The 144179-nt window shown below is 40.7% G+C and overlaps 2 protein-coding genes and 1 non-coding gene across 3 annotated transcripts; 1 reads left to right on the top strand and 2 right to left on the bottom strand.

Annotated features, from left to right (window-relative positions):
• Positions 1 to 773: 773 nt before the first annotated feature.
• Positions 774 to 932, bottom strand: LOC116816674 (U1 spliceosomal RNA). Its single transcript, XR_004371783.1, has one exon. It is a non-coding gene; the product is annotated as a U1 spliceosomal RNA (small nuclear RNA).
• A 22768-nt stretch (positions 933 to 23700) lies between these two features.
• On the top strand, positions 23701 to 116529 carry DENND4A (DENN domain containing 4A). Its single transcript, XM_075069064.1, has 30 exons — positions 23701 to 23874; positions 41174 to 41503; positions 42383 to 42632; positions 46959 to 47028; positions 48926 to 49095; positions 49926 to 50167; positions 53300 to 53366; positions 60349 to 60407; positions 66360 to 66504; positions 67119 to 67294; positions 69336 to 69436; positions 72282 to 72500; positions 72884 to 73029; positions 81250 to 81383; positions 82265 to 82400; positions 86892 to 87098; positions 87182 to 87310; positions 92918 to 93191; positions 96565 to 96729; positions 99922 to 101015; positions 102476 to 102692; positions 105270 to 105364; positions 108087 to 108262; positions 108361 to 108504; positions 109096 to 109306; positions 109576 to 109830; positions 110445 to 110562; positions 111290 to 111452; positions 112467 to 112531; positions 113154 to 116529. Exons 2-30 carry the CDS (start codon positions 41196 to 41198, stop codon positions 113288 to 113290), a joined length of 5673 nt encoding a protein of 1890 aa, XP_074925165.1. The 5' UTR covers positions 23701 to 23874; positions 41174 to 41195; the 3' UTR covers positions 113291 to 116529.
• A 1283-nt stretch (positions 116530 to 117812) lies between these two features.
• SLC24A1 (solute carrier family 24 member 1) lies at positions 117813 to 139617 on the bottom strand. The gene is made up of 10 exons (XM_075069063.1): positions 139603 to 139617; positions 138085 to 139083; positions 135918 to 135980; positions 135043 to 135133; positions 131029 to 131115; positions 129099 to 129211; positions 128015 to 128215; positions 125999 to 126088; positions 124617 to 124783; positions 117813 to 119549 (listed from the first exon to the last, which is right to left on the bottom strand). Exons 1-10 carry the CDS (start codon positions 139615 to 139617, stop codon positions 119300 to 119302), a joined length of 2076 nt encoding a protein of 691 aa, XP_074925164.1. The 3' UTR covers positions 117813 to 119299.
• Between the last annotated feature and the right edge of the window lie 4562 nt (positions 139618 to 144179).

The following is a 144179-nucleotide window of genomic DNA, read 5'->3' as shown; positions in this document are numbered from 1 at the left end:
TGGAAGTCAATGAGAGCTTTGCCATTGACTTCTATGGTACAGGATTGAGACCAAGATGTGAGGAGTTAAAATGATATTCATGACCATATAATTGAACTGGAGCCTTTAAAATTTTTTTCTCTTCCACAGGATTGCTTTCAGCAGTGGAACTGATAAGTTACTCATCTACATAATTAAGGGGAATGTTCTCATCTCCATGTATAAAAATGTAGCCCAGTGGCATTAAGGAGAGTTCTGAATGTCAAGCACTGTTCATTGGGATAAGAAGAAACCCTTTAACGTAATAATTTTTGTTGTTTAAAAATACATCATGCTGTTAAAATAACACCAGTGTGCACCTTTCTGTAGCACTGAAAATAAAAGATTGAGTAGAGACATTGATTTGCAATAAAATAACAAATTACATAATAGCAGTTCAGCAATTAAAGAGGAAGGATGGTCTAGTGGTTAGGGGACTAGGTTGGCACTCAGGAAATCTGGGTTTCATTCCTTGGTCTACCACAGCCTGGCTCTGTGACCCTGGGTAAGTCACTTAGTTTCTCTTCATATGTCCACATTGCAATAAAAACCCATAGCTCTGAGATCAGGTCAGCTGATTCAGGCTGCTAGTCTGAAAACTGCATTGTAGATGCCTGAGCTCCAAGACCCTTCTGTCCTGGGGTCACAGAGCCCAGGCTCCAGCCTAAGCCCAAACATCTACACTGCAATGTTATAGCCCATGCATGAGTTAGCTGTTCTGAGTCAACCTCAGGTCTTTTACTTTTTATTTTTTTCAGGGGAGAGCACAAACACAGTCCCCCACTACCACAAATTATGCAGTCGAGTTTCCCGCATTTGGGGAAATCGCAGGGGTCAGCACACCCGCAGTGCAATGGATAAGCCTCACCCTGGGAAAACCACCTTCCTGATCATGGTATCTGCAGGGTAGATTACTTTCTGTGTCTCAGGGCAAAAACTCTGACTTGTATTTTTCCCGGTGAGTGCTCCATCCCTTCCCTGCCCTCACTTTGCCCTTCCCTCGCTCTACCTCTTTGCACTCCCACTCCATCCCCTCCCCTGAGACTCCGCTCTCACTCTGCCTCTTCCGACCCCTGCTCTTCCCTCTCCCTTGAGCCCCCCGACCTTCTGCTCCCTGCTCTCCGGCTCCCCTTCCCCAAGTGGCTCCTGCCTGCCTGATTGGCAGCCAGCCCTGGGGCCACCAAGCAATTGATTGGCAGGCAGCCCCAGGGCCAGAAACACTGTGGCTAGTGGGTGCTGAGCACCCCCTACTTTTTTACTGTGAGTGCTTGAGCCCCGGAGAACCCACCGAGTTGGCGCCTGTTTCTCAGGGTATGTTCACACTACAAAATTATATCAATCTAAATTATTTGGCTGTATAGCCACTGCAGTAATTAAATCACTTTTTCATGTCCACACTACGCTCCTTCTCTCAGCGGTGAGTGTCCTCACAAGGAGGGCTTGCACCAATTTAACAGTCAGTGTGGGGCATTGTGGGGTGGCTTCTGTAAGGCAGCAGTCAATGTTAAGCAACACAGTGTCTACACTGACACTATCGACCTAACTACAGCAACCTATGTGCTACACCTCTCGTGGAGGTGGAGTTATTAAGCCAGAGTATGTCTCCACTTACTGTGGATTGACACTGTGGTGATCAATCCACCAGGATTCAATTTAGCAGGTCTAATGAAGACCTACTATATTAACCACAGATCACTCTCCCATCGACTTCGGTACTCCACTGGAAGGAGAAGCATAAGGTAAGTTGACCCGAGAGTTTCTCCTGTCGACCCAGCACGGTGTAGACACCACAATGTCGACTTAAGGTACGTTGACTTCAGCTATGTTATTCACAAAGCTGGAGTTGCGTACTTAGGTCAACTTAACCCCATAGTGTAGACCGGCCCTCAGTGTAGTGGGCAAATTACATCAGTGGGAGCTACATTTTAGTGTAGATGCTTACAGAGTTAGCTCGACTAAGCTGCCTTATGTCAACCTAACTCTGTAGCATAGACCAGGGCTCAGTTCCTCTTCTGTACAATGGGAATAATAGTGCTGCTCTACCTAACAGGGGTGTAGTGAGGATAAATACACTACACAGTGTGAAGCTCTCAGATACTATAGACATCACAAAAGTACCTAAGGTGTGAACTTGAAATTTGTCAAGCTTAGTTTCACCTTTAAAAGACAAAAGATTGTTTTATCTTATTGGGGGGAAAAGTAGCACAAATCAAATGACTTTTTGTTACACAGCTGTAAAACAACCAAAACAAAACAAAAAAAAGCAACACAAAAAAACTAGTTGTTTTCCTGTGCTTTTATAGAGTATATTTATCAGTTGATATTTCAGAAAAAACATTTTAATGATACTTTTTTACAAGAGTAATTTCATCCCGCACCTAACTGCAGTTATTTCTGGAGTGGCACAAGGTAATACAACATAAGAGTTTAGAACAGAAAGTAAGAATCGATACTGTATCCAAATGAAATGAGCATAATGTTCTTTATATTTCTGTATGGTTCTGACCTAATGTAAATTATAATAGAGGGCTTTTGCCAATCACGTCTTTTAAGGTGAACGTGACAACAGATTGCCACATGCATGAATGTTAGTAGGAGTTATCTTTAGCTAAGCCAATTTAAACTAATTAAAATAATTTGTAATCATTCTCTTCTTGGAGTAAATAGGCAAGATTAAAATATCAGAGAGTGCTGCAGATCAGAACAGAGGTGCACTGACAGAACCGTCTGGAGTCAGGATTGAGATAGCAGGAAATGCTGCAGACCAAGAATGAGGACTGTTGGCATAGCTGTGAGGGCAGCCAGGTTTGGATTATATGGGATACTTCGTGTCAGTAATGAAGTGTATTAACACTACTAATGTATATGTGCTCAGCACTGGAATAGCAGAGGATTTAGCAATTCAGGGATGAAGTTCATTGGCAAATCTGGTCTCTATGTTGCCGTTAGTTTCTCATTTGCGTGAGCATGAAATTCAGTCAAAGGAAAACAACACAAATTATCACCACATCATAGTTTCTCCATTCTTCCTTTAGACGCACGTTTCCGTAGTGAGCAGAGCGACACAGCACATTCCCAAAAGCTAGAGCACAGACAAAACATGAGAGTCACATAGCTCCTGAATGTTTTATGTGCAGGAGAAAAGGAGACCAGGTCGCACTTATAACTGTGCATTTATGGCCATGTTTTGGAAATTCATAGACCAGCCACCAAAACAAGCCCGGAAATATGCTGCAACAGCACCATTAATGTATGCATGTAGGTATCAGTGTTACAGCTATGCGCTAGGCCGTGCACGTCCGTGGCTTGTAAATGAGACCTGCAAGGAGCACAGATTGACAAGGCACCATTGATGGGTTACGGATATATAGTCAAAAACACATAGGCATCTACCCCTAACTTCTAAGGTGAAATCCTGGTCCCACTAAATTAAATGATAGTTTTTCCACTTCAGTGGTGCTATGATTTCACCCTGCAGATTGGTCTCTACCTGGGATTTGAAGGAAACAAAATGAAAGTTGGCAACTGTCCAGCACTACCATTGCTGGGTTGCAGGTTTTCTGGCAGATGCCTGAACTTGGCCCTATATTTCCAGTATATGTGTTGCAAATTCCATCAAACAATGAGCAGTTCAGAGAATGATTTGGATCAGCACCTGACAATAATTCAAAATTGTCCTTGAATGGCTGATGACCCAAATTCCCACTTTCCCAATCAAAGGGACAACCAGCTTTCCCTGTTAACAGGCAAAAGTGACAAAAGCAAAGCAACACAACCTACACTATTCATTCAGAGGAGAAATATTTCCTAGGGGGGAAATCCAGTCAATACTTTCCAATTTCCTAACAAGCAATGAGTCATTACAATGATGCAGAGATAATTCACTCAGCTTTCCAATCAAACCTCTAAATTATAGAAGAGAACAGTCACTTTAGGCCTCACCAGTTTCAGTTTCACATAATGTCACTCAGAAAAAGAAGTCCTGAATATAAAATCTGTCCGCTTAAATAACAAACTTCCTTTTTAAACAGACCTGACCAGATTAAAGGGACTATGGTGTACAAGGAGTTCCACTCTCCCTGGCACTGGTGAATGTAATAGAAATGCAAAGCGGTCGATAGCTTAGCTAACTGAATTACAGCTCTAAACTCTATACTTTCTAGTTCTGCAGCTCATATGACAAGAGGTGGGCCCTGTCCAGGTCATTTCCTGTAAATCAACCTTCCTCTCCCCAAACTGCAGAGTTTGAATAATGTGGGACCCAGATCTGAAATTACTCTAGATATGTTTTCAAAACTAGCCCTAGTTTTGCTGCTCTCTGCGTATCTGTGTATCTCTGCTGGAGAACGAGAAGGGAGTAGGTCTAGAAAGAGTCAGCAGTGGGACCAGTGTTTAAGTAGATCAGTGTTGAAGTAAATGGGAAGGAAGAGAAACTTTCTCCATTCTGTGGGGAACAGGAATTTAATGCAAATGACCAGATGACTCAGTGCTTGATGAGGTGAGTCTGTCATGATGTGAAATCATCTATTCCCTGTCTCCATTCTGGATTCCACAAACAAACTTCCCTGGCCTGTTGCCTCCACAGACACATTTTGAAAGAGAGCACTGGCTTTTCCGTGATTACATATTGGTCAAGAAGTAATTTCTGAAGTTTGTGCTTCAGCTCCACACCTTTTCATATCACTTGTTATTGTCTACAAATAGCCAAATTCTGCTCTGTTACACCTGTTTCACTTCACTGACATCTAGGTAGGTTATCTGAGTATAAATACAATCCACAGGACAAGTACAGCAAGGGCAGCACCAGAACAAGCTTCTCTATCCTGCCCACCGAAACACCTTGATTTTAATCTGAAGGGACCGGCTCTAGGGAATTGAGAAAGCAGTTTAAACTCCATGGCCAATTCAATCCCTGCTCTTGCTGCTGAGACGGCCAGCAAGGTTGGCAATTTGTGCCCAGCATGGTGCTATTCCTTGCTACGTAAGCACCTGCCAAGAACTAGACTGAGACTATCAAACTTATCACATTTAGATCGTTGAACAATCATCAGCTGGGACCACTGTCCATTGCTGCCAGACAACATTGGTTTTGCTTGGGTGAAGAGCTCTCTAGCATCATTCCACTCCTCTAATACAGCCAGTTCCCCATAATGCTTTTTTTAAAGACAGTGAAATAAAACTAATAGTATTTGAATACAGTCTAGTAATAATAGTAGCTGCCTCTTAAGGTAAATTGGAAGCTGTATCTAGATTCATTTAATAAACTGAGATCCTGATTTTACTATGCTTCCTTACAAACATATTCATGGTTCATTATGCCAGGAAAATGACAAGGTGCTGATAATAATCCTTCTTGAAGATATTCCTTAGAAATCCACTAGGTGTCCTACGCTTTTCAAATAATTTAAGATGCAGGGAGGTTTCACTAGTATCTGAGTTTGAGCCTCATTTTTCTCTTTAGCAGAAATTAAACCTTGACTTTCAGTGGTGAAGAAAGCCACAGATCTGCTTTCTGCCCCTTGCTGAGGTATTCAAGCAAGAAACTTGGCTCATTCTGGTGAATATCCACAAGAGCTTTCCACAAAGACCTGTGCAAAGATGGAGGTTTCTTTAAAGAATCTTCCGCCTTCCCTAGAGAATGCAAAACTTAGATTCACCAGAGCCAAACATTTGCCTTACTCTGCCTTGGGAAGCTATTTATAGGAGATTTAAAGTGAGCCCTATGCTGACCTGGAGGCAGTGATGACACATTCTTAATTGCAGAAGCTCTTCAAATAGTGCAGTTTTGACATTCCTGGACAAGGTTCCAGCCCCTTGCACTTGAACACAATGCACAGACTGGGGCTCTGGCATACCAGCACTCACGCCTATCTGCTAAGGCTGTCACTGTACCCACTCAGAAGGTGTTCTGTCAGGTCCAGTACAGTCCAGTACAGTGTCAAATATCTGGTAAGAGACAGGCTGCAGAAGAGCAAACAGTGGCTTCTCTTGTCCATGAGACCTTCTTATTTGCCTTGAGTACTAGCTTGGGATTCCAGACTTTTAGTGGATTCATACTTGTAGATGTATGAGAGCGTTTTACTAGCATTCCAGTCTCTTTCATGGTTCAATTATCTACCCAAGGTGGGTATGTGCAACTCCTCAATAAGGGATGATTGCAAAGTTGCTTCTTTGGCATTTCTCTCACTGAAGCACAAATCACACTCTGCAGAAATGCTACAATGTTGCATCCCCCCACTAAGCAAACTTCGTTGGCACTAAGACTACATTATAGGCCAGATTGTCCTCTCATTTACACCAGTTTTATACAGTGTAACTCATTTGAATGTAACGGAGTGACTCCTGATTTACACCAGATAAGGGAGTAGGGAATCAGGCCCATATTCCAGAAAATGCCGGAGACGGGTTCATTGTCAGACAATGAGTTTAGCACCTTCTCATTACTATGTTTAGGAAGCTTTCTGGCCAGAAATATCCTTATAGCTATTAACTGTACAAATAGGCACCAGGCAGTGTGTCTACAACAGCTTATGGCATTAGCTATAAGGAGAATGGGGCTGGATTCTGACAATAGCCTTGTATCCTTCGGCCATCAGCATTCTCTGCTGCCAGATACTTTGCCACAGAGGCAATGCCTTGCATATTTCTCACACTGCATGTTTCATTAGTGGGTGTCTTTCTTGCCCTCCGTGTTAAGTGCCTGATGAGTGTTTCCCTAGCACACTGCGAGGGAAATGGGCCTAATCTTTCAACTGTACGTTTGTGATTCATAGATAGCTGTTCTGGTGCTGTCCATATGTGATGCACAGCTCACCCTGGAAAGGAATACATTCAGGAATCAAAAATGGTCCAGCACCTATATTAGCTGTCATACATAACAAATACCTCAGGCCCTGCCATGAGTCAGTACATTATGTGTGGGAGCCATCTGGTCCTGCATCTTTAGAAGCAAACTGGAATACCGGGGATGCCTCATTGGTAAAAGCTCAAACAGTTGAAGTGAGGAAGACGAAAAAGATCTGTTGACATTCTACTCAAGATTCTCCCTCTAGGGGACTGGTTTCATGACTCATTTCATCCTTCCTGCTACTCTAGAGAGTTACAGTCAGGCAGACTGTGCTGTCAGGTCTGTCAGTGTGAACACCTTTGGGATGCTAAAAATGGGTTTCATGTCTTTGGACAAACCCAGTGGGATAAGAGTTTTCTCATTAATCAACTGTGTCATAGCAAGCTGTGCAAGATGTTCACTTTAGAGTATATTCCAGGGGTAGGCAACCTATGGCATGGCATGCAGGCTGAAGGTGGCATGCAAGCTGATTTTCAGTGGCACTCACACTGCCCAGGTCCTGGCCACTGGTCCAGAGGGCTCTGCATTTTAATTTAATTTTAAAGGAAGCTGCTTAAACATTTTTAAAACCTTATTTACTTTACATACAACAATAGTTTAGTTCTATATTATAGACATGAAAAGAGACTTTCTAAAAACCTTAAAATGTATTACTGGCAGGTGAAAACTTAAATTAGAGTGAATAAATGAAGACTCGGCACACCACTTCTGAAAGATTGCCAACCCCTGTTATAGACTTATAGAAAGAGACCTTCTAAAAACGTTAAAATGTATTACTGCCACGAGTAGAGTGAATAAATGAAGACTCAGCACACCACTTCTGAAAGGTTGCTGACTCCTGGTGTATTCCATAAAACATTGTTTGACCTAGAATTCTGATTTGTCCTAAGTTGCATTATTAATCTACCTGCCTGACTAGTCATTAGTATCTGCTCACAACCTTGCAGAACCAGCCTCTGTGGTTTTGACAGACTGAAAAAAAGGTCACATCTAGTTTATTTAGATGGTCCCAGCTCTAGAGGATCCAGGAATGCAGAAAAATCCTAGGCTGCAATAGGAGATGAATTACCAGAAGATGCATCGGTGAACGCAGCCCAAACAGAGGGTGGTAGGGTCTGGTACTGCTAAGATTTGGTGAAGGTTTCTTGTGCATCTAGGACTAGATCCTGAGCTGCTGGAAATAGTTATAGTTTGATTGTGGAGTTACACCACTTTACAGTAGCTCAGTAGCTGGTTTCTAATGTCCACAAAGCATAAAAGAAGCAAGTATACAGAATGTGCCTATGTTTTGGAGTCTGCACAGTGAATCTACGCTCCTGAGGCAGGTGCAAGTTTGTTTCCCCAGACACCAAATTAATAGAACAGAGAAAAACAAGTTATGGGTTTGTTGTTCCATGATGGCAGTTCTAATGAAAGATCATTTCAGAGTTTGGCATATTTCCAAGATGGTTAGATACAATACTCAGATTAATCCAGAGCAGCCTTCCTGGTGCCACGCTCCCTGAGAATAAATCTGAAAAAGTCAATTTGCTGTGAAATCAAAGAAGTAATAGAATGTTATGCTTATGCAAATAATACAACACTTCCAACTTAATATAGTTTAGCTTCATTCACAGCACTCTCCAAACCAGACCAGTATGAGCAGATATGAGTCACTGATAAAAGAATAAAAGCTTTTATTTATTATTCACCAATCTCCAGGGTTTAAAACCACTTAAAGTTAGTGCATTTTCCCATATACATTATTTAAAATGTAATAGTTCAACAAAGGTAAGCTAGAGTAGGCAATATACACTGCCAAAGTGTCTACTGTGTTGTATTTCCTTAGAGTCTCTTCTGTTCCACATAAACTTCTGGTTCTAGACATAGGAGGGTGCTTTGTATTTAAGGATGATGTGGCAGGCATTAAGTTTCTTGCTTTGATCAGTGTGTCTCAGCCTTTGTGATCTCACTAGTAATGGCACTTGATAGAATTCAGTTTGACTGTTAGGGTACGTCCACACTACCCACTGGATCGGTGGGTAGCGATCAATCTATCGGGGATCCATTTATCACATCTTGTCTAGATGCAATAAATCCATCCCTGCATGTGCTCCCTGTCAACTCCGGAACTCCACCAGGGTGAGAGGCAGAAGCAGAGTTGATGGGAAGCCGCGGCAGTCGATCCCACGCCATGAGGAGAGGAGGTAAGTCGATCTAAGATACGTCAGCTTCAGCTACGCTATTCTCGTAGCAGAAGTTGTGTATCTTAGAATGGCTCCCCCCGCCCCGCAGTGTAGACCAGGCCTTAGTAGGTAGAATTACTATGTCTGTTTTCCAAACTAAGGTCCTGTTTTTCTGACAATATTTGAAGGCATCTTTCTCTTTAATTTATTTTCAAATAAAATGGCACCCACTGATAGGTTAAGAACACAACACACAAAGAACACAGTAAGACTTCAAAATATAACACTATGGACTTTCATGGCCAAATTCTGTTCTCACTTATACATGTGCAAATCTCCTTTGACCTCACTGGTATAACAGCAGAATCTAGCTCTCTGAGCTTTGACGTGCATTTCCAGTTCACTAGTGTCAGGTCCAAAGTGTCTACCATATATGGATAAATACAATTTCAACATAACTGTTGCAATTTCCTTGGGAAAGTTACAATCTCAAAGGAAGCATATGAAAACGTAAGTGTTTACTGTACACGAACCTCAGTCCTGTAACAAATATGTGACAATTGCTGTTGGTTAAATGCAAACAAAATTATAGGATCAAATTTTCCACTAGTTTAGCTGCTTCACTAACTGCCAGAGAGTTTTCCCCATTAACACCAGTAGAGAATTTGGCCTATATGTTTAAATTTATTTTTAAAATTTGTGTTGTTCCCTGATCTTTTAGAGAGAAACTGTTTGCACTGAATTGCTCAATCCTGCCGTAAGTGAAAAATAGATGTAGTATGCATCTTCGTCCTGCGTCTGACGAAGTGGGTATTCACCCACGAAAGCTCACACTCCAAAACGTCTGTTAGTCTATAAGGTGCCACAGGATTCTCTGCTGCTTATGCATTCCTGGTGCATCTGTGTTGTGCAGGGGATGGTGTAGCTCTGTCCTGTTCACTAAGAATTGATTGATATTTGTACATATTTAACTACTTTTTCCTTAGCTGTAAGTGCTGCATAGTTGTAACTGGAAGGGTTTACCTTAACAGTGATATTTGATTGCAGGTAGGTAGGTCTCCGTAGGCCCCGGTTCAGGAAAGCACATAAGGATGTGGTTTCCTAAGCAGAGTTGTAGTTGTTATTCTGTAAATGGGGAATATATTTTTGGTCTTCTTTAAAAAACAAACAAACAAAAAACAGGCATGTTAATTTCAGCACCAAGGGAAAACAATGAATTTAAAAAACATCAGTGTTTGCAAAATGAAAAATGACAAATCTGCAGAAAAATTCTCCCCCGCCTCCCTTTTTCCCCCTTCCCCAACCTTCTAACGGGTATTGATAATGGAGAAAAAAAATACTACATTGAAAACAGCTAACAACTTACATGGCAGTGACCTTTTAGAAAAGAGTTTACATATTATTTTTAAGTCACAATTTTGCACGTATGCTGTTCAACAGCTGCTAGTATTAAAGTCCAAGCAAGGGGTATCAGGAATGCAGGATCTGAAGGTTTTCAGCAGTTGCTGAAGGCAAAATCTCCTGAAATTGTAACAGATGTTGCTTACTTCCTGTATACTTATCAACCACTGTAAAAATATTTCTTCCTTTTTAGTTGTTATGTTGAGCATAACTATGGAGATTCGACACAGTCTATACAACACTGACGCATTCAGTGATTACTATACATTTGGTTTTGAATAGTCAACCAAAGTATTGTTCTTACTAGAATCTCCCTGGACACTTTGAGGAAGTTCGTTAGTCACTGGACTTGAAATCTAATGACAATCAAATGACAGTGCAGGAAATAAGTCAAATGTTACGTTACTACTATATTCAGTAAAGATGGGTTTAAATATCACAGATTTACTGTTGCTTACTGCACCTACAATGGAATCCTTTTAACTGAAGACCTGATAAGTAAGTAACATGCCCATTTCATTTGGACAATTGCCAGAGCAGAGTCAGTGTAATGCAACTTCATGATACTGAACAATTGGTAAATGGCATGGCTAGTCTGTTTAAATGGTGTTAATTGCAAGCCTGAGTTAAATGATATGAACTAGCATTTGCTTGCATAAATTTCCTGCTGTGCAACCCATTATTAACTTCAGCCTGCTTGCCTGCACTTTTATGGTCACCAAATGTGTTAGTTTGGTCTTAATGTGTTAATTCTTTGTATATCGCTTCTCACGTGCTGAAATAAACAGTAATATATCCCAGCCCAATGTACTAGAAAAGAGCATCCATTTAACTAAATCAATTGAAAAATCAATTTAGTTACACCAGCACTAGCCCCTAATGTAGATGCACTTAAACTGGTTTAATGCTTGCTTATGTTGATTTAGTTTCCATGCATAAATTACAAGTTTAATTTAAATTGATATAAGCAAGGATTAACCAAGTGCATCTATATTAGGGGCTTGTATCAGTTTACCTAGATTGATTTTTAAACTGACTTAGTAAAACCAAGGCATGTTCCTAGCATGCTGATAATCAGGACAACCGCTTCACAGACACTTTTCTTTTTCCCCTCTCAAAAGTATGTGCCATAACTTTCTGCTGCTGTGTTTTTTGCTTTGAGATTTTAAAAGTTAAGTTCAAAGATAGTTTTGAAGTGGTTCCTCTGGCTCTGTAGACAGAGGTTGATGTTGGAGATCAAAAATAACATCTTGTATTTGGCATGACTGTCTGGTAGACGTGATTATACACTGTCCATGGGAAATGAGAGGTTTCAGAGCAACAGCTGCTCAATAGGTGTTTATAGTGTTACACATGATGTTATCAGGAGAAAGGGCACAATTCGTTTCATTTTTGCAACCTTCCTAGCAGCTGGGGCATTGGACTGAAGCCTTGAAAGAAGAGTTTTTGCGTTGACTGGCACTGTAGGTATATAGACATCTATTTATGAAATTATTACTATTATATATTTCATTTCTATAGAACTATAAAACTACATGGTACTTTACAAACATGGGACCAAATCCTGCAAAATTATACCAGTAGTTCTTGAAGCCTGGGAACAGGTGCTTAAATGTCTGAGAATCTGGGCCTAAGAGCATGATGGCTCAGATCTATAAATAACCCACATTCATTGCCCTGAAGAGACAAGATAAGCATGTACAAGACAAGACACAAGACAAGCATTGAGAAGAGGGAGGTTGTGGAGATTAGTGATGAGAAGAAGAGATGGAGGACCATGCGAAGAGGAAGGATTTGCAGGGGAGTGAGGACACTTGCTGGATATGGACAAGGAGACTGTTTCAGACATAATGGAAAGCACCATAAAAGGTGGGAAAAGCGGGAGGCTTAGGAAGAGCTATATAGTAGGTGGGGCAAAATTCTGGTGAGGAATTGGAGCTTGAATGTGATGTGAATGTTCTCTGTCCATTGGGAGTAAAGGAGTGCCTGCACTGCCATCAACACATCCATCCCACTTGCAGCTCTGCATTAACACAGGCACTATAATCAAATGTCATGCTTCAGAGCTTCAACTGGTCACCTGTATGGGTCAGGAAGGATTTTGTCCCCTAATACACAATTGTCCAGTTGTATTCAGTGTTTTTTTTCTGCCTTTCTCTGAAGCATTAGGGATTGACCAGAGCTGGAGATGAGAAACCAGATGACGTAAAGCAATGCTCGGAGGTGATAGAATCATGTTTCTAGGTGCCCGGCTGTTGTGTCTTGCTCACATGCTCAGAATCAAACTGATGTCCAGATTTGCGGTCGGGAAGGAATTTTTCCCCTGGTCAGATTGGCAGGGATCTTGGAGGTTTGTCACCTTCCTCTGATCCATGGGGCACGGATCGCCTGCTGGGATCATCTGGGCATATCCCACCTAATCAATTTCTGGTCATTGCAGAGGTCTTAGGCATTGGTGGCACTTTGGTCTTTCCTGTTCTCTATCTGAGGCACACAATAGTCTAGTCTCCTGAGAACTAAAATGATTTAGTCTAACTAAAGTGTTTGGACTCAGTATAGAGGTATCTGGGAGAAAATGAATGGCCAGTGATATATAGGATGTCAGACTAGATTGGGGTCAGCAACCTTTCAAAAGTGGTGTGCTGAGTCTTCATTTATTCAGTCTAATTTAAGGTTTTGCATGCCAGTCATACATTTTAATGTTTTTAGAAGGTCTTTTTCTATAAGTTTATAATATATAACTGAACTATTGTTGTATGTAAAGTAAGTAAGGTTTTTAAAATGTTTAAGAAGCTTCCTTTAAAATTAAATTAAAATGCAGAGCCCTCTGGACCTGTGGCCAGGACCCAGGCAGTGTGAGTGTCACCGAAAATCAGCTCACGTGCTGTCATGGCACACGTGCCATAGGTTGCTTGCCCCTGGACTAGATGATCTAATGGTCCCATCTGGCCTTAAACGCCAAGAAATCTGAAATCTGTGAAAGGGAGCATACGGAAGAGTTTAAAGAGGCAAGTGACACCATCAGATTATTGAGAGAGGAAGACTTTACTAGATGCCTTATAGACAAACTGGATGGGATAAGAGGTGATGTGGCCAGTGAGAACGTTATGGTAATCAAGGAAGAAGGTGACTAGCACAATGTCCAGGGTTCAACGGAGGCACTGGGCACAAGGAGGAAAGAGTAGATTTGGGAGACATTAAAGAGGGTGACTGATAGTTATGTCACCCTTCGCCTGGAGAATGCTCAGTGCAGCAGCGATATTGAATGTTAGTAGCTGGGCCAGCTTTCACACAATGGGGCAAGAAGGGGAGATTCAACTTTGTACTCAGCACAAGGCCAGATGTGTCACAAATAACTGGAGTCCAAGTTGTGCTTAAATGAAACAGAGAGACTTTCAGGAGCTTACTTATAGTAGAGTTGCCGAGCTTCAAGATTTGGCTTAATAGGGACATTTATTAATAACTAGATAGTCATGTACATTTTAATTTTTATTGGTTATAAGGAGTGACATATGCTACACTATAATGCATGCAAGTAACCCTCGTCTTCTGCTGTGGTCAGAGTCCTTGCTTTAGTGAATGAATGATACAGCTAACTCATATGGGGCTCAATCCTGCAAGGTGCTAAGCACTCTAGTCCCAAAACCAGCAAAGCCCTTACGCACTTCCTTAACTTTAAGCATGTGAGTAGTCTCATTGACTCAAGTGTTTTGCTGGATCAAGACTAGCGTGCTCAGCGCCATGCACGGTAGAACCTTGGTTTGTACAAGAACAGTCCTGTAGGAGTCACTGAAATCTAGTTTATTTAGATTGGGAGTATGTCTAATGGTTAGAGCAGTGGACTCCTAACTCCTATTCTTTTCTTCTGGGGTTGTTCTTTCACTGACTTCATTCTTGACTTTTTCAAGACCTATGTTAACACCCTGTAACACTGTGTTACCCATTTGTGAAATGGAGATAACCTTATCCATTTTGCACACATGGGCATCCTAAGGATTCAAGGCATGCTATAAGTGCAAAGTAATGTTAGTATGAATGGTAATGATAATGAATATCTGTACGTAACTGATATTTTAAACTAGATATTAATACTTAGACTGGACAAACCATTAGTAAATGTACAATAGGGCAGGGTCTTGCACTGTCTGAGAGACAAACTAGATGGTCTAAGAGGGCTTCATTTTACCAAAAAGGATGTAGGTTTAACAATTAATTCTATTTTAAATGGGCTTTACTCTGCATGCTTCAGATTTTGGAAAAGCCACCATTCCCTGGCCCCTTGTTAGTGTTTTAGCAGCTGTTTTCCACTGTTTTCTCAGTAAGAAAAATACATATCACTAACAGGAACTATCAGCAGCATGAAACAAGCTGACTTGCCAAGAACATTTCCCCCACTATTGTTATTTATAGTAAAAAAAATTTTGTACTGCAAGTCAGACTGTGATTCAAGGAATTTGCCAGATTTCACGGCAATTTTGTGCCACAAACGGGTGGATGCATTTCACACACAAGCCACAGTTTTCCATTAATCTTCACCCAGATAAAAGAATAGTTTATATAGCTCCTTCAATGTACAAGGTATCCCAAAATGCTACGTGGTCCTGATTCACAAAAGCATCTCTATTCAGAGGACTTGCATGCATGCCCAAGTGCTTTCCTGAATCAGGAGGCATAATAATACTCAGCAGTTATTTCAGCCAATTTTACATGTTTGAGGAAGTGTACAAGCATTCGCTAATCAATCCATAACACCCCTGTCTGTCTGTCTGTGCTGTTACATGGTGCTCAGAACTGTGGTATCTGAGTGCCTCCCAAAATTAAGAAGTGTACACATCTTCTCTCAGTGCTTCATTTGTAATGGAAGAGGTGCCAGGGATCAAGCAATTAGGTGCCAGGGATCAAGCATTGTTTTTTTTACGTTCATAACTGATACAGCAAGCCCAGCAGTGCTGGAGCTATGAACTGCCAGAGATACCAGAGCTCAGCCCTGGCAAGCCCTGGGACAAATTAAGCACTGCCCTTCTACAGTTAGCAGAAACTGGATTTTGAGGATACGTTGGTTGGGTTTTTGTAAGGACGAGATGGCGGGGAAGTTATGGTGTTATTTTGGTTGGATAAGTGGGTTGCATTTTATTCTGAAGAGGCATTTTCTTGGAAATCATCCATGACAATTAGTCAGAAGAGGCACCCAGTGTTTTCTCCCCATACAAAATAATTGTTATGCTCAGTGATGTCATTTGGATGGAGTGCTCTTTGTGTTTCCAATGAAGTGTCCTGTTCAAGCTTGTTTGGACGAAAATAAAAGGCTTTTTATCTGTGTGAACAGTTATAAATGGGTCTCACATCAAAACCCAGCAACAAATCTCCTGGTTGTATCTTAACAGCTCTCAGTCTGATTTTCAGGTGACCTGAGTTTATAATTGTCAGGTTATACACCCCAGATATGTACAGCAATGAGGTGCTTTATGCTAGTTTTACATCTCACTTTTTCCCATGACTGCCAAGATGTTAGCCTATTATTCACAAACAGGCGATTGTAAATTAATAATGAAACATCTATAGTGGCTTTCTTCTGCAGATTTCAACATGTTCTACAAACACTAATTAATTAAGCCTCATAAAATCTCTAAGAAGTATGTAAGTGACACACATAGTTCCGTTAACCCACTGTGATATATAGTAGTCTCTGGAATGCAGCAGCTATTTAAAAATGTTATTAAAGATAATGTTAAAAACTATATAATACATAGGTTGGGAAAAGAATGTCTGTACATTTGGGTATAGTGCTTAGATTATCCACAAATATAAAGTTAGTTTTTAAAAGTCATATGATACACAGAGTGCATAAACAGCAATAACTCACATTTAGGTGAATAGATTTAACAATACAATTTAGATATTAGAATCCGAATACTCAGGTACATCACTCATTAAAAGTTGTACAGAGATTTGGTTGTGGAAAGCAAAATATAACGAGTGGAGATTGTCCCTCAATAATTGAGAATTAGGTAGGTTGTCCATTTAGAAAATACTATCCATGAGGAAAGTATTTCAGACTAACACTGCACAAAAGTTTAGGATGGAAAATGACCAATGGAAATTCCATGGAAAGTTTAGATATAGACTGTAATTACATGGACTGGGATCTGGCCATGATTCTGGAGTGAAGACTCATTCTTCCATGAAGTAAAAGCATGAGATCTTTAGTGAGCAAAGGTGTTCATAACCCTTGTTTTGTATCTCCTCTGAAGGATTGTATCTCCAGCATGATGGCATCTCCTAGCAATGTTCTGAGCAGGAGATTCTCTGCTGACTCAGAGGAAAGAATGCCACCTGTTGAATCACCTACACACCTTCCCAGAGCACACAGTTCTGAACGGTTTTCCACCTCAATACTGACTTGGCCTTTCTTGTATGAGTTGACAGGAGCACAGCAAAGATGGTGTGGATGCAGGCTGCTATTACATATGCTTCATTCTCATGGAAGGTCTTCCCCATCACTTGACATGGAAGGGGCCATTCCATTAATATGGTCCAGCTGTAGGTATTTATAGGCCAGTTTGCTCAGTTTCACATTAGCCCAATGTCCTAGTCATAGCCACAAAACCAAGCACAATGGCAAAACTGGCCCCTTTTTTCCCTCCCGTTGGTGCAGACATCCTGCCAGTGTATTTGGACCTCCTGATATTTGCATGGAGAATGTTGCAAAGCTGGAGCAGCTTGCAAATAGTTCTAACATTAGTGGAGAATAATTTCCTGGCGCTCACTCTAAAGGTCTGAGGAAATAAACCCGCACTGTACAATGAAACAAGAGTGAGTTTCTATCAGACTCTTGTTTATAGAAAAGACAGAGAGAAATTTAGGTCACTTCTTTAGAGATGTTTTTCCTGTTGTTTGTGTTTCCCAGTTATTCTGCATGTCTGTGTCTGTGGCCTCCTTTACTGGCTGAAGTCCTGCATCAGCACTCCACAGAAAGCCTTGCCAAGGCAGTCTGCTCATGAGGGGACACGTCTGCTCATTTTACTCAAGTAAGCACAACCACTGAGTTCAATGACTGGAGGGCCAAACCCTGAAAAGATAAATGGTGGAGCAGGCCTTCTGTTCTCCAGTGAGGGCATGGTCCTCCTCTCCTGGCTTCGTGCAGAAATGGCTCCGACACCTCCACTTTATTACCACCGCTGTGTACCTTATTTGTGTTATAGCAACCACCACCCTTTTACAGTCCAATGCAACAAGGCTGTTTACAGTGACATATAATTATTATCCCCTTTTACCAGAGAGGAGAAATCCCTTCATGTAAAGATCTCTCCTGACTAGCTACTTGCTCCCTACTCTCCTGTGTTCATCCTTCCTGTGTTCCTTTTCTACTCATCTAGTTAATAGGTTAATTATCTCCTTAGGTCCCCCTAACTCAGGCTGATCTAGGCCCTCTTGGGATGCAAGGGGTCGGGGGGTGGGACTACACCTCTATCTCGACATAATGCTGTCCTTGGGAGCCAAAAAAATCTTACCGTGTTATAGGTGAAACTGTGTTATATTGAACTTGCTTTGATCCACCGGAGTGCAGAGCCCCGCCCCCCTGGAGCACTGCTTTACCGCGTTATATCCAAATTTGTGTTATATTGGGTGGCGTTATATCAAGGTAGGGGTGTAATTGAATGTACAGTGACCAGAGTGCTGGTTCAGCTGCTGGTTCTCATTATTCTAGCACACATCCCTATGCAGTAGGGCAGATGTCATCCTTGCTCATTTGGGGCAATATTCTGCACTGTTACCTTTATGCAAATTGCACTGCAATCAGGGGCAAGAGAGGTTTAAATGAAGGCAGAAATTTGTGCTTTTGTGAATCAACTGGTTCATGTCATAAATGGTCTTAACCATATGGACATGATCCAAAGCCCATTGAAATCAATGGGAGACTTTCCACTGACTTCAGTGGCTTTTGGACTGATCCTATGTTTGATTAATTTCTTCACATTTTTAGCTGCCGCAGCACTTTCCATATCTGGAAGAGTGTTTGAAATATTTTTTTATGCACAATAGTCTATATCCTCTTTTACAATTTATAGGCAGTGAGTGTCCTTGCAGTTTAAAAGCCTTTCAGAAACATTGCATTGAGAGTAACCAAGGGAAGGGTGATTGCACCAGTCTACTGCCACGTCATAACATTTAAATACTCTATTTTGTACCCCCTGCTAAAGTATAATCATTCCAACCAGGGAAAGTCAAAAGGGATCAATGCCAAATTTTCAAACAGGCTTATTTTTTAAAAATTCCTCATGAAATTGCTGCCCAATTTTCAGTATGAATATAGTTTGCCAAAACCTCCATTTCAGTGCATAACCCTCAAGATGTAGATACATTATTGTATTGCAAGTGGATTACTGGTGAGAATAAGGTAATTTATCATCTGAAATGCAGAGTCTTGTTTTGTCAGTTACAAGTTTTATAATTATCCATTAGCATTATCTTTACAGTTATTTTTTCCAAGGTTATGGATATGTCACATCTTTTAAAAAGATGTTCTGTCAGGGATTTTTTTGTTTGTTTGTTTCAACATATTGAAGTCTGATTCTGCTTTCACATCAATGTATATCAGGAATATATACACCAGAACAAATTAAGGTCCACAGGACTAAAACCAATGTGAGTGTCACCAGAATAAGGTCCCACAGTTCCAGGTTAAAAAAAATGAAGTAATCATGCCAGTGAAAAAACAATTTCTATAGGGAAGTAATAGAAGTAATAATAATGTGCCTTCTTAGCACCTTTTAAACCCATCACAAAGATTAAGGAGTTAAGCCTCACAACATTGGGATAAAGATTTTTAAAGCAGGGTACTGCAACTCATGAATTCTCAGTTTTATTCTTGGCTCTTCCACTGACCATCTGCCACTTAGCCTCTGTCTAGCTTCAGTTTACCCATGTGTAAAATAAAATCCATGCTCTGAAAAGGACTTTAAAACCACAAGTTAGAAATTTTGGTTTGCAGCATGGACAAGAAACGGTTCTGTGGCTGCTGGCTCATAGAAATTCCCTGGCTGTCCCGTTGAGAAGGCTAAATATGACTGATGAGGCTCCACCCAGTATTTCAGACTCTGAAATGCTGAGGCTGCGGAATCATAGAATCGTAGGACTGGAAGGGACCTCGAGAGGTCATCTAGTCTACTCCCCTGCACTCATGGCAGGACTAAGTATTACAGTCCCACTTTAGGCACTCACGTTCCCAGCCTACTTATAGTATGTGGCAATTGTTCCCAATTTACTTACTATGCACAGTAAGAACGTAATCCAAAACTCACTGGAATAAGTGGGAAAGTACCTAATGACTCAATTAACTTTGAATCAGATTTCATGTGGGGGCACGATCTGTCTAGAGGAAATTCCAGGAGTTTCCCCTAGAGTTCTCTAAAGTTCTGTTGAAGGGAAGGGCTTTGCACAACTGACTAACAAATCACTTCTGCGTAATGAGCCTGCAAGAGCAGTATACACAATAAATATGTCTCTGCCAGTATAGTAACTCTACTCACTGGTTCGGATTATCATTGTTATAAATAGAGTATTATACTCATTGTCTTCACACATGGCATTACACAAGGCTTTGTAGAGAAAGTAAATGACAAGCCAAACAGAAAAGTTTTTAAGGGTAGTTTTAAAGTAGGAGAAATGGCTTGATGGCTCAGAGGAAGGGAGAATATTCTGAGTACCTGGGACTGTATGAGTAAAAGACTAAATCGTTGTAGCAAAGAGTTTGGGGCAGACTTGTGGGTACCCTGACTGACCAAGAAGTGAGAGTGGCAGGTGGGTCAAAGTCAGAGAGCAGGTTGGAGTTGAGTGGGGTGATCAGTGTACACTGTATTTGTATGCTACCTAGCACAATAGAGTCCTGCTCTATGCAGTAAGGGCTCCGCGTGTATAAGAACATAAGAATGGCTATATTAGGTGAGACTAAAGGTCCATCTAGCCTGGTATCCTGTCTTGCACAGTGGCCAATGCCAGGTGCCCCAGAGGGAATGAAGAGGGCAGATAATCATCAAGTGATCCATCCCCTGTTGCCCATTTCCAGCTTCTAGAAAACAGAGGCTAGGGACACCATTGTATTCCATGACAACAAAATTAGCCATAGACTCTTCCCCTTGCTAAATAATTGTCTTCAGAATCTCAGCTTTCATTACAAATATAAATTTCTGCTCCTAGTGATGGAGTGGTGTGGAGATACCCTCAAAAAGGTGATCCAGATGTGAATCAATGCAGAGATGGGCTGCATGAATGCAGAAAGCCTGAAACAATAGCTCTGAGAGGTGTGAAATGCTCCATTAATCCCAATCAGGTGCTAACTGAAACCTGAAAATGACACTAAATTGAAAACTCAGCATGTACAGATAGCATAAAATATTCTGAATGTATTATCAAAATAAGTAACATAGGTAAGTGCATAGATTGCGTTATTCATGTTCATAATTAATTAAATAAAAACTTCTATTATTAAAATATATCTTAATCCACTACAGAATTTTGAAGAATTTTCACCAGAGCACTGCACAGTCTGAGGACGTTGCTGCAGAACGTTCATCCGGTTTTTCAGCAAACTACAAGAGGCTTTGGATATAGATGTCTTGTTTATCCCCTTGGCCCAGATCCTCAGAGGTATGTAGGCTCCTAAATTCCATTGACTCCATGCCTGGATTATTGTGTCTAGAAGAGGCCCTAAAAGGTCTTTGTGGTGAGGCTGTGCAGGTAGCTGATGTTTTGTATTCCTTGCTCAAAACAAGGATTTATTATAATTTTTAGAATTGAACAATCTCAGTGCCTATTCTTTTATACTTTTCATGTAAGCACCTGATGTGGGCTGTTAAGACTGCAAAAGGTTCTCTGGCTGCATGTTGACATGTATTGAAGATAGCTGACACCTGATTAGGTGCTGATTGGTTTCATATAGTAGGTGAGTTCAGAAGCCACAATAAACACTTCTGGGGCTAGAGATAAGCTTATTAGATCTCTTACAAGAAAGAAGCAGCTGTCTACAGGTGGGCTTAGAAATAGGAATCAAGGAAATGATCAATAAGTCATATTTTAAATTTTATCATGTATTTTTCTTAAAGTATAGTTGTAAGTTTGCTGACTTGGAAGGGGCTTGGTGAAGGAAACTGCTTGGACAATGAGGAATCCTATACAATATTTGTGTTGTTCAGAGGCTTAGAATAAGAATTAGGATTGGTTTTGAGTTGGAAAGAACATATGTAAAACTTGCCAGTTGTGTTGCTATCTATCTGAATCACTTGATCCTGAAAACCTGTTTCCCCCAGGGTAGAGACTTTTTGTTTTCCCTCCTTCCCCAGGCCTTGCTGCAATTGTGCTGTGAAAGCATTTGCAATTCCATTGGGGACTAAGGAGAACTACTACTAATTCTGTTGGGGTCCCTGATACCATGGTCAGGAATTGGGAAAGTTGTGTTGAAGTTGAGTGAGGTATGCTTCTATCAAGAAACTTTTTCTACCTTTGATCTTCAAGAACTATAAATAGAGGGAGGGCAATGGGAAAAGGATCTTGTCTTACTATAGCACTCATGACTACTATGTTAAACTTTCCTCAAACCCATTTGATTGTACAGCACTGTACAATTCTAGTTGTAACTGTACACAAAGTATCTTGCTGGGGTGAAATTTCAGGGTATAATTGTCCTGACTTCTCTCTTGTAAGTCAGCTGGGTCAAAGGGGAGGTTACTTGTCCCTGAACCATTAATATCTGGTCTGTGGGTACCAGAAGCCTCTGCTTTTATTGTTGATGTGTTCAACTGTAGGAAGGTCCTACTAATCTAAAGATGCAGATAGGGTAATGGCTAGGAAAGGGTGGATGCTTTTAAAGGTGAAGTAAGTCAAGGATGAATTTAAGATTGATTCTTATCACCTTCTCTTGTTCCCTGCCCTGTGTACTCTTAAACCCAGAAATGTGTAAAAACTAGCCAGTATTTCTACAGATCATAGACTAAGTGGGCACAGTCTCTTCAAGGAGCAGGGCAGTATACAGAGAAGTAGTAGGTAGCTGTAGACTAGACTCTACAACTAATGAGACTAGGGAACAGCACAGACCAGCCTTGTGTAACTACAAGGAGAGGGAAAACATGGACTGTTCTTGTACAAAGCATTTTGTCCCCACAGGGGGATGGGGATTGTGTCTCTAGAAGCTGGGTGTGAGCTGGTTTCAAACAGTTTGTAACAGGCAGGTCTGATTGGGAGGGGGAATTAAGGGGCGAGACAAGTGCGCATAGGCCTGAGCTCAGGGGACATCCATCCTAAAATCTGTAACCCTGTCAATAACATAAAAGAGGGTGGGGGGAGAGTGGACCCCAAACTTCTCTGGAGAGGCCTGGTAACAAGGACAGGACCTCTTACTGAATCAGGTAGGCCAATGATACTCAGACTGAGGCTGAGCTGCAAGTGGCTCTGTAAGGCAGTGATTCTCAAACTTTTGTACTGGTGACCACTTTCACATAGCAAACCTCTGAGTGCAAACCCCCTCCCCCCCTAAATTAAAAATGCTTTTTAATATATTTAATACCATTATAAATGCTGGAAGCAAAGCAGATTTGTGGTGGAGACTGACAGCTCGCAACCTCCCACATAACCTCATGACCCCCAGGGGTCCTGACTGCAGTTTGAGAACTCCTGCTTTAAGGTCTCCTGTAGTTCTTTGCAGCATATCATATTAAAACACCATGTGATTTAATTATTAGCCACTCAGGATGTTTTATTATATTACTAACAATTGTAGTTGATACAGTTGACTGGCCAAATATTATTGTAAGACTAATATACATGTATATAAAAACTAAATCGTTCCCCTGTCATGGTGTTTAAATCTGAATATAACTTAGACAACGTCCTCACCCCTCTAGCCATGACATTTAGTATGAGGTCACAGCACAGTGCCTCTTTTGGGTACTGTTGATCTTTAATTTGGTTCCTGAACCGCTGAGGTCTGAGTATCCCTGAGCTAGATGTGTCTGCATGTGGATGCGGGTGCCCCGGGGCTGCGGGAAGCGACAGGGGGCACAGCTTGCCCTGGCGTTAGGGGGGAGAGGGAAGCGGTTGGGGGGCGCTGCTTGCCCCCACTTGACCCCGGCTCTCGCCCCGTGCGGGGGAGGGGAGCCGAGAGCAGCCCCTACAGCGACATCCGGCGGGCCAAGCAGCCTGCCCCCCCGTCCAGCCAGGCAAGATGGCGGCGGCAGGAGGCGGTGCTGAGGGGAGGGGAGATCCCGCCTGAGACACCCACGCGGGCGGGCCGGCGGGGGAGGTGGCGGCGGCGGCTCGGGCTCCAGTTAGGATGAGATAAGGGCGCCGGGACTGGCTCGCGAAGCGCTCGCTCTCTCCATCGCGCAGGGCGGGAGGAGAAGGATCCGGACCCACCAGCCGCCCCCATGGGGAGCGCGGCCCCGGCCTGAGGTGAGCAGCGCCGGCGGGGGTAACGTGCGGAACTGTCACCACCGGGGGGGGTCGAGGGGTCTCCGCCACCGTGGAGCGCTAGCCTAGGGCCGGGGCAGCGGGGGCCGTGTCGGTGAGGCGGGCAGGAACCCCTCAGGGAGCCGGCATGGCGATGACGACGGGGGGCCACCCTGGAGCATGGGGGTGGGGGCGACATGACTCGGCTGCAGCCCTAGAGCCGGCGGCGCTAAGCGAATGTATCCTGCCCTCGATGGGGGGGGGCGATACCCTAGATCCCGCCGCCCCTGCGATCCGGGGGTTCCCGAGCGTGCGTGGGGCGGTGGTTGTCCGTTAGCTGCCGGGGATGTGGTGCACCCAGCAAGGCGTTCCTTCGCGAGTCCTGTCCGTCGGGCCGCGCCGGGCAAGATCGTGCGAACGCGGGGTGGGCGGCTCGGGCTGCTCCGCTCCGGGGAGCAGGGGGGTGTCTGGCTGCACGGCAGCGCTGTCTGATGGGGACAGACGTGTGACTTCCCTAAGGGACGTTAAAATGGCCCTGCTGTAATGCAGCTGTATAGACGGGAGGGCCTCGCCGTGTGCAGGGGCAGTGATCCCCTGCTGCCAGAGATCGCGTGTGCACGTTGCGTTTGGGAGCCTGCTGACCTGCCATGTTACACACGCAGGCAGGACCATGAGAGCTGGCTTGGGCAGCTGCGGAGGAGGAAACGGGTTGAGACTTCTGTTCACTGAATCTGTAAATTCCTATTCACTTTACTAGATAACTGATGGGGATTACAAACAGATCTATTATTCCCCCCCCTCCCCCTGTAATTTTTCCCTTGGCTACATACAGGTTACAGCAATTTTGCTGGATTATTGTAACGCCGCCAACATTATGGTAAAAAAAGTAGTCTCCAGAGCCCTGAGATTTTTGTGCTGTCATAATGTCAGAATTTACTACAGACTCAGTGGGCCACATGCTAATGTTTAGTGGATTGTTAATTATTTTGATGACTTTGAGCCACTGTTTATCTCAAATTCTATTTAAAGAATGCATTAGCACCCCAGTACAGGTCTGCTTACAATGGAAATTAAGAGATGTAGAGTGGGCAGTTAGATCTGATGGCTAATGTTTGAATTAAACTGACTAGAAGAGTAATGTTTTGGGCAGCTTTTTTACTCATTTCACAATTTCTTCTTGAACTGTTGCTCAGCCAATGTTTTCTGTCAAAAAAATAAAATGTACTGTACATAATCTTTCACTTTGAGAAAGATTAAATATTTCTGTGTTTAATCATTGCTATTAGGTACTCTGATTTAGGGAAATTATTTGTATCAGTCTAGCCAACAGAGGAGTCAAGGAGTACATGGATGAACTTTGGTTTGTGTTGGATGTACAAGCCTAGCCTTGCAAGAATCTTTTAACCTATATATGTTCAGAATCATGCTGCTTAAAATGTATCAACTAGTAAGGATCTTGAGTATAGTCTTACTGTAAAATAAATGTGAAAACTGAACTGTTTCCTTGACAGCTTAATACCGCTAAACACATTCAGGTTTCATTGGGTGGTTCATGATTCCTGGCATTGACTTCCTATTTATTTATAGGAAATAGAGCCATATAGCTTTTGTTTTCATTTCTTGCAATGAATCGCATAGTCTGCAAAGAGATACAAAGACCAAAAAAGGATAATCTGACCTACAACCTTTGCATGCTTTCTGATTATTAGATTTTTACTATGCACATCTTTTAATCAGAATTGATTTTTAAATAATGTAGTCTGAAATTTAAGGGCCCACTGATGTGAGGAGTGTCTCGCAAAGGTGCTGAGGAGCTTCACTCCCTTTGGAGCAAGTTTTATAGAAGAGTTTGGTCAGGTCAGGACAGTATGCACTTACTAGAAACTAGTGTGAACAAGGTTTTCGGCTTACTGTAGGACCAGAACTCTTTGTGGTTTTCTTGTTCAGTATTCATTCAAAGGTAACAGTTATCTATCGATATATACTTCTGTATTAAGAAGATTCATATGCTGGAGTTCTTGGGTTATTTTTGTAGTGTCAGCCACACTTTAACATTCTTGCAGACTACTTGCTCTTCAATTTGTGATTATATAAACGTCTCTGGGGCAATTTCTGTCTGTGTGGAGGTAATAAATATACATTCTATATCTGAACAGACTTAGCTTTTGACACTTTTATCTTTGTCACAGTTGACAGAGCCTTTTCTGCACTAGGGCTCCCACTGGTGTAGCTGATCTACTGATAGCATTGGGAGACAATTTTTCTGTTCTAAAATAATTGCTAGGCAGAAATCACACGAGTCTTGTGGTGGATATATTAAAAGTACACTAGGGAAAGTTCTACATGCTGCCACCCCACATCACTTTTCCACTGGGAATTGTGGCCACCACCATTTTGACACGAGCTGCCACAATTAAATACGTTAAACGATTTATTTACTGTAGAATGAATGTGTGCTACAGGGTGAGATGAATAGTTTTTGACTGATTCATCTGTATGCACATTTTCTAGTCTGAATGTTGTTGTTTAGTTAATTTGAGTAATTGTAATTGGATTAATAGGTTTCTAAAATTTGAAATCTGAAGTTATGACAAATATTATACTTAAAATGTAGAAAATCTCTCCTCTTCCATTCCCTTTACATATATTTGTTGAGATTTGGAACTTCTTTTGCAAGTCAGAACAGGTTGTAGTACTCATAAAACTGTAGCTACAGAAGCCAGTGTAATCATGGAGAAAGTTAAATTGCTATGTTTTAGAAAGCAGAAAGATTCTGAAAGGACTTCTGTTAACTAGTGAAACTAATACTTACTGAAAACCTTCTGTTTTGTTAGATGCCCATTTATTCACTCTGCTGTGAACATATTTATAAGCACAGTGGCAGCATGCTTTTGAAAAGTTGGGGGTTAAAACAAGTTGCACAACTTAGTCAGGTCTAATAAAGAAAAAAATGATGTAATATGTGTTCAGAAACAATGGCTTAGCTCCCAGTAGCAAAATAGCAGTTTCCTAATATCTTCCTGTTTGATATAGGAGGGAATTTAAGTAGACCAAAGTCTTAGAGGGAAGCATGCCATTGCTCATACAGATCTAATAAACATGCTCTCTTCTGGTCATATCTACACTTCCACTTTCAGCACTAAAACTTTAGTCATTCAGGGGTGTGAACCCCCTCCTTTCCAAAAAGTGCCAGTTTAAACGGGGTGTTCTTGTTTTTTTTTATTGCCAGTGATAGTGTGTCTACACTGCCTACCTCACAGCTCTGCTAAAATTAACCCAGCAGTAAAGGTAAGGCATGAAATTAGATTAATTTATATGCAAATAAAAAAAAACTCAGAGGGAAACCCCCTTTTTGCTGAAACAAGCTTATACAAGTAAGCAGAAGATGACTGTTGGGTCAGATTCTGATCTTGGTCATGCTTCTATAACTTCAGAATGAGCTCATTCCCTTCAGTGAGATTATTCTGAAAATACATTTGTGTGACTGGGCCAGATTCTGAGCTGTCAATTTACAAAAGTAGGTAGCTTTGGCTGTATAATTGCATAAACTTAGTGCAAAAACCCAACTCTCTTCAAATGCTGCAAGTGCAAAAGTAATTAGATCCCTACTACAGTCATGCTAACCAAACCTATATGTAGAAACAAAGTGTTCTGCTAAATTAATGTGCAATCTTGTAATCAGACTGCATGCTGAGCTCTTACTCAGGCGGGGAAGGAAGCCTCTACAGAGAGACTATTTCCTTGTGATGTTTTTCCACCAGTTTCCTACCATTATCACTATTAAAGAACACACTCAGAATATCACTATTCTTGGCCAAACATTGAGAATGGTGAAAGGTACTTAGTTAAATTTTAGGCAGTGTGTTCACATTAATTAAGTGTTTGGAGGGTGAGTTTCTGACTACAGCATTGGCCTTGGACATTGTATATCTTTTTCTTGCTGTACATGTTTACTTCTGACTAGAAGGTGTTGGGTGAATTTAAGTTCTGGGCAATGTACATTTAAAAATACAGAAGATAAAAAATGTGCAACTTTTTGTACGTAACTGAGCTACTAAACTGAAAGTAAGAGATGGGCCAGTACTATTCAACATATTCATAAATGATCTGGAAAAAGGGCTAAACAGTGAGGTGGCAAAATTTGTAGATGATACAAAACTGCTCAAGATAGTTCTAAGTCCAAAGCAGATTGCGACGAGTTCCAAAGGGATCTTGCAAAACTGGGTGACTGGGCAACAAAATGGCAGATGAAATTAAGTGTTGATAAATGCAAAGTGATGCGCATTGGAAAACATAATCCCAACTATACATATAAAATGATGGGGTCTAAATTATTCATTACTCCAAAAGAAAGAGATTGTGGCATCATTGTGGATAGTTCTCTGAAAACATCCAATCAGTGTGCTGTGGCCGTCAAAAAAGGTAACAGAATGTTGGGCATCGTTAAGAAAGGGATAGATAATAAAGAGAAAATATCATATTCCCTCTATATAAATCCATGATATGCCCACATCTTGAATACTGAGTGCAGATGTGGTTGCCTCATCTCAAAAAAGATATATTGGAATTGGAAAAGGTTAAGTAAAGGGCAACAAAAATGATTACGAGTATGGAACAGCTTTTGTGTGAGGAGAGATTGATTAAGACTGGGACTTTTCAGCTTGGAAAAGAGATGACTAAAGGGGGGTTTGATAGGTCTGTAAAATCATAGTGGGTGTGGAGAAGGTAAAAAATAAGGAAATGTTATTTACTCCTCATAACACAAGAACTGGGGGTCACCAAATGAAATTAATAGGCAGCAGGTTTTAAACAAACAAAAGTAAGTATTTCTTCAACACAACACAGTCAACCTGTGGAACTCCTTGCCAGAGGATGTCGTGAAGGCCAAGACTATAACAGGGTTCAAAAAAGAACTAGATAAATTCATGGAGGATAGGTTCATCAATGGCTGTTAGCCAGGATGGGGCAGGGCTGGTGTCCCTAGTCTCCGTTTTACCAGAAACTGGGAATGGGTGACGAGATGGATCACTTGATGATTACCTGTACTGTTACTCCCTCTGAAGCACCTGGCGTTGGCCACTGTGTGAAGACGGGATATTGGGCTAAATGGACTTTTTGTCTGACCCAGTGTGGCTGTTCTTATGTTATGTATAGGACACAGCAGCATGTCTTTCTGGTTTTGGTTGTTGTGATCATATTACCCTGGCTTCTCTACACTGCGGGCTCCTGCTGTTTTCACAGCTTTCAATGGGAAGGTCGAGGGGTTTGAACCGTCCAATATATCAAAGCTCCAGGAGGCTGTTTGCACTCTGGCACCACACATTTCCAAAGGCTGCTGCCATTGCATCTAAGGTCTGTAGATGATAACGCTTTCGGTTAATTATTCCCTAAAATGTGGTTTCTCTCATCTTACTGGACACTTACATCACCGCCCTTTCCATTTTTAATGGAGATGCGGGGCATAATGGGGTCTGAGAATCTGGCCATAGCATGTATGCTTATTATGATTGCACATGCAGTTGTGGAAGCAGCACAAATGAGCAGTTACACATATAGTTGGGTATTTGCATATGCAGTTACCAAAACTGCCTGTAGTTACATTTAGTGTGCATACATTCATTCTGAAAAATAGGACCTGTCACTTAAAATGCATCTTGATTACCATTGGCCCCTATGCAGTACTCCATCCTCCATTTTATAATTATGGCACGTTTGTTTATCTTTTAAATATCCAGCTGTTTAAATTGCATTTTAACTGTTCAGTACCCCACATGTCTCAGAATGAGGAACTTGATGCACATAATTGAGCTCTTATTGGCCCTCTGCTACTGGATGCAAAGGTGACCTGGATCAAGTGCATCTCAGTTCAGAATATTGTGACTGCTTTGCATGCTTCTCCTTCCCTCAATCCTGCAAAGGAGGCTTTTGTAGATTACCCTGGGGTCAGTGCCCTACCAACCAGGATGGAGTGGGCATGACCTTCCACTAGTTGCGTGTTGGTGTTAGTCATGAAAATTCCTTTGGGGTGTTGGGGGCAGTGCACTGAACCTTGTTTCCCACAGATGAAGTGGTGGTCTGGAAGCTTTGTGTAGTCACTGTTCTTTGCAAGTGTCCTGAAAACTTCATGTCTGGATGGCAGAACTCATTACTCATTCCTTAGGCAGGGCAGACCTTACTCCTTAATGGAAGGATTGAGTTGAAACGCACAAGAGTTTCTTCCTACAGTTTTCTGCTCTCACTGGCCTTGTCTGTGTTAGACTTTGGTTTCCTCAGTTCTTCCACCTGTGCAGCTCCACCAGTGGCAGCAATGATAGAACTGCTAGTATAGATAAGATGCTGGTCAGTGCCATCTTTTTAGCCACAGTGTTGTCTAGACCAATTCTGGTCAAGTACACAGTGGCTAAAATGCTGATGACCAGTTGACACTGGATCTTCTGCTGTTACCACTGAAGGAACTGTACCCTTGGTAGCAATAGTAAGATGAGCAGGCAAAATCTAGAGTAAATATAGCCAGTGGCCTTCATTCATAGGGAGAGGTTGGCCCTCTGTATTATTTATTGTAGTGACTGAGTAAAATTGTTGCTTATTTCATCCAGTGTAGAAATAGGAAAGTGAAATAGTTGCCTTCTCTAGTAGTAAGAAGTCGCAAAGTTGTTGAAGTAATTTCTGTAGTGAATATTTGGAGAATATATTTAAAATCATAATTTGTTTACCTAGCACTGACAGGCATTGCATTTAAACTACAGCTACTTATTTGGAAGAGGCTGTTCCTAACAAGGACATGGTTATGCACATCTTTGAGATGAAGTCAACTGGAAATGAATTGCTAATTGAGGGAATATAGTAAAAAATGTAATTATATGGTTTGAGGGGTCTGTTTATTATATTTTTTTTTGTAAAGCACTGAACTGTTTTCTTAGGAATGAACACTTAATTTGGAGAAATGGTAATGACAAAAACTGGCCTGAGGTCAGATGATAGACAACATGGAAAATTACTAGTAAGTAGAAGTCTAAATGGATTAGGGCAAGTAGTTTACATTTCAAATACTTATTCATGTGTATGCATTTTTTGTTTTTTAAGTACAGTGAAATCTGTCATTAACTCTGCAAGTGACCCCCCCCCCCCCCCCCCCCCCCCCAATAAAATCAGTTTCCTGGCTCAGACAGATCTATCACTAGAAATGTCCCAAAAGCTTAGGGATACTTTAGAGTGATATTCTCAATCTTGGATCCATGGAGCATTTCTGTTTGTCCACAGAAAGAAACGTTTTGAGAACTAAGCAGTGGAGGATGAAAGCCTCTGAATATGTCTCTTATGAAGTGGTCTTCAGAGTGGCAATGCTGTAGAATTACTGCCTTAAGGTATTTACATATAACAGAGGGTTGCCTGTAGGAGGTGGCCTTTCATGCATGTTTCATTGTAAAATAAAAGTTAACTCTTATTCAGTGAATGTGTCTAGTCAACTCAATCTCTAAATGTATCAGAGGAGATCATTGAGAGGATAGTGAAATAAATAGTCTAGAATAGAAATATGCAGACCAGAAGAAGAGCTCTGTGAGGCTTGGAACCTTGTCCCTCTCACCAACTGAAGTTGCTCCAATAAAAGAGATTACCTCACCCACCTTGTCTCTCTAGATTTGAAATAGTTAGACTGTTCCACATCTGAAGAACAACTAATCCCATCTGTTATAATAATAATGGCAAATGGGCAGGAAGCATCTAATTAGAGTAGGAAAAGTACTAAACTAGGTCTGGGGGATAGAGAATATGTAGTGCTAACAGGATGGAGGGATGAGATGAATCTGCTGGAGTATCAAGATCTTAAAAGAGAAATGACATTGTAAAGTAAACCTCAAAAGAATATTAACCCAAGCCCAAAACAATATATTAAAATAAACGCAAAGGAACACTTCAGAGAGGAAGAGAGAAAATTCCTGAATAGGATGAAAGAGTATTTGGGCTATCAGAAGATAGTGAAAGAAGTGAAATCAAATTACGGTTATGTCTACACAGCAGAAGTTGTGCATGGGCTAGCCTACTCAAATGAGCTTGAATCCACCAAGCATGGATAACAACAGCAGTGAAGACAGCACAGTGTGTGAGAGCATTGCTAGAAAACAGAATAGGTAGCCAGATGGGAGAAGCTGATGCTGCTTCTTTCACATTGCTATTCTGGTTCCTGGATAACATTGGTCCCTGGATAACACTGGCTAATAAGTCTGAAGCGCCACTTCTTCTGTGAGGAGAGTCTCTGATACTCTTTTTTCCCAAAAAGAACGAGGAGTACTTGTGGCTCCTTAAAGACTAACAAATTTATTTGAGCATAAGCTTTTGTGGGCTAAAACCCATTTCATCGGATGCCTGCAGTGGAAAATACAGTAGGAAGATATATATGCGCAGAGGACATGAAAAAATGGGTGTTGCCACACTAACTATAATGAGTAATCAATTATCAGCAGAAGAAAAAAACCTTTTGTAGTGATAATCAAGATGGCCCATTTCCAACAGTTGACAAGAAGGTGTGAGTGACAGTAGGGGAGAGAGGAAAAAAACATTAACATGGGGAAATAGGTTTTTCTTTGTGTAATGACTAATCCACTCTCACAATTTTATGGCTGCTGCTAAGGGATTACCAGTATGGGGCCTCTAGTACTCTACCTTTCACTCAGTAGGTATGGCTACATTAGAAATTTCAGCGCTTTGAAGTGTGAGGCCAGGTCTACACGACGCGCGAAAATCGATTTTTAGATACGCAATTTCAGCTACGAGAATAGTGTAGCTGAAATCGATTATCTAAAATCGATCTACTCACCCGTCTTCACCGCGCGGGATCGATGTGCGCGGCTCGCCATGTCGATTCCGGAACTCCGTTGGTTTTGGTGGAGTTCCGGAATCGATGTAAGCGTGCTCAGGGATCGATATATCGCGTCTAGATGAGACGCGATATATCGATCCCCGAGCAATCGATTGTAACGCACCGATATGGCGCGTCGTATAGACATGGCCTCAGTGTAGTCAGAACCGCAGCGCTGGGAGAGAGCTCTCCCAGCGCTGCTTGTAAACCACATCCCTTACGGGTGCAGCGCTTCCGCCCTGATTACACTGACACTTTACAGCGCTGCATCTTGCAGCGCTCACGGGGGTGTCTTTTCATACCGCTGAGCGCGAAAGTTGCAGCGCTGTAAAGTGCCAATGTAGCCAAGCCCAGTGTCTTTTTTTTGCGGCAGGAGAGTTGGGATCCTTTTCTTTGAATAACGAGTTCCTCATAGTCTGACCAAGCTGCAGTGCATAGTGGCATGATTCATGACAATGTTACTTCCCACAAATAGTTCTGAATGGCCACAGTGAAACTGACCAGTTCTTGTGAATTTTACTCTCCTGCTGCTTGGCAAAGCTAGGAGCAGCAGTAAAGGCCCTGAAGTATTCTGTTTACATGCCTAGGAAGAAAATATTGCATTTGGTTCCTGTTTGGAGGGCTCTAGAGCTACTAGAAGCTTGCAAACAAATTTCCAAAAGCAGCCACTGCTTTTTTTTTGTGTTTCTCAATTTTTGGGTATCCAAATTGAAGATTTTTTTCTTTTTTAAGACTGCAGTATTTAGTGAATATGCCTGAGAACTTTGGTCTTAAAATTGTTTGTGTGGCTTGTTTGGTTTTTTGCTAAATGAAACTGTAAATTATGCAGAAACTGATGTAGTCTTCCGTGTTTTCCAGAGAAAGTTTCTTACTTGCTAATGGAGATTTTTATTCCCTGTTCTTTGGTAGGGCATCACTCTATAGCTAGGGAAACAAAGAAAACCTCTTCTACTTCAGACATATTTAGCAGAGACAAATACCACTTGGACCCTAACAGGAAAATTAAGTTAATAACAAGCTGTTGAATATTCTCAAAGGAAAATGCAGGCAGGAAGGAGAATCAGGACAGGAAGATTAAAAGATGATCTTGCAAGATCAGTGGAATCATTTCAAGTATTAAATATGTCTGTTACTGAAGATAGATTACTCGGTGAACATTTGTCTTAATTTTTTATTTGATAATGTGTATAAACTGGTTTGAGGGCAGCATGCTGTCTAGATACCCACTGATGTCACTGTTTTGTTTGTGATTTTTCTTTTCAATTTATTTGAATGGAAGCTGCAAACAGTTCTAAAAAACAACAGAAACCCACATCTTGCCTTTACTGGAAGTGTAATGGTGAAACTAGTATGTGTGCAGTAATTGTAATCCCAGTGATATTTCACTGTATGATAGGTATTGCAGTAGTGTTTTGTCATTTGCCATTCTTTACTGGTAGCTTCTGAAAATACATGATTTTTTTAAAATACTTTTTCCAGGTTAGTTGTTAAGTTTCTGGTCATTAAGGCTGAAAAAGTTTGTGTATGATGCTGTCCTATACCTCTAAGCATCTGTTCATAACCTCAGAATGCTTCACACCATACACTTGGTAGATGGGTTTCTGTATTCAGCACTAAAATAAGATACATAAATTTAATGAGTCTTAAAATGTGTTAATCTTTTCAAGAATCTTCCTTTTGCATAATTGCCACCAGGTCTGTAATAATATTGCTGTTTTTTGTTTGAGAAATAGTGTTTGCTTTTTAACTATAAAATAAAATTAATGTCTTTATATATTAATCTAAATATAGATTAAAAAGTAAAGCAGGGTATTTAGCACTAGAGAATATCACCTTTTGTTGTTCTCACCTGTCACTGGTAGTGTTTCCTTACCTTAAAAAGAAGCTATATTCGTATACTCTTAGGCATATGTGTAGAACCTCTGATAGGGCTCTATTCTTTGTTTAAAAAGGAAAATATCCCAAATCTCTATAATTAAGGTCTGTTTTCAAGCTTTAGAGGCTACGTGAATGGAGTGGGAACCCACAGTTACCTCCAGAGAGCTCTGTTACAGGTTACATATGGCTTTCTTCATAAGAGCTTTGTCTCAACGTGCTCATATCCACAAGTATTGTGCAGTGTGGTGTGCTATACCTTTTTTTTTCTCCTCTCCGTGGGAGCTACTTGCAGAATGGTATCATATGTATATAGTTATGAAGTACTTTGGAGTCATTTGGCATGAAAGTTGCTACGGAAATGTTCATTACTCTGTTAGCTATATTGTTACAGTTGTTCAGATTAGTCTGTGTGTGTACCTTGATACTTGCACAATGACTATTTACTCTGCATTACCTGAGTATTACCCTTTTCTCTCCCCTTTTTGAGGACTGAAGTGTACAATTCATGTAATTTCATCACATCAAAAACTGCATTTGAATCTTTCTCAACAAATATGTAAATATAAGAATCTGTATGAATAATCAACCACTGAACTAAATTTTTACCTATTTTTTGTTGTATCATATATTTAGTAGCTGCAAGGCTTTGTATCAAGAAAAATAAAGATCTCAAGGGGAGCTGTAGTATCACTTAAACTTATTTTTTTTTAATTTTCCAAAAGTTGAAATTAAATGACAGAAGAAGCATATAATTATAGAATATCAGGGTTGGAAGGGACCTCAGGAGGTCATCTAGTCCAACCCCCTGGTCAAAGCAGGACAAATCCCCAAATCAATAAAAAATCATCAAGACTTGTGCTGACCTGGGGAAATAAATTCAGGCTATACTAGGCATACAGTGTATGTGGGGGGGAGGGTTAAGATAATCCTTGACATGGAAAAGATTTATATAGAAAATGTGTATTATAAACGGGTACTTGTTTGCCTCTGCCTTTTTGAATCTGCCTGGGATTAAATGTATGCTACTAGTTTGGTTAGGGGGTTCTTAGATTTTGAGCAGAGTATCAATAAAATAGAAAGATGTTTAGCTTCACAGATGTGTTAAGATGTAATTTATAATGAACCTAGTGCATATAAATTACGCAATTAATTTTAATCACTTATTTATATGTAACCTCTCACTGGCAGCACATCTCCTTGGAGCTGATAGTTTTTTGAATATAACATAGTGCTGAAATGGCTCTACAGAAGGATCTTAAGTGAAATAAATGTGATGCTTAGATGTTAAAGAGGATATCCACAACACATTACCATCTGTACATGCATATTCTGTGTATGTGTATGGTTTCTTATTTGTAGTTTTAACAATCGTAGTGTGTATGTTGTTTGATATAATAAAGCAACATTTCAATACTTTCACTATAAATGAGCAATACAAATTGCTATTGAAGGTGACAGAAGAAGGCCGTAAAATAATGTAAATGTAAAATTTGTGGAACTCAGAAATCTAGCTCTCTAGCAAGCATTACATTTCAGTTAAAAGTCTAGTTTTTGCTAGTTTTATTCAGTCTCCTGAAGTACATTTTCAGCATTCCTTTCTGCTCACCCCAAAAATGGTTATATAGTGTGGGGTCACTATCCTTCCCAACTTTGTAAAAACAAAATATGAATGAAAAATATCCCTAACACTTAAAAAGATCCACAGTTTTCAGTTTAGCTATTGGGTTCAGTGATAGCAGCTAAAGTCTCGAAGGTCTCATTTGTGCAGAGAAAGATCCCACCCAATTTCAGGGGTACCCCCACAGCCTTAATTTTCCAAAAGTTGCAGATAAATTACAGAAGTTTCGATGAGGTGTAGGTGGGGGAGGGGGGAGATGAGTCTTGGCATGGAAAACTGTTGAGAGGAACCAGGCAGACTCCAGCTGACATGGGCAGAAGAAGCCAAAGCAGATACTGTTGAGCTAGAGGCAGAGGGGATAAAATGGGGCTCTGCCAGGGCCACCCCTCTGGACCCAGAACTTTGCAGCAGAGACTTTCTGAGTTTGCAGGCACTAGGACCCAGGTGGTGGCCTCCCAGAAATGTGGCTTTGTGAGGAACAGCTGTGGTGAGGAGCCAGGCAGAGACTCCAGCCAGTAGGAACAGCAGCAGGCAGAGAACACCTTTTGGTCTTAGATGTGGAGAACTTCCTTCAGTTTTGACTGGGCTTTCTCTGCCCTATGCTGATTGGCTGTCTGCTCCAACAGTTCGACTCCTCTCCCCTCAGAGTCTCTTCACCTCACCTTCATTCCAACCTCCCCCTTCATCCTCTTCTCTCCTGCCTTGTCCTTCTCTCTCCCTTCCTTTCAATGTCCTCCTTCTCCCTTCACTTTTCTTTCCATTTAGCTGATCTCCTCTTATCTAACCTCACTTCCCCCCAAAAATTGTTGCACTAACATGCCATTTTGCATCACACATTCTTTACTCTACTTGTGTTATAGCCCTCCCCCTCCCGCGTGTCTCTTATCTAGTTAGATTGTAAGCTCTTCAGGGCATGGGTCTCTTACTTGGTACAGCGTCTAACAGAATGGGGACCCATTCTTGGTTGGCCTTTAGGCACTACCAATAAGAAAGATGATTAATAAAATATTCTCTTGGAACAACCTGCATCCCAAGTGACAATGACCATAGGTGTGATCTTCACAGCATCCTCTTATGAGGCCCAACTTCCCTGACTTGAATCCTTGGTTTGACTCCTGCAAGTACCAACAGCACTCTAGGTGGATGCTCTGGTTGAGAATTTCAGTGGCTGTAGAATGCTCAGAGAGCTGCTCTAGGCAAGAACCCCTGCATGCTAAATGGCAATATAAATACAGAGTCAAGCATAGATAGGAGAACATCGATAAATACATGTCTGCTTGTTAAATGTACATTTAAAAAAAAAAAAACAAAAAACCCTTTATATAGGACAGGCTCAGATCCTCAGATCAGTGCTCTGACCACGCTTACCACCACATTTTCATAAAATCCTTGGGAAATGCTACTTAACTTCTGTTTTGCATTGATAATAGCTTCAGTGACACTTCCATCCTATCCAAATGAAAGACTTTTCACAAACTTATATACTACTTTCAACTAAAAATTGATGATCATAGTAGAAAGTGTCCTCCATTTTTCTGCTTAACTGATTATTCAACACAATAGCTATGCTAACTTTATACTACATTTAAGAGTTGATTGATCTTAAAGAATAACGTTTATTTCAGTATTTTTTTATTGGATCTAAAAAAATGCTTTATAATGTACATTGCAGAAAAAACAGTCATTTGTATTGTGTAATGAGCATTTGTGAATGTGTGTGGCCTGGATAGCAGCAGCAGCTTCCCCTTCTCTCCTCATGTGCTTTTGCCAGTTTGACAGCTGCCTGTTCTCCCATCTTCACACAGCTATCCTGCAGGTTTCCTTTGTGGATAGCCACACTCCTGCACAGTGTAGCAGCCTTGCATCTAGGGAAGCAGCCTGCCAGAATTCTATGCATACTGGAATATAAATTCAGGGAAATGTTCTTTGCTATGTAACCTAAGTCTAATGTGTTGCCTATAAGGTGCGATGTAGCTTCATTCTAGTCTATCCAGCAACATCAATTTACTAGGATATGCTGATGAGATTTTATTAGCTTATTAATAGCCTTGTGTAGCATACATATCATTTAGTACCTTAAATCTCAAAATGCATTACAAATGATTATAATATTACACACACACACACAAACCCCCCCTATGTTAAAAGGCTGTTAAGTTTGCAAAGTCAAGCACTTGAAAGGTAGAAAATGCCAGAATTAAGTCCTATGCAACCTTAAATATGACCCCTTTGTGCGTATGCATTAATTATATGATCACATTACTTACATTAATTCATGTTCACATACTATTTTTTCCACCCACAGGACCCTTGCCTCGTTCAGTGTAACCCTTTTATTCTTTGTTCTTCAAGAAATCCTTTCTATTATTTACCTGGTGACTGTGTTTGACCACTATTACTTTGTGATCTCCATTATGAAGCATGCATTTTCCTCTTGATACATTGCTCAGTCCACTCTAAAAAATGATTTGATGTTTTTAGGCAACTGCATAAGCTCTTCTGTATGTTTTTAAGCTGATGAAAACATATTTGTGCACTGGATCTTAAAAATGTTGCAATCATTCATTCATTGGTTCAGAGTGGCTGCTACTTGGTAAAAGAAAGTTTTCATCTCCGGTTAACATTTAATATACAGTAGGTAAGTTTTATAGAGGATGATAGTATCACAATATATACAGTACTTTATTTGAATTTGCATACCTGCAAAATATTAGTGTTTGGAAATTAAATGAGGTTAGAGACACTGTGTTAAATCGCCTTATCTCTCTAAGTACTGTAGCTAGCCTGTACTGGTTTTATTGAGGGCATCAGATACAGCACATATTACACTATTGTTGAAATTGTAACTCCTCAGATGAATTCCTTCAGCATCAGGTTCTGACTGAGCTTATAGAGTCATTACTTTCATATATATCTTGTTAGCAATACCTTCTCTCTTATTCTCCTGATTCTATTATTTATACTGGAAACCTGATTTATTTTATTAAATTAGTCCTGAAGGTTGAACTAAAAAAAAAAAATTATTCTCTGATATAGGTCAATACTTGTCTAGGTACTTTAAGGATTAGTTAGATGTAACTATTGCATTTTACTACGAAGTGCCATATCTCAAGATTCTTTATTGAAGTTATGGGCATTAGTTTCTTAGTAACCATACGTGACTTTAAACTCTTTTACATCATTTACTCAGTATGCAGAAAAAATTGCAAGTTACAGCCAACTTTGTTTCACAAAGTTTAAAGTTTGTTTAAACTATGGAAATTACGACCAAAAGATTAGAGAGAGAAAGTGGGTGAAGTGGTATCTTTTGAGCTTCTGCAGAGCTCTTCCAATATGGTTACAACAACATTGCATACAACCAAAATATTCTCAGTTTACATGCAACTTTATAAATAGATCAAGTCATTTACTCCACCTGAACACGGAAAAGATGATGGGAGAGGGAAAAAAGAATTTGAATTTCTCTTCTGGTCAAGTGGATGGTGGGGGTGGTTTTCCTGTTATGATTCTTTTTCTCTAGTCATCTGAAGTAATCTGAGTAATTTCAGAACATGCCTCCCCTCACAGCCCCAGAACAAAGTGACAGAAGTCTAGTTCTTGAAACAAGCTTCGGCAAGGTTTCAGCATGCATTGGGTGACTTCTAGTGTGACTATGATAAATGTTTTTTAGACAGTTTCCCAAAGGTTTATGATGATAGTCCATAATGACCCATCAGCAGTATTAATATCTTTGTTTTGCAGATAGCGACAATGAGACACACAGAGGTTAGATGACTTGCCCAAGGTCATATAGGAGTCTATGGCTTAAAGCTGGGAATAGAACCTAAATCTCCAGACATCTAGTCCCCGGACTTAATTTCCAGGTTATCCTTTCACCTTGCAGGGATCACTTCATTCTGCACTAAAATTCACCCGCCCTAGGGTAGAAAATGACAGCTAATTAAACACTGCAAAATAATACTATGCAAAACAAATTAGGACTGGATATGAAGATTTCCTTATTCAATTGCTATAACGAGGAGTTTAGGTAGGTAGACTAATTTCCCAAACTGGGATCTGGCCAGAACAACAGGATTAGCATCCCCCACTGTTATGAAAAATTTCATGTTATCTTGATTTAATTCTTCTGTCCTGACCATTTGATTGTTGAAGGGGCTAGATGTTTAGGTTCTTGGTTTTGCACGTCATCCGAAAACTCACCTCTCCAGCTGCACAGTAAACTTAGTTGTATTCTGGATACTCAGTGTGAATACAGACCCAAGGGAGCTGCATCGTTTACTGAATTGGTACCAGTTATTAGCACACCAAAATATTCCTTCCAGGGTCTGGCCTTAATCCTGGTTATGTTGTAAGATCTGATGGGCAAGGTGATAGACTTCAAATATATAACCTACTGTGTTTAGACGATGAAGGACGTTTCCTGCCCGTGTATATATGTTTAAAACTTAAATTATTTGACATAGGTTATACACAAATAAATCCACTTTTGTGCTACATATTGAAATATGTGAGCACAGACATTTGGCTCCTCAGCAGGATTTAACTAACGAGCTATTCCCCAAACTGTGCACGTTCTTGCTTTCACTAATGATACTGATACACTAGTATATAAGTAACAAAAGGAGGCCATATGAGTTCTCCTTTTCTTAGAGAGAGAGAAATCTGTGTCAAATAGTATGAGCTAAAAATCAATACAGACGAAATGTTAGAATTCTTAAGTGTTGCAAACTGGTAATTAGAAATGAAAAATGTTACAGCAGTTAATTTTAGGTGTCTGTCTCTTTTTAGTATACTCCATATTATGGCTTGTAGTTCATATTATGATGCAAACTTTTTGATTTTTTTTAAATATATAGCTATAGTGATGGTATTTATTGCTTAATGTCCTTTTCTTACATATTTGAGAATTGTCTATTTCCAAAAACATGCCTATATTTATTACTTACTAGATACAACTTTCTGTGATGGAAGATGGAAGACAAAGGCGTTCGTGTTGCTGACTACTTTGTTGTAGCAGGATTGACAGATATTTCAAAACCACTAGAAGAAGAAATCCACTTCAATGATGCTTGCCATAAAATAGCTAAACCAAAAGAACCCATCACTGATGTGACAGTAATTATTAAATCTCTGGGGGAGGAAGTGCCTCAGGGATATAAATGCATAGATGTTACTCCATCAGGACTATCAGCAGATCTCAATAATGGGAGTCTTGTGGGTCCACAGATATTCCTTTGCTACAGGAGAGGAAGGGACAAGCCTCCACTTACTGATCTGGGGTGAGTAATTTTTTTTATTAGTGCTATAGATTCTAGTAATTTTAAGTGGTACTAATGATTAACAAACAAATAGTACAAGTTTTACAAAAATATATGCAGTACTAAGAACTTGCTGTATTTACACATGTAGGACCTGATCCAAAGCCATCAAAGGAAGGGGTCCTGTTGACTTCAGTTGGGTTTAGATCAGGCCTATATTGTAGAAAAACATCATACGTAGTAAATGTTGGCTCCTAGGCCTTGTCTGTGTGGCGAGTTAGTGTGCAGTAAGCTGAGGTGTGAAGCTACAGTGCACCAGCTTGCTCTGTACTAACACGCTGCGTGACCCTGCTACAGTTCATTAAAAGTCTGGTGCTGGGTGTCAAAAAGCCGTTAGTTAATGACAGCAATAATCCTCTTCACATGAATGAGGAACAAACTAAGTGATGTGCCCAGGATCATATAATAAAGCAGTAATAGAGTTGAGAATAGAACCAAAGAAGGCCTGACATCGTGTGCAAGACACTGGACGATGGTTCTCTCCCATATGTCATGAATAGTGTTCTATTGAATTATGAGCACAGATACAACAGTGAGAGGTCTAGCTACAGCTTAGGAGGCTTTTAGTGGTTGAAAACTGCACGTGAATACACATTAAAGGGTAATTATACACAAAGAAAATGGGAATCTAGCATCAGAATGGAAGTTTCCTGTTAGAACATGTTTTTATATATATTGTGAACTGAAGCAGCTTTTCTTTTCAGTGAAAATCTATTCTGATCAGAGGCATGGCAGGATTTGTTCTTAAACATATAGTCTTAAATTAGAGTTCTGGATCAGTCTTCACTGTGTTTAAACAATTACTTTTGCCCTTTTTTTTTTTTTTTTTTTTTAATACAGGGTTTTATATGATGGGAAAGAGAGATTAATACAGGGCTGTGAAATCATTCAGACCACTCCATCTGGTCGTCCTGCAAACATTAGTGGCAGTGCCTCATCACAAAGAGTATACATCACTTACCGAAGAGCCTCTGAAAATATGACCCAAAACACCTTGGCTGTCACAGATATATGTATAATTATACCGAGTAAGGGAGAGAGCCCTCCACATACATTCTGCAAGGTTGACAAGAATCTTAATAACAGTATGGTAAGATTACATGTCTGGATTTGTTCAGTTAACATTTAATGCTTTAATGTTTATAGAGGATTTATACCAAGAATCCTTGGGAGATGCTGGTGAATAATTGAACTGATTTACCTCTAGCAAGTAATTAAAAGGTATTTTTGAAAGGGGGTAACATTTCCTTTGTCCCTATGTGGGAATGTCTTAAAAATGCTGGATTATATATGTTGATTTCAGTAGGCTTTAGGTCAGGACTGTACAACTGTACAGCCATGTAATATATGGAGATATACCTATCTCATAGAGCTGGAAGGGATCCTGAAAGGTTATTGAGTCCAGCTTCCTGCCTTCACTAGCAGGACCAAGTACTGATTTTGCCCCAGGGCCATAGTTGGCCCCCTCAAGGATTGAATTCACAACCCTGGGTTTAGCAGGCCAATGCTCAAACCACTAAGCTATTGCCCCCTCCCCCCTGTACAGACATAGTGAGATTTTCAACATAGTTACCTTCAATATAGAATGGGATTTCTAACTCTGAGAACTGTCTTTTAACCATATTACAAAACTATGCCATAGACTACATAAGGGATGAGTAGATAGTGGAGGTAGCTTCTCTAGCAGTTTCATTAGCACAAAGCTCAGAAGAAAATCTTGTTCAATGTTAGACTACTGCTAGCAATAACCAAGTTGGAAAATTATTAGCTGTTTTGATCCCTATTTCGGTAGAGGCTCTGTTTAATTACCTAAATAAGACAGGCTTCATTAATCAATTCAAGAACTAAACTGAGTCTTTGTCTGCCAGTTTACAAATATTTAAGAAAAAAAATTAGTCACTAGCTGAATTTAAAAAAAAAAGGAGATTATATTATATTCATCGTTCTGGTCATGGATGCCAACCACATTTCTCTGTAGGTACTAACTGATGTCTAAGTCTGGCATAAAGTTGATGAGCACAAAATATTATAATTATATTTCTATTGTTACTGCAGCTTGGCAAAATTAAAAAGGCAAAAATAAATTTTTGCTTTAGTTGTTCAGTAAATCTTCTGTTCCTGAGATGAGTGGAAAATTTGATAGTGTCTGCATAAAAGAATGCCAAAGTTTGTGTCTGTGTGGATAATGCGAGTGGTGAATATGGAACACTTGTGAAGGGATGAAAGCATCCTGCTTCTATATCTATTAGTTCTGTTACGCAACTAAACAGCTGCATACTTTTTTTAAACTTACAGACTGAATACTATTTGGTATATGTTACTATTAAGTTCTTATTATTTTTTGTTAGTTTATTGTCCAGAAAGGTACTCAGATACCATAGTGATATGCATGGTGTAAAGATAGCTATTAGTATATTTATTTATAATTATTTTGATTTGGGCGGGATCTTGTATGTGGTGTATGTTCTGGATAGTAGTAAAGAGAAAAACAATTTAATGGACTTTACTAAAAAGAAAAATAGGTCATTCTGAGCCTACCAACTTTGACAGTGACTCTTTTGAATAAAGGATGAGCTCATTTATTGCTTAATGTTGCAGAGGTGTATATTCTCTCTGAGCAGTGTTTTGATCCTTTTTGGGGCAGCTGCTTCAAAGAATAACACTCTCTTTTAATCCAGAAACTGAGTAACACTGCCGTTATGATAGTTGATAACTTAACTATTTGAAGCTTAAATTAATAATTGTCAGCAGACTGTTAACCTTCTGAGTCTATGTTGTTATGCTGCTTATTCTACTTTTCATGTTGTGGCTTGTAGTCAGGCAATTTTCCTTCTTTTTTTTTTTCCAGATGTGAGAACTTTCTAATGGCTTGTCTACACAGCGCCTGGCATCTGATTTGTAGATTGTTGCTGTAGTGTGTTGCTCTCTAACTGCCCTGTGTAGACCTTGCGGTGCCTTCTAAAAGATACCTAGTTCGTGTTCATGTAGTCCCGTTTCAGACAGGATCTATGTTAACAGAAACTAAGTAGCTTTTAGAGCATGCAGCAGGGTGTTCACGAGGCAGTTAGAGTGCATTAGTGCATTTTACAAATCACAACCCTCTATCGCACTTTTGCTGTGCCTTGTAGACAAAGCCTCAGACTTTATGTAGTTTGATGTTCAGGGCTTGATCCTGCTCCCATCAGTGGACATTTTATCATTCACTTCAGGCCCTTAAATAGTAGCTAACAGTGCAGAAACAGCTCCAGCAGGTATATAAGAGCCAAACATTTGTTGTATGCTGTGTCCACTCTTTACTCTGAAGAAGGAGTGCTGTGATCAGATTTTCAAAAATGTAATGTAAAACTATGCCTCCAAATTTTGCATATATGAAAATCCATGTTTGAGCGTGCAGATTGGGTAGACACATAAAGATGGGCTGAAAGGCTTTTCGTTATTTTTAAATGTGACCTTTGTTTCACATTGTAATCCTGCTGTTGCCTGGCATGATATATGTTGGTATGACAGCAAAGAAATACTTAAAAGCAGTTGACTCTGAAAGAGTTGATGGTTACACATCTGTGTAAGACCGGATTTTCCACTCCTGTTAAAGGAGGTGAGTTTTAGTTCCTTGATTTGAGGAAATACTGGGTACCAGTGCCCATATTTCAGGTACAATATTACAGTCTTAAACATGGGCCAATGAATATGTAACAGAAAGGAGGACTGCTAAAATTTGAGTATAATGTGGCTTACTTTGTATTGTGAATAATCAGCATGTAGGGTCAAGTAACAGTGGTGGAAAACATTGAAATCTTGTCAGTTTCGAGTTTAAAAGTAGTTTCTCTGAGCCCATTGCCAATTTTTGTCGTTTTACAACTACATTTCCTGTTTGTTTCTTTTTTTTCAGTTTCTTCTCTACTGCTCGTTTGGGGAAAAATCCCACACAAACAGGCAAAAAATATTGACTCTGTACACTGAATGCTATCATATGCAAAAAAAAACACTGAAAAATCAGACACTTTTTCTGATCTCTGTGCTAAAGTAATTATTGGTATTACTTTTAACAGTAGCAGATTTTTAAAAACATTATTTCTGTTTTTTTTAATTGATTGTCCCTTTAATGCTCAATGTTGTCTTAGTGACTGAAATTTATCAAAGAACAGATACTTTAAAATTGCTCCTTTAGTTCTACCAAAGTCACTGGGTTGACTCTGCGTTGTTGGCACTTAAATGTCCAGTGAGCTAACTTGTGTGCTTTCTCTCTTTCCTCCTTGAAAGATTTTCTATGTTCTCCATACATACATTAGCAAACCTGGCTCTTTTAGTTCTAAGACCTTCTCATTCTTCTTATTTTTCATGTCCATTTAGGAGTTAGGGCATGAAAACACTTTCTATTAAGTGAAAAGTGATAATCATTGTGGCTTAAAAAATCACTACCAACAAGAGAACTAGTGTTTGAAAATTGTAAAATATTATGACATTTGTGCTAAAAATGTTTCAGAGTGTGAAATTACAGGTTAAGTGGACAAGCCCGTTAAAAGACTGTGCCTCAGCATGATTAGCGGAAAAGCTCGCAGAGAAAAATCTATTACTTTATGGGTGAAATCATGGTATTATATTGACTTATGTGAGTAGTTCCCATTGGGCATGTCTACATTACCCACCACGGGTAGTGATCGATCTATCAGGGATCAATGTATCGTGTCTCATCTAGACGTGATACATCGATCCCCAAACGCGCTCCACGTCGACTCTGGAACTCTACCAGGGTCAGAGGCAGAAGCAGAGTTGGCGGGGGAGCGGCGGCTGTTGATCCCGCACCGCGAGGATGTGAAGTAAATCAATCTTAAGTTGATCTAAGATACGTCAACTTCAGCTACGCTATTCTCGTAGCTTAAGTTGCGCATCTTAGATCGATTTCTTCCCCTCCAGTGTAGACCAGGCCATTGAAATCAGCATGACTGTAAGTGTGAGTATAGTAGCCTAACTGAAGCCAAGAGTTTAGCAAGAGGGATTAGACATGCGTATGGTAACAAGAATATCTAGAGTTTTACAGTTAATGCTAAACAAAATTAGGAAGGGGTATTAAACCTCATGCTTTGGGTTTTAAGCCAATTTCTAATTATAAAAGCTAGGAGGAGACCTAATATGAGGGGCAAATTATCTCACATGTTCTCCTGTGTGGTTCTTACTCCTTTCTCTAAATCGTCTGTTGCTGGCTGCTATCAGAATTGGAATACTGGATTAGATGGACCTTGCGTCTGATTTAATATGGTAATTCCTATGTTCCTAGGACATGACTATATAAAAGATGACGAGTTGTGAGGGACCCTTCCCTAAACTAGTTATTTTCACTGTATTTCTTCTTTTCTTTTTTCTTTACACCTTGTCAAGTAAATCAATAAGAATGTGTTGACTTTTGTGTTTTTTACAGTGGGGCTCAGCAGTATACCTATGTTATAAAAAGTCTGTGGCAAAAACCAATACCATATCATATAAAGCTGGTGAGTAATTATTTTATAGCTTCGTTGCTCTCAAGTTACTGGTATGTACACTCAGCCATACCTTCATCTTGACAGAGTTTTACAGGCATTGTCTTTGGCACTGTAAAAAATAAATAAATAAATAAATAAATAAATAAAAAAGCCTCTGACCCAAATAGCTTTCTAATAAATAAATTAAAAAAAAATCCAGACTACTATCTTGTACGATTTATGTCTTTCATTTTTAAACATCTGTATTAAATATAGGCTTAGTCATCTTGTGGGTTTCTTTTAATTCATTGTAGTGTGCTCAGATAGTTTTACTGCAAATTACCATTTCTGTTGCAGAATATGGCAAAGGTACTGTAATTACCTTTTGGGTTGAAAACCTGGCCCCATGGAGATCAATGGGAAAACTCCCATTGAGTTCAGTGAAGTCAAGATTTCACCTGATGTTTTGTAATAGTCTTGTAGTTTTATTTACTAAAACATAGTTGATTTTTCATTTTGTCATGCACTCAGGGTTACAGTAGGAGGTGTTCATATACCAAGACTTCTTGACCATATCTGAATAAATGAACTCAATACTGAAATATTTATTTCACATTCACACTGCCTGTGGCAGAAGTTGAAGGGAATAGAAGAGGCTTACGTAGTGCACTGAAGGTCAACTGGCTTGAGATCTGTTCAATTATACCGTATTTTGAATCTTCATTATTTTTCCTGTTTTGGGGAGGAAATATAATTCACTGAGGGCCTGATGATGCATGGGGATAAGAATCCTTGATTCCCACTGAAGTCAGCATTAGATGGGAATGATTTTCACAATGCAGAACTAAGTCTTAAATGCATTTGTGTTTTTACCAGGATGTGGTAAGAATATGCCCCACATATGCTAGTGTAGGTTAGGCCTGTGGCTAATAGGTTCTTACTAATGTAAAAAAAGACATACATATTTTGTGGCTCTAGTAATAAATTTACACAGAGTTTTGTATATACAAAACACAAATGCTTTACTGTTAAATTTGATTGACGGAAAATACTCTTTGCTAACTTACAGTGCATTATACTTCCTGAGACTAGCCTTGTATCATAGGGTTTCATATTTCTCAAACACCAGTTCTCAGTTGTTTCCATACTGTGACCCCCAGCGCTCCCAACTGTCTAGAAATAGGGAAAGGATAGGTGGTTGCAACTCCCAGACTCCTGTTCAGAACTCCCAGGTTGAAAAACCTTTGCTCTAGAACTTGATGTATTTTGAAGTTGTAGCTAGAAATAAAAATGGTTAGTCTCATATATCTTAAAAACTTAGTGAGATCCTCAGCTAGTATAGATCAGCATGACTTTATTGAAGTCAATGGAGCTATGCCCATTTATATCCTCTGAAGAGCTCTCTGGCTTTTAATGTCATTTTAAAAATATAATTACCATTAAAGTTTTTTCTCTAGTTCTTTTTAAACGCATAGTTCAATCTTACTAGAAGACTGATTTTTATTCCAAGACTTATTACCTTGATTCATCACATTCACAGTTTTTTCTTTGTGGATCTGAAATTTAATTTGTTCATTGATATTTGTGATAAAAATACTATACTATTTATAGATGAAAATGTACTTAAGCCTGTAGGTATGGAAAAAGAAAAATTAATAAGATTGTTTACTGTGTAGTACCTAGAAAATCAAGTAATTCATAATATTGTGCTTAGCCATGTAATTTCTGTTAGTTCTTTGGAATTGCGCTGTTAACCTGACAATCATATACTAGGCCTGACATTTTGAAACTTTTTTTCTAGACCTCCTGACGTGAATTTGTACTTTTTATATAATTTAATGTGTTTGTGTCAGATCAGGTCATACACACATACACTTCTAGCATAGGATTTGTTCTGTAACTGCCTTTTTAACAATTGCTTTAATAGGTTTAATATGCAGATATCCTGAAGAAGACTATGAATCATTCCCATTACCAGAATCAGTGCCTCTTTTTTGTCTACCCATGGGTGCAACTATTGAGTGTTGGCCATCTAATAGTAAATACCCCCTACCAGTTTTTTCTACATTTGTACTAACTGGAGCTTCAGCTGAAAAGGTATTGAAAAACTTAACAAATATTAAATTTTGTGGGTTTTTTTGTTTTTGTTTTTTGTGACCTTGAATAGTTAATGTTCGGAAAAATAACCGATTATAAGCACAAGAAAACTATATCCCTAACAGTAAAACATTTTGTAACACAATTTGACTTTTGTTAGAGTGATGATAAAAGACATTCACACAGATAACTTAAAAAAAAAAACTTGAATCCTGTTCTTTAAGGGCTTGACTGAAAGACTATTAAAGACAACAGTGGGTCTTTCTGTTGACTTCAGTGGGTTCTGGATCAGCCCCTAAAACAAAATTCCCTTCCTCCCTCTTTTTCAGTTACATTAGTGTGTGAAAACAGAAATCTAAAAGACAGTAAAGTAAACTTGCATGGATGCAGCCAGGATTTTCACATGGTAGGCATGGGAACAACCTGGTTCCTATGCATGTGTGTGTCACGTACTATAAGATGGATTTCAGGAGGGCTTTGTTGAAGAGTTGTCTACTACTTTGAGTTGCTTATAGAGCAACCCCAAAAGTAGCTTAAATGGTAGTTACAGAGACAGCTGTATCATTATTTCCTTGTCTACCCTAAGGACAATTGTTTTAACTTGCCTTTTCACGTAGGGCTATATATTTGTTTTTTTAAAATTCATTTAAAAGGGTCTGGTTTATATGTGATCATAAGAATGTTTTTAAATAAATTTCAGAAGATACATATGCCCAATTTATCACACTATAGAATACTCTTGATTTGCTTGCAAGTTTAGGATATGTTGGCTTGCTTTAAAGATTAAGGCAAATGTACGTAGCTGTAATCGACTATATTATTGTTTCCAGGTATATGGTGCTGCTATTCAATTCTACGAACCATATCTTGAGGAGAATCTCACAGAAAAACAGAAATCTCAGTTAGGGTTAGGAACTACTGGAAATGGGAAGTCGGATAACTCCAAAACAGTTCAGACTAACAAATGCATTTGTCTGCTCTCTCACTGGCCTTTTTTTGATGCTTTCAAGAAGTTTCTTACCTTTCTTTATCGTTATTCCATCTCTGGTCCTCATGTCTTGCCTATTGAGAAGTAAGTTATTTCACAGAAGAATTCTTGCTGATAATTCAAGTTGTTGTGAATGCTACTTTGATAATTGATTGACTTTTTGATATATTAAAGTATTTTGTGTTTAATTCTCAGTTCTGCTATTATGGTGAATCAAATGTTCATTTTTTCCCTGTGGATAAACTTCTCTTTGATGTACCCTTTCTTTAAAAACCTCTTTTTTTTGTTTTTATAATGTATTTGATCTCCTCTCTATGTACCACTTAAGCCATTCATTTCTTTTTAAGATTGTCTAAGTGGCTCCAGGATCTGTAAACATTTTGTTTAGGAGAACTAAGATTATAAACCCTTTGTGCTATTGTCAAATACAGTTGGTCAAAAAGATTATAAAAATGCTTATTCACATGTGCATGTTTAGGACAATAAAGGAGTTAGTTTTATAGTATCTTTACTCATTCCAAAGGGTCAATCTGTCAAACTCAGTTCTAACACAAGACAGAATAATCCTTAGCCGTTTAAAGTGTGATATGACTACCTATACTAAAGAGTAATATCTATAATCTGAATGATGATTAAGCCTTGATCTACACTTAAGTTATGTTACCGTAGCTATGTTGGTAATTGGTGTGAAAAAACCTGACTGATATAACGGTTCTGACAATCTCTAGTGTAGACATGGCTATGTCGATGGCAGGAGGGTTTCTTTTGATATAATTAATGTCTTTTGGGAAGGTGGTTTTGCTACACCGACAGAAAACTCCTTCTGTTGGTGCAGGCTGCATCACATAGGGAGCTATGCCAGCATGGCTATGCTGACATAGCCATCATAGGCTATCATGGGCTCGATAGTGTAGGCATACCTGAGGGAGACACTTCTAGGCTAAGTGAAGTTTACAGCATAACAGAAAATATCGAAGCCGATACCTGCTTTGTTCTGACTATGGCCCAGATTTTTAAATGCAGTGTAATTGTAGCCATGTCAGTCCTAGGATATTGGACAAACAAGGTGGGTGAGGTAATCTCTTTTATTGGACCAGCTTTATAGGACCAAGCTTTCAGAAACTTGTCTCTCTCACCAACAGAAGTGGGTCCAGTAAAAGATATTACCTCACCTAACTTGTGTCTCAGATTTTTAAAGATATTTAGACACTGTTCCTCTCAGCATTGTAACATCCAACTGACTTAGGTTCTGAAGTTCTATTTTCAAAAGTGACTTAGGCACTCAGAAGTCTCTTCAGCGCCTAACTGCTTAAGTTGGTTTTGAAACTAGAACTTATGAGCCCTTCAGTCAGTTGGGTGTTGCAATGCAGAGCTGAGCAATGCAAATACTTTTAAAATCTGTGCCTGTATATGCACAGTTTTTTTTCCAATTAAACTTCAATGTAATTTTATAAAATTCTTAATGTAAATATATTTCTCACAGTTTAGGGTAACTGCACCTGTATTCCCCCTCTGTGACTCCTTGAGGGCACCCACTTGGGTGGTTTCTGTCTTGAGTGGAGGCCTATGTGTCTCTCCTTCCTGACTGGGGCTTTTAAGGATGCACAGCTTCGTGCCTACACTGTGATATCCCCAGCAAGCCAGTTTACCTATAGGCCGGTACCTGTGCTTTGCTTTCTCTGAGAGAGCTATTAACAGTTTTGCCAGCTCTTACAAGTTATCACACAGCTCTTTCTAAGCAAATACATTTATTCTTAAAGTAAAATAATTACAGAGAAAACATAATCACAAACAGATTTAAATACACACTAAACCTAACAAGAGTCACCCTTCAGTCTTTTGGGGCCCTAGTAGCTAAACTATTTCCAACTGTTCTGCAGAGGTCAGGGTCCCTCTTGGACAGAAGGTCCTGTCTGTTTGCTGGATCAGAGAGAGAACCCTTTGGCAGTTTAAATGCAGCCTTTTTATGCCAAAATCCATTTCTTTATGTTAGCCTCTGAGAATAACACTGATGAAGCTCTTCCAGTGCTGCTAATAATAGGAAATCTCAGTACAATATATGCTTTAGTTTCATGTGCAATATGGAGATGAATGAATCTGAAAATTCCAAGTATTTTTGTGAAATGCATAAAACTTTTGCAAGCGCTCTCAGAATTTTCTGTTTCCATTTTGAACAATTTCCAGGATTGCAAAGTTTAGAAAAAAGTAGTTTGTTTTAGTTTACAGTTTAAAAAAATTAATGGATTTATAGTCATGCATTTGACACGACAATGTGAATGAGCCCTAATGTCCTAATTTTTTTTTCTTCCCCCATCACTGATCTTGAGGTACAGTTGGTGTCTGAAAGCTTGAAAATCAAGCAGTTCATTAACCTCATAGTTTTACCTAATGTTACTGTGCAGGGATCATTTACAAATTGTGTTAACAAAGTAAACAGACTAAAACTATGACACTGAAATCTAGCTAGTCTCTAGGGTTGCCAATTTTGGTTGGATGTATTCCTAGAGGTTTCATCACATGACATCTTTAATTAAAGATTAATCTTAATTCCCGGAAATTCCAGGACAGTCCTGGAAGGTTGGCAACTCTACGGTAGTCTCTGAAAAGTGACGGTAGATTTCAAGATAAAATATTTTTAGTTTACAAATGGAAAGATTTTTGTAACTGCCAACTTGCAAACTCAACCCTGGAGTCTGAAATATGCCCTGAGTTGCTGTCATCTTGCACACCAACATCAGCAATATACGTTTTGAAGGCCAAATTACACCTTCTGTGATGCTTGTGTAATCCTATCGCCTTCAGTGGGTTTGCAAAAGTGTAAGACAGTGTTTCTTTGGTTGGAATTTTATAACCAGGTGAGTTGGTTCACAAGAAGGAATTAATATAAGAGTTTTCATTGCATAAAGGGGTTCAAATACCTCAATGATCAGGATATAATAAGAACCTAAATTGAATCTACTTCACTCTCTCTTGGCTGTTGGCTCTGTAGTACTAACAAGAGTAATAAATATCAACAATTTGTGTTCGTCATTCAAATAAGCAAATATGACTGAATATATTCAGGGAGCCAATGTACTGAGCAAGATTGTGCCATTTTTATATGGCCACTTTTCATGTTGCCTACAATAAGTGCTTGAAGTGATGTACAGCATTCACAAACAGTTTTCAAGTAGTGATTTCTATTATGTTTAAAGTCAATATTTTCTTTTTCTTCAGACATATTTCGCATTTTATGCACAAAGTTCCTTTTCCATCCCCTCAGAGGCCAAGAATTTTAGTTCAAGTAAGTTTTAAAATCTTTCTTACCTATCTACAGTATCGGTCATGTTGTACAGCTGCTTGTATGTGAAAATATATTAGTTTTCTTAAAATATTCATATAAAAAAGAAAAAACATCTACAACCAAATTCACAAATATTTCACACTTAGAAATAACTGATGTTGCATGTCTCCAGTTTAATGTAGGACTATAATAAAGTATTTTCTTAGGCATTATCTTTTCATGAGGCATATTTTATTTTGTACTTAAAACCTCAACCTATGTGCTAGTTAAGGGATAAATTGTGGAAAGTCAGGACAGCTGTGCGAGTCCCTCCTAGTTCTTGAAATATTTTCTTCTTTTATTTAGCGTAAACAAAAGTGGGATCTGTAGGCTAGACCTCTGGAGTATGTTCTTCATGACTGCTTTTTTCAAAGGGCCTTATTCTGTCCTCTGCATGTGTATGGTCCCACTGAAGTATACAAGAGAGACCCAAATTCAAGAGGCACAATTTATGAAACTTACAACTAAGAGTATGTTTTAGTCACAGGTATTTTTAGTAAAAGTCATGGACAGGTCACGGGCAGTATACAAAAATTCACGGACCATTACCTGTCCAGGACTTTTACTATATACCCCTGACTAAAACTTTGGAAGGGGGGGGCGCCGTGGGCGCTGGAAGGGGGCGGGGCTGGAGCAGACTTCTTACCTGGCTCCTGGGAAGCAGCAACTTCCAGCTCCAAGCTCCATGTGCTGCTTCCACTCTGCCCCAAACTCTGGTTCTGCAGCTCCCATGGGCTGGGAACTGTGGTCAGTGAGAGCTGCAGGGGCAGTGCCTGTGAGTGGAAGCAGCATATGGAGCTAGGAGGGAGGGGAGTTCTTGTTGGCCTTCTGGGAAGCTCCCCCAGCTAAGCACTGCCCTGCACCCCAGCCCTGCACCCTCCCCACACCCAAACTCCTGTTGTGGGAGGGCAGCGGGGCCCGAGACTACCTCAGCAGCGGCCAGTGGAACTGGTCTAGGGGCTGCCAGAGCTGCTCAGCTCCCGGGCCATCCTCACTGGTTGCTGCAGAAGTCAGAGGCCACAGAATCCATGACCTCCATGACAAACATGGAGCCTTATGACCCTTACTGTGCACTCATGTAAGGTAATCTTTACTATGCGCAGCCTTAAAAGTGGTATCAGGGTTGGATGTCAATCAAAGATTTGTTCTCTGTTCAGTCATATGCATTCTCTGTTCAGTTGGTGAGAGTAAGGAAACATCTAATTTAGGATTTTGTGAGGGAACTATTATTAAGCCGCCTCATTAGGTTCCGTCCCACTGGAAAATGAAAATTTTATTTTAGGAAACAAACAGGATAGAGGCATGTTAAGTTAGAAACTTAGAGCAAAGAATGGACAAACTCATTTCTTAGCCATACAACCAAAATTACTGAACCAAGTCCTACTGTACTAATGGTATATGATCTTCAGTGACTTCTTTTGAAAAAATACATTACAAAGGAATCAGTGCAGTCTTGAGACTTGAAGTGATATCCACAGCATGTAGGGGAGATTTCTCAGTGAATAAAGTCTAGTAAAAATGGAGGCAACTTCCTTAGATGCTGTTCTAAACATTCTTAGAAATCTCAACCAAGAGATTTGAGGATGTCTAAGGGCATGTTTATTAATTTGGCTACTATATTTCTGAAGAGGAGTTGGGGAACAGGTATCCTGAGGTATATTCCACACTTGACAGTTTTTACGATAAATATTTGAAGTCTGATTAAAAATCCAGTATATTTAAATCCTGGTTTTTTTCCATTAGTCATACCTGATAAAATAGTGTAGATAAGATCTGTAAAGAAATGCATGTAGAAGAATTTAGCATCTTTAGAAAGACATTTGAAGTAATATTCCCAATTAGCAAAAATGAACCAAAATATATGAAAATATCCTGGAACAAACTTTTAAGAAATACTTGTGTGGTGTGAGCTGTACATACACATTACATCTAAATGAATTTACATAACACCATAGATATAGGCAAAAGATCATGCACATACCAATTTAGCACAAGTAGCAAAGTCAGCTTTTATTGAAATTACTGTTAATGTCCATAGCCAGATAATTCTTACAAGATGTCTGATGAAGGACTTTAATAGAATTACTCCAGATGTCCGTTGGTGTTACAGAGAACACAGTCTGACCCAGTGATTAGCACTGGACCATAATGACATCACATGCATTCAAAACTAAAATATTTTTCTGAGGGAATGCTTGAATCATAACAATTATAATACTTTCAGTTTATTAGGTAAAGTTTTGCTCCCTGGAATTCCATAATTTAACAAGAATGGTAGAATTAAGATCTCTTTAACAATGGGGGGCGGTGGGGAGGATCTAAAACCCAAAGGAGTATTTTAAATTTTTTGACTAAGTAGCTGTTTAGCATTACAGGTTCTTATTTGAATGTGTCTGTGTGGACGTAGGCATGTACCTCATGCATGCGAGATCGGAAATTCTTCTTTGAGTGATTGCACATGTGCATTTCAGTCTCAGTGCGCACACACTTACTGAGGGTGGCTTGAGCATGCTGTGCTGTTACATGCCAGTTTAAAGGGTCCAGCTGCCTCAGAACCCCTCAGTACCTTCTTACCACCCATGATGGTCATTCTAATTCCTTGGCTTGCCTCAGCAAGTGTTTTCAGTGTAAATTGTAAATTTCTTGTAAATAGTTATCTAGTTTTGTAGTTACTTAGTAAGTGTAAGATTAGTTTTATTTTTCGGTCCCCAGATCTCACTTTTTTGTTTCATGGTAGCAAGGGATGCCTCAGTCATTGGACTTCAAGCCCTGCATCTTTTGTTGTAGGCCAGTGCCCCTTAGTGACCTGTGCTCCAACTGCTTAAAGTGTTTGAGGGAAACTCATATTCAGGATTGTTGCCAATTTACAAAGACTTTAGGCCGAAGAAGAAGAAGCCAGGCTGAAGCTTTTCCATGGGGGTGGCCTTGAGACCTCCATCAGAGCATAGCTGCCATGACTTGGCACTTCTGTTAGGAATGCTCCTCCTATGCAGCCTGAGACCTGGCACTACTCTCTTTCTCTGGAACCTAAGAAGCTCCGAGAGAGGAAGATTGCAGACACCTAAATCTATTACACATGTGGATAAGAGTACAGTGCAGCCAAAATCCAAGTACTTGTCTTATGAGGTAGTGCAGAAACTGGCACTGTTGACTCTGGAGACTAAAGTGGAGCTTTCTTCCTCTGTGGTACCAAAACAACCCAAGACTGTCTTGGTGTCAACCATACTTGAGGCATTTGTGGCAGCAAGAAATCTGCTGACTCTGTCAGTACTGATATCCCTGGCAGAGCAGGATACTGTGCTCTTGCTACCAACGACTGAAAGGCACCAGTATCATCAGTTGAGTAGTTGGTACTACAACAACTTCCTGTGCTTCAGGTTTCATACCCGTCAGCACCATCAAAGGGAAAGCGTGAATCTGAAGTTGGCATCTCATGTTGGCACCTAGGTTTCCAAACCCTGGAGCTGCGCTATTCTACCTCTGGGTGTTTGTATCCAGGGTTACCTTGAGATCCTGCAGCTGGAATCAGATCAGGCATGTGGCCAGGGAATCCCTTGGACCTGACACCTGTCCAGTGGCGTTTTGGAAACTGGGGGGATTTCTCTGTTTCCAGGTCCTTCTGTTTCCAGGTCCTACACAAGTTATTCCTGCTCTGTGTCCTAGGGAAGACTGTACTCACCAGGCCCCATCTGTTTGTGAGTCTGATACTGGGCCTGGCGCAGAACAGGAAGAAGTGGTTCAGGAGGAGCCTGCTGAACAGCTAATGGAGGAAGGACAGCTTCAAACTGTGCTGACTTCATTGTCTTCCTTCCCTGTTGAGGCAGTTTCCTTGGGAGGCATCTTACCACCTCCAGCTGATTGTGGGCGAGGGATAGCTCAGTGGTTTGACCATTAGCCTGCTAAACCGAGGGTTGTGAGCTCAATCCTTGAGGGGGCCATTTAGGGATCTGGGGCAAAAATCTGTCTTGGGATTGGTCCTGTTTGAGCAGGGAGTTTTAAATGACCTCCTGAGGTCCCTTCCAAGCCTGATATTCTGTGATTCTGCGGAGCACAACAAGAGCTATTGAAGAGGGTTGCCTCAGGTTTGGGGATCCAGATGGAGGTGGTTATGGAGTCTTCCCGTTGCCTCATTGACATTTTGGCTACTACCAGGACATTGATAATGCAGTCTTAGAGCCCGTTATGTCAATACGGCAGACTCTTTCATCCCTTTCGCCCACCTCAAGAAGAGCCAAAGGTAAATATTATGTTCCCCTTCAGGCCTTTTCTCCATGAGTGGTCTTGAGGATTCCTGTTTTTCCACCAATTTCCCTGGTCCCCAGGATAATGTCCAGGATTCAGGAGGGACAAAGCTACAGTCGTCATAATAGTCCCTTGCTGGCTGAGGCAATTTTATCTGTTGGTCCTGCTGCAGCTGTTCATGTGGCCTCCCATTCAGCTCCTGACCTGCCCAGATGTCAGAATCAAATTCTGATCTCCTCATACAAAGCAGAAAATCCTCCACTAGGAAGACACATGCTTAAAGTAGAAGAGATTTTTCGCTTTGGGCATCTATCGAGGGAGGGGGAGAGTGTTTTGGCGTTAATGCCCAGCAGTACCGCCTAGGAGTGAGTGTCTGTGTTCATGTCATCCAGTGGCAAGGGTCAATGGCCAGGGTTAGTGGAACCTGGACCCTCCTTGCTCCACTGGATTCTCACTCAAGGTCCAATGAAACAATAATTCAAAATGTGTGGCATATGGGGTGGGCACCCCTATGCTTGCTCCTTGGGCTATTTCCTACTCTGATTTTGGTTCCTCTGCTGGTGCCATTGGTTTACTGCTGAGTTCCCTCCAAGTGTCCTCTCTGGTCATCATTTGGAGGTCTTCCTCTCTCAGTAGGGGTTTGTCATTGCCATCCTCCATGGTTGAAGGGCCTGTGGTGGCTTGGCAGTGGGGCCCGGTCCCGGCCATGTGAGGCCCCAGCAGCTTTTCGGCAGGAGCCTACAGCACACAACTGCTCTCCTTCTTGGTCCGCTTAGGCAGAGCTGAACTACTCCTGAAACAAGCGGTCTTGGCATTCAATTATCTCAAGATCCACCTTACAGCAATGTCAATATGGTATGCACTTGTGTGTTCTCACTCAGTTTTTTCACACCCAGTGGTTATCAAAATTCCTTAAGTGCTGCCTCCATATTTTAATTTCCAGTCCAAGACTTGGCTCCCTCATGAGACCTTAATATTGTTCTTCTGAAACTCATAGAGCCTCCATTTGGGCCACTGTCATATTGTTTCATATACCACCTTATTATCAAGGTGGTCTTCTGGCCATCACCTTAGCTCAGTCAGTGGGCTCCAGACTTTCATGGCAGAACTGTCTTATACATCCTTCCATAGAGACAGTGGTGTTGAGACCACACCCCAGTTTTGTCTCCAAAGTGGTCTTGGATTTTCACTTGAACCAGGTGACTTCCTTGCTAGCCTTCTTCTCACACTTGATGCCGGAATGAAGAAACTGTATAACTTGCATGTATCCAGGTCTTTGATGTATTAGCTTAAATAGACCAAGTCTTTTCATTGGTCTCTCTGCTCTTTGTTGCCATTTCTGGTCCATTTAAAAGCCAACTTATCTCTTCACAGAGAATTTCCGAATGGATTACACAGTACATTTTCACCTGCTATCAGCTGGGTGGCAAGCTTCTCCCTTTGAATATCAAGATACATAGTACCACAGCACAATTTGTATCTATCGCCTGCCTCAAAAACATTCAGATCTCTGAGATCTGCAGGGCTACGCATGTGGAGCAAACCACTGGCCTGTGAGAAACCCTGTGCCCTTGACATGGGATGCCAAGTTTGGGAGAGCGGTACTTCAATCATTGTTTGACTGATTCAGCTGATATTCCTCATTTCTGTCATCTAGAGGGGATATTGCTTACCTATCACCTACAATGGGATCCACACTGACACATGCTCAAAAAAGGAAAAATAGTTACTTGCCTTGAAGTAACTGTGATTCTTTGATAAGTAGTCAATGTGGATCTTGTGACCTGCCCCTCCTTTTCACTTTAGGAGTCCTCAATTAGTCTTTGATTTGTGAAGGAACTGAGGCAAGGTTGCAGCCACTCTGCCCTTTATACCCTTGCATGAGAACATGAAGAGGCATAGACCATGTGCCTGGCCCCAATGGACTGTGCTACGCAAAACAAATTCTGATTTTGTTTGCATGTGCAGCTACAGTGGGATCCACACTAACTACAACATCTCGAAGATCCACAGTTACTGTAGGTAAGTAATTGTTCTTTTCTGGCAGTATAGTTCCTGAGTTTGATTACTGAAAGATACCCTATATATAAAACCATGAAGTGTAATGTAATGACAAAAATAATCTTCCAGTCTTCATTTTGAGTACACATGGCCTCTCTTGATGCCATTGTTGAAGTCTTTGAAAAGAGGATAAATGTGTTAATAAATTCCTGGGCCAGATCCTCAGCTGGTATAATCTGTCTTAATTCCAATAAAATAAATGGAGTTGAACTGATTTACAGTAGCTGAGGATCTGGTTCTCTTTTCTTACAGATAAGATGTTACTTTGAAAAAAAAATCTTGTGGTATCTGAGCTCCTCACTGATCCCAGAATATTAATTAATTGGAGTGTTAATAAACTTTCATTGAGTTGTTAAACAATGTTTTAATTCCTTTTTTAAGATAGGTAATGTGATGGATCATCTTTCTGTTTAAGTGCAGAAGGAGGAGAAAAAGTGTCACCTATCACTTATCTATAAGTAAAATATAATGAATGATGATTTTGTTTCATTTCTTCATTATTTTACATATGCCTGATCTACGTAATGTTTAATGTAGACTTTTTTTTAAATGTTCAAATTATAATTGACTGTTGTGCAATTTCTGTTTAATTATTTTTAAGGCTCAAAAAAAAATTCATATATACTTTTTATTCTAATAGCTATCACCACATGATAACCTGATTCTTAGTCAGCCGGTGTCATCACCTCTACCCCTGAGGCAAGTAGAACAATAGTTCTGTTTAATTGTGAAACATATCTTGATCTATTAGTGACGTGAAGCTTTAAAGCTTTGAAATACCAAGTAATTTTAACAGTCTACTATATTTTGTAATTGTATCTGGAAGTGAATTGATATGTCTTTCTTTCTAAACCAATTGGCTGTTTTATAAAGGAATGAATCTTAAGTCTTTATATCTTATAACTATATCTGAAGTACTGTAAGTCACTCTTGCAACAATAACAAAAAGGTTATATATATTTTGGTACTTCATATTAATCCTTCTCTCAAGACAGTTTGCCATATTTTTTTAAAATCTCACTTGCTACTGCAGTAACCTCATGAAAATTTTAAATTATGGAAATCCTTGGTAGTGACTCCATGGTCAGGATAAAGTTCTTAAATGAGCTTAATATCAGGCATAAATTCCTAGTTTAGTCAAAAAGTAGGTGGCCAATCAGTCTGAAAAGAATTTGGAAAGTTTACTTTTTTTCCCATTGAATTTTCTGTGGCATTCTTGTTTGGTTTCTCTTTATAATATTTAATAGGGCCAAAATTCAAAAGTCTTCCTGTCTGATGTGTCCATTGCAATCCTAGCTTTTCCTTTTTGACCAATAATCTCTTAAAAAACATTTTGCCTACTCAAAACTTGGTGGAGCGCTGGATTCTGAGTATTGTCTATAGGCATTTGGTTTTATTTTATTTATTTAGCTATTCCCCATGTTGCTGTAACAGAAAGCTTGTGCTGTGTACTCAAACCTGAATGGTAGGGAACCATATAAACACAAGCTTGTTTGATACGGAGTCAGACACACCCAATACTTTCCCATCAGTAATTACTTTTCTGGCAGATTTTATCTTAAAATGAAGATGGCTTTGTGCACAGTTGATGACAAATAAAACATTCTCCATCCGCAGCTGCATTTTGCCTGCCCCCCCCCCCCGCCCCATCTTTGTATCCGATATCTCCAACTACTAGTGTGGGAGGAATAATCTGGTCAAATTATGTGTACAGAAGGAGCAAGATGAATTAGAGTTCAGGATGCAAAGAGAGATCTGTGTTACAGCTGCAGTAATGGTAAAGGTGTTTGCTTGTGTGTGGAGAAGTAGAGTGTATATACTGTTAGGTAGCTTAACTTTTCACTTCATTGTTTTTATGGGTTTATGTTAAAGTAAGTGTGTGTATGTGAACCCAGACTGCTTCACAACAAAGTTATATGTATTTAATAATTCATAGATTTTACATAAAAATTATATCATTTTTGCTAAATACTCATTTAAACAAAAATAGTCCATACTTTTTATGTGAAGAATAAAGATGCTGTTAATATTGAATGTTAACGCACATGAAGAATTCATTTTTGATTGGGGGAGATAAAGTTGTATATTTTTGTATAATCCATGAAGATCAGTTAACAATGTGATAACTTTCTTTCTAGTAGAATAGCATTAATATAATAGCTATGTGATTGCAGCACAAACCTGAGGAACTGAGCAGTTCCCATTATATTGAAGGGAAAATCCCATTATATTGAAGGGAAAATGCCTCTGGCATTTGTTAGAGAATTACAGAACTGTTTCATAAATGTCACTGTGTCTGGGTATTAGTTTTCTTTAATGTCTGGGAAATATCAGTGCACTAATTCAAAGTATTAGTCACACATTTTAAAGTACTCTGTAATCTGAAGACATTGGTTAGATTCATATTCAATTAAATAAGACTATTGTATGTAAAGCAGCTTTTATTGTTTCAGCTTTTTAGTGAAATAATTGTACATCCTTTGAGTATATGTCCGTGTGGATCCCCCTGTAGGTGTGCACATGCCTCATGCATGAGATAAGAATCTTTTGAATAGCCTTGTGTGTCAGGGCCCACATTTGCCCTGTGCTTCATCATGTGTCCATATCTGGGCATAAAAAGCAGTGCAGCCTTGACTCTCCCTCTGTTACCTCTTGCTGCCACTGGCGGAGATGGAACTTAGTGAATATTCAACCACTTGTCATTCATTCTGGCTAAACTCTTCAGAAATCTTCCGAACTCTCATCTGTTTGCTCTAGGAAACTATAACAAACAAACATGACCCATCAGGACTTATTTTTGGCAGTTAGACCACCTCCCTCCATCTGTGTAGGGTGATGGTTCATCCACTTCAACCTCGTGATGAATTCTAAGTCCTCAGTCTTCAAGACCTATCCTTTGTGTGATGGACTAACCCTGTTAACAGATGTACATATCAGATGTCTCTTCTGCTTGAGTGAGAGCCGTATACCAGTACTTTTCTTCCAAGATTCTCAAGTCCTGCGAAGCTTAACTGAAGTGCTGCTTGCTAGAGCAGTCTGAGAGGGTCTTCAGACCTTGAGGAGTCAGGTACCAAATCTAACCATGTACTGGAGAAAATTACATCCGCGAGTGCCCCCCTTCAGTAGACATGCAGTGCTCAAAGCCAGTACAGAGAAAACCCTGACGCTGAAGCCAGTGCCATTGGCACTGATGCCGATACTGCTGGTACTGAAGCTTACCACCGACAGAAATCATGGCAGAGACAGTAGGCGGAGGTTGGTATCTTCCCATAGGGAAAGGCCACATAAAGCCTCCATGGAAAAAACTTGTGAAAACCCACACTGAACCTAGGGTTAGTGACAAGCTATCCCATAATCCACAAAACTCCACTTATAATGATATAACCATCAGCATTGCCCCCAGCAGCATTGTTGCTGATGGTACTGCTGATGCATCCTTTGAAGAATCAGGACCAGTGTCAGAAATGACCCCAGCACCAAGGCAACAGCCAGCACTGATGTGGATTCTGCTACTGAGAGCACCATATTTCTCAGTGCCACCCTTAGAGGAAATCTATTCTTCCTCCCTGTCACCAGGATATACATTCTTACCTTCCGCAAGCAGGGAACCAGTTCTCTCCTGAGATTATGGAAAGTCCCTCACAGGACACCGACACAACCACACCAAAACTGTGAAATGCAAGCTAGTCTGATGGCATGCATCATGGCTGTGTTGGGCTTACTGGGATTCTCCTTTGCACATTTTCAGGAGCTGATTCCTGTCCCATTCCAGGAAGAGGAGATTGCACTCCCATTGTCATCTGTGGCCAGATCATTGGCACCGAGCTAGGAAGAATGCCAAGAACGGCTCAACATGGGACCAGAGGAGCAATGCCATCCTGCCATGCCTCCCAAAGACCTTACCCCAGAGCCAGATGATTTTAAGACATTCCAATGTCTGCTTATGTGAATAGTGGACATTCTAGAAATAGGCACATCAGTTATCCAAAAAAACATGCATAAACTGCTTGATACACTGATGCCATTGGGCCTGTCCAGAATTGCCCTTTTGATAAATGAAGGACTGTTTGACCCCACTGAAGCTGTGTGGCAAACACCTGTCACTATCTTGGCTGCAGCCAAGAGAGTAGAAAAGTGGTATCAAGTCCTGTAGAAAACTTGAGTATTTTTATGCCCACCTTGGTTTGGACTTTTGTTATCTAGATAGGATAAGGTGAAGACCCCCTTTCTTCTTCTCGTTTAGCAAATAATGAGAGCTAAAAGTCTCTTCTCTAAACTCTGTCAAACTTTGCCTGTTGCCCATGAACTCTGGCTAGATCATAGAATCATAGAATATCAGGGTTGGAAGGGACATCAGGAGGTATCTAGTCCAACCCCCTGCTCAAAGCAGGACCAATTCCAAACTAAATCAACCCAGACAGGGGTTGGTCAAGCCTGACCTTAAAAGCCTCTAAGGAAGGAGATTCCACCACCTCCCTAGGTAACCCATTCCAGTGCTTCACCACTCTCTGAGTGAAAAAGTTTTTCCAAATATCCAATCTAAACCTCCCCGCACCTGCAACTTGAGACATGACTCCTTGTTCTTCATTCAGGTACACTGAGAAGCAGTCCTAAATCCATTCCTCTTTGAACCCCTTTCAGGAGTTGAAAGAAGCTATAAAATCCCCCTCATTCTCTTTCTCCAGATTAAATACATCCCCGTTCCCTCAAGCCTCTCCCAGAAATCATGTACTCCAGCCCCCTAATCATAATCGTCGTTGCCCTCCAGCTGACTCTTTCCAATTCCACATCTTTCTTTTAGTGTTTTAGGGCTCAAAGACTAGACCAGTATCCAGATGAGGCCTCACAATGCTGAGATAGAAGGAATGATCACATCCCCAATCTGCCTGCAGTGCCCCCCTAGATTATATCAGCTCCAAAATGCCGTTAGCCTTCTGCAACAAGGCACCTGATTCGTATCCCATCCTTCTTGTCACTGGTAACCTCCTAGAATCTTTTCTGCACAACGCTCTACTTTTCTTCGGTCCCTAGTCTGTAACAGTGAATGGGATTCTTCTGTCGTAAGTGCAGGACTCTGCACTTGTCCTTGTTGAACCTCATCAGGTTTCTTTTGGCCCAGTCCTCTAATTTGTCTAGGTCAGTGTACTCCCTGTCCAGACAGCGCATGAACAAGAGGTCACAGTCCCACCTCAAGTCCTGCAAAAGCTGAGATGGTGGCTAGATCCTGAGAAAGCATGAAAGGAGTTCCATTCTTGTCACCATCCCAAATTTCAGAATTCCACCTGAACCAGTTGATTTAGCTGCTTATCTTCTTCTGTGTCAAGTGTAGTTACAAGAAGGAACAGAAGCTACACACACTGCATTTCCCCAGGCTTTGCTCTATTACACTGACAGGACCAGGCCTTTCAGGCTGTTTCCTCATCTCTTTGTGGCCATTTCCAGCCTTGTAAAAGGTCAAGTTATCTTGTCACAGAGAATCTCTGCGTGGATCACATGATGTATTTTCATCTTCAGCTGGCAAATCTCTTCCTCCAAATGTCTAAGTGCATACCACTGGAACAGGCAGCAGGATCATCCTGCTTCAGGAATGTGCCAGTATCTGAGCCCTGGTCTACACGGGGGCGGGGGAGGGGAAATCAATCTAAGTTACGCAACTTCAGCTATGTGAATAACATAGCTGAAGTCGATGTAATTAGATCGACTTACCGTGGCGTCTTCACCGCAGTGAATCAATTGCTGCTGCTCTCTGTTGACTCTGCCTGCACCTTTTGCGGTGCCAGAGTACAGAAGTCAATGGGAGAGTGCTCGGGGGGTTGATTTATCGCATCTAGACTAGATACGATAAATGGATCCCCGCTGTATCAACTGCTGCCTGCCAATCTGGCGGGTAGTGTAGACATACCCTGAGATCTGCAAGGCAGCAACAGGGAGTAACCCACTAACCTTAATCAAACATTATGCCCTTGACATAGCGGGTAGCGCAGATGCCAAGTTTGGAATAGTGGTGCTTCAATCATTATTAGCTTCAGCTGAAACTCCTTGTTGCCACCAGCCAATGAGGATACTGCTTGCTAATCACCTAGGTTGGGATGTATGCTGACACATTTGAAGAAAGGACAGTTACTAACCCAACAACTGGTTTTTCGAGATGATGTTGTCAGTGCAAATCCTCTGACCAGCCCTTCATCCCCACTTTGTGGAGTCCTCAGCAGCAACAACTTTGAATCATGAGGGAACTGAGAGGGGCGTTGTGGATGCCCCACCCTTTATGCCCTTCCGTAGGAGCACAAGATGCGTGTGTGGCCTTGACTGACATGAGTATTCAAAGGATTCCATTCTCATTTGTTTAAAGTGTATGTACCCTTACAGTGGGATCCACACTATGACTACAACATCGCAACTACAATTACTGTAGGATAAGTAGGTGGGTTTTTTTTATTTACTGGATAGTGAAACTAAATGAAATTGCTGAGTTTTTCTTATTAAGAAGATTGCAAAAAATGGAAAACTAAGTTTGCAGTGTGTTTACAACACCCCAGCTTAAATTCAGTTATGAATTCTTTGTATTTGTTCATATTTTCAGTGCAGTATATTGTAATATTTTGCTGCTTAATAGTTTGATATTCACCAATGTTTTATTTTTTGTAACAGTGGTGGCAAGTTTTCTACACTGCTTCAGAACCTAGGGCCCGAGAATGCAGTAACTCTACTTGTATTTGCTGTAACAGAACATAAAATTCTCATCCATTCCTTACGACCGTCTGTCCTTACTAGTGTGACAGAGGCATTAGTCTCAGTAAGTAGCATTATCTCTTCCTAATCCTGTTTTTTTTTTTTTTTAGTGAAAAAGAATATATTGTTTAAATAAACTGTAAAACAAATGTATAGTACTGCTTCTGGATTTGAGTGTTATTTAGAAAATAGGGACCAGATTTCCCCTCTAAGATACCACAGAAGTAGTTGAGGTTAAATGCGTTGAGGGTAGAATTTAACCCTATCTTTGGCTTTTGCTTATTTGCAATATTGTGCCAGTCCCTATCATATGTAGGCACTAAATGCAGGAACTCTTTCATTTCCTAAATGGCCCCCACTAGGCCTATATTCTTTGTTTCTACCCTCAGAGGGCTTGTAGATGTATATTATTTTTATGTCCTCCTTCTCACAGACCAGTTTTAGTGCCTCTACTGAGAAATGGTTAGTATGCAAAAGATTCGTTTTTACAGGTTAAGTAAACTAAAATTGATGAAAAATTAAATTGCCTTTTTAATTGACAGCAGCTATTTAACAGTAGAGTTTACAGTTTCAATCATATGCTGTTACTTTTTATATTAAATGTTTTTATAATGTGGAAAATAGTCTGACGTATCCTTCTATAAATATAAAGTTGAATATTATGTTTGTTTTTTAAAGATGATATTTCCTTTCCACTGGCCATGCCCATACATTCCTCTTTGCCCCTTGGCACTGGCAGATGTGTTAAGCGCACCATGTCCATTCATAGTAGGAATTGATTCAAGATACTTTGATCTATATGATCCCCCACCAGATGTTAGCTGTGTTGACCTAGATACCAACACCATTTCTCAGTAAGTATTTATTACTGATTTTCTTGTATAGTTTTGATATGTGTTTTATTTCTATTTGAAGGATAGAATTTGAATAAAATGATTCAGAATTAGAATAATAGAATATCAGTGTTGGAAGGGACCACAGGAGGTCATCTAGTCCCACCCCCTGCTCAAAGCAGGACTAGTCCCCAGCTAAATCATCATTTAAAGCAAATTAATACTAAGTTACTCTAAAAAGATGTTTGGAACTATTGTGTACTTAATACAATTTTATATAACTTTATATAATATAAAAGTTTTAAGGCAACAAAAATCAGAAGGAAGCAGTATTCGTCAAGATCAGTTAAACATATATGTAGCTCATACATTTTAAGAAGTCTTTTTTTATACCAAAAGTCTGATTCAAGTTTATTTTGATGATGTCCTACTGATAGCTTTTCTTGTCAGTATCATTCTCATTTAATTTTTTAACTAAAGAAGCTGGTGAGTTCATTAACCTTTCTTTGGTTTTAATTTATCATTAATAATTATGGAATGGTTATCTGTCTAATTTTGTCTAAATTTTGAGTGCCATTTATGGCCACAATTTAAAAAAAAAAAAAAATCTTTGTGAATAAAGATTGTGTTAAGGCACCTATGGTGGTGTCAGATATTTTGTACAACTCTCCTCTATTCTGCATTTTTGGCAGTCAGTTGAGAATAGACTGTGATGATCTGTTTTTTGTTGTGGAGTTTTTTCTTTCCTTTTTTGAGGGAGGAGGAAGGGTTCCATAGAAAGCAGCATTTCTTTCCCACTGATGTCTTATGTTAATATTTTAAGTTTTCTTTACTTTCAGGCTTGTTGATTCCCCTTCTTATCTTCTGCTTCTCGGTATTGCTGTCTTCTGGCAATTACTAGTTTCAGATGCATTTTCTTTGAGCATGTTTAGTGTGTGGATATTGTACATAAACTGTTTTGGCAAAAAGCTGATGGACAAATGGTTGAGATTTTTGTGGTTTTGTGTCTTTTGATATGGTCTAAAAGACTTGCCACTGCCCTCTGTTAACAGTGAAACAGTGCAACTTTTATATTACCTCAACAGTATGTTGTCTGCGGTCACATCTACCTCAGCTCTCCAGTAAAGTGGCTTTCCCCTCATGTATGTATTTATCCAGGTCATTGCGTAATTCCAGTTATCACATAATTCCAGTCATTTCCACCTTCCAAATGTAAGTCACCATAATTTAGAAAATACCATATATAGTTGCCATATTTCATAATATTTAAACCGTTCCTGTTCTGTGCAGCGAAACCATTTTTAAACTTTATGAAATAGAAAGTTGATGATAAATACAGAGCACAATAAATAGTATGCAACCCTTTTACCTCTTTAAACTGCAAAGGTTGTGGCTACTAATGGGGCATGGCAAGCAAGGTTTTTTCATTCATTTGTTTTTTTGCCATGGTTTGTGGGCACAGTCCTTGAGCTAGATCGGTTGAAGTAAAATGTTTAAGCCCTACTGTGCATCATTGGCAGTCCATACTACAATGACCCAGGAGTTAAATAACAAGAATATTGAGGTGCCCCAGCAGAAATTTCTGGGAAAATATATTTCTCTCTGCCCACGCTATGGTTGGCATTAGGTATTGTTACTAATACTCTGTTTTCGTGTGCTCTAAATGCATTACTATTTCCATCTTTTTAAATCATCATTTCTCCCATCACTCTTGGGTTTGGCTGCAGTCATCATCAGAATGTATGGATAACCAGTTGGATGACTACGTGACCACATCTCCATACTGTAAATTAAATGCCTACTTTTCTCTCCCTTGCTCAAAAGACCGTTCTTCATATAGTGAATTGTGAATGCACACCCGTTTTTATTTATACATCTAGGATTACGTCCTTCTGGATATGACCCTGTGTAGAAATATATTTTCCAGTATTATTTTTATTAATTTATTTGTATTCCCATAGCACCTAGTTGTGAACCAGGACCCTATTGAGCTAGTTGCTGTACAAACAGAGAACGAAAAGATGGTCTCTTAACATTAATACTTTTCTTCTTCCCTTTCTAGAACTGGAGATAAGAAAACTATTTCATGGAAGATCTTACCAAAGAAACCTTGCAAAAATCTAATGAACACTTTAAATAACTTATATCAACAACTGGCAGAATGTGAGTGTGGGAAGTATAAAACAAGATTTTCACTGGCTGTGGTGCATTGTAGCTAATGTTAACAGATTGGTAGATTTTAGTTACAGTACAGTTTGCTGAAGGCATCCGTCACGATAAATATCACAAAATGCTTTACAAAAAGGAGACGTTTTGCATAAATTTAAAGGTTAGAAATAATCACAGTAAAACCTCAGACTTCCAGACACCTTGGAATGGAGAGAGTTCTGAAATGTTCGTAACTGAACAAAGCACAGTTCGGGCTCTGGATCCAGCAGCTGACACTCCAAGCCAGGTTTCAGCAGCAGCTGAGCTCCCTACTCAGTGCTGACATGAGTTTGCAAGACTATCCCCCTGGAAGGGGTGGGGAAGTGAGAGAGAGAGAAAACAGCATGTCCCCCTCCTGGGAGATTGGAGAGGGGGTTAAAAACAGCCCATCCTCTTCCTGGCGGGGGGTGGGCGGAAGGGGTGAAAGCAGTACAGACCCCAGTGCTGCTCCTACTCTGGCTGGCTCCGGCTGCCTTGGGCTGGCAGTTCCAGCGTCTTGCTGTAAGTGGGTGACCTGTATGTGTGGGTGGGGTGGGGACAGGCAGCCCAGATGTGCCTACCTTTAAGATGCAATAGAGGCACAGTACAGTATTTGCTTTTTGAGGGGATCTCTGCTGCTATCTGGTTACTTCCAGTTTCACACGATGTCCGGTTGACCAGTCAGTCCATAACTCTGGTGTTCGTATCTTTGAGGTTCTACTGTAACTGGCTTTTGAGGTGGGGAAACGTCCGTAGAGATGAAGCACTAGGGAAAGGACATCTCTGAAGTGAAGAATCATAAGGAGAGGGGACAGACGAGCAAAAAGTAGACCAAGACCTATAAAGCTCTTGACAGATTGTGCATTACAGACCACCCAAATTGTCCTCATACTTTTATCTGACAGTTGAGGTAGTTTGGGGCACACAAGCTAATAGTGCTTACCATCCTGATTCTCCATTGTGCCATTCCTGGACATAGTTTTACTGAGACATTTAAATGTTTTTGTATTCTTGGGGTAGCTGCTCAGCCCATGGTGTAGACAGGGCAGCCTGAGGGTTATGCTAGGGCTGCTGTTGAGGGTGGTGGTGGTGAAACTAGAATAGCTGAAATCCAGTGTACACTTGCCACTCTTCTCCCATGCAGCCAGTGCCAACGGCCATGAGTGGGACTGCGTAAAGCTTTGCTGCTGGGATCTGTGGTAGCTATGTTATGTTCTTTGAAAACTACCATTTTTAGAGGACTTATGTGCCCAAGCAGGAGATGAGGTTAGAGCAGTAATATGGATTTGGTCCATAGTTTTGAAAATCAGGAAGGAAATTTTTTAATTGGGACTATTAGGAAACCAGGTGATGTGACGGAGGATGGAGGTAATATGTCCCTGTTCCATGAAGTGAGAGGGAAATCTTAGCAGCATTTTGAAGTTCCTGACAATTAAAACCAGATCCAAATCCCATTAAAGTCAATGGGAGTCTTTCAGTTGATTTTAATGGGCTTTGGATGAGGGCCTTAAAAAGTAGAAGTGACTGAAAGTCACACAAGACTAAATTGCACTGACAGAGATAGCAAATGGTTAAGGCGTGGATTAGAATAGGAAAGGGATGGAGTTGGTCCAAAGCAGGCATGTTTAATATGTTGTAGAAGTTAATATACCTTAGCCAAAATCTTAAAAAATGGGCATCTAAAGTTAGGGTGGGAGCTCCGCACTTCTGAAAATCAGGCCACTTACTTTCGGGCCTAAATATAATATTAAGTTCCTAATTTTGGGCACCCATTTTTAACAGTCTTGACCATTGAGGATATCAGAAATTAATAATGTTTTCTATTGTTTAGAACATATTAAAAACAGCATGCTGCATAAATGATAGTATGTATTATTTAAGATTAAATTATTGTGAAGATCATATAGTTTCCTAATAGCTACATATAATCTTATAGTCGGAAAAGGATTTTTTTAGCAATTTCTAAAATGTGTACACAGTCTATATAATATAGAATAAAATGGATTCCTTCTTGAATTGTCACCAAAATCTAAATTCATATAAGCATGGTTTCTAATGGAGGCTATGGCTGCAACCATAATGTGTTGGGACAGTGGAACACAATAATGAAACCATATTTCTGTTCCAAAAGGGCACCATTAGCATGTTACCACTCTGTGTGAGTGGGGGAGAGAAAAGCAGAGAAGCCTTGGGAATCAGGGTCCTAATGGCTTTGTATGGACACTAAAGACCTAAAGGCATCTTTCATAAGAGTAGGGTTTTGTGCTAGTTTCCTTTACCAAAGTGCCCCCATTTCTCCCTACCCTCATTGTGCACTGTACTGTGCTCCTGATGGTTTGCCATATGCATTTCACTTGTTTTGTGTGTGTATATATAGTGTCAATAAACCTCTTGCTGGCACTTTGGGAAAGAAGGCATTCTAAAATATATATGCATCCCACATGTGTGATTAACATATTCTTAAAAATTCATTTATTTTGCCAATTAACTGTATACATTTCAACAGATTCCATAAACTACCCTTTTTATTAGCATGTCACTAAACAGTGTCCATACCAATTCTGTCTTTGTTGCCATAGTAACTGTACTGAAAAGGTAAATGTGTTTGTGTCTCAGCCTCTTGTAAAACCCACAGACTAGTGATCTGTGTGCTGTCACATTGAATTAATCATCATACTTCACTATTCTATTTATATCCGGTATAGACTATTATAATATTGGATTCACTTATCACCCAATAAGATAAGAAGGAAACCATAACTTTGGTCAACACTGAGAATTTTTTTGATCTAAGGGAGTGTTTTAACACTATTGTTCACAGTGCAGCAAAGACCAAGAGAAGATGCATTAATGGAATTAACAATGAATGACTATGATTTTAATTCGGGGAAGAAGTTGCATTTGTTAGATATGGAGATCCAGGAGGCATTTCTTTGTTTCATGGCTTCATTATTAAAAGGTTATAGGTCGTACCTAAGGCCAATAACACAGGCACCTTCTGAGACAGCAACAGATGCAAGCTCCCTGTTTGAACTACAAGGTAAAGGTTCATATTCTTGATTTTAATCATAAGCTAATAAAATATGCAAAAACTATTTTTCACTGGAGTGATAACGAAGAAGAAGAAACCATTTTCATGTTACTGTGCTGAATGGAAAAAATCAAAAGACTATGTAATGGTAGTGGGCAAAAATGATATGATGCCACTGGCAAAACCATCCTGAAAAAGTTTTTTAAAAAAATAGTATTGATAAGTAATGTCTAGTTGATAGTATTTGTTAACACAATAATAGAGACATTTCATAACAATTGCTAGTTCTTAAATTTTTGTATAGCTTCTGTAACTATTATCCTATTCGTTAGTGAAATACGTGCTGTTTCCTTTGCTTCAGTGTTCTTACATGCATATACTTTGTTTTGCAGGGTTCTTAAAAAGTCGAGATCGATCACATCAAAAATTCTACACATCAATGACCAAAACGCAAATGTTTATTCGCTTCATTGAAGAATGTTCCTTTGTTAGTGATAAGGATGCAAGCCTTGCATTTTTTGATGATTGTGTAAATAAAGTAAGTGTGGGTTTAGTATGTTTGTAGTACTTGATTTATCTTTCTCCATTGCTCACTTCCACAGGTACTGTAGATAGAGTAATATATTTATATATAATTGTAATAAGCTTTATATAGCTTCATTATAAATTATTTCCATTTCTCCGTTTTCTTTTCTGTTCCACTTCTGTTTTCTGGTTCCCTAGTGTGATTGTTACTCTAGGGTCATTTTCCACCAATGTTGAAGTGGAAATTCAGGTAAAGTGAATACCTAGGTAGCCCAAGTATTCAAAAGTGCATCTGCAATGCCCTGTGCATGCATGCAGGTCATGATTTGTACATGCACATACATATACATTTTGAAAGTTTTGGCCCATATTAAGAAATATGATAGTCCTAATAATTTGAGGAGGAGTTGTTCTTCCTACAGTTCTCTGGAACAATACCACATTCCTTAAATGGTAGTTTAGTTTTCATAGGATCTGTGATATTTTATATAATTGTTTTGGAACTGAATATGAGCACCATAAGGAACTGAATAGTATCAATTAATTACTTTTTTACTTTTATACAGTAAACATAAGATCCACTTGATCTTTGCTAACATTGGGTTGAATTCTTTTCATCAATTCTATCTCAGCACTTGCAGCTTTTCTAATTTATTAATTTTAAAAATTCTTTTAGTACAGACCCTCTGATGTATAATGAGAAAACATTTATCTGTATCATTATTCTTTACACTCCTAGGCAGCAACAATTATATACGGTTCCCATAAATCATAGGCCTCCTTCCTGTTGTAGCTGTTTTACATCTAATTATTTTATTAATATTCTGCTTTTACCGGTGTATATTTCCTAATGGGCTTGCTATCAGATGTCTTGGGTATCTTGCATGGAATTCTTCAGCTAGCACAATACATGATTATACACTTGGAAAAATCCTTATCAAGTTTTCTTATGACATTTTTGTGGGTAGCATTAATTTAGCATCCTGGCTTCAGGCTGCATTTAATGGAATACGCTCTGCTGCTGTAGTTTCTTATTGCCAGAGTGTTCCCATATCTGTAACACATACAGAAGAGGAAAGCTAGTTCTGTCAAGGGCATGTGGGAGTTCTCCAGGATTGGGGAGTGGTGTCTTTCAGCAGGTTACTGATTAGTAACCGTTGACCATAACAGAGACATTTCATAACAATTGCTACATTTTAAAGATAATTTTTGTATAACTTCTGTAACCATTATCCTATTTGTTAGTAAATATGTGTGTTCCTTTGCTTTTCTAATTTTTTTAATCCAAATCAACTGAAATTATTAATTTAAAGTGGATTAGTTAAACCGCATTAAGCCCCTACGTGAACATTCTTATTCAGAATTAAAGTAGCCTTAATTCAGTTTATCTTAATTCATTTTCAAAGTGAATTAAACTAAACTGAAGTAAGGGCTACTTTACTTCTGAATAAGAGTGTCCACATAGATATTTAATGTGGCTTAACTAATCCATTTTAAATTAACTAAAGGTGTGAATTTAGATAAATTTTTCTGAGTTCGCCATGTAGACAAGCGGTAAGGTTAGGTTTTTGGAGAAGGTCTGGATGCTTTGCTGGATTCAGCTCATAGTGGCAGATCGTTTTACAGCCATAATGCTGAGCTTTCCCTGTCAAGGCAGGTTCAAGTTTACTGCATCATTTGCAGAAGTAAATTTGTTTAGCTTACGTACCCCCCAGACTTTAAGCCCAATCTTTGTTTTAGTGCGTACGGTTGATAGTGCCCAAAATCGTGCACATGCACTCAATTGCCATGTTATGGCTTTGGTAGAGGCAAAACACTTATGTACCCACTTTTACTGATAAAGAGAGTTCAATGTGCAAAAGTGGGTATGCAAAATTGGCTTGATCCTGACTGAAAAGTCGACCTCTTATTTTCTGTATTATGCTAGAAGAGTGTGTATCTATTTAGGAAGGATTAAATTGGAACCCACAATTTTTTAATATTATTTGGCAATAGTCTACTGTAACAAAAAGTTCCTGTTAATATTGCTGGAAATATAAGCCTTGCTTGTTGTCTTGCTAGGTACCTGGAACATTCTGTTCTGGGACATTGATGTATAAGCAATGCATGCTGTTGTCTAGGATTTCCTGTAAAGTAGGTCACCTGCTGTTTGTTCCACAGAATTAATGTTGAAAATTATTAGAGTAGTTACTTGTTAGGGGGCAAAGCACAGGAAAGTCAGACTGAAGAATCCATACTTTGAAGAAAAAAATCTGAGAACAGGTCTGACTTATTGTGTGGAAAAATTTGGTATTTTATAAAGTGTTGTAATTTTGCATAATTCTCCTTATCTATTTTTCCAGCCTTAGGTCAGTTTTCATAGTTCTCCAAAAACAAATTAATAAAAGAAAGCATAAGTGTACACATTTATAGACCATGGATTGATTTAATTAAACATTCAAAATATCTTCACAATTTAACAGAAAAAATCTTTAACGGCTTCCTAGTGAAGCATGTGACCCATCTTAAACTTTTTAAGAAAGGAAAATTGCAGACGGACAAGAATGTACTCTAGTGACTAACGCTGCTGAGCAGCATTCAGATATAATTGGAGTGCAGACTAATTGTGTGTCTAATGTTAAATAGGGTTTTTATTCAGAAAGAGATTATTATACAAATGCAAGTTCACTCTGTTACATTTCATTTTATTTTATTGAATGGTTTCAGTGTGCATATAAATCAGTGTCTTAGGTAAAATTATTATTTGTTCTGGGAGTTCAAACAGTTCTCGGGAGGAGTAACTCTTAGGTTGATGCTACCACTATACAATCAGCAAATAGTCTATGCAGGTCTTAAGACAAAGCAAGAGGTTCTACTTTTAGAAAAGAAATAAAAAAGCAGTGTGTTTAGGCATAAGGCTGAGAGCCTGGAACTCATTTTATTCTTGTCCTAGTTCTTTCTCCACTTTATTCTGTGGACAACCTGTTTTCAACCTGTTTCCAATCTCTACAATTGGGTAATACTTACTGTCTCACCAAGATGTTGTGAAAATAAAAGTCTTACACAGAGCTTTTATAATCCTTGCATTGTGCTTTTTGTCCAAGAATCTCCATGAACTTTACAAAAGTGGGCAGCTACTTCTAAAGATAGGGAAACTGAGGCACACAAAAATTGTATTCAGCAAATCCTAGGCGCGTATCTCCATGGAGTAATTCCCCCCAGCGAGACCTTTCTCATTAGGATGAATAGATCCTCACAAAGGGATTTCTTCAATTTCAGAGCAGTAATAAGGGCCTTTTACACCATAGTCCATGGCCTCTGTACCCCTGATATTGTTTTTGGGTTTATGATACAAGGCTTACTAAAATTAAAAATGCAAGAACTGTACTATAGGAAAATCAACAGTTAGCTGGGTCATTCTCCTCCTTCCCATCAGATAATCAGATACTTATATTGGCCATCTGTCCATGACTGAAATAGTACAAAGGTACCCCTGTGATTGTCTTTGAACACAACTGCATGATGAGGCTGCCTACCACCATCTTGTTCATCTTTAAGATAACCAATTTTTTGGTGTGTACAGCTGGAGCCAGTATGATGGCCCTGTTCCAAACCCCCACCATAGGAGCATCTCAAGTCAAGGCATAGTCTCTTTATTCATCCCAGTTTCCCCTGCACGGAAGCAGTTCTTCATGAATTATCTATTTTGTATACTAAAAGGACATTGCTACATAACTTGTGATATTGCGGAAATTATGGGTTCCACAATATTAGGCTTCTACTGCACTTTTGACAGTGGGAGCCCCACTGTGTGCAGGGTTAACAGTGGGAGTCCCACGCAGCCAACAACAGAAGCCCCCACTCTTAGCCCCAGGCAGCCAACAGCAAAAAATCACAGAAAAGTAATAACGAACTTCATTACCACACAGAATGACATCCGTTGTTATTATTTTTCCACAATTTTCCTTGGCTTGTCCGCAACTCAGCTGCAATTTTTGACTATTATCTCGCAATTCAAGTAAGGCCTTAGACATTGCTAAATTGTTTCACAAGATCTCATTTTTCCTGAAACAATTCAGAAATATTTCAGTCCATATAAACTACTTAGTTTAACGTCCTTTATTGCTGAAACAAAAAATAAAAATTTGTTTCTATGGGTTGTTTAAATATTTCTAAAGATTTAAATGATCAAATAAAGTTTATTTCTGCTTTTTAAAGAGCCATATGTTATTGCTGTTCAGATGATTAACTAGCTAATCCTCTGTCTGTCTCATGCAGTAAAATGCGTAAGTAAGAGCATCTCTGTGTACCAAAAAAGCTGTTTTATCAAATTTTAAATGTTTTCAAGGATCTTTTTGAAACTATACTATGTATGTATCTGTTATGCAGTAAAGAGAGAAACTATATGAAATTATTTTATTTTTATGTTGCTGGAGGATTCAGCTTTTTCTGTACCTGAATCTACAGTTGATTCCTGGAAGTTTATGAAATCTACAGATTGACACTGTTGTTAGTTTAAGTTCAGCAAAATATTTTTCTATAGAAAAAATGCCTTTTACTAAGCTTTTAAAAAACAAGCATTGTAGTCAGTGACAGTTGAGTACAAAAAAAAGCCCAGGTTTAAAGCATATCACTTTTCCTAGTGTTGTATGTTTAGAACGGTACAAGGAGTTTTGACTTACAGGGTGCATGGACAAATTGTTCGTTTCAGTGATCTCCAGTTGAAATCTTGCTCAGGCTAATAATTGACAGCCTGTGTGAAGTGGCTCAGTAAGTTGCTTTATTGGTATTATGGTGTTGACCACAATATATAGGAAGACAAAGACAGTACCAAATCATAAATTCATCAGAATAGTGTCTGAATCTGGTTTCTAGGGGACGTATTACCTGTTCAGTCTCCATTGCTATTGACTCATTAGCTTCCTTGCACAGAATAGACTACCTTGGAGAGGTCCCTGAGGGTCAGGCATGCAGCAGCTTAGGGAAGCCTATACTGCTGCTGCTCATGGTATGCTTGTGTGCATAAACAGACTTCAGTCTGTAGGCCCTTCAGTTTGGCACTTTTGACTGGCACTAAATGTACTTTTAAAATTAGTGTGAATCTTCTTGAATTTTAGTGCAGTTTTTATTTATTTAAAATCTATATAAGCATAGTTCCAACAGCTGCTGTTGATACATGTTTACACTTGAGATTCCTTTTCTAGGGGAGTTAATGGAGAAAAATATTTGCGCTTTGTTTCAGCCAGGTACATTTCACTCTGTATTTGCTGGCTATGATGTAGAAGATTTGTCTGTAGAGGGTTATATCAGAAACTGAAAGAGAATGTGTCCGAATATTCTGAAATTTCTACAGATAACTCTGAATCCGGATTAGGTAATGTGCCCTTGCAATTTCTGATATGATGATGCTTAAAGTGGGCTGGAAGACAATGATGTTTACTCTTCCAAAAGAGAGCAAGAGCACATTTTTAGATCGTTGCGATGAATGTGAAGTAGGTGTCATGGTATCTGAGTTGAACACAGCAGCTGCAAAAATGGAGCATTTTGGATGTCCTAGGAAGGAGGCAGGTTTCCCCAAATGTCAGTTCATTGATGTTGGAGAGGTGCATCACATTACCAACAGAAAAAAATGTTGCAGGGACAGAAAGCCAGAAGTGATGTTGGATTCAACAGGGTAACTAATTTTTATAAAAGAGACAGTGGCAGAGATTGTTCATCTGACCAGTCAGCATTTCTTGCAAGCGAGAGCTTGCCATCCAGACACAGTAAAAGTGCAGTTCCCTTCTGTGTCTGTGATAAGTAAAGCCCTACCAAATTCGCAGCCATGAAAAACACATGAAATCGTGCTCTCCTGCTGTGAAGTCTGGTCTTCTGTGTAATTTTACCTTATACTATACAGATTTCATGGGGAAGACCAGTGTTTCTCAAACTGAGGGTCCTGACCCAAAATGGGGTATCAAGGGAGTTGCAAGGTTATTGTGGGGGGAGGGGGGGTCAGTGTATTGCCACCCTTCTGCGCTGCCTTCAGAGTTAAGTGGTCAGAGAGTGGCAGCTGCTGGCCAGGTGCCCAGTTGTGAAGGCAGCACCCCACCAGCAGCAGCCCAGAAGTAAAGGTGGCAATACTCCTACCATACCACCCTTACTTCTGGGCTGCTGCCTTTGAAACTGGGTGGCTGGAGAATGGCAGCTGCTGGCTGAGGGCCCAGCTCTGAAGGCAGCAGCCCAGAAGTAAGGGTGGCATACTGTGACCTACCTACAATAACCTTGCTTCATCCCCACCCCACCCCCAAGTCCCATTTTGGGTCAGGACCCCTACAGTTAACACCCTGAAATTTCAGATATAATACCTGAAATCATTAAATTCACAATTTTTAAAATTCTATGAATGTGAAATTGACCGAAATGGACCATGAATTTGGTAGGGCCCTAGTGATAGGATTGAAGACTTTGTAAGTGTTACCGTATATTGGTTGCTGGTGTTGTTATGCCCTCAAAGTGCAGTCAGACTCATTTCAGATGAGTTGTTGGTGATTTTATCCCCAGTATATTTCTTCTAGTTTCCCTTTCAACATTCTTTGGTGTGTAAACACAATGCACTTGACCATTAGGATCCTGACTGCAAATGGTATGAATTTCAGAGGTGCTGCTGAGCATCTGTCGCTCCCATTGATTTTAATGGGAGTTCGGGGTGCTGAGCACACCTGAAAATGAGGTCATAGTGACTTCATGAAGCTTTAGTCTCTCCCTGAAATGGGTAGATTTACCATCCTTCTTGTGCAATATTCATAGAGAAATGCATATTTAAAGGAAAAGAATATATCCTCCTAACAGATCCAGTATGTGTAATAAGCTTATTAAAAGCAGCTGAAAGCTTACACAGTAGGAGGCTAAGTTTAGGTATGTGCTCAATAACTGTCTTTCAAGGAGAAAAAACTGAGGGTAAAAATCCAGTACATTGTCTTACAGCCAAGGGAGCCTGCCATATACTTGACATGCATAATGAAGATATATGGCATGGCTTTAATTTTAATTCCAGCCCCTTCTTGTTCTTGTCGCAATACTTCATTTCATAGCCATTCATGTAATTTAAACATTGGTGTTGGGCTAATAAAATGTGTCCCAGGTGAGAAATAGTAATTGAGTAGCTGTTTGGAGAAGCATCTGAAATTCTAGTTTCCAGCGCAACTGCTGCTGACGCACACAAATGATTGAAATTATAATGCTAAGATGATCTGTTGGTATTTGGTAGAAATTCTTCTTCTTCTTCTTCTTCTTTTCTCTCCAGCGGAACAACCACACATTCTTGTAAGAATGTTTCTGTGGCTCAAGGAATGGAAAGAGAAGCTTTCAGTAATAATGCTAAGCAGCCTCTGCTTCCTTTTGGTTCTTGAGGAAGACAGCGACTTTTGTTTTGTCTAATTGAATGTTACAACTGAGTCCAATTCTTCCTGTCTAACAAGCAGCAGAAAGTTTGAGCAACATCCATTACTTTGGATAGGTCAGATGCCTGAAATTTGGCATCTCTTTAAATCTGTGTACGCTAAGCAAACAGAAAGATTTGCTAGTTTTATATCAATTACAGAAGTTAATTACTGTGTAAGAAACTAAAATTGCTGTGTAGAGCTATCTGTTCTCACTAAATTACACTATTTGGATCAGATTTCTGTTACTAGTCCAGTCAGCGATCAAGTTGGAATAGAAAAATAATAGTAAATTTTCATATTAAAAAATTAAGTCGAAGCAGTCTCTTCTGCTTGCACACAAGTTTCAAGTGGCTTACCTCTGAAAGATGGTGTTCCTCACAAAACCACTGCTCTGAACACCTAAAGGGATCCATGAGGAAACAAAATGGCCATGAGCTTATTATATGAACAAAAAATAAATTTGTCACTAAACAGATAAATGCTCTGAGATGGCTATCTCAAAGGTGACAGTCGGGTCGGTATTGGATGTTTTATTTGTAACTCTTTTTAGGTGTTTTCTTAGCAGCATTCCTTCCCTGGTTTGGGGGCTGTCACATAAATTTAGGCTGGAAAAAGGCTTTAGGAAAAAGGTGCATTAATGTGTCATAGCTAGTCCTCATTTAACCTCCCCCCAACAACTGTGCCTCTTAATTGTCACCTTGCCAGGAGCTCCCAAATACAACCCTTTGATGCTAACATCGCATATGTTTGCCTGTGCTGTGTAATACGTTAATTTCCTGTAACCAAATATAACTTTGACACACACTGTTCTTGTAATTAAATTTCTGCAGGTAGATATGGACAAGAGTGGTGAAACACGGCTTATAGAGCTGGATGAGTCCTACAAGAGTGAACACACAGTTTTCATAACGCCACCTGAGATCCCTCACCTACCTAATGGTGAAGAGCACCCTTTGCAGTACAGGTACTCAAGGGAAAAGCATAAAATACTTGCAAACAATACCAAAAAAAAGTGTCCTGTTGCCTTTCTACAGCTAATTTATAGAGCTCTGTTGTGATAGCTATAGAACGCAACTTTTCCAACTCCACAATTTTTCATTCTGTAAAAAAGCTTAGATGTGAAAAGCCTACTGTGCCAGCTGAATTGAAGCTTTAATGACTTATTTGTGTGGACATCAAATTACTTTCAGTATTTTAATCTTAGTCACGTTGTCTGTTAATATTGATATCTAAATTTTAAAATGGAACATTCAGGGTCTCAGTGTGCAATTTGCAGAAGACCTTTTGTAAAATAGTGTCTATCAACTCCCATTGATTTCAGAACAAGCTGAGGATGCTTAGTTCTTTGCAGGAGACACTCTATCTGTCAGAATCAGGACCTTGGGTGAAAACTGATGTTAATTTAGTAATTACATGTAAAATTAGATTATTTCTACTGGGATCTTTGTTACATTGCTAGATTAAAATGGACTTTTAGTAATCTAATTTTATCTTTCAGATGGGTTTGTAGTGCATATATTGATTTTTATGGGTCTCTGTGTTCTGCTTTGTTCATTAGAGACTAAATCAGCACATACGTTTCTTCTACTAAATACAGTCAATACTAATACATTTGACTTGTGCTAATTTATTGGAATACTAATAAAGAAAAACTGTTACTTAAGAATCAAAATTGGTTAAGTAAGTGGATGAAACAAGTTTAAGAGCTTGTGTAAAAAAAACTTTGTTCCTCTTACCTGAGGAAAGTATGACTGCTTTTATACACGGACATTGTTAGACCTTATGTTCACTGCTGATTGAAACTGTGTTATAAAGGTTAGATTATGGCATATTTTTCTCTTATAGCTATAATGGATTTCCTGTGCTGAAGCTAGATTTGTTTGACCAACCTGAGGGGTTCCTGACTACACCAAATAACAAACTGTTTTCAAAAGCCAGTAGTCCCAACAGCCCATCCCCAATGTTCAGGAGAACAAAACAGGTACTTTGAAATATTTAAATTACTAGAGAAGTTTTAAAAGTTTATAAGGACCTTCTGCTTCCAAGCTTAGTCATCAATACCCTTGGTTACCATGGTTGTGTAGATGCAACTAAAAATTATTGTCATCACCAAGAAACTTAACTTGGGTAACATTAATGATTATTCTTCACATGTTTGTGTACACACATTCTGTTGTCGTGTGAGTTTGGATTCCGTTGGCCAGCCATGTCCACTGGGAGCCCTGAGTGTCCGTGTGCTCCCAGCTCAGGGCATAAATGGCAAGGTGATGCTAACTGTCTCTCAGGTCGTTCTCATCACTCATAGCTTCAGGTAGGAACTCTGCAGTCTCCAAACCTCTTTGCTCACCGTGTGGCCGTATCAACAGTAGTTAGTGATAAAATTAGTGTAGATTTACCATTTTCCCTCCCCTTTTTTGATTTATTCCCTGATGTTGAGAATGTTTGTTTCTCCCAGAGATAGTCCAGTACTGTCTTCACCAAAGTCTCCAGGATTGAAAATATGTCCCACCTGCAAAGCAGTAATGCCTCTTAATGTTGGATACACCAAATGCCTTTTGTGTCAGGTACTTAAATTGTTCTCAAAGACAACTTAAACAGCTAAGAGGCACGCTTGAAAATATTTCCGATGGAGAAATCCATGTGTCCCTCCTCAAACCCTGTGGTCACTACGGCTGAAGATCTTCTCTGATGTGGGTGTTGTCAGATAACAGCTCTCACAGCAGGGGAAGAAAAGAGCATTCTGATTTTAAGTACTATTTTTTTAATCTCGCAATTGTGATTATTTTTTTAATCATTTGACAGCCCTACCAGAAAATTTTCTCTTCAATGACATGGCCTCAATTCTTGAAGGGATGAGTCCCACACTGAAAAGTAATGAGGATTTCAGCCATCCTGGAGACATGGCACTAGTATAGGAATCCCATATTTCCTTTTTCCCCCACAATATATACCAGTTGTAGCTCATAATTTCCTGTAGAGACCGCTAGACTTGGAGTTACCATCTCTAAATGATTCTCTTTTTCTACTTATAGGCACAGGGACCTTTCTCACCTTCCTCTTTCATAGTTACTTAAGAAGGGGAATTTTTTTCTAACTTCTGTTTTTGTGCCACCTGTATCATCAAATCAGATCACCAAGCAAACTTTTACACTATTTTTAGGGCAATCTCCATTCTATTAGTATTCATTATTTAGATTGCCATAGCACCAACAGACGGGTAGATGATTTCCAAGCACACACAAAGATACAGTTCCTCTCCCAAGGAGTGTACAGTCTGCAAATACACAAGCTTCAATGAGAGGTTGGGGGAAAGAATTACAAGCAAAGTGATCAGGGTGGTAGCAGGTATACATTTTTAATTACATGTGTGTGTTAAAACTCACTAAATTTCCCTCCCTTTTTCTCTCTGCCCTACTTATCTTCCCCTTATTGCAATTCCAGTGATCTTACACACCCCTTTCTTCCATCTGTAAAGCTCTTCCCTCCACATAAAGGAGATGTCAATTGATAAGATAAATAACTGAGATAACTAGATGACTGTCAGCTAGTTTCTTGTAAGCCTGATAGGAGGGATTTCTGCTGAGAGGGTGACAGTCTCAAGGACCAGCTCAGGAACAGTGGAGTCAGTTTGTAGGGGATGAGGTTGTGGAGTTTCTCTTGGAGTTGCTTGGGGAAGGATTTGATGATATCCTTAAATTCCTGGGTGGATTGGGGTGTGGAGTCATCTTTGTGTCCTTTATAGTAGGTGGTGACCATTTTCATAGCTTTATTGAAGTACCTTATTTTTTCTTCCCTGCCCACCCATTGCAATAGATGTCTCAACATTTCTTCTCTGGGCTTGTTCAGATACATCTGACAAAGAAATGTCCAGGCCATTTCAAATCATAATACAAGTTTTTTAAAAACAGATTTTCTCTAGTAGCTTTTATAGTTTGACAATATTGATAAATCACCTAATGTCACGTGTTTCTTGCTTTACAAATTGCTGATGAACACTAAATTGGAAGTACAGTGGCATGCACACGTGCTTAATTTAATTAATAAAAAATTCTTTTTAAGTATATGATTGACCATGTAATCAACTTTTGCTTAATGAGTCAGCACTTCCAATTGTTACTGCTACAGAGCTCCCTTGATCACTGTTCAGTTCACTATGTCTTGATTTTTATGATCTGACGTGCCCCTGACTTAAACAAGTATTTTAAGTAGCTTATTTTCTCCTCTAATGGACAAGTGCTGAGAATTACATTTCAGATGATTATACATTCTGTATATGTAGTAATGAAAGTAACATTTAGCAGTACAAATACATTACCCTTGGAAAAGTACAATTCTGACCCTACTGTATTTATGCATGTTTCTTTTCCACTTCCGGCTACAACATGCGGTTTCTTGAGGTATAAAACAGTGCCAGGCCCCTTGCCTTTTTATTTCCATGTCTTTTTTGCCCCCTCCTTTTTTTTTTTGGTCCTAAAATGCCACCCTTCTTCTTAGCTTTGCTATATAATACAGTCCATTTTCTTCAACCTATAGACAGGATCCAAAGATAACCTTGTGTTCCAAATTTTCAGTTTGTAGCTGGTTGATGGATAGTCTCTTTTCACAGAGATCTAGTTGATATTATTGGTAACAAAAAAATAGTTTGCTGGGCCTTTCACCAATATCATAAGCTATGACATCTTGAAGAACGAAACCTCTGCAATGGTCTGGTCTTAAAATTACAGTAAGTGCTAGATCAGAGTGCAGTAGCATCCAGAGTGTAAAAAAGCTGAAAGTATCTGTGCTTTCACTGGCCTTCATAGTATTCTTCTACAAAGCTTGATTGTCTTGTCAAATAAAAGGGATTACTGTTTTGTCCCCATGTTTCCTGATCTTAATCATTAAGAAAGTGAGAATTAATCAAACTGGAATATTAAAGAACATTGCTAATAAGAACTCATGTTGTATTAGGAATCTTTTGTCTTTGGAACCCATTTCTGATCTTTCACCTAATTGAGCATGTAGAGGTTTTAAAATTTTTCCATGCTGACTTTTATTAATTTGCTGAGAAACTGTAGGAGAACAAAGTTTCCTTCTCTCTTGTTCCTGAAGTGACTGAAACCTAAAGGACACAAGAAAATTAAAAAAAAAACAAAAACCCACCAACAGCAAAAAAAACATTGTGATAAGATTCTGTACTTCTACAGTATCTTCCCTCTGAGTACATCAAAGCACTTTACTGTGGGAGTATTAGTAATTAAATGTCACAATATAAGGATCTCTGGTGCAGAGTATGCTGGTCTAACAATGTAAATAGTATGTGGCAATACTTCATAGTAGTTTGATAGTAAGTAAAGAATATGGTATACAACTGTGGAAATGCCTGGGAGTTGTAAATCGGCAGAATATAATGCCTGAGTTGTAATCTGACAAGAAAGCACCCTGGGATCGATAATAACCACAAGTGGACAGAACTTAGGTTCTATATTTTCTTTAAAAGAAGTCACCATTCATGGTATGGTGCTCTTTGACCATGCTCGGTTTTTGGCTCTGTGCTGATTCAGAAAAATATCTTGTGTCAATTTGATACTGCTGTTTCCTAGGATCCAGGTAAACCAGCTAAATGGTCTTTTGGGGCCTCCTTCCAAATTTAGACCTAGTCTAATTATGCTTACTTCTTGAAATCTGACAAGATAGTAGCAAAATACCATGCGTGCCGGCCATACTCCATCCACCTAATCTTTGACACTGCAAACATCCACAAAATATAATGGATGCTTGAAACTTGTTTGGAAAGAAGCACAAGATTTAGGATCTTCTGTTTGGTTGGTTTTTGTTTTCTTTACTTCGAATGTTGTCGTCATTTGTCAGTATTATGAATTAGTCTCGCAAATGTATGTTAATATTTGATGAGATTATTTTGATTAGAATCGTGATACTGCCTTTCCGTGAAACTACACAGATGATGAAGATAGAAATGGGGGGGAGAGAAAGAGAAACTATCATTGTATAGAGGATATTTTTATTTATTTTGTCTGAGTTGAAAACTGAGCTGACTTGGAGGCGTCTGCTGACAACTGAGTAATGTCTAAACCTAATATATATATGCACACAGCTAACCACCTTGAATCACATTCTCAGTTATTCTCACTGTATGTGTCAGAGAGAGGGGGGGAGAGTCTATTTGTTTATACAAGCAGAAGCCTTCAGTAATTTAGTATAAAGTCTATGAGAAGTAGCTTTTTTGGTGTGCAGCTATTAAGTCCACAAGAGCAGATTCTGCAAGACACATCTCTGCTTATCTCAGATAAGAACTGAGTTCCTTGTGTGGTGCTGCTTCTCCTGCCTGTCCAGCTTCTGGCTTAAATTTCAGTGTGTCTAGACTTCTTCTGCCCATAGAGTCAAAGCACTCACACAAGGTCTCACTTTTATGATTCATTTCTAAAAAATCAAATATGTATATTAAAGGTACTAACTGAATACCTCTTTACAGGAAATAAAGTCAGCCCATAAGATAGCTAAGAGGTACTCCTCCATTCCTCAGATGTGGTCCAGGTGTTTGCTGCGTCACTGCTATGGCCTATGGTTTATCTGCCTTCCTGCATATGTGAAAGTGTGCCATTCAAAAGTCAGGGCTCTGAGAACTGCATATGACGTGCTGCGAAAAATGCATACCAAAAAGATAGATCCCCCTGATGAGGTAAAAAAGGGAATCCTGGGGGGTTGTTTTGAATTTTCTGTAAATTCTCTATAAAATGAAACACTAAAAATGTCTGTTTTCAGGTATGTTACCGGGTGATTATGCAGCTTTGTGGGCAATATGGCCAGCCTGTGCTTGCAGTGAGAGTCCTTTTTGAAATGAAAAAAGCCGGTGTTGACCCTAATGCTATTACATATGGTTACTATAATAAGGTAAGTGTTTTGGGGGAGGACAGGAGGAAGGCTGATATATTCTTATTATTGTACATAATAGCAAACAAAAATTACTGAAGGAATAATTTTTATAGAAATAAGTTAGAAAATTGCTCTTTTCCTTTTTTTTTTTTTTTTTTAACATTTAAGATTTACTTTAATAGTGCAGTGGTTTCTTGCCAAGTTTGATTAAGTCAATGAACCACTTTTTTGAACATCCTTGTATTTGAATATCTTAAGCAAATCTGTAACTAAAAGCAAAGACTCTTACAATCATCATTTTAAATCGACTTTGATGTCATCGATATCAGGCTGGTTTTGGGAAAGACCGTGGCCTTCAAGATAAAGAAAGGCTATACTATGGACGAAGATAAGAAATGATTGTTTAGAGTAGCGCGAGTATAAAAAAACTTTAAAAACGACTACTGCCAACACACCACAAGCACTCTTCCGGTAGAGTATTCATACTTTTATATAGCTTACATGATAAGCAAAGTTGTATTAAAAAAAAAAAAAAAACCTGTCAAAGGATTGAATTACTTTATATTGTTTAATTATTTAATAATAAAGTGCATTAGCATTAAATATTTTAAATGAAAAAAATTTTACAACTTAAAATGCCAATGCTCATCTGTCTACTTCATTCATGTACTAGAACACTTCTCAATGCAGCAGTATTTATTATGTGACCTACTATTTTAGTAAAGTATCACTGCTGATCGTTGGTAATGATTTATTGAAGTATGAATAGAGTAATTGTATAATAAGGTTATACTAATACATTCTTTCTTTGACTTTATTTAATCTGACATGGTGTCTTAATTAACTATTGTTTGCTTTAACTGTATACATTACCTATTAGGGGGAATTACACGTTAAATCCGATCTAGTATTGGATTATATTAACATTAAAATAGTGTTATTTTAACTAAGTATTGAAGAGTCATTAAAGCAGTGTATTTTACGTTCGTAACCTTACACTCTCAAAATGCATGAATCGTTATTACTGCCTTAACACGTAGGTAAAAAAAGACAACTGCTACTGCAGAGCTGTTTATGTTAGCCAAAACCATAGCTGGAATAATAAGTTCCAGGAATCAGCTGTGTTTTTTTTCTTAATATCACTGTAACTAGTCCAAACGCATGTTGAAAGACTGTTCACAAGAGTTCTAGCCCTAGAAAGAGGTTGTGTTTGACTTTAGACCTTGAATGTCCTGTAGATCTCCTCATTTTAAATATGGGCCCCGCTCTTTACCTTGCCAGTATTTCACGGTCTCTTCTACTGAAACTTCACATTCATTTCATTTAGTATGACTTGACATTATATGGGACTAGATATTGATATGAAAAAACTGTGGATGAAGAAGCACACATGTGAAATTAAGTTATGTTTTAATAACAGATTTCATTGTGTCCTTATTAATATTTAGTAATACGGCATTCTTTCCATAAGTAAAGAGCACCAACTGGGTGAGTAATATCTTATTGGACCAACTACCTTGAGGTGAAAGACAAGCTTTCTAGGAGGTAGAAAAACCGTGTGAAGAACGTTAATCAGCACCTTTTTTTGTGTTTAACCATTTCAGCCACAGCTATACTAGTCATACCTCAGGTCAGTGAGCCTATCAAGAATTGCCAAGTAATCTGTGGGGCTTTCACATGATTTTACATGTGGTTATTGCTGCTTTTCCAGATGAAGAACAATCTCAATATGATTCTGGCATATTTAAAGTGACGTTTCTATTAAAACAAACAAAACAAAGGAAGCTAACATTCACACTTTTAAAATTATTCCTTGAGTGCTTCCTCATGTCGATTCCATTGTAGGTTGTGTCTCCCATGTGCGCAGTTGTCGGAGACCGTTTGCCTTAGCGGTATCCGTAGGGGACAGCTGTGGCAGCCCCTGGAGTGCCGGCGCTTCATGTGCGGTATAGTCAGGGGTCACTGTCCTGCACCTCTCATTCCTTCTCTTACCACCCATAGTGTTAGTAGTGCCTCTCTCCCTACTTGCAAGTGGTTAGCATTGTTCTTGCTCGTTAAGAGCTCTTCAGCCTTAGAGTTTTAATTGTTTCTTGTACTAAGTGTGACAAAGTTCCTCCTCTACCTTGGTGGGTCTGCGTTATGGCAGATTTGCTCACCTCAGTGATCTCCCACAGTCCGTGGTCAACTCCTTCTGTGTCTTATCAGGAGCTGGGAGGTTTGGGGGAACCCGGCCCACCCTCTACTCCGGGTTCCACGCCAGGGCCCTGTGGATTGCAGCTGTCTATAGTGCCTCCTGTAACAGCTGCATGACAGCTACAACTCCTGGCTACTTCCCCATGCTCCTCCAACATATCTATCCTCATCCAGGACCTTCCTCCTGTGTCTGATACAGCTTGCACTCCTTAGTCCTCCAGCAGCACACCCTCTTACTCACAGCTCGGTCTCTTGCCTCAGCTCCTCACACGCACTCCTCTCCTCTGCTCTCCTCGTTGACGGAGAGAGCTCCTTTTAACCTGGGTGCCTGATTAGCCGCTTGATCGCTGCAGGTGTTCTATTAGCCTGTCTGCATAATTGTTCTAGCAGGTTTGATTAACTCTAGTGCAGCCCCTGCTCTGGTCACTCAGGGAACAGGAAACTACTCATCCAGTGACCAGTATATTTGCCCTCTACCAGACTCCTGTACCCCACTGGTTTGGGTCTGTCACATATGATAGTTGTAGTTAGTTGATAGAGTTCCCTAGTGGGACTTTGCCCCAGGAAGGACATGTCCCGGTCCCTTGGGTTCAAACCTTGCATGGACTGTAGAAGGTCTGTTCCTGTTAGTGATCCCCACGGCAGCTGTCTCAAGTGCTTGGGCGAATTGCATGTCAAGAAGTGCCATAGTTTTAAGCACTTTCAGCCATGAACTCAGAAAGAGCCGGATATTAAACTCCGAGCCCTTCTCATGGAGTCAGCCCTTTGCCCGGCGTCCAAGCCCTGCGGCCAGGAGTCGGCAAGTACCTGGCATCCATGTGTAGCGCGCCCCTAGCAACAGGCTCCGCTCAGCACTGTTCACATTCCCCGGTGCTTAACAAGGCCCGGAAGCACGGCTCACCGGCACCAGGCAAAAAGGCCCATGGGCCTTTGGACAAGGGACCTGGCTTGGCCCACCCAGCCACCCCAGAGCTGCAAGGGCATTTCTCTCTGGCAGAAATTCTGAGTCCTTCAAAAGGTCCGTCACCGATTCAAGAGAGCGGTTTGGGACCCAGGCTCCCATCAGCTCCGGCGCCTGCCCAGGTCTCCCCAGAGCGAAGGGAGCAGAGACCTCCACCAGTGCCATCGGAGCAGCTGGGGCAACAGCAAGTGGCAAAGATTCCCCAGGAGGACAAGCCAGCTGCTGCGGCCTCACGGGGAGTAGCAGAGAGCACCATCGATACTACGAGGCGAAACAGCACTCTGCTCTAGCAGCGCGGTGACACAGGGGATACCAATGGCACCGGGCTTGGTGCATGACGATCGCTCAGAGGCCGGGATTGAGGAAGCAGTACCTACCCCGAAACCTCCCTCCCCTGGGAGAGGAGAAGCCACGGACCTCCCTCCAGTAACCCGGGCATCCTCATCATCCCCAGAGGAGGCAGTGATGGTTCCTTCCAGGATTAGCCCGCCCAATGATTTTAAGGCGCATCAGGCTCTGCTCCGGAGAGTGGCAGACAATCTGGGCTTAGAGATGGCGGAAATGGCCGAGCAGATGGACTCAATGTTCAGTGTCCTCTCCACTTTCATCCCGGCTTGCCTGCCTTTGCCAGTCCTCAAGGAGTCTGAAAGATTGCCAAGGCCCTATGGAAAACCCCCTTGTTTATCCCTCCCATTTCCAAAAGGGCAGAGAAAAAATACTTTGTTCCAGCTAAAGGGTTCAAGTATTTATACACCCACCCGTCCCTGGGCTTGTCGGTCGTCTCCACAGCCAACAGAAAGGACAAACAACTCCACACCTCCTCCACTCCTAAGAATAAAGAAGCCAAAAGGCTGCATCTCTTTGGGAGATTTATTCGACTGCCAGCCTACAATTCTGGGTGGCAAACCACCAAGCTCTCCTGGGAAGTTACAACTTGAATTTGTGGGTTTCCCTCCGCAAGTTCCAGGAGTCCCTCCCACAGGGGTTAGCCCAGGAATTCAGCACCCTGGTTGAGGAAGGCACGGCAGCAGCCAGGTGCTCCCTACAAATGGCCTGGGATGCAGTGAACTCTGCAGCTCGGGTAGTTGCGTCGGCAGTGGTGATGAGTTGTGTAGCTCGTGGCTACCAACGGCGGGCCTCACAAGAGCTGCAGACTTCAAGCCAAGATCCCTCTTATGCAGAATTGGTCTTGTCTCTAGACAGACAGATGCTAGGCTGTATGGAGTGAAGGATACGAAGGCCACCCTTGGTTGGCATACACACACCACAGCCTGCTCGGAAGCCCTTCCGGCCGTCCCCACCACCAAGACCTTGGCAGCTCCGCCAAGGTTCTGTAAGAAGAAGGGACAGTAGCTTCAGTCAGCGTTGCCCCCCTTCTTCCCGCTCACCTACACAGCCTGGACCATCTAAATACCTGGGGGGCCAGAAGGGCCAGGCTGCATACCCTGGATGTCAGGTGGGCACTAGCCTTCTACATTGATAGAACAAAGCCACTCTGTAAGTCAACGCAGTTGTTCATGGCTGTTGCTGACAGGATGAAAGGTTGCGCAGTGTCAGCCCAGAGACTCTCATCCTGAATCATGTCCTGCATTCACTACTGTTACGAGCTGGCAAAGGTGCCCCTGCCAGTGGTTGTGCTGGCTCATTCAACTAAGGCGCAAGCTTCCTCAGCAGTCTTCCTTGCTTAGGTGCTGATCCAGGAAATTTGTCGGGCTGTGACCTGGTTGTCTGTCCACACGTTCGCTTCACATTATGCGCTGACCCAGCAAGCTCGAAATAATGCTGGGTTTGGCATAGCAGTGCTCCAATCTACAAAGCTGTGAACTCCGAACCCACCTCTGAGGATTCTGCATGAGTGTCAGCTGCAATGCAATCGACATGAGCAAGCACTTGAAGAAAAAACGGTTACCTGCCTTTTGTAACTGTTGTTCTTAGATATTTTGCTCATGTCCTTTCCATTACCTACCCTCCTACCCCGCTGTTGGAGTTGTCGGCAAGAAGGAACTGAGAGGGCACAGGGCTAGTGGTGCCTGATATATCGCACCATGAGCACGGCGCTCCAGGAGGTGCCATGGCTGTCCCTACGGATACCGGTAAGGCAAAAGTCTCCAACGACCGCGCACGTGGGCACCCACACACCTACAATGGAATGACATGAGCAATCCATCTCGAAGAACAACACTTACAAAAGATAGGTAACAGTTTTTACTGTACAGTGGGATAATGTATAGACACCTCTTTGACTTTTAAAAGAGAGAGTGACATTTGGATTGGTTGAGCACAAAACAACCTAACACTTGGTCTTCTAAGCAAATGAACTGAAATAGAATGTTGTGATAAGTTTTTTGTTTAGCTTTTGGCTGGCTTATTTTGAACTTAATTGACATAATGTGAATGTTTATGTACATCTGGTGGCACCAGCGTTGTATTAAATTAATCTATAGTTGTCCTGACATTCTATGGCAATTTTATATGGTAAAGTGTTCAATATTTTTAGCTGGAATTTGCCTAACAAAAGAAATTATTGTATTATGGATATTTCATTTGTTCTATTACACAGTATTTCATTGTATGGAAATATAGAGTTAATTTTCTTTTATCCTGTCAATTCTCCTGTTACAATAGGGGGACTTTCAGATCTTGGGAGTAACTTGTTATCTAAAGAAGAATTTAGGCAAGGGGAAACGTCTGTTCAAGATATAAAAAAACAAAAAGAGGACAAGAGAGAGAGTGATTCCAGTTCTTGTATGTATTTTATAAATATTGATGTCAAGTTCATTGTGTATAAATGATGATGCTTTGATATCTAGTAGGGGGATGCATTGTGGAGAGCCTGCTAGTCTCCTCTGTAGGAGAGGAACAGCAAAACTGTACTTACATCTGCATACTTTCATCAAACCTAAAGGAATTGGCCTACCATTTTATAAGCCATCTCGAACTTGTATGGCAATGTTCACGCAAATTGGGCAAAGAGTTTAGAGAGATGAGGGCCCAAAATACCAAGGTAATCTTACTTCTTGCATGATTTCTAATTTATTTAGTAATGTCATAACTCAGCTAGGCCTACAGACTCTGGATTTAGTTTAATATGTTGTCCCTGCTGACTACCTTTGACTAATTTTTAAAGTGAATTATTATTTTATCAACAGCACTCTTAATGTATGTTCTGTACATCACGTCAGCTTGTGCTTGTTTTGAACAATGCATCCTGGTCTGTTACGTGCTTCTGTCAGTGCCCTGTGTTGTTTAGATAGCTCAGAAGTAAAGGCTGCATGATTCCTAAGCAGCAAATGTCAATCCAGAAGTAAGGTCTACAGGATTTCTTGCAGAGCTTGCAAGATGGCTTGTAAAGAACAGAACTTGCATTCCTTGCAGGCGTCCATGCATACTTCATAATCTCTGCAGGAGTACCTATCTAGTTTGCAAGCTCTAGAGACTCCCTGCTTATCCACATATACATATGAGAACATATTACTTCTTTTTTGTGTGTTCTCCAGACTCAGAGAGGATTCCAAGGAGGGGATTTCTGAAATCTTCCATCACAAGATGCTTTCTCATTGCCATCTTATATCTCTTAGAAAGCGCTCAAGTGGTGAACTCAGTCATTCACAGGAACTAGGGAGGTGAAGGTCCAAATGAAGCAAGACCCTCTTGTTATAGAGCAATTTCTTATTTTTTTAAATAATTTTAATTTCAGCTTAAATGTTTTTTTTAAAGGAAAGATCAGTTACTTAAAGAAAAAAATGAAGTGTTGTATTTTAAAAGCCAAAGCATTAGAATTCTCAGGAAATTCTGAGTTAAGATTGAATTTCAGAAAAAACAGAACAAATGCCAGCTGTGAAAATGCACAGTTAAGATTCATCACCCGAAGTTCATCACTTACATTAGTTTTAGAAACATAATGTCACCACTGACTTTGCTGAAAATGTTTTGCACTTGTCGGTGCCACCTGTTGAAAATGATCAGTTGCTTGTGCGTGTACTTTAGCTCCTGATTAGATGTGCAGTTGCCTGCTCTGTGCATTTAATTATGATACATCTTTTTTGGAAAAATCAGTTCTAAAACAAATACAGATTCTGTGCTTGTAAGTACTGCAGCATTACATATTTGCTTAGGCTTTGTGTTCAGTGGAAATGCTGCATGGCACAGCTCTACTGCTTATAGCAGTTCAGTGCAGACACCCACTACCGTGATGGGAGAGGTTGTCATCTCTATAGTTAGTCCACCTCCCTGAGAAGACATAAGTAGGTTGACAGAAGAATTCTTCTGTCAGCCTAGCAGTTTCTACACCAGGCAGTAGGTTGGCTTAACTCTTATCGCTCAGGTTTGTGGATTTTTCACAGGCCTGTCTGAGTGATGTAGCTGGGTCAACCTAACTTTCTAGCGTAGATCTGGCATTAGTTACCTCTCAAGTGACATTGTATGTAGCTGGATCTGCATTGAGGCAGATCCAGCAGTGCAAAGATATGAAAGGGTAGCAGCCTGTATTCTGGCTCCTAAACCTCTCTTTGGATTGAATGGATGAATTTATTCTACCCTCCCCAATCACCATTTATTCCATCACACAAAACCTGGTTTCTCTGACTGTGTGTGTGGAGGGTTATGGAACAGAGACACAACTGTTGTTTAACAGTGTTGTTTCTTTGTCAACCCTTTTTATTATCAAACTAACTGAGATGAAATGTTCAGTGGAGCAAACGTGCAATAGCACAGAAACATCAAAATCTTTTAGCTTCTTCACCTGGTTAATTTCCTAGTCTTTTGAATTTACATTATTTTAAAATCCCTTGTGGATGAATCCGTTTTATGTTATCTAACCCAAAAATGAATAGAAGTAAAAACTTGCTATTTTGCTCCAGACTTAAATTGTGTGCACCTGGAAAATTCCCAAGGATTTGTACCTCAACTTTCAGGGCTAATTAAGTAACAAGACATTTTCTGATGAATGTATCAGAGTAACTTTTTGTTTATCCTGAAAAGTGAAAATAAGGATACTGATAGAGTGTAGCAATCAGAGTAAGTACCCCAGGTCCCAGGTGGGCTTGTACATGACTGGCTAGTCTGTGCTGAAGCCAGTGTCTCTGCATTTTCTCTACTGTTATTACCATCATTAGCAAGATTAAAGCTAGTGTGGGTATGCCTACCTACACCACAGTTACATCTTAATTTGTGGTGTAGACATGCCGTTTTAGTGGTGATTAAACCTCTATAGCTCCCTTTGACTTAAATTTGGGTTGTAGGTGCTCAGCAATTCTGAAAATCAGGCCTTAATGCTCTTACAACTAGATATATTTTGGACAAATATATTGTTAACTACTACTGCTTTTAGTGGAAACGTTCATTGAATTATCAGATGCCCTAGGTTAATAGGTGTTTTCCTGTTTTTGCAGAGTGAGGACGTATTGGAATCTCTTTTGTGTTTGTTTTCCTTGAAACAAAGTACGAGTTAGTTTAAATTTAAGCATTACTTAATAGTATATATAATTGGTTCCAAATGAGATGAAACATGTAATATTGCAGCATTAAAATGTAAGTTGTAAGTTCAATAAACCTGACATTAACATTTTTTTGCTGTTATGAGATCTAATGTTTGAAAAGTTGCTGTTTTTAAAAAACAGCAACACTCATTTAGAAAATTATATAAAATTATATTTAGAAAGGGAGACTGTAGTTGGTCACTAGAAAGTTTCATTTCATATTCATAGATCTTAAGGCCAAAAGGAACCATTCTGATCATCTAGTCTGACCTCCTGCCTAACACAAGCCATAGAGTTTATCCTAGTACCATGTAATGTCATTGCATTTTGGAATCTTGAAGATTACAAATTGTATTTGGATGCTATTTTCTCCACTGAGCTCTTCTAGAAGTATATCATATAACAGTTCAGTTAGCCATTCTTTGGTTCAGTAATCTTTGCTAATATTGCCATGGGGGATGTCTCAGACTTGAACATCTCAGCTTACTTTTGGTGTAATTGATCAGTATCACCACATGCTGTCATTCAGTTTCTAACTAATCCTGTAAAAAAAAATCTTATAGATAATGGGAATTTGAAACTTGTTCTAAGAATTACCTCAGTCCTAATGAAATTTTGCATGTATTCTTTTATGCACACAGTATCTGAAACAGAGAGCGCAAAAGGAAGTGGTGACTGTCTTCCCAAGCTAAATTATCAAAATTCAAGTAGTACTTCAATTCAAGTAGCAAAAGCCACTTCTAACATAGTACGACTCAATGGTACCATTGATAATGCTGACAGTACAGCTGGGAAAGTTAGCACGGGTGAGTTAATAGTTATACTTCATCTTTATTTAAGGGTAATTGTGTTTTTTTAATCAGAGCATAACTTGCATTATTTGTCATGGAGCTGTGTCTCTGCTAGGTTTTAGTTTTTAAGTACACCAATATGGTGTTAGGGAGAAAAATATCGGAGCTTAAACAATTCTCTCTTCTCTGGGCCACTTTTTATGTTTGCAATGGCTTTAGTTTTTGTTTCCTTTTTTTTTCCCCATTAACCACCAGAGTTGCTGGCTGCTATTACAGCACCTGACTTGTACATAATTGTATACTGCTCTCCAAGGTCATGATAATGCTGCTTTGGGCTTGGACCATGAGGGTCTTTGTTTCATCTACACATCACCTATGTTACTGTCATGACACATGTATTCTTCATTAGTCTGAAAAGTAAAAGTGCTGGGTTTGTACCTGAACTTTTGTCTTGAATCATGGTAGCAACTCTGCAGCCTCCACCACTTTTATATAAAAATAAAAATAGGGGCTCCTCCAATGGCAGATGACATAAATGAAACCATTTTCAGTAATGTCAGTATAAGTTAGATTGGGTCTATCGTCTGTAAGTGCTTGGGTCAAGGAGACAACTTTGTGAATATTGTGTCTGGATTTTCAGAACTTTATATTCTTAACTTGTCTGTTCATGTTCCTGCATGTGCTCCCAAACACCCCAAACTCTACAAATGACATTTTCTTCTCTCTCTCACATGTGACCTCCTGCAGGTATCAAATTCCTGCAGGTCAGAGTGGAGGTGTCTAACCAGTATAATTAAATGAAGCTTCCGACTGTTTTTCCATTCCCTTTAGTAGTGTGAAGTCTAATTATTCTAACACTGTCAGCCATGGTTGAAATAGTGTGATGTATCATGCTTTCAGGTCTGTGGATTCTGTGTAGTGACAAAACTAAGGAGTCTGCTCTGACATTCAGACTTGTTTCTTTGGCTCTAGTTCATCACATTAAAAAATGTGTTTTGCCCTCAGAAACGGTTCTGTTTGTTGACCCCAGCTATCACACCTCTTCTTAGTGAATGATCATTTCTGTAAAGTGGGAACCTAATTTCACGAGTCTGAAATTTGTTGCTGCTGCTTTCAGAATACTATTGGATGCTGTGACTTAGAGGCTCTCTGACAGATGCTGCTGTTTTTCTAAAAATCATTTTATGGCCATCTCTTTCAGTTCAGATTTCAGACCCTTTTATGGTGTATTGACATCCAGGGGTTAGCGAGTACGAGAGAAGCTGTGTGCGTTCTTCTGGGGAGCATAACTCCTTCCCTTCCTCCTCCTGCTAAAATTAGAGGGAGAGCTCCCCTTTTCTCCCCTTCATAGATTCCAAGACCAGAAGGGGAGGACCATTGTAATCATCTGGTCTGACTTCCAGTATAACACAGGCCATAGAATTTCCCCCAAAAAATTCCTAGAGCAGATGTTTTAGAAAAACATCCAATCTTGATTTTAAAATTGTGGGTAATGGAGACCCCACCACAATCCTTAGTAAAGTATCAGAGGGGTAGCCGTGTTAGTCTGGATCTGTAAAAGCAGCAAAGAGTCCTGTGGCACCTTATAGGCTAACAGACGTGTTGGAGCATGAGCTTTCGTGGGTGAACATGCAACATCCGACGAAGTAGGTATTCACCCACGAAAGCTCATGCTCCAAAACATCTGTTAGCCTATAAGGTGCCACAGGACTCTTTGCTGCTTTTACAATCCTTAGTAAATCGTTCCAATGGTTAATTACTCTCACCCTTAAAAAATTTATGCCTTTTTTTTTCCAGTCTGCATTTGCCAAATTTCAACTTTGAGCCATTGGATCGTGTTATACATTTTCTCTGCTAAATTGAAGAGCTTATTTGTTTCCTCTGTAGATACTGTAAGCCCTTACCCTTCTCTTTGTGATGCTAAATAGATTGAGGTCTGTGAGTCTATCGCTATGAGACATATTTTCTAATCCTTTAATCATTCTCATGACTCTTCTCTGAGCCTTCTCCAGTTTATCAACATTCTTCTTGAACTGTGGGCACCAGAACTGGACCCAATATTCCTGCAGCATTCAGATCGTTGCCAAATATAGATGTAAAATACCTCTCTACTTCCCCTCTTAATGCACCCCAGGATCACATTAGGTCTTCTGGGCAAAGGGTCACCCTGGGAGCTCATGTTCAGCTGAGTATCCACCACGACCCCCAGATTTTTTTGGCAGTCACCGCTTGCCAGGGTAGAGTCCCTCTTCCAGTAAGTACAGCCTACATTCTTTGTTCCCATATGTATCTACATTTACATTTAGCTGTATTAAAAAGCATATTGTTTTTTTGCACAGTTTACCAAGCAGTCAAGATCACTCTGAATCAGTGACCTGTCTTCATTTACCATTCCCCCAATTTTTGTATCATCTGCAAAATTATGAGTGAAGATTTTGTTTTCATCTGGATTATTGGTAAAAAATGTTCAATAGTGCAGGACCCCACTGGACAACACACCTGCTCAATGACAATTCCTATTTACAATGACATTTTGAGACCTATCAGCCAGTTTTTAATTGATTTAATGTGTGCATGTCAATTTTATATTATTCTAGCTTTTTAATCAAAATTTTGTATTATACCAAGTGAAAAGCCTTAGAGAAGTCTAAATCAAGTACATCAGCGCTACTACCTTTATCAACTAAAATGGTAATCGCATCCAAAAATATGATGTGTGTTTGACAGGATCTAGTTTTCCATAAACCCATGTTGATTTTGCATTAATTACAGTACCCTCTTTTAATTCTTTAATAATCAAGTACTACATTAGCCACTCTATGATTTTGCTTCCCTCCTCTCGTTCCCCAATATCCCGAAACTTAGAGGGGAAGGATTGTTGTTAGAAGGGAGGCAATGGCTGCACAACACCTGAAGGAACCTTACTGCCAAGTGGGGGAAGCCCAAGCAGTGGCACAAAGAAGCTCACCCCCGCATGGGTGTACCCAGTGGTAAGCAGGATTTCCCTGAATATCTCTGGACGTGTGCATTTTAAGGGCTGTGCCTGCTCTCTCTGTTCAGTCAAGCCAACCCAGCCCTAGTATCCACAAGCTGATATTATTACCAGTTTGAAAGATTAAGCGGGTTTACGTTCTAGTTTTTTTGTGCTAATTTTGACTTTTTTAAATATATTTGACAAAAGTAAGGTAACTCATTTCTGTTTTTCAGAAAGCCCAGCAGGGCTGCTGTTCACATCCGCTTTTGAGGGTACCAATGAAGCAGGAGTTATTCAAAGTAAAACCTTAAGGAAGAGACATAAAAGTGCTGTGGAACCTGACCTAAAACAGATGGCATGGGGAAGCAGGAACCGTAATCTGAGTGGAGATGCCCTGATGGGGTTCATGATAAATAGAATTAACCAGAATGCAAGCCGTGGAGACATTGTGGAAAAATTAGGAGCTGATGCAAAAATACTATCTAATGTATTCCAGAAGAGCATAAGGCCAAATAGTCTTGACATCAGGAAGTCATCTTTAGGGTTTGAGAGAGAGAGTATGGAGAAGGAATCTAGCGATGAAGATGCACCTTTCTATGGCAGTTTTGCAGATAAAACAGAATCTCCTGTTATCTTTGATTTAGAAGACTTAGATGCTGAACCTGACACAGCCAAAATAGTAAAGTCATCTAATGAAAAACCTAAGATGTTACAGCGTAATAGCAGCTTTCTAATAAAACCAGTTGAAAAAACAGATGTGGAAACTGGATTTGATCCCCTCTCGCTGCTGGTTGCTGAGACAGAGCAACAGAAAGATGATGATGATGATGATGACGATGATGATGACAAAAGTGTTTCAACGCCATCTGCAAGACGGGATTTAGCGGAAGAAATAGTGATGTACATGAACAACATGAGCAGCCCTTTGACAAGCCGTGCGCCAAGCATTGACTTGCAAAAAACATACGATGACAAAAATGTTAGTAAAAAGAGTCCAACACTCACCAAGCCATGCAGAAGATCCAGCCTTCCCCCAAATTCTCCCAGGCCAATGCGTCTTATCAAATCCAAAAGTTACCACATAAAAAATGAAGAAAGGCCAAGGGACAGGCTTTGGTCCTCTCCATCTTACAGTCCAGCAAGGGATCAGTCACAGGACATGGCAGGTGCATTAACTCTAGTGTCTCCACCTTCGTTCAACTTAGATACACTATTAACACCTACATTTGATGTTCTGAAAAGCAGCATGTTTTCTGCTGGGAAAGGTGTTGCAGAGAAGGCTAGCAAGTGGTATTCAAAGTTTACTACATATGCTGCATCCTCAAAGGTAAACTTTCACAATTACTTTGAGATTTTTCAAAAGATACATTTCTATGAAGAAAGGACATAATTCTGGAGAGGCTGAAACACTGAACCTTGTGTGTGTGGAAAAGGTCTAGTTGGCTGACATACATCAAGGCAGAGTATATGCACAACATCCATTAGTGATGAAATGAGATTTGCTAGAACCTGATTTACACACCATTCTTCAATTAAATGCAGTGATTGACATTTTCAAAGCAATTGAAGGTCCTAGAAGGACAAGGAAGTCAATAGCAACTACAGATTAAGTGTGTATTCAAGTAATTATAGTATTAGCAGTACTAATTTCTCAGTTTCTGGGGATGCAATATAGATAGCATGTTGTGTCCTGGAGTGGGAGCAGATTGGATAACTCTTGTCAATTTGGAAACAATACTGATGGATTTGGAAAGGCATCTTATTCATTCAGCTACCAGCACGGTGTCTTTAAGAGGGTTGCTTGGCATATGAGGGGGAATGTAATGTGAAGAAAAATAGAGGATTCTTGAGCATTTTCATTTAGGCTTAGCTGGCAGAAGCACAGAAAAATTGTTGGTGGTTATTGCTCCGAACAGATACTTTTTTCCTCTGTAGTGTAAATCTTTTACTAATGATATTTGGGAACTAGATGTGTGTTTTCCAGTACCAGACTAGAATACGTGCAGCTTTTATTTAACATATGTCTTTATGGAGGATAGTGGTTACTCCGACTAGAAAAATATTCTTTGGTCTTTACTTTAGAGAAGTAAATGAAAACTTGTCCATCATAAGCGAGAAATTCTCAGATAAATGCAACTTAACTTTGAAATGTACATTTCATGTGTGTACAGTATTACAGCTACTAGACTCTTTACTTTTTATTTAAACTCTCTTAAATACTGTGCACCTGGGAAAATGCTTTTTCAAATAGTCTGAATGATGCAGTATTTATGTAGCAAATATCTTTTTGTATATGTCTGTTTTTAATAGATACTTCTGTCTGTCTTTAAATGAACAGAAACAATTTGAAGAAAAATTGTTCCAGCATTAATTTGAAAAATGGAAGTGCTCTTATATTCAATGATTAGCTGATCTAAAGCTGTGTCTGCATCAGAATTGTTTTGTTTGAATTCCCGCCAACGTTGCCACTGGTTCAACTTGTATCAATCATAGAAACAGTGGAAATGCTAGTGTAGACAGGCTCCCAGTGCATGTTGGGGATCTAACCCAAGGATTTTTTTTAAAAGGAGCCCATTGAGATCTACTGAATAAAGACTGACTTGTCTTTTATACATATACGGGTTCTCAATACAAATCTGAGGTGAACTATATCAGAGAGAAATACTTGGGTGTCCAACTTCTCATAATAAAAATAACATTTTTATCTTTCAAAAATGTTTCCATTTGCCTTTAATTTTCTGAGCATAGAAAATAACAATATCACTGTTTGTTTTGTTTTTTTTGTAGGATCAAAATTCAGACCGAGCAAGTGTTTCATCTCTTGGAATTCTGGATTCAGAATCAACGTCTCTAACTGATGAAGATGTCTGCAATGACTTTGAAGGTACTACTTCTCCTCAAGAGAACAATGACATCTCGGTAATTAAGGAAATTGGTCTAAGCAGGACAAGCCTAGAAAGTTCAGCTTCTCATGATGGCTCATCCAAGCAATTCTATCACTGTGGTAAGAAGTTTGTTTTTTTTTATATTTTCATCAAATTTGCAATCACTTGCTCAAAACTATAGCGTTGAAAGCTGTGGCATCTCTTCATAATTTTAGTTCATAATTTGGGATCTCAGCAGATACATTAGCCCTTTTTGTGAGGGAAAGCAAATGTATGCAAACTATTACCTCGCTGCATGCATGTCCCCAACGCATGTGTGCGTGTTCTTATTGTAGCTCCTTGGGAAAGGGACGATCTTTTTGTTCCGTGTTTACACAGCCCTTAGTACAATGGGGTTCTGATCTATGACCAGGGAGTACAAATAGTAATAACAATGATATTCGCATGAACCTCTATATTCCACCTCACTGTACCTGGAGTTGATCTTGTATGGCTCCAGTATCTTCAATGGCTAATAGAGACAACTGCACTTTTCAGCTAAGAGAGGGTTATATAAGCTGCAAAAGTCTGTAACAAGGCTTGTTTGGTAGCTCATTTTATTGTTCCTGGCTTTTTTTTGTTTTTCTTCTTAATAGTAATAATAAAAATCCTTAGTAACCAATGGTTCCCAAACTTTAACAACCTGTGAACCCCTTTCACTAAAATGTCGTCTCATTAATCCCCTCCTAAAAATGAATATTTCCAGGGATTTTCTCCTTTACCTGAGCATAAATTATAAAAGCAGTGATCTTGGAAATATAAAATTTGTTTTTATGGCATGCATATTACACAATATTTATTAAGTATTATTCATCATTACAGAATTTTTATTGTATTATGAAAACAGCAACACTCTTCCAAGATCTCACTTTCATAGCTTGTATCACTTTGAATAAGTCTGTTATAAGATGAGGCTCTTATGTTTCATCAAGGAGGATCAGATGTGAAACAGCATGAAGTTATTTAAGAAGCCAACTCAAAGAGTTCCTCCTACACAAGCATTCAGGTTTTGAGCAGTCCAGGCAAACAATACACATTACAACAAAGCTTAAACTTATTCTTCATAATAATTTTAAAACAATACTAGCTGCCTGTTTAATTTTAAAAACTGCAAAAAATATCCACCTCCATTTCCATTTCTTATAAGAAGTCTTGAAGTTTAAATCTCCTCAGTGTGATAGATTGGCTTGCTTTGATTTGCTTAGCTCTTGGAAGTTCAGAGTCTGCGGGCTGCTGGTGCCATGCTGCCCGGGATCCCCAGGGACAGCTTTGTCCGCCATTAGGGAATTTTTACCTGAGAACCCCCTGTAACATTTTGTGAACCCCCAGGGGTTCACCAATCCCAGTTTGGGAACCACTACCTTAGTAAAAGTAACATTGTGTTTCCATGTAGAGAACAAGACAGGCATTTTACTGAATTGTCTCTAATGTTTAGAGGAGATTAAATGGTGGGTTTTTTGTGTTATATACAGATTTCTGCATAAATGTCATGATAGAGTACCCCATTTTAACCACAATCAAATTGAGAGGAAGCATGGTTTAGTGAGGAAAGTATAGGACTGGGAGTCAGGAGAGCTAGGTTCTCTTTGGGGACATGCCATAGCAAGTCATTTAGTATCACTTTTTTTTTTTTTTTTGCATTTCCTGCAAAAAAAAAAAAAAAAAATATCCATCATTTAACCTCTTATAGTGAGAAATGTCTGTCTCTCTCTGGACAACAGACAGTAGGAGAACATCAAATATCTTTCATGGAGCCCTGCTGCTGGTCTCACAGGAATGGACCCAGGGGACAGAATTTCATTTCTGCTGCTGGAGTGGGGAGTATTTTTGAAGTGGTGGTGTGTGAATATGGGGCAAGTTAGCGGACTGGAGCATGGAAGGGAAATGGGTTTATAGGAAGAATTAATTTCTTGTTTAAGAGGTAGGGAGTTCAGCATGGTAACTGTTTGTTTGTAGTAGAGTCTGTGGATGGATGACAGGCATACCAAGGTTGCGGGAGGTGAAAGCTGCATGGCATACTCTGAGGGGTTATTTGGGTTCTATTAGGGTTGACCATGCTGGGCTTTTTTTTAGTAAGAATTAAAGAAAATGCATTTGGACCAAAACATTTTAAACCTCTTCCCACTCTGTCTTCCCTGTATGTGCACATGAAGGCATGCACATGTATGTTGTCATTAGTAATTGTCAGGTTATCCCTCAGTGAATTATCGGAGTGTTTTTTCTGTTTGTTTGGTATGAGAAAGATTTTAACCACCTGTACTTCATTTTTCCTATCTGTAATAGTGGTTCTGTCTAGCTGATTCTGTAGCGAAATCTTTCATCCCTCCTTAGCTTTGATTCATGCAGGAACCATATGAATTGCTTCATCAGAACCTGTTCCTAGCTATTAGCATGCTCCTTTCACAGAATCTACATGTACTGGTTTTCCATGCTTGGCAGCTCACCACTATCCCTGTTGTTGGCAGCAGCCTCAGACCTTGTCTTAGCAACTCACTCTGTTCCAGGGCATCTCCAGCATAATAACTGACCTGCTGTAGCTCCCAAAATATACTTTACTATGTAAAGTCACTTAGTTAAAGACCAATGTAGATTCTAATGTAAATTTATTTTATGTAGTAACAAATACTTCCTTTTATTTGTTTATCATCAATTAATAGGTTCCCTTTCAAAGTTTCCCTTGCCTGACAAATCAGAATTGATGTCTTCTTGCAGCACAAGTAGCACCAGTGTGTTTCAGAACTATGCTATGGAGGTATAGTATGATATGTCTTGCTATAGCATCTTAATTTGGATAGAAAAGAAACAACTTTTCTTCATGTATTTCTTAGACATATTCCAGATAAAGACAAAAGAACATATTCCAAGTAAAAATGAAATGCCACTTTAAACTCGGTTAGAACTCCAAGTTAAAGACTCAGTATAGTAAAAATTAGTAAATAGGTAAATGCTCCTGCTCTAAAAATGTCTTGATTATTCTTGCAATCCTTTAGTTTAGAATAAGGCTAGGATTTTCAAAGGATCCTGAGGAAACTAGTTGCCATGGGATTTGGAAATCTAAAAGAAACACTAACACATCTTATACAACTCTCAATTTAAAAATTATACTATTTTTTTTTTAATGGTAACTGTGGTTAATTTTAGTTTCTTCCTTGGGTCTTTGTTCACGCAGAACCTGCTGTGGGTGTGTATGCCCCATGCACATAAGACTGGAACCTTTTAGCTAGCAATGCCTGTTGGGGCTGTACACGCATCCTTCATAGATTCATAGACTCTAGGACTGGAAGGGACCTCGAGAGGTCATCGAGTCCAGTACCCTGCCCTCATGGCAGGACCAAATACTGTCTAGACCATCCCTGATAAACATTTATCTAACCTACTCTTAAATATCTCCAGAGAGGAGGATGAGATCCCTAACCTCCCTAGGCATTTATTCCAGTTGTTAACTATCCTGACAGTTAGGAACTTTTTCCTAATGTCCAACCTAAATCTCCTTGCTGCAGTTTAAGCCCATTGTTTCTTGTTCTATCATAGAGGCTAAGATGAACAAGTTTTCTCCTCCTATGATACACTTTTAGTTACCTGAAACTGCTATCAGTCCCTCTCAGTCTTCTGTTTTCCAAACTAAATAAACCCAATTCTTTCAGCCCTTCATAGTTCATGTTCACGAACCTTTAATCATCTTGTTGCTCTTCTCTGGACCCTCTCCAATGTCTCCATCTTCTTTAAATGCGATGCCCAGAACTGGACACAATACTCCAGTTGAGGCCTAACCAGCGCAGAGCAGAGCAGAAGAATGACTTCTCGTGTCTTGTTTACAACACACCTGTTAATGCATCCCAGAATCACTTTTTGTTTTTTTGGTTTTTTTTGCAGCAGTATCACACTGTTAACTCATATTTAGCTTGTGGTACCCTGTAGGGAGGGTATGAAGGTGAAGCAGCCCCAACAGTCATTCAGTTTTTTTGCTGCCCATGGTAATTTGTCACCACCTAAAGTGTCTAAGATTTCCTACTCATTCACACCTCCTTCCTCTTGAGTTAGGGCACGCTTTACTGGGGCTCAGTTGACATCTGTAGCTTGCTTTAGGGGAGACCCTATTTCTCAGATCCGTGGGATGACTGCTTGGAATTTAGTTCATGCGTTTACCAAACACTGCTCCATTGTGGCGGCTTCTAGATCTATTTGGCAGGGATGTCCTAAAGTTGTTATTTAGATAGGACTCCTGTCACCCACCTCTCTGAGAGGTAACTGCTAGTCGGTCACTTACCATGCAATCTTTGTGGACAAACACTCAAAGAAGATGGTTATTTCCCTTACAGTAACTGGAGTTCTTTGAGAGGCTTTTAGTCAATTCAGATCTCACCCACCCTACTTCCCCACTGATATGGGGCCTTTATTTGGATTCTGTATTAGTGAAGGAACTGAGTGGTAATTAAGGCTGATGCACCATTTATACCTTGGGGCACAAGGATGTACAGAGAGCATGTGCGGCCCCCACATACACTGCTGGCTAAAATGTTCCAGGTTTGCATAGATGGGTGCACACACCTACAGTAGGATCCATGTGGCCAATAGTCCCTTCAGTAACTGGAGTTCTTTGAGATAAGTATCTTCTTTTTATTGATGCTGAAAGAATATTTAAGATGTGATTTACTTCTACCTCTAATGCTGTTTATGTGCTTTTTGCATTTTACTGAATTTGGACAATGAAAATAGATGAGTTACTTTTCTCTGTTCAATTAGATTTTAGTTCTCATGTACTAACCATCATTACAGAGGAGAGCTTAAATTCAAGTAGTTATTTATTTTGTTTACTATTAGGGTGTTTTGGGGTTCTGGTTTGGTTAACAAATCCTAGATTGTAGGCCTAAACAACTTACAATGTCTCTTTTGGCAAACTGATAACAAAGCCCACATTATTATTCTAGATATATCAGTGTTTGTAAGGTTTGAGCTATCCTGGTAGACCAGTGAGAAGGGAAGCCAAACAATTCAGCTACAATGTATTTGTGTACTGCATGAGCAAAGTAATTTAGTCCCTAATCTGTTTATATTAGCCCCTGATCTGTTTACCTCACAATAGATCTGAGTCTTCACAAACTCATTCTTGCAGGTAATTAATTCCTCTGAGATACATCAGTCATTCCATCATTCACTTCTGTTTCACTCTAGGACACAGATGAGTCCATGGAAGCATCAACTGAACACTAATGTACTTTGGATTGAAAGCTTACTATTGATGTATTGAAATACATAAATTCAGGCCAAAAAGTTCAATCTTGAGTGCTTAAAGTTAGGCAATTACTTTATTTTTAGGTGTCCAGATACAGGTTTAGGTACTAAGCTTTTCAGCACCTAAGCATGAACATTTTGGCCTTAGTCTGTTGTTCTCGTCTATGCATTTTCTTTGTAACAAAGAGCAAAGAAGTTCTGAAGCCCCTGTAGAACTCCTCTTAATTAAGTACTATATACAGGTACTCATCTCAAGCTGTTCGCGATGTCGAACTTGTGACTGTCTGGTTCATGATGAAGAAATCATGGCAGGATGGACTGCAGATGATTCAAATCTCAATACCACATGTCCCTTCTGTGGCAACCTATTCCTGCCCTTTTTGAATATTGAAATCCGAGATCTGCGGCGACCTGGGCGGTAATTTATTATATGATTTCTCGCTTAAGGTTTTATATGCTCAAATTTTAATTTTTTAAGCCTTTCTTACATTACATTAATACTTCATTTCCTCATAGGTACTTTCTGAAGTCCAGTCCATCTACAGAGAATATGCAGCTTCCCTCACCTTTTTCAAATCAGACAGGAAAATCCTGTATCTCTACTCCCACATCATGTCTTGCTACATCTGTAATGCCTGTTCAAGATTTTAATTCAAAATGGTAAATGTGCATTTTCTATTGACTGATACTTTTACCTGAAATAATTCAGGGGCATGTGTAAATTCATAACTAATGGAAAGAAATTGTATTACAAAAAGGTTAAAAAGTGAAAAGATATAAGAAAAATCTGTTTAACATGAGGACCTCCGTACTGTTGCTCGCTGCCCCGTGCGAGCTGGACATTTGGCAGATTAGCTGGGTTAACTGTTTGCATTCCCTCCCTATAGCAGAAAATCACTGACAACATCCATAATCCTGCAGTATTGGCTGTAGTCCCTGATGGGGGGCCCCCGTCCATCATCATTTTCTCATACCGTGTTGCTATACAAAAAGCATATTTCTTCTTATAGTGTTTCTGTTCTTTGCAAGGAGAGAGTCGCTTTCCTGTGACATGGGCAGTGTGGTTGGCTGAGTGGAATCTGAGGTGCCACTTTGGGTCTGGGGTTCTCCATCATAATGAGGGTCAAGATCCAATGAGTAGTGGGCCACTTAGGTTTTTGTTTTACATCTTTGCCTATGTAACTCCCAGTATGTATGAACACTAAAGAACAATGTGAAAGCTCGTCTTGTTTGTAACCATATCTTTTCCAGCAAATCTAAGCAGCAGGACAACTCTTGTGCCACAAGTATCCAAATCCCTTCAGGAAGAAGACAAAATATTGCTGGGTCAGAGTGTCCCAGTCATGCTGTAGCAAGAAGTGTCAGTACTTACGGTCCACTGGAAGAGGATGAGAAGGGAAGCCGGAAGCTCAGCCATATTGTTCCCACTGGCAGCCTGCCCACCACTTTGCAAGGAACAACAGTGTGTAGTGGTTTGTTTCTAATTTAAGCAACAGTGTTTTAAATGTGCAGTAGACTTGATCATGCAGAATAGTAGTAATGTCATCTGAAATCACCTTCCCAGGTTAAAAGCAGAAATAGATCTCATGATTTTAATGTGAACTAAAATTAATTTCAGCGAGTAGACTTTGGTATTCCTGGAAGGGAACAGTTAACATTCACAAGATTTTTTTTTTTTTTTTATGAAGAGCTACATTTCATATAATTTATTTTCTTCCTTTTTTACAATAGGATTCTTTGGGACTGGAATGGTGTTTATGTAGTCCTGACCCCATCACTGTTCCTTACCTAAGTCCTCTAGTGGTATGGAAAGAGCTTGAAAGCTTGCTTGAAAATGAAGGGGATCATGTGATAACAGTGGCAGATTTTGTAGACCATCATCCTATCGTGTTTTGGAATCTGGTGTGGTATTTCAGGCGTCTGGACTTGCCCAGTAACTTACCAGGACTAATACTTTCTTCTGAGCACTGTAATAAAAATTCAAAGGTATGGAAAAAGATAGGGCAGTATTGAATGATGAGGACTTGAATGTTTGTCTTTCAGTGATTGATCTGATTCTACAGTCCTTATGTGGAAATAGCTCTTGTGCAAGTGCTTACAACTAACTGGGCCCAATCCTCAGCTAGTGTAAATTGTTATAGCTCCATTTCCTTTAACTGGCCCAGTGTATTTCCATACCTTAACTCTTGAACTTAGACCCAGTGGTGCCTGTGCTGGGTGTAGTATGCTACTGGTGGCAGGCTCAGTGAAGTTTGATGTCCTGTTCCAGCTACAAGGGACTTCACAACTCATATTTTTGACTTTATTATTTCATGCCAAACAAAAAAAAAAAAAAAAAGCTGAGTGGACTAGAGGGTGTGTAGGTGTTTGATTATGGAAAGATGAGGAGGAGAAGATCCTTTAGGCCTTCTTTTCAGAGCCCTGGGCTTTCGTCATTACCAGGACCCAGACTATAATGGGAAATAGTGGTTTTGTGGCTTAGGTTAAAGCTGTTATCCTCTAATCTACTGATCTAATATGTATCAGTTAAACTGAGAGAGTCAGCTGTTATAACCGTCATAAACTACCTCTGTATTCAAAGGCTTAATCTTCCTATTCAGATTCCACGAAACTGTATGTCAGAGGACAGTAAATATGTTCTCATTCAGATGCTATGGGACAATATGAAGTTGCATCAGGATCCAGGACAGCCCCTATATATTCTGTGGAATGCACAGAGTAAGTTGTCTATTTAAAAACCAAAGTAGCTTTTATTTTCAACAACTAAAAAACGTATATTGAAAAGAGATCTTTTTTCATTTAGTTATCCTATATAGATATACAATTGATTTTTTGATCAAACCACTTTCTTTGTCTTGCAGGTCAAAATCGTACTCTTTTGTTTGAGAGTGAGTGTTCTGTTTGTTGCTATTGCTAAGCTTTTTGTGATATTTATTTATTTGGTGTGTGTGTCTGTGTGTGTGTTTTACAAATAGATTTTAGCTTCCAGCATACTGCTTCAACAAGTTTTGTTTTCCAGTAGAAGTAGGCCACCATTTCTTGTCAGTGTTTTCTTTATGGGAGAGAGAGGAATAGTAGGATTGTGCTTGGTGATTCACAAAACTTGCAGTAGTTTGTACAAAACATTTCAATAAATCCATCCATTTAGCCTATTTTCTTATATTAGATTTTTGTTTTTTAAACTAAGTATTTGATTGCTACTAAAAGACCTGCAAAGGTCAGTAGGCCCATTTATGGCTGTTTATTTGTGCTTGTCTCATATATTCCTGTTCTCTTTCTTTACCTTGATGCTGTTCTGACTTGATGCGTGTTTTTTTTGTTGTTGTTTTTTTGGTAACATATTGAGTGTATCCACATTTTTATAGACTTGCATTGTTTTTGGTTTTCTCATACCATGCTGCTTACAAAAAGCATATTTCTTCTTATGGTGTTTGTTCTTTGGCAGCCCAAAAGTATCCAGTGGTCCATTTATTGCAGAAAGATGATGACTCCTTTAACCAGGAGCTCTTGAGAAGCATGGTGAAAAGTATTAAGATGAATGATGTCTATGGACCAATGAGTCAAATCTTAGAGCGATTGAACAAATGGCCACAGATTAAAAGACAGAGGTAGGAATACTCATGTATCAAATTGAAGCAAGCTTTTGCGATGAGCATGGGATCGCAGTATGAATAGTATGTTCACAGGGTTACAACCTTTACAAGGTGTTAAGCAACGTTCTCCCAAGAGTATCTACTAAATATGGTCAGTGTTTTTTAAAAATGATTATTGCAAAAGCTTTATTTTAAAAACCCTTCGTTTTCTTAACTTCATTCCAAATTTTCCAGTAATTTGTTGGCTGGTTGGTTTATGGGTTTTTTGTTTGTTTTTCGCTGGGGGCTTTGTGGAACGGTTTTGACAAAATTCAAGAATTTTTGTTTTGCTTTGATTTTTATTTTCATTTTGGGGTGGTTTTTTCTCACTTTTATTCCCTCTTTATTTATTTGTGTGTGTTTGTTTACTTTCCATTTTTTGTACTCTTAAGGTGTACAGGGGTAGGAGTCTCAAGAAGGAGAAAATGTTACTTAATTCAACCTTTTAAAACTTTCTTCCTTCACTTTTCTAGTGGAAAAAGGGGGGAAAGGTAAAAAAGTGAGAGAAGAGGAAGGGGGGGGAAGAAATGAGATTGTTTTATTTAGAAAAAATGTGGACATTTCTAGAGAATTAAAATGTTTCCATGGAAAATCTTTAATTCTCTCAAAAAATAACTTTTTCTGAAGAAGTTTGTGACAAAAAAATGTTTTTACCCTCTCTATCTTTTATCACTGGTATATTTTGTGTCTGTCCCATATGTGCATGTTCCAGTTAGTCTGATCCAGACTCCACTGTCTTCATTGGGAGTTGGATCAGACCCTTGGCCTATAAACTCCTAGGTAAAGGGACATTGTCATTTTCCATGTTTGAGCACCAAACACAGTATAGGGGCTCAACAAATAATGATTTTCAAGGTGGCATTTTTTTCAACAATGTGGTAAGATAAGTAGTGTTTGTTTACTTATGGTTTGGCTTGATTCTGAATTGTCTGTAGTATTGATTTCAAATGGTACCATGTTTCAGAATTAATGCCTTTTTTACATTTTTAGGAGCCTCTATAGAGAAATATTATTTCTTTCACTTGTTGCTCTAGGAAGAGAGAACATTGATATAGGTAAGATATAAACTGTATGTAAGTAAATGTAGATTAATGGTTTATACAGACCATTATTTCAGATTTCAAGGAGAAAATATCTATTTTGGTATATTTCAATGTGTGCAATGTTAATATGGGGTGTGTGTGTGCGTGTGTACTGTTACAAGGACTCTTCAGCTGTTTCATGAAAATAGGCACAACTATACTATTGGCATAGGCTTGCCACCCATCCAGGTTTTGGCTTCCAGGTCTGGGTGTGATTTAGGGTTGTCAGGTGCCTGGTTTTCTACCAGAAAGTCCAGTCAAAAAGGGGACCTGGCAATGCTAAATAGTACCCAAACCAAAAGTCCGGTTACCACAGGGCATGGGGAAGTGCTGAGTTATTAACCCATGCCAGCCCCTGCTCAGCTGGGGCCACCACCTACCTGCAGGCAGGCTCTTTGAGAGGAGGCAGCAAGTGACAGGGAGTGAGGAGGAAAAGGAGAGAGTGATGGAGCAGGAAGGAGCAAGCGATGGGGCGAGGCCTTGGGGGAAGAGGTGGGCCTAAGGGATCTGGTTACCAGCAACTAGAAAGGTGGTTACCCTATTTTAGCGTCTGTATAAGTATGGTACAATACATAGACTTTTTTTATTTCTACAGATGCTTTTGACAAAGAGTACAAAATGGCCTATGATCGTCTCACAGCTAATCAGGTCAAGAGCACTCACAACTGCGATAGACCGCCAAGTACTGGAGTGATGGAATGCCGAAAGATTTTTGGAGAACCATATCTTTAATGTAGATGTACTGTAATGAATTGTATACATGCGTAAAGTCACAAAGAACATCTCTGTCTTCAGTGTTTGAAAACATATTTACAAATGTATTGTGGCAGAAGACTGGAAAAAATTGGGCCTATGTACAGTTACAGAAATGGACAATGAACAAAGAAGGGGCCAAATACTACTTTCCTCTCCTTGCTTCTCTCTGCAAATCATTTTGTGGAGCAGGGGACCCTAAACTAAATCAGTTCTCTAACAAGGGACAACATTTTACAGTCCTCTAAAGAAAACTTGGGAGAGGCAGACAAAAATGATGCACTGAAACTAGCAAGAGTGAAGTAAATTCTGCAAATCTGTTTACATAGAATATTCAAAATGTTATGAAGCGCATACAAAATTGTATTATACATATTTTAAATTGTTTATAGTAAGTTGATAGTTTTTTAATTAATTAGTCTAGTGAATTTTAATGAACTTATTGCATAAGCAATACAGTGCTCATTTCTTTTCTGCTATTTATAGTAACTGGTCCAATTAGGTTTTGAAAAAATAATTTGTTTTTGAAGTGGTCTATAATTTCAGCACTGTCCTAGCTAACATTCTGGGGCCAGTATTTTTCTTGCACACACACAATTATGTACTGCCACTGCAATCAGATGAAAAGTATGGCAAACGTAAAAATATGATTATTAACACTCTGACTCTATAGTATCTTTCTTTCTGAAGAAGTCCCCTACAAAATTCTGTAATACATGGAAGGATCCACAGTTTACTTTAAGGCGATCCAACGCTTTTTAGATGTTGGCATTCACTAATTTATCTATGGATATATATTACAAGATGTATAGCAAATAGCTTACAAAAATAGTTCCATATAAAATGTATAGTGTACAGTCCTGTATATGGAGGTGTAGGTATGTTTGTAAATGCCCTAAATATGGCACTTAATTCATTGTGGTCCAAAGTTACTCTTTAAAAAAAAAAAAAAAAAAAAAAAAGAGTGGTTATGGGGGAGATGCTACTTAAAATATATAGGGAATTTAATGTATGTAATAAGGTATATTTGGAATGGCTGATCTTATATTTCACAGGCAACACAGTAACTTCGGCTCTGTAAAGAAAATAGAGCTGCATAACTCTCTACCTTGGAGTCAGGACTTTTCAGAAAATGTTATGCACTCATTCACAGTAGCTACACACCAGAAAGTGGGTTTTATGTATAGTATCAGAGGTTCTATGTACAAGTTCTTTTTCCTACCACCTTGCAGCCTTGGAGGTGGAGAAGATACTCTGTCTTTGAGAGACTTCTCCCAACCTTTCCAATTTCCAAGAGCAATCCTACTGTGATATTTACCTAGATGGAAAAGATAAATATACCTTGTTGTGGGAGTTTTCTGCATAGCCCAGACACTCGCACCTGCCATCTTGTCAAAGTTAATGAGGGGCAGTGAGGGCTCCATCCTGTTTCCACTGAAGTAAATTGAAAAATTCTATTGACATCATTATTATTATTGAATGGAAATGTGATTAGACTTTTAGAGGGTTATTTCAAAGCACCTACCAATCCCTCTTCAAAAGAGTAAGGGAACACTCCCCTAAGCAGAATGTTTTAAAATGTCAAGAGCTGCAGTTTACTCTTAATGTTACATGCAAAATACATCTTGACCCACGTTCGGTCTCTCTGGATATAGCTTTCATTGAATAATACCTCTTTTCTAAGATGCTGCTAATTGGGTAGCTATTTTTTTCTTTAGGTGGAGATAGTAACATTACATTTACCACCAGAGTTCACATGCTTAATTTTAAAAAATTGTGAGGCTTTATTTTGTAGTGCCCACATTTTCTGAAAAGTATTCCTCGCTGATGATGTAAAACTACCATATTAATCATCAGTTACAATACATGATAAATACGCTGCCAACATGCTCAACTCAGTCATCAAAACCAGCATGTGGAATACATGGTCATTACTTCTGAACTTACTCATTGTAAGTACCTAGTAACATGTATGCTCTGCATGCTCTGCTGTAGCTACATTGTATTTACCAAGTAAAAGTTACCTGCAATGGTCACCATGTATGTAAATAACTACCTTCATATTTGTGCTGTGTATAATACAGTGTTATACCACTTTCTTTAAATCCTATTTCCTACTACAGTTACTACTACTTGATGATCGCCATTCTGTGGTACCTAATAGCCATGAAGGAGAACAAGCTGTTTCTCCAGAGCTGTCACTGGTGTTACAGAGGTACTTGGAAAGCTATGAGGCAGGCTTCATGTTCTAGATTGAGCAGTTAACCTGTACTGGCACAAGCATCTGAGTCTGGTCTCCAAACCAAGTCTCATTTGATGACATTACATTGCAACTATGCACTTGTGCTTGCACAGAATATCAACATCTTTAATACGTAGCCCAATCCTTTAGCCCAGCTTGCTTATGAGTACTTTCCCCCTACCACCTTAACTGTAGAAGACCAAACAAGTTTGCCAGCTTATGCAGGTATGAAAAGTCCTTTCAGTATTATATTGAAAGCACATAATGTACCATAAAAATATTGTATATGTCTCATTATTTCAGGCAAGCAATTTTAGCGTGCCCTTGCCCTCTTAAGACTGCATTTCTTAAAGGTTGCTGATGTTCAGTTGTGCTTGCTTTACATTAATATATCATGTTGTTTTTATTTATCAAATGAAATCATTATCCACTTAACTTTTTAAATACTCCTTTCGCAAAACCTGGTGCAAGTCAGTCAACTGTAGAAACATTGTAACATAAGAAGGGCCATATTGGGTTAGACCAATGGTCCATCTAGCCAAGTATGCTGTCTTCCGACAGTGGCCAATGCCAGATGCTTCAAAAGCAATAAACAGAACAGGGAAATTATCAAGTGATCCATCCCCTGTCATCCAGTCCCAGTTTATGGCAGTCAAAGACTTAAGGACATCCAGTGTTTGGGGTTGCTTCCCTGACCATCCATGGCTGTCTTCCATGAACTTACCTGATTCTTTTTCTTTTAGCCCAGTTATAGTTTTAACTTTTGGCCATCACAATATACCCTGGCAACAAGTTCTACAGGTTGACTGTGTATTGTGTGAAGAAGTACTTCCTTTTGTTTGTTTTCAACCTGCTATTAATTTTATTAGATGACCCCGGGTTCTTGTGTTTTATGTGAAGGGGTAAATAACACTTCCTTATTCATTTTCTCCACCCCATTCATGATTTTCTAGCCCTCTATCAGATCCCCCTTAGTCTCCTCTTTTCCAAGCTGAAAAGTCCCAGTCTTATTAATCTCTCCTCATATGGAAGCTGTTCTGTACCGTTAATCATTTTGTTGCCTTCTTTTTTTTTCCTTTTCCATTCTTAATGTATCTTTTAGAGCTGAGATGACCAGAACTGCCTGCAGTATTCAAGGTGTGAGCGCACCATGGATTTATGTAGTGGCATTATGATATTTCAAGTTTATCTATCCCTTTCCTAATGGTTCCTAACGTTAGTTTTTTCAACTGCTTCTCACATTGAGTAGATGCTTTTAGAGAATGATTCATAATGTTTCCAAGATCTCTTTCTTGAGTGGTTAACAGCCAATTTAGACCCCATCATTTTATATGTAGAGTTGGGATTATGTTTTCCAATGTGCATTACTTTGCATTTAGCAACATTTGACTTTCATCTGCCATTTTGTTCCCAGTCATGTAGTTTTGTGAGATTCCTTTGTAACTCTTCGCAGTCTGCTTTGGACTTAACTATCTGAGTAATTTTGTATCCTCTACAAACCTTGCCACCTCATTATTTATCCCTTTTTCCAGATCATTTGTGAAATAGAAAATATCTCAGAAACTGATATATTTTTAGATAGTTATAATGTGGTGGTCAGAATGCAGATCCTGAAGGTGGAAAGTTTTTAAGCATCATACAATTCAATATTGAAATACTTTTCAGCCTTCACTGTCCTTTATTAAAAAAGCATTTTGATTATGTTTTCCAGTATTGCTAGGATGAAGATGTTTTCTAGTACTTCTGGAATATATTTTCAATTTTAAAAATTGTAAAATATTGTGTGTATTATATAGTGCTTCTTTCCATTAACTTTAAATAAGTGTTTTACATTTCAGTGCAATATATACCATGCTTTTCTCTTGTTCCCTCGTAGCAGCAGGGGTGGGGGGGAAATACTGTTGGGGTGGAATAATGAGATGCTATTACAGTGGTTCTCAAACTTTTGTACTGGTGACCCCTTTAACATAGCAAGCCTCTTTGTGCGACTCCCCACCCCTTATAAATCCAAAAACACTTCTTTATATGTTTAACACCATTATAAATGCTGGAGGCAAAGTGGCGTTTGGGGTGAAGGCTGACAGCTCACGATCCCCCAAGTAATAACCTTGTGACCCCATGAGGGGTCCCAGCCCCCAGTTTGAGAACCCCTGTGATATTAGAAGTGGAAATTTTTCTCAGTGACTTAAATACTGCCCACTGCCATTAGGTTTTGCTCTTGGTACAGTTATGATAAAATGATTTCTTAAATTTCCACGGACAAATGAAATAATTTCTACCCCAGAGAAAGACAGGAACAATTTCTGCATGCAAAATCTTTGTATAACAAATGGAAGGTACAAGTTTTAATTTCAGAGGAGTATTTCTTCATATAATATTCTCATCTGGATTTTAAAATGGTACTTTGTTTGCAAACAGCACTTTTTAAATGAATGGTTGTAGATTTGTAAATATGTAACGTTTAAATTTTATTTACCAAAAAGAACATCGGTTTGTTGGATGTTGATTTTGTTTTGTAATTCATTTAAAATATATAGGTCACTGTTCACAATGATAAACTTTGTCTCATCCAAAAGAATAAAAGTTCAAAGTTTTACAAGTAAATACAAAGCTAAAGTTCTCAGTATGGTTATGCTCATTTTAAATTTTATTAAATGGTTTAAGAATGACAGAAGCATCTATAGTTTCTCGTCACTTTGCTGGTTTAATTGAGGCATTGGTAACCTTAAGCCATAAAGTCTAATTGATAATGGTGGATGATATTTAGCATTTCTTCATGTGACACAATTTTGCAAAACATATTAGTGCTAACAGGAGTTGAATACAATCACTTTCAGGAGATGAAAAGCAATATAAGGTCATTTCAGCTTCCTCTTTAGAACAGCTTCACTTCCTGTTTTCTTTACCTTTTACTGGTTTGCAGTGTGCTCTCCTAGTCCCCAAATCCTGCAACGCAAACTGTACCAATGGACTCTTAGGTCCACATGGAGTCCCCCTGGACTTCACCATGAGTTTAGGGATCACATTGGAGAATTAGATGCCTATTTATAATGGGGCAGAGTGGATATCCTTCAGGATTGCGTTGTAACTGGTAAATGCTTTTCCCACTGAGCACAGAAATCCAGTTTATTGCTCTTTCTCCAAGAGTTTAGGGTGAAATTCCCCTCTGTTTAGAGGGACCAATTCAAGGCTTGTTCAACACTTACTTCCCACTTACCCCCTATTTTGGGGGTGTAAGAAAATGAGTACTGGCTCTCTCCACAGGGCTGAATTTCACCATCAGGGTCTGATCCCACACCCATTGACAAACCTCCATTGATTTCAGTGGGTTTAGGATCAGGCCCTTTCATTAATAATTTAGACCGTGATTCTGCAAAAGACTAATAATACTCTGACTCCTGCAAAAATTGTCTGGGCTCTTTAATGACTACACGTGGGCAGGGCCTCTGTCTTTCATCTTATTACTTCAATAGGACTACTTGCAGTGCGTAACCTTTTAAACACCTGTGTGGGTCTTTGCAGGATTGGGGCCTAAATATATATTAATGCATATAAATATATTAATAGAAATCTTTATTTGAATTTAAGTTTCACTAAGCTTAGTTTTCACAATTTTCAGTAAGCTTACAATTGGTTTAAGTAAGTAAAACATAACTATCTCCCACCCATTTTCAAGTTCATTTACACATACTGTCTATGGAGATCACCTCATTGTGTGCTGCCCAAATGGTAGTTACACCCAAGCCTCATACAGATATTGGGCAGGATATGATTTTATCTTCTAGCATCACACTGATGATCAAAAATACAAAGTAAAGAGCAAACATGGTGAGCCCCAATAGTTTGTTCATTTTCCATTTAGATAGGGCAATTGAGATGATCACAAACAAGAGCATGATAAAAAGCAGAACAATTGCACAAAACAAACCATTACTACTGACTGCAACTGGGCTGAGTCCATTGCAGACCGAATAAAGGAACCAAGGAACTGGCAAACTGTAAGTAAGGGAAAAGCAGTTTAAAGGAATGTTTAGAGAAGTTCATGCAAAACATAGATATAAAGCAATTGGTATCAAAATCCATGCAGAAAAACTTAATGTGCAATCTTCATTATGCTGTTCTAGATAAAACTGACTTACCTTGCTTTCTACCCTAGGAATTGAGTTTTGGGATAGTACTCTGGACTGCTTTCATTCCTTTCATCCAGGAATCTCAAAGTACCCTACTAATCATGCATTAAACCTTTTTGTACCACAAAGTCAGGTACATAAGTCTCATCTCTGTTTACAGATGGGGAAAACAGGCTTGGAGCTTGTCCTGAGTAAAGTCACACAGGAAGCCTGTGATAGGAGATCCAAGTTTTTTTCCCCCCATCTGTCTCCAAATCTTGAGATTAGGCCAAGAGATCTTTGTTTCTCTCCTGAAAAACTGCCACTGGGTGATCCCAGTGTAGCCTAGGGAGGGGCATGCTCAAACTTTTTCAGAGCATGAGCTGCATCTTAACCTCTTTCACAGACCACGTTTCCTCCCATGAATGGACCACTTTCCTTCCCATGTCTATCACAAAACATCCCCGCTGCACCACACCAGCTGCTACCATAAAACTGAAATGCAATATATGTGATCTGCCCTGCTAGGGCGGGGGGATGAAACCTAATCCCACTATCTCCTCTTGCCACTCATTTCATCTCTGCTCTCTTTCTGCTGCCCGCCTCTGACTCCTCCTCCCACACGTGTGCTTCTCTAGTGCAGGGGTTCTCCAACTTCATTGTACCACGACCCCCTTTGGACAATAAAAATTACATGACCCCAGCAGGGGGACTGAAGTCTGAGACCATTGGGGGAAGGGGGCAAAGCTGAAGCCCCAAAGCCCAAGGACTTCAGGCCTTGTAGGGGGCCTGTAACCTGAGTCCCGATGTCCTGGGCTCCTGGCCCCCAGCAGGTCTAAGCCAGCCCTGGCGACCCCATTAAAATGGGGCCATGACCCATCCCCGACCCACAGTTTGAGAACTGCTGCTCTAGTGCTTGGTCTCAGGCTTCTCTTCCTCTCTGTATTCTTTCCTGCTAACTCGCACTCTTCTATCTTTGCATGTGCTGCCCAGCCACTTAGTTTCTCAATACGTCCGCTCTTAATAACAGGTCAGGGCCCACTGACAACTGGTGTTTCCTGTCCTGCTGCTGACTTTGCTCCTGTTTCTGCAGCCCAGCAGCCCCCACATTTCTGCTACATATGGGCCATTCCCTTCCTGTCCGCAGTTTCTGGAGGCGGTTCAAAGCTATAGCGCAGCCTGTGCTAGCTGTGCTCCCTTACCTGGGTGCTGCCAGTTCTGTCTCCCGGGGCAGTCAGAGGTGGGCCTCTGGGCTCCTGACCTTTTCTTTGCCTTTTGGGGGGGTTTGTCTTCGGGCAGTAGGTAGCAGGCTGCTTTGTTCTTTCTTCCTCTTGGACCGGGTATTTAGCAGCATGTGGCTCAAGCACCTCTGCCAGCTTTCAGGGATGGCAGAGCAGCCACGCAAGCTCCTGGCAAACCCCAAAAGGGGCTTCATCTTGAGGCAGCTTTAACGGGCTCTACAGAGGGCGAATTATGCCCTGCCTGTTGTCAGCCAGCTGACCCTAGCGCTGCTAGGGTGTGGAGTTTGAGGTCAGACAGGCAGCTTGGGACCTGTCTTCCCCAGGAAGCTGCAACTCCACCACAGAAAAGCATGACCAGGAGACATGGAACAGAACAGGGGGCGGCTCTAAGGAGTTCATTCAGCCAGCCTGGGGGACAGGGAGTCCTGGGGCAATTCAGGACCTTAAGGATAAGACTGAAGGACAAGGCTTCTGGCCCCACCCCACATCCTGAAATGGGTCCAAAGTGCCTTGGGGATAGAAGCAGGGCTCACAATCAGCACCCCTTCCTCACAGCTTGAGGCAGGGAACTCTGGCAGTGAATCCCCATCCCCTGGCCTGCGGCACTGTGAGCCCACAAGAGACAAATCAAAGGGAGAAATTTCTAGGGGCTCAAAGCAAGACTAGCCACAAAAGGGCCTGTCATAGATGGTATCTATCTTTTGACTCAGACACCTCTTCCTCTGCTGCAGAAAGAGAGCTAGCAGACTGATTCCAAGCAGGACATGGACAAAATGCAACACAGGTCTTTTCCCACTGAGAAGTTTGTAACACGTGCAAAGAGGTTATCTCCACACTTGAGTTCCAGCCTGAGCAGGCTCTTGAGCACAAGCCTTAGAGCAAATACCTCACTGCCAAATCTTCCCTCGAGGCAGTGATTTCCCTGCACCCATCCTTTTCAGGAGGTACTCCAGGAGGTGTGTGAATCTCCTGAAAACAATAAAAGCGTTGAGGCATGTTCTCAGATTCTATAAACTGCAAGAGTCAAAGAATGCTCTCATAGATATGCCCCTACCAATACTGTCATAGCATCTCTAGCAAAGCATATGGTTAGTCCATCCAAAGGGGACTTCTTCCCCAAGGATCAAATAGATAGGAAAGTGGAAGCCACCCTTTGATGCTTCTTCAGCTACCCTTAGAGCATCTCTAGCAGCCACATGCTCTGTTTGAGCCACTGTGTTGTGGCTGGAGGACCTTAAAGCCCTTAAGGGCGGAGACCAACCTGACTTTAAATCTATACTTAAGACAAATCTCTCCAGCAGCAGCATTCATGGCAGATGCTCCAATAGATGCTATAAGGTTTTTTGCCAGAGCCATGGCATCTGGCTCTGTGGCCAGGAGACACATATGGCTTCGCTCCTTGGACAGTAGATACTCCAAACAAGTCCCAGGTTAAATTCACAGGATTTCTCCTCTTTAGAAAGAAATTGGACATGATAGTGGCTGAAAACACCACTGAACCTTAACCTCCCCTCTCCCCTTTCTGCTCTCAGAAGGAACTACAAACCCGCTATCAGAAAGAGATGCTCCTTTCGTTCATCTTCCTCACAGAGGTTCCAGAGGAAAGAGAACAGATATGTCAAGGGATCCAAGGAGAGAGCAGAAAACCTTAAGGGGTTCCTGCAGCCTCAAAGGACTCATTATGACAATAAGCAAATGTACTTCTGCCCAAACCTGAGCTCTGGACACAGGATTTCCCACTTTCCAGACAAATGAGTTGTTTCTACTACAGACGAGTGTGAAAGAGAGCTTGAAGGAGTATCCCTGGTGCATTAAAGGCTTCATCCCATCCCTTCTTCTTCCAGTCTTCCATCACCAGCAACCCCGCCAGGTGCAAGCTGGTCCAGAATGAGTTTTCCCATCTCCTGGATATAGGAATAATAGAAGGTGTTCCTCTAGAAGAACGCTTCTCAGTGTTTTACTCCAGCATCATCTTTGTTCAGAAGTGCCCTGGAGATGTCAGTCCCATCTTAAACCTCAAAAGACTCAACAAATGGATGAAGAAAACAAAGTTTTGGATGGAGACCTTACTTTGATAGTGAAATACTTGTTTCAAAGGAGGAGGGTGCTGCAGGTGGTTGTCCAGTAACAACCTTGCCATCTGAGCAATCCTAAAGAGAAAAAAGGGGGAGGTAGGGAGGAGTTTCCTTTTCCTTCTGTTTGTTCTCTTATCTCTCCCTGCTCCTATCCACTGCCCTGTACTTCCCGTGAGTAGCAGAATTGTGGGAGAGGCTGGGCTGCAGAATGGAAATTTTCTTCCCCAATAATTTCCTTTCTGCTAGCAGCATCTCCCACAATTCTGCTACACCAGATGGCTCTGCAGCCGAGAGTCAACATTTCATTTGGACACCTACCATATAAGTAGGGACTTACTGTACAGTCTTACTTGCTTGGCGATGGAATTAGTTACTCCTTATTCTCTCCAAGTTTCCACACAGCTTTGGAATGAATTGCCTGGTAGCAGGCCCGAGAAGGGCGTGTGGCTAGCACAGGCTATTCTATGGCCTTGAACTGCCTCCAGAAACTGCAGACGGGAGGGGAGTACGCTGCCCACCCGCAACAGGACTGTGGGAGATGCTGCTAGCAGAAAGAAAATTACTGAGTCAGGAAATTCCCACTCCTTTACCACCTCTTTTATCTATCTGAGATCTTGAACACAGCAATCTAGAGGGATGGCAGCTCTGTTCCAGCCACTCTGAGCACACTCCAGGGATGAAGAGCATGGGCACCCGTAGAAGCAACCCCAGAGCAGGAGGAGGAAGCAGGATCAGGTAACTTGGCAGCAATCCAGGCCACCGGTAAGGGTTCTGTACACCACAGTCTGGTCAATCAGGAATTGCCCCACCACATGGTCAATGTTCTACTGTTTCAAAAGGTACCTAATTGTTAAACAGGTGCTTGACAACACTATCATTGAAAAACAAACTCTTTTTAAATCGTGTTTTCAGATTTTTCTCTAAAGCACAGCTAGTAAAACATATTGAGCTGTGTCATGCTCTAAGCGACACTAAATGTGCAAGCCCCTTAAATAGCTTTATCATTTAAAAAAATTAAATTTTGGAAAAACAGCTACTCTGTGGGTTGGATTTCAAAATTAGCAATATCAGCTGAGTGCAGCAGATCTCTAGATCTTATATAAAAGTGCATCAAACTGTAACAGGATCAACACAAGTTCCATTACCCTAAACCATTAAAAAAACAAAACAAACAAAACAAACAAATTAAATTTTAGAAGATGTCAGCTGAGAAAGGGAAACATTCTCAGTTAAAGGAGGGACATTGTCACTGTCTCTCTCACGCCTTGGTGCTGAAAGATTAAATGTTTTTGAGGCACGCGGAGATCCTTAGGTAAAGCTGCTGCTATTTATTTTGAACCACATACTCCTGGTCAGTGGCACTATAGCCGTTTAGACTAAGAACTTTATACCACTTAAAAAGTCTTGCGTTACCACCATACTGCACTACCTGGCATTGGGTTTTAGTTATAAACTCTCTCTTTGGGTCAGGTTAACAAAAGAAATCTGTTCAAATGAATGTGTCACTAATTGTCCAGCTGTCCTTTAATTTGGTTTGTATCCAACACAAAAGTAACAAGTCCAATTTAGACTGGTATAGAAATGCAGCATCTTCTAGTTCAAACCAAACGTGACTCTTAACATGTGGCTAGTACTTACCCAACAGTGATGTCAAAGATGTTGCTGCCCACAGAGCTGGAGACAGCCATGTCACCCAGGCCTTTACGTGCAACAATAACGCTTGTGATGAGATCAGGGATTGAAGTGCCTGCTGCCAGGATTGTTAAACCCATAATTTCTTCTGAAATCCCAATGGTTTCTCCAACCTAGTAAACAGCAACAATGGTCCTTAGTTTTGAAACAAAAAATTTCATTAACCCTTTTCATTCCTGCAGGCTTGGTGCTGTATTTGGGTTATGATTTTATTTGAAATCCCCTTAAAGGCTGCAGCCTATTTCTGCTTTTCAAGATACAGGATGGCCTAATTCTATAGCTTATTTTGATATGAAATGTTTCTTTAATGGGAATCTATTTCCTTTATCCTCTTCTAACTGCAAAGTTGTGCCTCTGAGGCATGACTAAGTGGAAGCATGTTCAGTTGCAGCACAGCACATCTGTCTTGGAACATCTCCGGAAGATGTGGAGTTATCTTTACTCTCCAAATTAAAAACTGGCCCAAATCGTGATAAATTCTTTCTGTGAGTGGTCTTCCTAGTTGGATACACAGTCCCACTTGCTGATTGACATCTGTACTGTGGTTCGGTGTCCACAATTTCTGTTGATTCATGGTTTGATTAACTATAAGATAGATGTACAATACATTACCAAATACAATTGTAGGCCTACAATTCAATCCTACAAGGGGTTGAGTATCTTTCACCTCTCCTTGAATAGCATATTGATATTAAGGCAAGGGGCATTAAGGGCACTCAGCACCACACTATATCAGACCCTATATTCTTAGAAATGTAATTAGATAAGGTTAATACACTTATGTCTCCCACCGAAACATGCATTGATAAAAAGACGATGAAGCTAATTGTCAACTTGACATTTCTTCCACTCATGCAAAAACTCCCTTAAAAACAGGGGCTAGGGGCAAGAATTAATCTTTGTCAAATGAAAAAGGATGAAACTGAACATTCTCACTTGGGTTCTCCCAGAAGAAAATATCTAGTGTTAATTGGATGGTAGTATCTGTCAATCATTGAAAACAAAGGGTAATATCTATGCTACAACAGCACATCTGTGCTGCTGCCACTGTAGGATAGATGCTTCCTCCATGAACAGAAAGAGTTCTTCTGTCAGTGTAACCCACCTCTCCAAGAGGTGGAAGGGAGGTCAGTGGAACAATTTTTAGGCTGACCTAATTGTGTCACACGGGGTGCAAAATGTTTCACAGGCCTGAGCCATGTAGCTAAGCCTATTTAATTTGTAGATGTAGTCCAGGCCAAAGGTGTCTGCCACAGTGGGGCATTTTCCCCCCTCTGCTTGTTTTTTTGAACCACTCTTTGTTTCTAGATAGAAAAAGAACCTCTTACCTGGTGTGCCCACCACACCATGATGTAGGAGAATGCTGCAATCCAGACGATGGCTCCTAGAAATGTGATGGCGAAGAAGTTTCTAGACCTCTGTTCAAAGCAAGTTTGAAAAGAAAATGATTAGGGGTCTGATCTTCCCAACAGCCTGATCCACCCTCCATCACTTCACCTCAGGCAATTATTTTAACATGGCCCCATAGTGTCTGGCATCATTTTGTTTGATTTTTCACATCTCTACTAGGTGCGCAGGTTTTGCTGATACCTTGGGTGGGTGCTTAAAACAAGCTGCACCGTGCTTAGTTTTCAGTCCATGCTATTTTACTGTGTTTCATCCCACTGCCAGTAGTTTTGCAGAGGCTCTTGCGTCCTGTCACGTGACTGTTCAGTGGGCAGACTTCACCCTCATTGCTAACAACCGACAGCCATGTAGTAGAGCAGTGGTTCTCAAACTGGGGGTCGCCAAGGCTGGTGGCTCAGGTTACAGGCCTGGGGTTGAAGCCCTTGGGCTTCAGCTTTGCTCTCACCCTGCCAGGGGCGACGGGACTCGGCTTTTGGCTTTGCGTCCCCCCCCCACACACACACACACGATGGTGGAGGTCGAGCGGGCTCCTGGGGTCGTGTAGTAATTTTTGTTGTCAAAAGGGGGTCGCAGTGCAGTGAAGTTTGAGAACCGCTGCAGTAGAGAAATGTCTGATGTAACCAGTGCCACTAGGTGGTATGACTCCTCACTGCTAGTGAAATGCCCTGGATCTAGACAGCAGTCGTGTGTAGTAATTCAGTCTCCTACCGGTTAATGTGCTCTATGGCCAGTGCTACGCAGGCACAGACACAATTTTTTTTTTTTTCTTTACATTTTTCAGTGTTTGCGTTTAAAAAAAAAAAAAAAAAAAAAAGGTGCTGATGCGAGGAGTGACATTTTCTGGCTCCGCACAGGTATAATGAACGCAGCGGCAGTGCAAAGCGGCCCATGCTTCCCTGCCAATCTGCCTTCCATGCAACATGGACCGACTCCTTGGTGAGGACAGAGCGTAGCTCAGGCTCTGGGCTCATCCTGTTGTTAGCCTCTCTTCTGCCTCTGCCAGCTGAGAGGGCCAGCTGCAGCGGTAGTTTCTGGGACTGACACAGCCGCCGCAGTTTCCTAGAGGAGTCTCTGCTACTCGGCATTAACCATTGCCTGCTGGTTTGCCTTGTAACATTCAAGGGAAGAATACCTGCTTTCAGTTACTTCTCGCCTTTGAAAGCAACCCCAGTCCCAGAACTGGGGCTCCAGCTCCCACCCCCATCAGTGGGAAGTAGGTACTGTGACAGACCCAGACCAGTGGGGTACAGGAGTCTGCTAGAGGACAAATATACTGGTCACTGGATGAGTAGTTTCCTGTTCCCTGAGTGACCAGAGCAGGGGCTGCACTAGAATAATCAGGAACCTGCTAGAACCAATTAAGGCAGACAGGCTGATAAGAACACCTGCAGCCAATCAAGGCAGGCTAATCAGGGCACCCAGGTTTAAAAAGGAGCTCACTTCACTTTGTGGTGTGTATGTGCAGAGCTGGGAGCAAGAGGTACAAGGAGATGTGGATGTGCTGCTGGAGGACTGAGGAGTACAAGCATGATCAGACACAGGAGGAAGGTCCTGTAGTGAGGATAAAGAAGGTGTTTGGAGGAGGCCTTGGGGAAGTAGCCCAGGGAGTTGTAGCTGTCATGCAGCTGTTACAAGAGGCACTATAGACAGCTGTGATCCACAGGGCCCTGGGCTGGAACCCAGAGTAGAGGGCAGGCCCGGGTTCCCCCTAAACCTCCCAACTTCTGATCAGCCACAGAAGGAGTTGACCCAGACTGTGGGGAAGATCATTGAGGTGAGCAAATCTGCCAATAAGCGCAGGACCCATCAAAGTAGAGGAGGAACTTTATCACAGTACATAGAGGCCCGAGCTATCTACGGGGAAAATAGAGACCCCGTGGCTCTGTTGCTAATAAAGCTTTATCCATCGCAGTGGCATAAAGAAAGTAAAATCTTACTGGGTTCCTAACATCGGGCACTGTGAGCCAGAGGGGGAACACAATGGGCAGGAGGAAAAGATAAATAGCTTGTTTTCTCCAGGTCTCTGGCCATTTGAGGGATAACGGCTCATCATTTTCTTCCTCCTCATCTTCATCCTCACTCTCGTCATCACAATTTTCCTCCTCCTCAGAGCTACTGCCTTCTCTAGCCGGAGAGAGCTGTGAACCAAAAAAAAACCAACCCCCCCAACACATTTTGAAACAACTAGAAGTCTACATTGACAGCTCCACATGTCTGTGTGCATTCACACACACACAGCTGTGAATGACTCAGTATGGTCCTGTCCTCCCAGGCAGAGATCTAGTTTTTGATTATCCCATTTGCAAATATTTGCAGAACAGTCCGTCCCCCAAGTCACCATTATGTGACCACATTGTGAAGGATCCTATCTCAGTGCAGGCGTCCAGAGAGGCTGCAGTCAGACTCCTGAATATCTTAAGTATGTGTATTACAGTACTGCTCAGAGGCCCTGGTCATGGATCAGGACCCCATTGTGTTGGGCACTGGATGCACACAGACAGTGCATGTTATCTGGCTTTAAAACCACCAGGTCATCAACACAGCAAAATAGCCTTATCTCTTTAAAGGGGCCACTGTCCCTTCCCTGGCTTAGGACACATCATTAAAACAAAAAGAACTGCCATAGAGGATAACAGTCTTTGCACTAACTAGTTTACACAGGTTGTGATAGTCTCATTTCCGCTGTGGAGTCACTTACTCCTTGAGCAGTCTCACCAAAATCCATGGGGCAGCTTGAGGAGTAGGGCAGTATATGACATAAGGCTACCACAGTCCACTGCTGTAGTACCTCTGAGCCTGGATTTGACTAGAAGGAGCATTTTGGGGTCTTAGCTGACTGGGTCTAATTAGTTACTTGTGTTAGGGCTCTCTGTTGGCACTCAAGATAACTTGTTACTACAAGGATGGTCTATTTAGAGTGGCTAATGACTTGAGTTGGGTTGTGCCCTCTTTCACCGGACACGGCTCTGAGGTTTTGGCCTGGGCTGAGCTCTTTTTCCATGTGGCTCCAGTTCACAATACCTGCCCGCCAGGCAGTGTGTCCACACTGTGTTCATCCTCCTCCACGCTGAGGTTGGAGTCGCTGGCAGGCGTTACTTGAACAGTGGTTGCTAATTCTGCTTCCGCTTTGTTCTCTGTTTGAAAGGATAAGAGAGAGAGCTGGGCCCAGCAGTAAGAGATGACCTTCCCGCATCAGCAGGGAGCGCCAGCAAAAGCAGGGCACAATCAGGCCCGCTAACCTTAGACATAAGGTTGTTGCAGCAGCTTTGCCTCGCATCTTTGTGCCGGGGCATCACTTATATAATGCTCATGTGGATAAAGGGAGCTATAGCAAAGAGAGGGAGTGCTGACTGGCTGATTGCTAATGGACACACAGTTTGAAAATTCTGTTAAAGCCAGCCTCAGCAACCAGGCAGGATGCAGGGCTCTGCTTCCTTCTTTCCACCATGACAGGGGCATTCTCTAGGGGTTGGTGTTGTTCAAGGTTTCTCAGAAGCGACTGTTCTGGCTGACCAGCTTTAATCCCTAATCACTAGGCACGTGTCCAAAGAGAAAAGTGCTGACACCTGATAGCACAAAGGAAAAAAATCCCCAGACTCCTCTGTGCTGGTCCCTCCAGGAATGTAACTAACCCATGTAACCGAAAGCAAGAGAAACCTAAAGACAGCTGCTCAGAACAGTGCTGGAACATGCATATTGCATAGTGGTGGGAAGAAAGGCACTGAGAGAGAATGGGATCTTGACATGCTGCTGCAATGTGGCTTAGTGAATACGTTCTGGGCCCATCTATATAGCCAAATCTGCCAGGTCAGGGGATCATGTTATGACAGGATCATACCTAGACTAGTATTGTAGGATGGTTTGGCTTGAGCTGTGCAGGCTGAACCGAACTCCCTTATAATGGTCTTAGTGATCCTGTTTTTACACCCTTGTACCAATGTGAGGTCAGGCTTTCAGAAACTGTCCTTGGCACGTGTCACTTGGGGGGTTGCACAATGAGATGCACAGAAGTGGGACTTCGAAAACATCTGGCCTGAGGATATAGCACAGTTTGGTAACATGGACAGGATGTAGCCTGGGCCCATCTATACAGGAAAGATCCTCTAGCGGGCAGATCTTCACCTGGGGTAAATAGTTGTGGCTCTACTGAATTCAGTGGAACTATGACAATTTGCTGAGGATATGCTCCCAGATCTTTATTTAGGGCTTAACCACAGCTTGGTCGTCATCTACACAGGCAAGACCAAACTATGTGGTCAGGGCACTCCAGTGGTATGGCACCGTGCCTGCGGAGATGGGCACTTCAGTGTGAATTTTACTCATCCACTTTCAGATGGCTCCAGCCCCACGAATAGCACAGATCCATGTTGCAGCGCTGGACAGCTACCACCTCTATAAATGCTAGCTCAAGCGGCCTATGAATCGCTACTGAAATAGATAAAGCCAGCAAAAGACAATTGCACAGGACATTTCGTACTGTGTGTCCCCTCAGAGTCACCCTGCCACGTTCCAATTGAGGAGACAGACCCAGTTCCCAGGCTAATGCTCTTTTGTTTGTTTTAAAGAATAAATCCCATTTGCAGCCCCCTGATGTCTTAGTGATGCATCAGCATCCAGCTGCTGAGCGTAATCGCACAATCTTTCCTTCTGATTGAATAGCCCGGCTCATCCTAGTCATTTCCATTTGGATGCTTATTTAACTAACGCACTCCCAGGGCTCTGCAGGAATGAACTTGACTGCCAGCTCTTGGCACCCGTGTATATCTCTCGACCATCTGTGGCTGCTTTTGCATAGACAGCTGCATGTGATCAGTGTTCACGGAGTGGAAGTGTGTGTTGCACAGCTTCATTTCATGGGCAGCCCTGGATCTGCAGCGCTGGTGGGGTGAGCAAGTACAGTGCAAAGCAAAAGGATTCTACAGGCAAATGGCGCAGGTTGCCTTGAGCTCACCTTCTTGTTTCACTCCTTGTCTGACCTGAGAGCCTAGTTTGCCCGTGGCCAAGTTGCTCATGATGTCACGCTTGTCTTTAAACTTTGCTGGGAATGAAAAGAGGGACAGGCCCTGTCATCAAGTGTAAGGAATTAACTCCCACTCAGTGAGCCTTGTAGTATGGGCTGCAGTCAACCCTCAGACCCAAGTTGTTTTCAGCTCTATTGTTGCTAGCTGACCAGGATTGTTATAGTCTCCAGGCAGTTAGCACTTCAGTAATTATCCTGAGCTCTTAAAGGGTGGTTTGCCTGAAATCTAAAATAACCATCTTTGAAAGAAAATCTGCATAAAATGTGTGGGGAGAGAGGGAGCATGGCGTTCCTGCCGGTGCATCAGCAGTGCCGATATTCAATGCTGCAGAGCAAGCAGATGCGGAGGGAAGGCATTTTGAGGTAAGATGCTGCTGTCACCTGAGTAGTGATGACTTTGCTCAGTTTTTGATTACATGAAAACTAAAGCAGCTCCTTCTCTGTCACGTGACTGGAGAAGAGGTTTGGCCAGTGTGCCTGCAGCCTGGCCAACCCAGGGCCTGGGATGAGAAATGCTCTTTACATTTCATTGACCACAAAAATGACAAACTCCTCTGAGTCAATGTTAGGCCCCTCTTCACTGCAGTATTAACTCGTGTCACTGGCTTGTGGATTAGCCTGGCCCAGTTGTGAGCAGCCACACCACAAAGCCTCCTATTTGAGTTACCATGTGCTCACGGGCACTGCGCCCCCCCATGTCTGGTGCTAGGACATCTGGGGAGTACAGCCCCTGGATCTTTGCAGTAAGCTGAGCTGCTCTATAATTCTTTCCCCATGAATTGTGGGAGAACCTGGCTATCTTTGTGGGAAAGCATTGGACTACTATCAGCGTTTGAGTGGTTCACCAAATGTGGGGAGGTTACTAGCCCCGGTGCGAGCAGCACGGGGGAGATCCCAGGATGGGCCAGCTAGCCTGGGTTGAAAGCACCACTAAGTCCCGGTGAGAGGTTTTGAGGGTGGAGGGGATAGATTAACATTTCAGGTTGTTCTGCAGGGGATGGTGTGAGGACAGCTGTTCACATGCTTGCCCGGTATTATCTCTAGCTACCAATCACAAATACAGAAGGGTTTCCTAAGTGTGAGTGTTGTGCACATCAGGGCTCCAGGCTGAACAGTAATTTTAATAATACTGGGCCTGATCTTGGTACAAGAACCTATCTGAATGTTAACTGGGAATTCTTAAGTAATCAGTATAATTAATACATAATCCATAAATCAGGCAACACTAGTGTCTCAGTCCACGATCTCCTAGCACCTGACAAAGGCAGCTGGATGTCAGAGTTGGTAGGGGCATTTTTAGCCAAATGATATTTCAGTGAGAAATGGGATGGAGGTGGGAGTTGGAAAAATTGAAGCTCTGTGTTTTTAGTTTTCCAGCCCACTCTATCTCTCATCCCCCTGGTACAGATGGGAAAGGATGAATCAGAGCTCAGAGCCAGACTCCCTGCAGCCTTACCCCTTGTATTGTGCAGAGTGGGTATGGAATGCTCCATGACTGAACTCCCCCATTGCTGTGCACAGATGCAAACAGCTAGGTGCTCTGGCAAATGCCTAGTCTCGCTCTCTAACCACTAGACCACCCTGTCTCCCTGATACTCTCCCGGCTGCTAGTGGGAGATAAAGCACTTGCATTGCAGAGGGGTTTGCTCAGGGCAGCCAGGCCCCAGCATCAAGCGGGACTAAGCTGTTGGCTCCCTGCCCTTCCCTAAGCTAAGACTATGGAGTCCTCTAGGAGTAGAGTGTGAGGGCATCTCTCAATCAAGATAAACTCATTAGATTCTGGCCTGCCTGGCCACTGGCCAGTTTGCATGCGATCAGCCTCAGCGATTTGAAAGTGGAACATTAATTCTCCTGACATGCGCTCCAAGGGGGGGGGGGGGGGGGGGCTGTCATTGGCCAAAGAGCCTGCATCTCCTGAAGGCTGGTGAAGGTAGAAAGGGTATTTGTAGGTTAAGTCTCTGTCAGTGCTCTGGCTTATTCAGCAGCCTTGCCCCACCATCGCCTTGCCCCCATTTATCCTGGTGGTGCTGTTTACGCTGCCCGTTTTCAGGACTCCTCACGGAGTTAAGGCTTTGGTAGTATTTTTTTGGGGGATGGGGGGGACGACACTGTAATCGAGGTGGGCTATCAAGATACCTCACTAGGCCCTGAATAATCCAAAGTAACTGAACAGTGGGGGCTGGTTAAATTCAGTAAGTCCTCCATAAACCCCTGGTCCAATGCAGGAACCATACTTGGGAGAAAAAGCCTGTTGGGAAAATACTGTGATTTTCACCTATGTTTTAATCCTACCCAGACTGACTTGTCTCTGCTGATGGCTAATGGTATGGTTTCCTATAGCAAAGCAATACATAAAACCCATTCCAGAATGGTTTGTTTTCTCCATTCTAGGTGGCAGCTTCTTTCTTTCCTTCAGCACATGTGGCACTATTGTTTGCAAATTACCCATGAATTTGAGCTTTGTCTCTCACGGAGAAGCTATCAGTTAGCTATCAGGTAACTTGTGTCAGCCTGCACATTTCAGGAGCTTAACAACTATTAGAAGATCAGTGTCAGATATCCCGCCCTCCTAGTTTGTTTGTTAATTTCTTATATATTCCTCTTTTGGAATTGGCTTCAAGCATTTCATGCCAGGAGATCAGCATGGCCTCCTGAAAAGAACTGGTAGCCCCAATTCTGTTGTTCTGCATCCTCCTCCTGCCTAGCTGTAATGCTCAGAGGGCCAAACGCAGCTGCAGTGTAACGAGGAAAACCCCCTAAAGTCACTGTTGATCTGTTTCTCTTCAATTGCTAGTTTAATCTGTTTAGATTCATTCTTTTTTCTATAGTGCCTGTGACTCTGACAGACCAGCTCAGGTCAGAGCAACAGGCCAGTTAACTTACGTCTGAATATTAAAGGAATGTTAAGTGCACTAATTCACTGGAGTGTTCATATGGGTCAAAGGAAATGTGAATGATATTGTCTGCACTTATCTATAACCTGTTGATTGCCGTCAATTTACATGATGTATATCCCTGTACTTAATTAACCCTAGATCAAAAGTGGGTGTTAGTATCACTTCTGATACTGTTTCATCAAGTTCACACATCAAGTAAATTCTCATCTTAATACTTTTGTTATACATGCCAGAGAGCTGCAATTATATATTAGAGGCAAAATTAGTTAGCACTTTAATTAACATTTTGAAACCATGCCTACAGCCACTGGAAATCCTGGGGCACTATGGTGCCACCTCCATAACATAAGGGGAGAGGCGGCATCATATGGAAAACACCAGATGCTGCATGCTGGTTGGAAGCAAGTTGACCTCAGTAAGAACCAAAGGCCTCAGATTAGGGTTGTAATTTTAAGAGAATTGTGTGTTACCGAAGTAAGAGCACTCAGCCTTCCAAAGCACATTGATGTCAGATTTACCCTCAGCAATCTCTACATTGCTTATTTTATAGCCTGGTGAAAAGAAAATATCTGGCTAAAATTCATGGCACCATTAAACATCAGCTTGGGGAGGTGCGCATTTTTATGTGACCAGTCATCCTTCATCTGCTGGGGAAACTGTTCAGCACCACAGCAACAACAGATCTGCTGAATTTGTCCTTGCTTGCCACTTCCCAGGTATGTTTAATGGGTCTGGGTGGTTTTTGCTGTAATAACAGCTCCCAAAGCACATCAGAAATGGTGTGCCATTTCCTCCAGGCACAGGGCCCTTGATCAGAGAGAGGCCTGAGCTTTGGAAAGGACTCCCATTCTGAAATAATTATATGCACACACTGCTGTGGATCAGCTCCTCAGCTGCTACAAACTGGAACAGCCGAACTGATTTGAATGGAGCTATGCTGATTTTCACCAGCCAAGGACCTGATCCTGTATATATCACTGTGAGTTTTGCCTGCATCCAGGCTACAGAACTGAGTGTCGAATCACACAGAGGTGGGGCGTTAGCTCACCTTCGGCCAGGGGGTCCAGGGTGTGGATCATGAGCTGGAAGATGGTGGTGCGCATGTGGCTGTTGTGCAGAGAAGCGGAGCTGCCTCCTCGCTGTAAGGATGGCATGAGTTGTAGAACAGGGTGAATGTATAACACAGCCATTAATTCCAGGCCCTTTCGCTATTTCCCCTCAGTCAGACTATTCCTGTTGTTCAGTACTGTCTTTTAGTGCTGGTGAAAGCGGGATTGACACCCTGGGAGACTGATGTTCCCAAGCCAATCAGCAGGGCCAGGACAGGCAGCAACAATGCAGGTTTCCCATCCCTGCCTCACTAATGTGTCTCAGCCAGCTCCAGGGAAGAGAGAGGAGTTCAATCTCCATAGCCTATCCATGGCCTCTCTGCAGAGACTGCCAACAAGGAGGTTCCTAAATTAGGCCCTGATCCAGCAAAGCATATGCTTTAAGTTGAGCATGTGCTTAAGCTGTTGGCTGGCTTGGGGCCTTAGTTCCAGTTATGCTGGTTTATCTATTGTGGGCTTTTGTCTGCTGGGATGTGGACTGAGAATCATCAACATTACTCTGACTAATCAAGCTCACAGTATCCCTGAGAGTAGCATCAGATTACAGCACTTGGCTATCCTGAGACAACAACCCAGTTTCTGCCTCAGTTTCCATTTGCTCAATGCCCATGACTGCTCCTCTTCACAAAGGCAGAATTTGGTCCGTATTTCCTTACACTGAGAAGAGGACACATTCTGAAAGGAGTTTGTTTCTTTTCCTTTCCTGCCCAACATAACAGTTTCTGCTTGGTGCATCTATTTAAATTCAGGGCTGGTTCCAGTTGCAATACATCCAGATCCATATAGTGTTGCACAGACTATTATATCCACCTACCTCCAGTCTCTTGTTGTCATCTGAGTGCTTTGCTCCATCCCTTGCAACTGACCCATTGCCTTGCTACATGGAAACAAGAATATAAAATTGTGGGAATTCCATTAGTTCATCAACCTGCACGGACGCTGCCCTTGCATGGAAGTGTCTTCAAATCTCTACCTATGAGGTTTGCTCACAGAACTGGCATCACACACTTGCCTCAGTGGGGAGGAGCTCATGGTCACATGGAGGGGTAGAGGGAGTGCCCTGGAAACCCTATAGATCCCCAGGGTCTGTGAGCAAGACAAAACACAGTCGTATGGATCTTGTGCCAGTCCCAGGATGGCCTCCCCTTCTGCAGCGCTTCCTGAGGAGCTAGATACGAAGATGCCTTACCCATCTTCTGAGAGGGAGAGCAGGTGCAGAGGGGGTTAATTCTGCACTGTGCAATGTACCTTCCACACATGGAGTCTGGGATCACACTTCTTGCTCATGGCTGGTTCCAGCACCTATACAGTCGTCTGCTGTCTCACAGCTAGAATTCTCCCTTAGTTCAAAGAGCAGGGGCTTGTGCCTTGGATGCAGAAGACCCCATGTTTGATTCTTGCTGTTGACCATGGTGTGTGTATCGATGTATGCACACAGCTGAGGTTACATATGGGTTTCCTATGGGAAATCTGCCATGTTCAGAGGGGAGCATAATTCATGGACTGGCACCTCCTGGGCCCCACACTGACCCACCCTCCAACCATGGATCTCCAACCCAATCTTGCTCACTTTGTTCAGCTTCTTTTAGGAGAGCAAGAAGGGGCTGGAAAATGTTCTAGAAAATGGCAAAACTCTTAGAAAAACTGTTTCCCATTAGATCAGGTTGTCTTGCAGTATTTGTGCATGTCTCCTGATTTACGCTGAGCGCTCTCTGCACCACTCATCTCTTTTGGTATCATTTTTTGGTCTTTGCTCCTTTTCAAATTCGGTGCAGAAAAGGTGCGATGATACCACAATTACACATAGTTTTCGTATACCACAGGAGTCAGTAGCCTAGACTGCTCAGCATCTAGCCCAGGGGAGGGCAAACTACAGCCAGCGGGCCGGATCCGGCCCATCAGGGCTTCCAATCCGGCGTGGGGGATTGCTAGCCCTGTGGCACAGCGGGGGCTAAGGCAGGTTCCTGCCTTCCCTGGCCCCGCGCTGCTCCCGGAAGCAGCTGACACCACATTCCTGTGGCCCCTTGGGGAGGCAAAGGGCTCCATGCACTGCCATCGCCTGCAGGCACCACCCCACACAGCTCCATTGTTTGGGAACGGGAACCATGGCCAATGGGAGCTTTGGGAGTGGTACCCACAGGCGAGGGCAGCGTGTGGCAAAGCCACCTGCCCCACCCCACCCCCAGGAGCCACTGATGGACATGCTGGACACTTCCGGGAGTGGCACAGGGCCAGGACAGGCAGAAAGTCTGCCTTAGCCCCACTGCACGCCACTGCCACCCTGGAGCCAGTTGAGGTAAGCGGCACTAGGCTGGAGCCTGCGCTCCTCCTGCATCCCAAACCCCTGCCCTGAGGCCCCTGCCGTACCCCACACTCCCTCCCGCACCCCAACCCCCTGCCCCAGCCATACGTTAATGACCCTGCATACAATTTCCCCACCCAGATGTGGCCCACCCCTGATCTAGCCTGACAGGTGAAAGGGAAGGGTTGTGATCCTTATATTGTTTAGATTCAAACAACCAAAGAAATGCTCCTGTTGCTCTGAGAATGTGCATTTCAAGCCAATGTGTCTTCTATGGTTCCCGAATGCTAATGTAGGCCCTGAATCTCCACCACTGAATGGGACTGAATCATCTAGTCCCCACTAATGACAGCTGAGTGGAAAATCCCATACACCTCTCTGAAAATGCAGAGGTGCACCTAATGGATACAGTCGGAGTTGTTCTACAATTGAGCCCCCTTTGAACAGATTATGGACTTTTCCTTCATTTCCCCCTCACTTCCTAATATTTAGATTATGTTCCCTCACCTTTTAACAATCACCAGTAAGTAAAGCAATTGTCTTAACCAACAGTTGTAGTTCTGAAGGGATTGATTAGGTTGGTCCAATGCACCCTTTGTCAAGGAGACTCAACCTTTCCTTGTGCTTTAAGTGAGAACAAATACTCCCAACTAGGTAACAAAATAACGAGGACACTAACCTTCTTTGTGTCTTCAGAAGTGGCCGCCTTCACGGTATTTCTTGTCTTGTTCACCTGTTCCTTCACCCATTGTTCTAAGTGAACGTTCCATTTCATGGTGAGCACATAGAGGGCGTAGGCACTCAACAAAAGGATGCTTTCCCACCAAACAATGAAGCTGTCTAAGAAAAACAGGATGAGCATCAGTAAGTCTAGAATGTAGAATGAGACGTCTCTAAACAAGGGCCACCAGGTCAGGTGGAGTATTTCCCTCGAGAAAAGGGCACAGGTGCCAATGACAAAAAGAATATTAAACACCGCTGAGCCTACAATGGTGCCAATGCCCACGTTGCTGTGTGAGATGAAGACGCCTATGAGAGAGGTGAAGAGTTCTGGTGCTGATCCGCCTGCTGCCATGAAGGTGGCCCCTGCCACATCATCGGAGATCTGCAACTTCTCCGTGATTACATCCAAGGCGGGGACAAAATATTCATCACACACTATGGCCAAGGCCACAAACACATACATCATGCCAAAGATGTGAAGTATGACCCACCCTTTCCTGCGCTGCTCCAAGCTAAAAAGGTCTTGAGGGTATTCTCCATGGGAGGAGGGTGTTGGGTAACTTTCCTCTTCATCCGAGTGGGTCAGATTGACACTTCCTAGGGGTGGGGTTGCATTCACTGATGATGTGATGGGCATGGCTGACGTAGGGTCCACATACACACAATGCCTTATCTTGGATGCTGTTGTTCCATTGCCCGATGCAGCGACTTTGTTGCTGGAAAGGTCCCTGGTGGTCACTTTCACTTGGTCCTCAGGCTGAGATGCTGTCCAATGTGCTGAATGAATTTTAGGGCCACAGAGAAGCTGATAGATGGAAAAAGCCAACACCACGGCCAGCAGGAAAAGAACCCAGTTCCTCTGAAGCCTTCTCCTGAGTGGTAAGTGCATTTCCCAAAAGCTCATGGATCTGATCAATGTTCCTGGAGCCAATGGAGACTTCTCCTGGTCACCAAACTGTATTTACACCTATCATTGGGAGTCTCTTGCTGCTCCTAGATGTGGGGATCTCAACAGAACTGGAACTACATGCTACAAAAAGTGTGGAATCCTACAAAAGAAGAAGTTTTAGTGTGAAACACACAGTGCAAGGATCTACTGTCACCTGCCTGAACTCAACGCATTATTAACTGGCATTATGTTTGCATTATACAAGATAGGCCTAACCTGGCAAATTCAGATCTGGATCCAGCTTTCAACCCCCTCATTTCCCAAAGTTTAGGCTGTACAGATCTGGCATTTTGGTTTGACTCATAATGGAGACGAACCAGCCACAACATTCAGCTCTGCATCTGGACCCTTCTCTCCCCATCACTATGCCCCACAAAGCTCAGGGTTCTTCAGATCTGGGTTTTGATTTCGGTCCAACAGATAGTTAGTAGCACTCTGCTCAGTGCTTTATAAGCATATAAGTTAACACGGTCCCTGTCCCAAGGAGTTTACTTACAGTCTAAATCACTATAGAAGATTAAGTACTAAGGACAACCCCATCGTGTTAAATCCACTCTTCACACAGGCCAGTTACTCACCTATCTAAGCTTCACATGTTGCTGGAAATGTACCTGGCAATTGCTCTAATATCTCCCAGCTAGTGCCACTCTGCAGCTCCCCAATGCTTGTACTCTCACGAGATACAAACCAAGCAAAAGAAGATTTCTCTATTTGCTTCAGTTTGAGAAAAGCAGAAGGCTAGGCCTGGCTATAGTAAAAACAAAGATGCTGAGCATTGATTTGTTACTGTGGCTACACTTCTTAAACCTACTGTCTAAATTAGGACTGGCAAAATGGACTAGTTATCACACTGTTTGGGGATAATTAACATATCTTCCGTACTTACAGAGGGAGCCTATTTATAAATACCAAAGCAACAGAGGCCTGGGCTATGGCAGTACAGAAACATTGAGGTAGAGGTGAATAGCATTCACCTTGCAGTTTGGAGTTGGTGTATTGTATCAAACTTATTTTGAACACAGTTTTTTCAAAATGGGATTATTATATTAAATGAGGAGAGGATGTAAATGGAACACAACTCTAAGCCATTCACTAAGTTGTTCTTCAAGCACATGTACTCACATATTTAAAATGCCATAAGCTAATCAATTTAGATTTCTAACTAGGGGAAAGGAGGAGACAGATGCAGATGTTGCTATCTCTGTTTTAAATTCTTGGGAGGTGCTCAGACTCCAGTGATGGGGGGCTACAGAAGTACCTACAGAGAGAGAGAGAAAGATCATATAAATCCTACTCCTGCTGTCTAAAAAGTACCTGTGCATGTGCATATATTCCGGGCCGGCGCTTCCATTTAGGCAACCTAGGCAGTTGCCTAGGACGCCAGGATTTGAGGGGGTGGCAATTTGGCGGCAGGTCCTTCACTCGCTCCGGGACCTGCCGCTGAAGTGCCCCGAAGACCGGGAACGTGGAAGGACCCCCGCCTAGGGTGCCAAAAACCCTGGCACCGCTCCTGCATATATTAACTATAAGCATATAATAATACAGTCAGCTGCATTCTTCAATAACATATATAGAAATAAAGGAAATTGTCACCCTTTATAACACAACAAAAAAGAGAGAACAGAAAAAGATACCTGAACTAACCCCTTATTTAAACATAACAATTTACTTCTCCTCTCCAAAACGAGCTACCTAAACAACTTTTGCATGTAAAAGGCAGATCATCAGCTGATGGAAATTGTTATAGCTCAATGACTTTAATAACTTCTGAGGATCTAGCCCTCGTTTTTCCAGTCTCATTGACTGAACACCATTTTAATATTATTTTGTAAGCAGAGTATTTTCTCTTACAAGGATGATTCAAATCCATTCCTTTCCCTTGTGATCAGACTGTCTTATCTAATAGAGAACTCTCAGGCAATCATATGAAGCTCCATAGCTTACCTTAAAAAAGGATGTTCCATTGGTAACATTTAGTGCTGGAGGCTTCTTTGACATGTAGCATCCTGAAAGGAGCTGAGTTATGGGTAGAAGCAGCAGAAAATTATCCCATTTTTGTTAGGTCTCTCCCAGCTGAATTCTGATAAGAGACAGGGTCAGGTGTGAAGGGCATATTGCTGGAGGAATAGACAATCCAGTTTAATACCTGCAGCCCGTAAGAAGATTAAATAGTATTTTATAGGTTTGGGACTATCTCTGAAGCAAATATCTTTGTCTTAGACTATGGGATGTTCTCAGTTTCAGAGCAGGAGATAATCCCTGCAATGAAACACACAATAACAGCAACAACTCTGAGACAGTAAGATGCTACAGATCTTCCCAGTGGCAGACTTCTGGAGACAGAGCCTGGGTTGCCATAAACTGTCACAGTTCTGTTGGCTTCAAGGAAGCTATGATAATTTACCCCAAATTGTGGATCTCCAGCTGAGGTATTTGCCATTAGCAGATGTCTTTGTGTGCAGTTTCATTTTAATGAAGCATCACACATTGCCAGCAATTATTTCCCAAATCAGAATTTCTGTCAGCAAAAACACTGCTATAAGCTAAAGTTCAATAACTAGCAGAGGAAAATGGGCCAGACCCTCCACCCCTTCTTTGCTACAAATTAAATCTACTCTGCACCTGAAATGGCTAGTTGAGAATTCTGTCTGCTGTAGTGACTCCTACAGCCCCACCTCCAGCACAGATGCATGGACAGACCAAAGGGGGCATGAATGGAACACCTCTATGCTCTGGCAATTCCTGGCTGCTGGAACAACCCTTGAGGGGTGCAACATAATGTATTTCATGTGGGGGTGTCACTGGCACAGAATGGCTCCAGGATCGACGGAGTATGAAAGCTCTGGTCAGATATTTCATTGTTCTCCATTAGGGTGAAATGCTAAATGTATTGCAATCCATCAGCAGTGTTGCTAAATGGAAATAAGTATAAGGTGATTTGGGAGGCATAAACTGTTTGTTTAAGGGGTGCATTGTTCTGTGCTAAATCTCTTCTCTTCATCCCCTTTGTATGTGTGGACAGAACCCAGGACATGCATGGAGCCCCAATGAGGCACCGTGCAAGCAGGTTAGCTTGCATGAGTTTGGCCAAAGATTGTAAGATTTTTAGGGCAGATGCTGGTCTTCTTGCATGTCCGGATGGCACTTGGTACAATTCTGGCTGCTTTAGAAATAAGAATTGCTTTGCCATGATCATCTCTCCTAGCATTAGGTCTTTACTGGTTGTTAAGTTCAGTTTTGGGATTTCTTACTTCATTCTCAAATCTGGATTTCTAAACTGTTGCCATAAATATGGTAGGTTGCATTTTAACTGGGGTTTATATGGTGATGTGGCCTGCAGGGTGGCACTATGGGCATACTATACATCTCCATGTTTATTAGGGAAGTGATAACTTCTTTCTGCCTTCCCAGATGAATTTTTAGGGGTAGGGTCATCTTCAGACCACATTCCTTCTCTTTGCCTATACATGAGTCCAGTTCTTCAGTTCACAGCTCCTTTTAGAAGATTTCTCCAATTGCCTGTCCATGGCACAATATCAGGAGGCTAAGGTAATCCCTTGAATATTAATTGCCAAGAACATGATTGAAATATATGAAGAGGATGCTGGGGGAAGTCACAGACTGCCTTGGGAAGGAGAGACTGCCCAATGCCGTTTTCTGTGGCTGCTGGGAAGGGTGATCATCACATAAGCATCTCATCTTGTCTGAGAACTGAACTGGGCCCTCCAGCCCTAAAAGCATAAATTGCTACAGCTTGAGCTATCCAGCTGAGTTTTCCGATGGTGCTATAACAGACTCTCACTCTTTTTGTCTCCGGCACGATGACGGATTCGTAACATGCACTGACCAGTGGGTTACATTTACCTCTCAGATAGCGTATACTCCCCATGATCTGTGACTCTTTGTGGTTCAATAATAATAATACTCAGCTCTTATCTAGTGCTTTTCACAGGTAAATCTCCAAGCATTTTACAGCGGAGGTCATTATCAATATACCTATTTTATAGATAGGGAAACTAAGACATATGGAGGGTGAAGCCAAGACTAGAACTGTTTTTTTAGAGGTCCAGTCCAGTCCTCCAGTGTTGGGTCCTTTCGTATGCACCAAACCCAAGAGTTTGATCCTAGCCTCCATTATCTGGCTGTAAATCATGATGTAGCTTGGCAAACCGTGCATTGCACACACATGTACAAGCCCTGTAACCTCCTGAACTGATCTGCAAAAGTGCTAAGCACCTCCGCAGCCCATTGACTTCAGTGATCTCTGTTCGTATTCTGCAGATCTGAAAAATCATGGCATGTTTCCATGATGTACAAAGTTGTTCAGTATTAAATTGTAGAGCAGAAGGCATGTTGAGCTCCCTCTGCTGTGTGACAAGAGTTCTGCTGGAGTGGCACAGCTAAGGATAATGAAGAATTCACACATTACATCAACCACCAGCACAATCCATACCAGACAGTAAAGCACAACTCCAGGGTTCTCCTAAAATCAAAATACACATTTTGCCACTGGCTTCAACCAGAGCAGAGTAGGAGCCAGTCCATAATATAAGTCCATAAGTATGTAATGTAGCCAACCTCATGTGTTCAAAATTTAAGTCAGGCTCCAAAAGATCATGAAATTTAAAAAACCTATAGATACAGTTGGGGGCTTTCTATTTGCCTTCTGACTTCTGAGCCAGGAGGATGTATTTAGGTCACATTTTCATGCTTTTCTCTGCTACCATGAGGGCTAGAAACTTGCTTTTTCAACTGAAAGCTGAGATTCTCATGTAATCACAAGACCCCAGGAGCTAGGTGTGACAGATTTGGCAATTTTCTGTAGTTTCTAAGGTCAACCGTACTGAATGAAGTGTAAAGACCTTAGGAGTTCATTGTATTAGAAATGCAAAGGTGTGAACATTATTGGGGGATTGTATGTAACATCTCTGGGGAGAGACATAACCATTGCGAAAACTGGGAAGTGTTATGAGCTTCAAAGGACTGTTTGAAACAATGCACCCCCCCGCAGCCTACCTGTTGTCAAGCTTTTTGTAGGCATCGTAGAAAGGAGACTTTTAGGGAGGGAGTTGAAGGAGGATAATGAGTTAAGTTTTGCAGAT

Source organism: Chelonoidis abingdonii, chromosome 9, assembly GCF_003597395.2.
Source record: "Chelonoidis abingdonii isolate Lonesome George chromosome 9, CheloAbing_2.0, whole genome shotgun sequence".
NCBI lineage: Eukaryota > Metazoa > Chordata > Testudines > Testudinidae > Chelonoidis > Chelonoidis abingdonii.
This window is presented reverse-complemented; position numbering and strand designations above follow the sequence as displayed.

Bases quoted from the DNA above. Each gene is read 5' to 3' on its own strand.
- DENND4A (XM_075069064.1), top strand. From the start codon at position 41,196: ATGGAAGACAAAGGCGTTCGTGTTGCTGACTACTTTGTTGTAGCAGGA. The intron at 66,505-67,118 runs GTAAGTAGCATT...TGTTTTTTAAAG, and splicing joins TGACAGAGGCATTAGTCTCA to ATGATATTTCCTTTCCACTG. The intron at 82,401-86,891 runs GTACTTTGAAAT...ACCTCTTTACAG, and splicing joins TGTTCAGGAGAACAAAACAG to GAAATAAAGTCAGCCCATAA.
- SLC24A1 (XM_075069063.1), bottom strand. The intron at 129,212-131,028 runs GTGAGCTCAAGG...CCTTTCAAACAG, and splicing joins ACAAGGAGTGAAACAAGAAG to AGAACAAAGCGGAAGCAGAA. The intron at 128,216-129,098 runs GTATTGTGAACT...TTTGGTTCACAG, and splicing joins ACACACTGCCTGGCGGGCAG to CTCTCTCCGGCTAGAGAAGG.